The sequence below is a fragment of the Enhydra lutris genome, unplaced genomic scaffold (assembly GCF_002288905.1).
Source record: "Enhydra lutris kenyoni isolate GAN:26980312 unplaced genomic scaffold, ASM228890v2 scaffoldscaffold29, whole genome shotgun sequence".
NCBI lineage: Eukaryota > Metazoa > Chordata > Mammalia > Carnivora > Mustelidae > Enhydra > Enhydra lutris.
In genome coordinates, this window is record NW_019154113.1 from 8,274,224 (window position 1) to 8,418,402 (window position 144,179).

Consider the following 144,179-nt stretch of genomic DNA (forward strand, 5'->3'; position numbering starts at 1 on the left):
AACCTTTGGCAACCACTGATCTTTTTGCTGTCTCCATAGCTTTGTCTTTTCCAGAATAGGAATCACACAGTATGTGGCCTTTGAGCTAGCTTCTTTACCTTAGCAATATGCATTTAAAATGTTTCCTCCAGGTGTTTTCATGACAGGATGGTTCATTTCTTTTTAACACCAAATAATAGTCCATTGTCTGGATGCACTACAGATTATTTATCCACTCTTCAAATGAAGGACATCTTGGTGGCATCCAAGTTTGGCAATTATCGACATCTGTGTGCAGATTTTTGTGAGGATATAAGTTTTCAACTCATTTGGGCGTGATTGTTGAAATCCATGGTAAGAGAATGTTTACTCTGATAAAAAGCTGCCAAACTGTTTTCAAAAGTGTCTGTACCCTGGGAATAAACCTATCCAAAGTGGTAAAGGATCTGTACTCGAGGAACTATGAAATACTCATGAAAGAAATTGAAGAAGACAGAAAAAGATGGAAAAGCAATCCATGCTCATGGATTGGAAGAATAAGCATTGTTCAAACCTTTATACTGCCTAGAGCAATCTATACTTTCAATGCCATTCCGATCAAAATTCCACCAGCATTTTTCAAAGTGCTGGAACAAACAATCCTAAAATTTGTATGGAACCAGAAGAGACCCTGAATTGCTAAGGAAATGTTGAAAATGAAAAACAAAACTGGCGGCATTACATTGCCTGATTTCAAGCTTCACTACAAAGCTGTGACCACCAATACAGCATGGTACTGGCACAAAAACAAAAACATAGACCAGTAGAACAGACTAGAGAGCCCAGATATGGACCTGCAACTCTATGGTCAAATAATCTTCAACAAAGCAAGAAAAAATAGACAGTGGAAAAAAAACACAGTCTCTTCAATAAATGGTGCTGGGAAAATTGGACAGCTATGTGTAGAAGAATAAAACTCGACCATTCTCTTAAACCATACACAAAGATAAACTCGAAATGGATAAAAGACCTCAACATGAGGCAGGAATCTATCAAAATCCTAGAGGAGAACATAGGCAGTAATCTCTTAGCAATCGGCCACAACAACTTCTTTCAAGACATGTCTCCAAAGCAAAGGAAACAAAAGCAAAAATGAACTTTGGGGACTTCATCAAGATCAAAAGCTGCAAAAAGCAAAGGAAAGAGTCAATAAAACAAAGAAGCAACCCACGGAATGGGAGAAGATATTCGCAAATGACACTACAAACAAAGGGCTGATATCCAAGATCTATAAAGAACTCCTCAAACTCAACACTCAAAAAACAGTTCATCATGTCAAAAAAAAAAAAAAAAAGGGGGGCAGAAAACATGAACAGACACCTCTCCAAAGAAGACATACAAATGGCTAATAGACACATGGAAAAATGTTCATCTTCATTAGCCATCAGGGAGATTAAAATCAAAAACCACATTGAGATACCACCTTACACCAGTTAGAATGGCCAAAATTAACAAAACAGGAAACAACATAGTGGGAATGCAAGTTGGTGCAGCCACTTTGGAAAACAGTGTGGAGATTCCTTAAGAAATTAAAAATAGAGCTACCCTATGACCCTGCAATTACACTACTGGGTATTTACCCCAAAGATACAGATGTAGTGAAAAGAAGGGCCATCTATACCCCAATATTCATAACAGCAATGACCAGAGTTGCCAAACTGTGGAAAGAACCAAGATGCCCTTCAACAGATGAATGGATAAAGAAGATACGGTCCATCTATACAGTGGAATATTATGCCTCCATCAGAAATGATGGATATCCAGCTTTTATATCAACAAGGACAGGACTGGAGGAGATTATGCTGAGTGAAATAAGTCAAGCAGAGAGTCAATTATCCTATGATTTCACTTGTGGAGCATAAGGAATAACACAGAAGACATTGGGAGAAGGAGAGAAGTGAGTTGGGGGAAATCAGAGGGGGAGACAAAGCATGAGAAACTGTGGACTCTTGAGATACAAACTGAGGGTTTTGGAGGGGAGAAGGGTAGGGAGTTGGGTGAGCCTGGTGGTGGGTATTAAGGAGGGCACGTATTGCATGGAGTACTGGGTGTGGTGCATGAATAATGAATCCTGGAACACTGGAAAAATAAAGTTGTTTTTTTTTTTTAAGTGTCTGTACCACTTTGCGTTCCCACTAGCAATTAATGAGTATTCCTGTTGCCCACATCCACACCAGCATTTGGTGTTAGTGGTGTTTTGAGTTTTAATCATTCTGACAGGTGTAGATGGTTTCTTTTTTCTTTTTTTCCAAGATTTTATTTATTTGGCAGATAGAGATCACAAGTAGGTGGAGAGGCAGGCAGAGAGAGAGAGAGGAGGAAGCAGGCTCCCTGCTGAGCAGAGAGCTGGATGGGGGGCTTGATCCCAGAACCCTGAGATCATGACCTGAGCCAAAGGCAGAGGCTTTAACCCACTGAGCCACCCAGGCACCCCTGTAGATGGTTTCTTACAATTGTTTTTGTTTTTTTTTTAATTTATAATCACTTTTTTTAAAGATTTTATTTATTTATTTGACAGACAGAGATCACAAGTAGGCAGAGAGGCAGGCAGAGAGAGAGGGGGAAGCAGGCTCCCTGCCAAGCAGAAAGCCTGATGTGGGACTCGATCCCAGGACCCCGGGATCATGACCTGAGCAGAAGGCAGAGGCTCTAACCCACTGAGCCACCCAGGCACCCCTTTAATTTATAATTTCTTAATGACATATGATGTTGAGCATCTTTTCCTAAGCTCATTTTTCATTTGTATATTTTCTCTGTCAGTTCAGATATTTTGTCCACTTTACAACTTGGTTGTTTTCTTATTATTGAATTTGTGACTTCATTTCAGCCACATTATTTTCTATTTTTCCTTGTTACTTTCTCTTTTACCCATGTGTGATTTATAAGCATGTTGTTTACCTTTCTATTATTGGAAGATTTTCCTGACACCATTCTACTATTCTATTATTGATTTCTAGTTTAATTATATTGTGGCCAGAAAAAGTAGTTTGTATGATTTCAAGGACTTTAAATTTGTTGATGTTTGTTTTATGGATCAGAATATAGTATACTTTTCCTCTTAGTTCTATCAGTTTTTGCTTTACATATTGTATTTATTTTTGAGAAAGAAAGAGTATAAGAAGGGGGTGGGATGCCAGGGGAGTTGGGGGAAGGGGGGCAGAGGGCAAGGGACAGAAAGAATCTTAAGCAGGCTCCATGCCAAGCACAGAGCCTGATGCAGGGCTCCATCTCATGACCCTAAGATCAAGACCTGAGCTGAATCAGGAGTCAAACACAGGCACCCCTTTGCCTTATGTATTTTAAAGGTCTGTTAGGATTTTTATGCTTTCTTAATAACTAGATCCATTATTATGCAAATCATTCCTTCATCCCTGGTAATATTCCCTTATATAAAATTTATTTTGTCTGATATTAACATAGCCAGTTCAGCTTTCTTTTAATTGGTGTTTGTATACTCTATTTTACTTATATCTCTGTGTTTAACGTGGGTTTTCTGTACATAGCATAGAGTTATGCCTTGCTTCTTTATATAGTGTCACAACCTCTTCCTTTTAAGAGGGCTGTCTAAACCATTTATATTTCACGTAGTTAATGAAAGGCTGGTTTTAAACGGATGGTTTTAAGTCTACCTAATATTTTTCATTGTTTTTTTGCTTCTTTGCTACTCATTTTTTTTTCCCATTTTCTGCTTATCTTTTTTTTTTTAACATTTTATTTATTTGTTTGAGAGAGAGAGAGACAGTGAGAGAGAGCATGAGCGAGGAGAAGGTCAGAGGGAGAAGCAGACACCCCATGGAGCTGGGAGTCTGATGCGGGACTCGATCCCGGGACTCCAGGATCATGACCTGAGCTGAAGGCAGTCGCTTAACCAACTGAGCCACCCAGGCGCCCTCTGCTTATCTTGAATCACAATTTTTACTTGGTTTTTCTTTCACTACTGCTTTTTTTTTTCTTTTAAGATTTTATTTATTTATTTGACCTACAGAGATCACAAGAGAGCGGGGGTGGGGGGGAAGCAGTCTCCCCACTGAGCAGAGAGCCCGACACGGAACTCGATCCCAGGACCCTGAGATCACAACCCCAGCCAAAGGCAGTGGCCTTTAACCCACCGAACCACCCAGGCATCCCCACTTCTGCTTTTTTTAATGGTTGCTCTCAGATTTATAACGTGCGTCTTTAATTCTTAACAGTTTGCCTTTTTTTAAAAAAAGATTTATTTATTTATTTGACAGAGAGAGACAGCAAGAGAGGCAACACAAGCAGGGGGAATGGGCAAGGAAGAAGCAAACTTCCCACTGAGCAGGGAGCCCAATGTGGGTCTCCATCCCAGGACCCTGGGATCACGACCTGAGCTGAAGGCAGAAGCTTAACGACTGAGCCCCCCCAGGCATCCCAGTTTTCCTTTCAATGACATTATAAGAATCGCTCAATAATATACTTCTAATTTCTCTGTCCCATTCTGACAATCTATGTCTTTTAATTTATAAAATTTACATATAATGTAATTATTGATGTTGTTATTGTTTTGCTTATTTTCCCTGCCTTCCTGTTTCACTTTACATAGCTATTTTAGTAATTTCTGTAGCTATTTTGTTCTATGTACATCACTGTCTACTGGTATCATTTTACCAGTTTGAGCAAAATACAGAAATCTTACCTCCCTTGATGTGTCTTTATTCTTCTTCCTTAAAGGGCAGTTGTCTTAATCAATTCCTCTATGCACATTTAGAACAACATCAGAGTGTTAAATTTTTCGTTTAACTGTAAAAATATAATTTAGAAAACTCATGTTATTTTTTTTCCTACCTGATGTTGCTATGGTCTTTCCTTTATCATTTCATTTGTGTATATAGAACGTACTTTAACTTATTTTTTAGAGTAAGTCTGCTGAAGACAAGTTCTATTACATTTTCTTCATTTGAGAATGTCCTGATTTCCCCTTCATTCCTGAAGAATATTTTTGCTGGATACAGGATTTTAGATCAACGATTCTTTTTATTTAGCAATTGAAAAATTTGTGCAATTTCCTTATGGCATCCATGGTTTATGATGAGAGATAGATAGAGATAGAAATAGTATTTATTGCAAATACCATCATTATTTAAATTTAATTTTATATATAAATGTATATACATATGTGAAAATATAAATAAATGCATATTTATAAAGATATGTATATTATATATGAAATAAAGACAAATTTATACTTTTAAATATAGTCAAACTATGGTTTCTTCTTTTACTTTTATGCTTGACCTATGATCAGATAGTCATGTATATTTTTCTCTATTTCCTTTTACCTTTTGTAATAATTTAGAAAGCTTTTACTTTATTAGTTTTTAGTTACATAAGTGCTATATTTGTGTTTAGACTATAAACAAAAACACAGTATCTAATTCCAAGGATAATCCCATGCCTATATTTTGGTGTATTCCAAAGAACAATTTATATTGTGACACATAACATAGAAATAGTAAAAGAAATAATAGGAGAAAAAAGGATTGGCTAATATAGTCTACAAAAAAAAAAAGTGTGTGTGCATGTGTGTGTTTGTTAGTGCACTATAATATCCATAAGCTTTATCTCTAATCTTACTACATACTGAAGGGCTGCTTAGACCCATGCCGATTCTTTGAATAATTCATTTATCAGCACATTTTCCATCTATTCTTTCATACAACAAATATTGTCTGAGTGGCTACTTTGTTCGATTTCCAGGGGATATAGCATTGAACCCCATAGACACTGACCTTGCTCTTGTGTGGTTATCATGTTGATAAAGACTCAGCTCCTCTTTTGTGTTTGTGGTTTATAAATTTCAGATGTGCAAAATGCTGACATAGCCTGCAGTTTCTACTATGATGTCACTCAAAGCTGTTAATAATGAACTCAACTCACTAGAAATGAGGTGAATTATAAGAAGAGCATCTCGTTCAGCTTTCTCTCCCTAGTTCCTCCAATAGACTAAGAATATCAGACCTTCCTAAGATAGGGAATATTTGCAGTGATATTGAAGAGTAACTGGAGGGGCGTCTGGGTGGCTCAGTGGGTTAAAGCCTCTGCTTCGGCTCATGATCCTAGGGTCATGATCCTAGGGTCCTGGGATTGAGCCCCGCATCGGGCTCTCTGCTCGGCAGGGAGCCTGCTTCCCCCTGCCCCTGCCTGCTTCTCTGCCTACTTGTGATCTCTGTCTGTCAAATAAATAAAATCTTAAAAAAAAAAAAGAGTAACTGGAATTGTAATAGCTAGACACTGAAATAAAGGTCTTCTAAGACACAGGAAAGAACATGAAACTCACAAGCTTCCACAGAACTGGGAAAAGCATAGTGAGAACACGGTGGGAATAAGAGCTGGAACAGAGAAGATGGGCACCTGGAAAAGCAACATGCCTGGAAGGAACAAAGTAAACAGAAGGGCCTTGGCCAGAATTGTGAATAAATTTCCAGTATAACAGTAACAACCTTCCTAACAATGAGGAGATTTTCCATACTCTTCCAAACCTGGAAAAGGAAAAAGTACTCAACAGCATTGTATGACTCTCGAATAGCCTTGATTCAAGTAAGAGACAAGCTTGGCAGAGAAAAGCAAATTAAGGACCAACCTCACAAATAATGATAATAAAATAATTTTAAAATGTAATGACAATTTTTTAAAAACTCACCTCCAGCAATTAAATCTGGAGTGAATACCTCAGGGGTCCACTAAGAGATCATAGGATTGGGACACCTGGGTGGCTCGGAGGTTAAACAACCTACTCTTGATTTCAACTGAGGTCACGATCTCAAGGTGGGGAGATCAAGTCCCATGTAGGTCTCTGTGCTGAGCATGGAGACCACTTAAGATTCTCTCTTTCCCTCTTCCTCTGCCTCTTCCCACCCAACTCTCGCATGCTCTCTCCCTCTAAAAAGCTTTTTTTTAAAGAGATCAAAGGATTAGGGGCACCTGGCTGGCTCAGTGGGTTGAGCCTCCGCTTTCGGTTCAGGTCATGATCTCAGGGTCCTGGGATTGAGACCCGCATTGGGCTCTCTGCTCAGTGGGGAACCTGCTTCCTTATCTCTTCTTGCCTCTCTGACTACTAGTGATGTCTCTTTCTGTCAAATAAATAAAAAACTAAAAAAAGAGAGATTAAAGGATTAAAAACTATATAAAGACCTAAATAAATGCCCAAGAAGTAACTTAAAAATTCAGATCCCCTCCTGAAGTAAAGAAATAAAACTTGGTAGAAAAAGAACGGGTGGATAATCCATGACATTCTGTCTATATCAGACTAATCAAAGTCGAGAGTGGTGCACAATCAACAGAGAATCATCGGAGAATACACTTCATCAGAGAATCATCACATCATCAACAGAGAACACACTTCCAGATTAGCGAGTAATTACGGAAATTTATCTTAAAATGTTTTATTTGTTGTATGTGATCACAAGTGCCCTCCTTGAGGGCCAACCCCCATTTAGCCCATAGCCCCCACCTCCTTCCATCAACCCTCAGAGCAGTCATTTGCTGTATCGGATGGGCTCTTTACTTGAACCCATTAGAAGTACCTGGGGCAGCATCTCGATGTCTCTAAACATTTTTATACCCTACAGTCTTTATTTCTGAAAAAAAAAAGATATGATTTATTGTGAATATTATTCTATGTGCTTTTGAAAATTTTTCTCTCCTGAGAAATTTTGAATTGAAAATTCATATCCTTTCAGTTCATCCTCACAAGAGGTGACCATTTTGGAGGATTCCACATAAATGGAACTGAATAAATAGCTAAAGACAAGTTCAGTTCCTAAAGATTGTGTTTAATCATTTTTTGAAAAATCTTATTTGTTTGAGAGGGAGCACAAGCAGGGGGAGCAGTGGAGGGAGAGGAAGAAGCAGGCTCCCCACTGAGCAGGGAGCCCAACATGGGGCTCGATTTCACAGGACGCTGAGATCATGACCCAAGCTGAAGGCAGACACTTGACCAACCGAGCCACCCAGGTGTCCCAAGATTGTGTTTAATCATATGAATGCTAGCCCCAAAGAATTCCATGAAGTCTGGAATTATGACATGATATTATCCTTATCATTCTTATTTCTATTGTATTTTCAATAAAATTTCATAAAGAGCTGTTGGCTCCAAAAAGTTCTAATCTACTTATCTAATTTGATCATAGTTATATCCACCATCAATCTATTTTTTTAATAACTGGCAAACTTTTAATAATTCTTTTGCACATAAAAGGAACAAGTTTCACAATTACTGTTGCATCCTTTGTACTATTTTGTACTTGACTAATAACACCTCAACATATTAAATGTAAAATATATAAAATATAAAATTTTAAAAAATATTTGCATGCAGAACACTTATCCTTACAAAAAGTGAATATTAGCATTCCAGTATGTTCAAAAGTGTAACTTGTTTGTATCACTTACATTGTATTACACTGTATGACTTACCCTTATTAGATATGATAGTAATCTACGTGATCATTTGATCACCAATTACACGTCGGGCCAGAGAATTCCATTTCAAAGCCTTTATCCTTTCAAAGGCCAAGCTCAAAGCAAAATCAAATAGTCATTTGGGGCAGAATATCAGAACCATGGCTGAACTTTGGGGCAGCCCTAGTGTAGACATACGTGTGTGCATGACTATGTATGTGCGGAATCAGATAAATGATGGGTATGTTGCAAAGACAGACTGTATAATCTATAAAAGCTAATCCTGTTTTAATGTTGTCACTCTCTTTGAACATCTTGCTTAAATGTTTAATTAGATCTAAATGTCTAAACAAAGCCAACACCATATTAAAAACTAACACACTAGAACTCCCAGTGAAGTTAAGACTCTATTCAAGGATGCCTACTCACTGCTGTTGTTTAGAACTAGCCATGTTACCAAACTAAACAGGAAAGTAACATCTGGCCAGGCCCACGGTAGCCCAGTGTCTGCTTGGGTGAGTCTGTGCTCCAGACATCGCTTGGAAACCAACAGTGTTTGTCCCATCGCAACAATCAGGACAGCCTCGCCAAAGTTAAGCTTATGGAGACCAATTTCAAAAAAGGAAATGTGATTCTGCCTAGATTTCCTTCTACCATTTTTCCATGTTTATTGTTTGGGTTTTTTGTTTGTTTGTTTGTTTTTTGGTTTTGTTTTTTTGTTATACAAGGATAGAGTTTGTAGTTTCATGTGAACTGTGAAAGATAGAGTGAGGAATTTGAACTGCTCCCATTTTATAAAGTAATAACCAATATTTGTTTCAAGCACTCCTCTGATGTAATCTTCACAGAAAAATCATATACACCATGAATTAGTAGGCCCCTTTTGTCCATAAGACAGTTGAAGCTATCATTTGCCTGACATTATCACGGTGGTAAGACGCAAGACCATCACACTTCCAGCCCGGCAACTACTCTACCCTAATGTGCACTGGTCATGTTAGCACCTGTTTTCCTTGGCATCAGATCTGAACGGCTTAATACAGAGCAGTGAGGTCCCTGAAAGTCAGAGGATTTGCTGGGGTTTATGCCAGAGCAAAGTTCCATGCATTTCCCAAGACGCTCGCTCAGCACAGCACCTGACTTCATCCTGGAGCAGGGGGCTGTGGCTCCTGGCAGCCAGGCAACCCCATACTCAGATCAGCCTCTGCACAGCACTGGATTTCTGCCACCCTCTCTCCATTTCTGTAATTACCTCTAAATTTAACACATGGTCATTAATGATGGTGCCATGAGAATGTGATAATATTTCCCTTCCTTTATTGGATAAGTGCATCTGCCCGTCTTGCCTCACAGCCCTAGATTAGCAAACCACAGTTTTTTTTTTCTCCCCCTGACCCCTGCTTCCCTGCAAATCTTCTAGCTTTTTCTATTCTGAAGTTCACTGAAGTATTTTTCTGCTTTCCTGCAGTTTTAAAGTAGATAATAAGTTCCAAAATTCACCAGCCTTTCGCTGAAAGAAGCTTGTCACGGTGGTTGGTAGCTAATGAAGGCCCCTTTAGTTTATCTTCATCAATTGTCAAATATTTGAGTCCGTGAAGTGGTGTGATGAGGTACAAAGACAGATATTTGAAGGGATTTTAACTCATTTGAGCAATTACATGCTTAACTGCCCTGCGATAATCTGCCAGTCTGAGTCTTTTCTACACAGCACAAGTGGGGAGCGTTAGAATAGCTGGATTTAGAACATAAAGGCTTAGTCTGAATGGAAGAAAGGCACCAGAGAGATTAATGGCCAGTAACAAACAGCAGGGCTGCTTGCAAGTTATATATCACATAGTTACCTACCAGGAGTGATGGGGGCCACTCACAGAGAGCCCGGGTGGGGACATAACAGGCACTTGCACAGAATCCTGAGTACCAACCACCACCAATCTACCAGGGGGTGGAGGACTCATTTTTTTTAAAGTGTATACATACAATATATACCTACATAGAATATACACTTACACACATGAATGCAATATATACATTCATGTATGCAATAGATAGGCACGTTCACTCATGCAATATAAGCATCCTGTTGAAAAAAAATAGCAGCTTTTGTCAACAAACCCATGAATTTAGAGGGTCCTTCCAGGGTCATTCTGCTAATAGTGAGGCGTCTACTCATCATTCCTCTCCTCTAAAAGCATAATGTCTTCGAGTATTGGAAATTAAAATAAATGTAACACCTTAGAGAGCCGAAATAATTTTGAAAAAGATAAACAAATCAAGTTACCTGATCTTAAAATGTACCACAAAGCCAGAGCAATCCAGATAGTGTGATATTGTGTAGAGACATATATACAGATGGATGGAATGGAATAAAATCTTGACATAAAGGAAATAATTTCATGAACGAGTATCCTGTCATTAAACGCATAATTCTAAGAGAGCAAATGTCAGGAAAATGGATTTCGTTATTGGTGTTGCTGTGGTTACAGAATGTTGATTTTCTGCTGTCTTTCCTGGATTGTTTGATATTTTGTTTTTCCAGCAGGAGACATCTAGACTGATACTATGTTGATTACATTCAAAGGCTGTGATGTATGATGAGTTATTCTTCCTCTTACTTGTTTACTCACTAATTCATTTTTTATTCATTTACCCAATGCTTCCTAGGCACCCCTTGAAGTATATTCGGAGGAGAGAGCATGCACAGGAGTGGGGATCAGGGGAGGTTGTATGGACTGGGTGACATTTCAGGCAGCTTGAAGACTAGAAGGATGCCCAGAGAAGTGCAGAGTGGCAGGCACTTTGTGTGCATGAGCAAAAACATGAGAAAGGACAGAACGGGTTGGGATTAAGGGGTATTTACTCAGGGAGGCCAAGTGTGGAAGCATGGTTGGAAAGCATAGATGCCTTTAATGCCACATCTACAACACTGGACTTAGCCTGTAAGCAAGGATATACTAGACAATTTGGGGATAAAAGTTCTGTTTCAAGAAAGTTAACCTGATAAAATTGTGCCAGGAGAGCAAGCTAAGAATGGGGAGGCCAGCAGGATGGCTTCAGCAATAATCCAAGCCAACCCGTAATGACAAGGAGTTCGTTTGGTGAAGAGATTGGGGGTGGAGAGAGGGAAAGAGAAGTGGACTTAATATTTGTCCTCTGACTTGATGTAGTGGATGGCAAGAGGAAGACATAGAACATGGCTCTAGGCCTTGAGCTTGGGCGCTAGCAAGAAGTATTGGTGCCATGACAAAGGCAGATTGTGGGGTAAATGAATGAAGATTAAATCTGCCAAAGAAGATAACTGTTTTCCTTCAGACGGATAATGTTGATAGTACTGGCTCTGGTCCACAGATGATCAAAAAGGGAATAAAAACATTAAAGAGTAGTCATCATAGAGGACAGAGATCTTAAAGTTGTCCACAGTAGCATGGCTGTTGAAATTGGCCCCCTTTGCTTGACCATCTCACCCAGGCTCCAAGATCAACTCCGTGGGGTACCCCAGGCCTGATGTTCATTGACTAGGTCCTCTATGCAAGCATGGAGCTGAGAGCTTGCACAAGCATTCCTTCTTCTCCTTTGACATCCACAGGAAGCAGCAAGCCAGTAAGACTTATTCCTACATGGTCAGTAAGTGTCATGCTTAGGTCTAGTCTTACTTCTAAGTAGGGAGAGGCAGATAATAGGGGAAAGAGAGAGGGAAAACAAAAAGAAACTTCTGCAAGAAAACTGGTGGCATTTAGAACATGAAGATGTTCTCCTTCCCTGTACCTCAGTTTCATACCATCAAAATAGGTGGCAATTTTCTCTACCTCACAGATAAGAATGGACTAATGAAAGAGTCCCACACTCACCAATAAGGAGCCACTTAGCCCTTCTCTTCAGGAAAAAAATAAATAAATGTGCAAAAATGAGGAAATATTCACAGTTATGCATAGTTTTTACTTATATTCTTGAATCATCTGTGCTTTCAAAATGCTATTTGTGTAACTACTGCTTAAAAAATTATAGAAGTTGACGGGCCCCTGAGCAGCGCAGTCTGTTAAGTGACCAACTATTGGTTTCGGCTCAGGTCATCTCATAATTATGAGATTGAGCCACACGTCAACCCCACGTTGGGCTCCATGCTTGGCATGGAGTCTGCTTGAGATTCTCTCTCCCTCTTCCTCTGTATTACCGGTGTTGTCTCTAAAAAAAAAAAAAAAAAGTAATAATACTCAATAAATCTTTATTGAATGAGTGAGTTGACAACAAGAAGCCAACAACCATATCTATATACTTCTGGGATTAAAGTATGGATTCAGGCTTGAATAAATTAAGATTAGTAATTACAGTGTCCAGTGGACAGTTTCTTAATGTTATAGCACTACCTACTATCAGTCTCCATAGGAAAGGACAGGATAAGAGGTAAGCAGGTGGTCAGGGATTTGTTGCTTCTAGGGAACAGATGGAAAATCTACATTAGAAGAGAAAGATTAGTAGTGAGGAACTAAATAGTGTGAGAAGGTAGAGGAGCATCTATATTTAGCAAGCAAGTGTGCATAATGAGTCCCAAGGTTTCCATCTAATGGAATCTGATACCCTTTATTTGGAGACAAAATGACCTCCAAAGGCATGCCTCTGACTTCATTCACCCATAGGAGAGACAAATTTGTGCTTTCCCAGTCACTCTTCTTACTAAGACCACTTTGAAATCAATATATTTGGCCTCGGTTTGCCATTATTATAGTGGAGTCTCTAATGTTGGAGCATAACTGGCCAACTGGCCCATGCAGATATTGACAATGTGTTTCTTATACAAAGAAGTGATGACTCCGTGAAAAACAATCTCTTCTCTCCTTCCTCCCTCCTTCCCACAGGAAAGTACTAAACAACTGATGATTGTTTCTATATGTACAAAAGAGCCCCCAATAACAGAAAACTTGATTGTGTTTCCCCCTTAGATGAGTAAGGTCTAAAAGTTGGCTCCAAAGTAGTCTAATCGCAGCTAAAAAGTTTTAGAAATATCTGTTTCATCTCAGCATGCCAATAAAAAGGACACTGGGCCTTTTAATACGTTGAAACATTTTAAAATAAAATGCTGTGTTTCCAAAATATTTGCATACAATGGCACCCCCACTTTGCTAAACACTTTGGCACACAAACTATACCCACCACACTACAACTTGAGAAACACAGTCTTTGGAAAAAAGAGATGAAGAGTAAAATTGCCACCCTCAAGTACCCAATGATCTAGGAGGGATGACAAATGAAGAAATAGCAGAGCTTGATAAAAGTTATGAGAGCAGATTATACAGGTCTGTGGGCCAGAGACAGAGCTGTAGTCTTCTTTTCCTTTGTGAACATTAGTACACAAGCAGAGGATCCAATGACCTAATGTAGCACCTGCCAGAGAGGTGGAAAACAAGCTAAGGTGTTTGATGCACCATAACAATGGACTACATGGTTTCAGAAAGTCATACTTTCAGCACCTGGTTTTGAGCACTGTGGTACTGCTTAGGGCCACTTCCAGGTGTTGTTTGTCATCTGTCTCCAACCAGGGAGTAGTTGCCCATGCCCTCAGACTGGCACAGAATCAGACAATATGTGTTCTGCTCTCATGGTCATCTTACCCAGTCGAGTCTGTCTCCATGGCATGACTAACCAGCAGCATGGTCCTCCCTTTCCGCACATGAGCTATAACACCACGTCAGTCCTTTCCAGCCACATTATTCCTCCTCCAACTGACTGCCACCTCTCAAGATGGCCATGCTAATGGACAGAGCTCTCCTGTCTTCATGCCATCATCATTTGTGTGATTTTTCATTTAAAATGATCACCTCCAGCTGAATTTTCAGAGAGCTCTAGTAGCAGTAATGAGAATCCCAGGCACTCCTTGGAACCCAGCTGATTCTCTTGGCAGCAACACACGAACTCCACATAATCTGTTTATTCCTATTGTTTAAGTGGCAGCATATGGTGATGGCAAAGAGAGTACCTATGCGCTGATGTTGTGAATTGCCATTATTGGCAGTCATCTGATACACTTGGATAGCTGTATGTGGAGGCAACATGGCATATGAGACACCATGGCAGTCAACAAAACAACACATGCCTCTGCTCTATGGAACCAAACCCTCTTAAATCATATGAGATATACTCACTGATTAAGATTAATTAATGGGGTGCCTGGGTGGCTCAGTGGGTTAAGCCTCTGCCTCCGGCTCAGGGCATGATCTCAGGGTCCTGGGATCGAGCCGTGTATCGGGCTCTCGCTCAGAGGGGTGTCTGCTTCTCCCTCTCTCTCTGCCTGCCTCTCTGCCTACTTGTGATCTCTCTCTCTGTCAAATAAATAAATAAAATCTTAAAAAAGAAAAAAAAAAAAGATTAGTCTTACTGCTTGCCTTTGTGGCTCAGTCAGTTAAGGATCCAATTATTGACACAAGCTCAGGTCTTGATCTCAGGGTCATGGGTTCAAGCTCTGCTTCAGGCTTTGTGTTGGGTGTGGAGCCTACTTTAAAAACAAATAGAAAAGGAAGGAAGGAAGAAAGGAGGGAAGGAAGGAAGGAAGAAAGGAAGGAAGGAAAGAAGGAAGGAAGGAAGGGAGAAGAAGGGAAGAGAAGGGAAGGGACGGGAAGGGAAGGGAAGGGAAAAGGAAAGGAAAAAGGAAAGGAAAGGAAGAAAGAAAGAAAGAAGGAAAACGGAAATAAGGAAGGGTGACTAAGGTGGCAGAGTCAGTTAAGCATCTGACTCTTGGTTTCAGCTCAGGTTGTGATATCCAGGATGTGAAATCGAGTCCTGCATAGGGCTCCACACTCAGCACAGAGTCTTCTTGAATCTCTCCCTCTCCCTTTGCCCCTCCCACTCATGCATTCTCTCTCTCAAATAAATAAATAAATCTTAAAAAAAAAAAGACTAACCTTAATACTAACACATAGACAAGATTTCCTTCATGTCACTAACATAGCTCACATTTCAAGGAACCTACATTTCAACAACTGTGAAAATACTTTTTTCTAAGGGTAAACCTGACAGGTTATTTCTCTGCTTGAGGTCTTCAAGATCCCCTCTATTTCATAAACATTAAAGACCAAACTCCATGGTATAACCTGGCACATGAGTCATCTCCCATTATCTTCCCATCCTCTCTCTATAAGGTGCTACTCACCAATCCCCAAATACACCACTCTCTAGAACCCCTTCATGCTTCTGCTTAGGATGTTTCTTCTCCCTGGAATGCCATTCTTCCTCCTTCTGCACAGAAAACATCTGTCTGGTTTTCGAGGCCTGATTTAGATGCTGCCTCCCTGCTTTGTAGCACAGGGACTCACTGCTCCTTTGGTTCCCCTAACGCTGTGGACAGGCATCCATGCAGTACATCTTCTGCTGTTCCATCATTATTTGTCTGTATATGTGACCCTTAAGCCAACCTGACTTCCTTGAGAGAAGGGTCACATCTTTCTAATCTTTGCTCTGCTCCCTGGCAGAGTGCGTAGAACAGAGTAGACCCTCTGTCCTCATGTTGTGAACTTTGACTGTGTCCAGGTATGTGAAACACAGGCAGGGCTAGGATTTCCTTCAGAACTAAAGTCAAACACAAACTCGAATTCATACAGCAGCTGGGAGAGCAGCAGAAATTAAAAGAATAATGTGCAAACAATGGAGACAGCAGTAAGCTGATGCACTCATAATCAAAAGACTTCATGACTTACTCTAACAAAGTGGTTAAAGCTCAGCTCATGACGGCTATGCAGGACCGTGGACTCAGTATTGCTAGATCTTTTGATCCCCACCCCAACCCTCACCTGCTAGCCCAAGGGATTCCAAAGGTCTGGATTCCTTGTGTGAATTTTTCTGATTTTTAAGTGAGAGAAACTAATCTAAAACCTTCTAAAATTACGTGTAGACCAAAGTAGAACACATTTGTGGGATTTCAACCTCAGCTTTACCCAACCTCTTTTAATCGCATTCCAGGGATGGGCAGGGAAAGTAACTCTTCCCCTCCTCCAACCACGTGCCTCAAAAGTGTAGAGGAGATCGTGGAGTTGATTAATTACTAGTGTTAATAGCATGACATTTTTCAAGTTGTTGGGGAGAAGCTTTGTCATCAAAGGGGTAGTTTAATACACTAGTCTAAATGTTACCTTTTCTCCACTTAATGCACCCTCAAATTGTCAACTCCAAATATTGAAGCATAAATGTATCTAGAATTTACAACCCTGAATACAGTGGAACAAGGTCAAACTGTAAGTCTAACATTTCATATGGTTGAGTTCTATATCTGACATCCCCATTCCCTTGGGGCACAACTTTTTAATTATTATTTGTAGATCATCTTTTTCTTAACCACCGGAGAAGTGCAATTATCACCCTGAAATGCAATGTCTGAGGTATCATTTTTTTTTTCTGAAATGGAAATTTTACATCCAAGTGGAGACCTAGGCATACAATTTATTACTATAGCATCCCTGACAGCCACTCAGAAATATGTGTGTTCAGAATGTGAAAACTAACTCATAATTAACAGTGGAACTGGGATCATTTTAAAAAAGAAAAAAAAAAATCACCCAAACTCTTTTGCTTTCTCATAAGATTACTCTTTCCCACACATCACCACAGCTGTTTGAATGGTTGATGCCTTTTTTTTTTTTTGCCCTTACTTTCATTGTGGGTGCTGATGGTGAAGTGTTCAGATGAAATTTAATGAATGTAAGGCACACATTTATATTCCACTCCTCATTTTGCAGACAGAATATTCTCCAGCACAACTGCATATTACCGAAATAGACAGCCATGGCATGAATGAAATCCTAGCTAACACCTGAAGTTAGTATAACACCCAATGGGTTTTCAACCCAAGAGCTGAGGACCAGCAGTTAGGAAGGACACTTAGGACTCACTCCCGATTCCCCAAGATGAAAGATGTTCAGCTAGTAATGTGTGTCTGCAGTAACAACTTTATATGTTGAATCAATTTTGCTAGGGGAGGGAACAGAGTTAGAAGTGTGTGGGAGAAGAAAAGAGACAGCCAAAACTTTGATGGCAGAAACCCAGCCAAAGAAAGTTACTATATAGGATGTATTATAATCCGTGGGTTCTGGCTGACTATTCTACAAAGTCTAGGTGGTGGTATGACACTTCCAGTGAATTTGTTTCCTGAGAGGTTTTGCCCTTGGTTTGCCCTTTCTTGGACATATTTACTCTATCACACTTTACCCCTGTAAGAGTAAAGCTAAACTCATCCGTGTGCCCAGCTCCTAACTTAGTAGCTGCTAACTTTTAATTGTGCCAACCACTATACCATCTAACTAGTGCCTACTTCCCCCTCCCCCCATTTGGCAGGTCAACAAAGGGTCATCCTTTCTGTACTTCTGCTCCTCTTCTTATGGGGAACCCTTGGAAATATCTTTCCTATACTGACTCTTTCTGTATAAGTTTGTAGCTTTAAACATAAATCTGAGCCATTGAGGATACATAAAATTAAACAAATTTCTCAACGATATGATATCTATGTGTTCTTTACCCAAATAGCTGAAGATGGTATTGATGAATTACAAAATCTCTTTAGTTCCTGGTTAAATAACCCCAGTCCCTTCCAGCATCTAATGTGGCTTCTTGACCTTTGCTTGACGGAATAACTCTACCCTGGAAAGTAGTTCATAATCTCAGATCTAGTATAAGTTAGCTATGAGCCTTGTGCACACAGTTGATTATTAGGCAAATTTTTAGGAAAATGTCTTAGGCTGGATGTCTCTGACTTCATTTCCACTGCTGAAAAATCATTTACTCTTATGGCTTTTCTTTAGTCTGCTAAGCCATACTAGTTACACAAATCAGAATATTCAATAACATCTTGATTATTCATTCCTTTACCCCATATTTATTAAGATCTTCTCTATGCCTGGGCCTGTGATAGATTGGCACTAGAGTCATAGTTCATGACAACACCTTCTCTGCCCCTATGGGGTGATTATTTCTAATTAGGTCATTGGCTCAAACTAATTCCCTGGAAGTTGTGGCCTTCACATCCTATGAATAATGAAAAGAATGGAGAGAGAAGTTCCTCCTTCAGGAAAGCTGTTACCACCGTGTCCATGAGCACCAGCATGTACTGCTCGGTTCCCTCGCTACAATGCAGACAAAAAGTAGAAGACCACTCCCCCTTTCTAGAGAGTTAATGGGTGAGGCAGGAAGTGGGAAGCTGACAAAAGTATGGACTGCCCATAGGCAGAGACTTTCAGCAAGGGAGGCAGGCCATCTGGGAATAAGATCCCTTCTTCAGAACTTTCTTATCTCTTGCATGAACTGCCAGGTGGCCCCTGGCATTTTGTAAAGTAATTGTCATTTTCATATCTGATGTCCCTTTACATCCAAGACTCTTGAGAAGGAATGGCTGTGTTGCTTTCATCCATATCTAGCCAGAGCATGGCACCCAAAAGATATTCACGGAATGTTTGCTGAACACATGGCTGAGCTTTCATCTCTCTCTACATGGTTTGTTGGCCAGAATCATTCATTGTTCCAAGTCATCACTTCCTGTTTCCATTGTGAGAATTCAGTATAAATAATTTGCTTGTGGAAAAGGAAGCTCTGGAAATAAAAGTCTGCTTTATGCCTCCTTCATTATGCTATTTCTTTAGCTGTAATTACTTTGTGATTTTTGAAAATTACAACAGATTAACAATTGGAATAACTCATAATATACAATAATTTTCAAAGCCATCATCTATATAAACTCTGATTTTTTTTACCAAAGCATAAAATGCAAAAATGGAAATAATACTGAAAACATATCATAGTTTTTAAGTACTTGATGGAGTTACTTAATGGGCTATCCTCTTATTTACATTTTAAATGAACTTCAAAAATTAATCATGCAAGGTAGCCTGCTAGTGGATATCCTTATGAATATACAATGTATTTTATATGGCACATTAAATAAAAAAAGGATAAAAACTTTCCCCGCATCTACTGACAATCCTATTGATACAATTGGTTCAATGAAGTTGTCAAAATTTACCAAGAAAAAAACAAATGACCTCTGCATTTATCATTGCTAAAGGTTGCTGCTAATTAGCATCTGGAGATATCATGTTATAGATGCTTCTCCAAGCTCTCAGCCCTCCAACTCTGCAGAGTGACACGGTATCTATCAAAGTCTCATGGTGCTTGCAATTCTGACAAAAGGCACTCCAAAGAACCGGCACGTACCACCATATTTGCATTTTTGCATCTCATTATGAACATAATTGCATACCAACACAGCAATTCTTCTTGACTATCTCTAAAAACATTATCAGCAACGTCTGAAATAAACGCTTAAATGTCAGCTATTGACAAGCAAGAAAAGCTGACCTTTGAAGGTTCTCATTCTTCCGAGATGCGCCCTGCTAGGACTCACTTCTTAACTTTCTGTCTGTGTTTGATAACAGAAAAGGGACACAGTGGCTCGATGAATTGTCGTTTGGTGTGGCAAACTAGAGGGGAATCAAGAAATTGCAAAACTGCCATCAGTTTATCATTCCTACAAGCAGCCATCTGGGATCAGTGGCATGTTTGCTCCGGCAATTGTGAAAACCTCTGAAACTTGAAAGAGATGGACATCTACAGGTTTGCCCTGAGAGTTCTGCACAATGCGTAGAGTGCCTTCACATTAACAACTAAAATGAGTTTCGCCATGATTAATGTCATGACAAAGAACCCAACAACCTTTCCCCTATGTGCATGCAACCCATTTCACACATTGTCACAAGTAGAGTCTAAGTGTTCGACAAGGACCAAGAGCTAATCTAAAACTGCACAGAACCATTCACACCCTCTCCTTTAAGATCGTGTCTCACTAGAGTGGCTGTGGTCGCAGGGATCTCATACCCTGTCCCGTGCCTGTATCCTGTCACCAGCCCATGTGGGGAGCTACCTCAATTTGCAACAGCAATTTTGTGCACAGTTTTCCAAAAGCAATCAATCATCCATTTTAACTCACGTTGCAGTGCCATAGAGATGGCCGCCAATGTCCAGAAAATGCTAATCAATTTTGAAAATCTACATCATGGCTTGCATCCCAGATTTTCCACCCAATCCATATCAAGTAGAAATGATAGAAAATGATGTTAACATGTTCAGCCGCTTGTTTTCTTGTTGTAGCTGAGGCATTGGCTACGCTTCAGTGGCAAACGAACCGCCTGTTTGGACGCTCATCTAGCTTGTACGGCTTTGGGCGCCTGTGTGGCGACAACGTGAAGTGCCTGTCACACTTTGCGTTCGAGGACTGGGATTTCCAGAGGAAGTCTTTCCCCGTATTTTGCTTTTGAAAAATATAAGGGATGCTTTATTTCTTAGATGGGGAAATGCACATTTTAATGCTTCTACTTCTCCCAAGAACATCTCCTAGTGGAAAAGCTGTTTCTCTGACAGGCATGACACACATGTATATTTCAGTCCCACTGAATGCATCTAGACACTAGAGAAAAGAGAACAATGTTGGGTGGACCAAGCCACCATAGAAGGAAGCCTCCTCCTGCAATGAGCAAACAAACTAACAAAAATGTCTTCTCAGAATTTAGATAGGAAGAAACCAGCCAGTGTCACCTTCCCATGATAAGAATGCATCTTTAAAGACCTTCCAGAGAGACATTCCTTCCGACGAATAGAATTCCACTACTCCTCAGGATGGGAAATTATACTAAGAGGCCAACCCACTGATTCAAAGATTAATTACAATCTGGGCTAAAAACCCCTTCGCAACTCCTTCTGATGGGTGCTAAGCCGTTCTACGGGAGCAGGAAGCACACCTCTGTCTCCTTTCCTGACAGTAATGTCTTTGCCTATTCGTCTCCTGGTCCAGGGAAAGCACAGTCCCCTTCCCATTTGGTTCCATTCTGTCTTTCATCCCCGTGAGGTGTGACTCTCAGATGCCCCCTTGTTCTGCTCGTCACCTTCCTGGGTCAATCCAGATAGTCCATGACCCTTTTGAAACACCCACAACTGCCCCCAGAACAGGACCCTGTTCTCCTAGTGGGATCACTGCTTCTGGGACTCTGGATGTTACAGTTATACAGAAACAGTCTGAGAAGATTCTAGCACATTTAGGAGCAGGAATGCTCTCGTTGGCACATAAGAAGTTTATGGCCAGCCTTACTCCGGGGCCCCTGGTGGCTCAGTCAGTTGAGTATCTGCCTTTGGCTCTCATCACGATCCTGGGGTCCTGGGATCGAGCTCTGTTTTGGACTCCCTGCTCAGCGGGGAGCCCGCTTCTGCCTCAGCCTGCGGCTCCCTTTGCTTGTGCCCTCTCTCTAATAAATAAATAAAATCTCTCAAATAAAATCTTTTGAAACAAAATCAGGCTTATTTCTTCAACTAAAATCAATTTGGTTTGCTATTTTTATGTCATACTTCCTCTTCTCCTTTCTCCCCCTCCTCCCCTCCCTCTCCCCCTCCATGTTGTTGTTGTTGTTCCTCTTCTTCTTCTTTTCTTCTTCTTCTTCTTCCTCACAAAGGTAAAGAGTCTATAATCTCAAGAAGTCTTAGGTCTTCAGGAGCCAAGAGAAGGCCTGCTCTTTGCCCTGGACCTAGCCAAGTGTTGGGCATGTCCTGACCATCATCACAGCAGTGCCAACAGAATCCAACCATCATTAAGCACGTGTTCACTGGCTGAGACAGGACTACAGTTTGTATGATTTATTTCCCTTAGTCTTCACCAAGAGCCTATGAAGTAGGGAAGACTACCCTCCCCATTTCGCGGATAAGGAATTTGTGATCCAGAGAGGGTGAGTAACTTGCCTACTGCCACAGAGCTAGGAAATGGTGAGTCTGACTCCGGTGCACTCATGAGCAAAAGCCTCCCTGGCAGAAGCTCAGAACCTGCTGGTGACCCTGAGCTTCATGCTGTCTCTTTTGTTAGGAGCATGTTTTCTGACTGAATGAGGAGGAGAACTAGGGACCAGCATTGAGGCCTCTGGAGGATCTGCAGGAACACGTGCTCTCTGTTCTGCCCTGGCCCCCTGGCAAAGTGACAGGGGCTCAGGGAAGTCCAGGTGGCACCTTGGCTGTTAGTAGAAGGGCGTCCTTAACATGCACGTGTCTGGTTCCTTTGCATATGGCAGGGTGGGCCATCTTTAACCAGAAGCAGAGCATTGCTTCCAGAACCAATACTGCCCAGTGAGAAACACCAGAGATCCCTCCCTCTTGGATCCTCGTGCTCTATACTTGCTCATGCAGTCAACAGTCAGACTGGGGGGCGGGGGGTGGGCAAGGGGGTAATCCAATGCACACAAAGGCCTGCCAGCCTCAGGAAACATATTTCTGGGGCCAGATGTTTCATTCTGAGCCTCGATCTAGAAATCCACCCCATGGTTGTCTTATCTGAGAGGGAAAATGGTGGCAGCAGGTAAAAATAGCAGGACTGAAAAGAAACACTGCATTTAATTCCATCTAATTGATGCTGCTGTGGGTGGGAATCGGAGTTCATCTCCTAGACATTAATTAAAGCAGAAATGCAGTGAAATGTCAGTCCGTTGGCTGCAAGGACCCTTTTCAGGAGGAAGCTGGGAAAGTGGGCCTGGTATTTCCCCGCTGTCACAGGGCTCATAATAGAGGGCAGCAAGCTTCATGTGGCCTCAGAAAGTGCCCTGTCTCCCAATCAAGAGCCTTTCAGCAGAGAAGGAGCGGACCCTCGCTAGGCCTACAGCGCAGCAGCCGTATCCATGGGAATCCCCCACCGACAGGAAGAGAAAGAACACTTAGCAATTAAGGGCTCCGAAGTCGGTCCTGCGCATGTGTGGAAGTTCCCCAGCAATCCCCCAAAAGCTATCTTTCACCCACCCACACCCTTGGCAGAAAGAAAAACACTGTGCTCTTCTCTTTTAAGCAATTATCTATTGGCGAGCTCTGAAGGGAGCGGGGCAGGGAAATGCTGGCTTTAAATTAGGGGATGAGAAAGAAAAAGAAAAACGTTAAGCTAGGAGAAGGCCACCTACTTTTCCTAAATTGAGTAGGCCTTGACATCTGTGGAAAAGCACGCATGTGGGACAGTATGCAAAACTCTGAAGGAAAGGAAAGGAAAGGAATCGAATAAATACTCTGAAAAAGCACTACATTTTGAGGCCAAGACTAGAAGCACAGAGCCACCCTGGAAGGCAGCGTGAGATCAAGAATAAACTCTTCAGCCCATATTGGGCTTTCCTTGTGGAAGACGTAAAACGTGATCTGCCATTTTGTTCCCAAAGTAAGGGGGAGAAAAGCACGCAAGCAACAGAGAGAACATGAGCAGTTTCTGTGAATATCCTTCTGTGGCGACGCATGTAACATACTTGGCAGTAATTCAGAGAAATACTTTTAGGGAACTCAGCTTGCCTCCACTGCTCTTTGCTACTCAAGCCCAGAAAAAAACCCAGGATAACCATTCAACTGGGGCACTCAATTTTGTGAGACCAGGAGTCCACAAACTTTCTATAAAGGGCAATACTGTAAACATTTTAGCCTTCTCAGTCTCAACTCTGTAGCACAAAAGGAGCCTGAGACAATATAGGGTTGAAATAACCTGGCTGTGTTCTGGTAACATTTTTTTTTTTAAAGATTTTATTTATTTATTTGACAGACAGAGATCACAAGTAGGCAGAGATGCAGGCAGAGAGAGAGGAGGAAGCAGGCTCCCTGCCAGGTAGAGAGCCTGATATGGGGCTCAATTCTAGGACCCTGGGATCATGACCTGAGCCAAAAGCAGAAGCTTTAACCCACTGAGCCACCCAGGCGCCCCCTGGTAACACTTTTTATCTGTGGTTGCTGAAATTTGTGTTTCATGAAATTATTATTTGTCCCAAAATACTACTAGTGTTCTTTGGGCTTTTATAATCCCTTAAAAATGCAGGCAGCCGTCTTCACTCTCAGGCTGTCCAAAACAGGGAAGGTATGGAACTTTTTCCGTGGGCTGCCATTTCTTGACCCCAGTTTAGGACCTACTGAGCCAGGGCGATCCTTTCCTACGTGTTTTTTTGAACCTGAGTTTGAGCATTTAAAACTACAGCATTATGGGACAGTAGTGGAATTTAATTTTTTTAATCTTAAATACTGATGCTGATAGAAAGTGTTTCTGATGGCTTGGCCGTATGATCCAGGAGATGTTTAAATACGAGCAGTAATTATGTTCACTAGCAATCTGCCGCCTATGACATGGCAGGCACTTTGCAAGATAAGGCATACATGTTCTTAAATTATGTATGAAGTGCATGGCCTTACTTTGGTGTAAGCATGACAGGTACAACTTCCTAAGATTTCCACTGGCCTTGACATGATCTCAGGTAATCCATACTGCAGATCTGTTGGGTGGGGCAGGGGCACAGCAACAGCTCCATTTCACAGATAAGAAAGCTGAGGATCCCAGAGCCAGTGGACTCAACTTGTACATAGCAGAGCTGGAAGGTGTACCCATGCTTTCCTGTTTTCTGGCTAGGGTGCTCATCCGTTCAAGTCTGCCAGGCTCAAAGTCCAGACCTTAATCCCATCAGTCACGACTAGGACCAAACTTAGCTTGCACTCATGTGAGGCTATGTCTGGTCTCTAATTTCCTATGTGGTCCGTATGTTTTATTCAAGAAATATTGATGCCTGGTGGCAAAAGAGTGAGCTCTGAAGCTTATGTGTTCTGGGGGAGACTTTGTAAGTATAAGAATACCGCTATAATAAAATTATTGGCATCTCACAAGTAGTTAAAGGCATTTGTCAGTTCAACTGCCAAATATTTATATTTAAAGATCTACCCTGTGCTAAACATTTTTCTAGGCACTGAGGATGCAGCAGTAAACAAAATAGACAGCAATGTCTGCTCTCAGGGATTTATGTTATACTGGGGGGAGACAGGCAGTAAACAATAAAATAAGTAAAACATATGCTATGTCAGATGGTGATAAGTGCTGTGGGAATAAACCAAGCAGTGAAGGGTGATTGGGAGTGCCAGCCTGGTATGGCACTGGGAGAGTGAGGCAGGGACACAATTTTAAAGAGGCTTGTCAGAGAAATATCACCACAGAGGTGGTATTTAAAGGTAAACCTCAAAGAGAGACTCTGTCATGTGTCCTTCCAGGAAAAGGGGATTGTAGCGGGAAGGGCCAGCAAGAGAAAGGAGGCACATGTGAGGAACTGCAAGGAGACAGGGAGTCAGGGGGACAGAGGCCAGTGAGGGAGGATGAATGAGACCTGAGGCAGGTGGGTGAGGCGGGGTGAGGCGGGGTGGGGGGGAGGAGTTGCCAAGTCGCAGACAAAGCAGAACATTCAGAGATTTGGTGCCCGATGGGCAACTTCTGAGGGGATCATTGAAGGGTTTTAAGCAAAGGAATGGCATAATGTAATTTCATTTATAATGTAACAGGATCCAAGCTGGTACAGCCAGTCTGGAAAACAGTATGGAGTTTCCTCAGGGAGTTAAAAATAGAGCTACTCTATGACCCAACAATTGCACTACTGGGTAATTACCCCAAAGATACAGATGTGTTGAGACAAAAGGGCACCTGCATCCTAATGTTCATAGCAGCAATGTCCACAATAGCCAAACTGTGGAAGGAGCTGAGATGTCCTTCAATGGATGAATGGATAAAGAAGGTGTGGTTCATATATATAATGGAAAGGATAAATATTTACCATTTACAATGACATGAATGGAACTGGAGGGTATTATGCTAAGTGAAATATGTCATTTGGAGAAAGGCAATTATCATATAGTTTTACTTATGTGTCAAATATAAGAAGCAGTTCATAAGGGACCATAAGGGAAGGGAGGAAAAACTAGATGGGAAGAAATCAGAGAGGGAGACAAACCATGAGAGACTCTTAACTTCAGGAAACAAACTGAGGGCTGATGGAGAGGGAGTGGGGGGGTGGAGATGGGGTAACTTGGTGAAGGGCATTAAGGAGGGCATGTGATGGGATGAGCCCTGGGTGTTATAGGTAACTGGTGAATTGTTGAACACTACATCTGAAACACTACATCTGAAACTATGTGTTGGCTAATTGAATTTAAATAAAAAAATAATGTAACAGGATCATTCCAGAAGCTATATGAAGACGAAATTGTAAGAAACCAAGGATAGAAATTTCTGCTGTCATTCAGAGAGCAAAGGGGGATCTTGAACCACAGTGGTAGCTATAAAGGTGGTATCTCAGATGGTTTGGGCTATTAGGACAGAACTCCATTGACTGGGGCGGGGGGTGCTTATAAACAAACACATTTATTTCTGACTGTTCTGGAACCTGGGAAGTCCAAGGTCACGGCACTGGCAGATCTAGTGTCTGAAGAGCGCACTCTTCCTGACTCACAGATGGAGTTTTCTGGAGTCTCTTCTTTAAGTGCACTAATCCCATTCATGGGCGCTCCAACCTCACGTCCTAATCATCTCCCAAAGACTCCACTTCCTAACACCATCGTTTGGAGGTTAATATTTCAACATATGAATGGAGGGTGCATGAACATTCAGACTATCACAGACAGTAAGAAGAGATCGGGCTGAAGTCCAAGGCAGCAAGATGTGTGGGCCACAGCTATGAAGTAGGAGAAGAAGGAGGAACCAAGGATGACCCTCAGGCTCTTGGCCCTGGGCAACAGGAAAGATGGAATGGCTCATAACTAAGATGGGGAAGACAGTGGCAGGAGCAAATTTGCAAGGGAAGATCAAGGGGTTTGTTTTGGGATACAACTTTTGAGTTGTTTAGCAGACAGCAAAGCAGGAATGCCAAACACAGAGAGTCCAGAGTTCCCCATTGTGGTGTATACCACATGTTCAGGAATAAGAGCAGAGGAATAAAGAAAGACAAGCACAAACACACACCCCCATCCTGGTCCAGTTTACAGATTGAGAACGCATCTGTACAATCTCCATTCCACCTGCTCACTTAACATTTTTCTTCCGTAACTTGGAAGTTTGGTCAGGGTCTACTGATCTGAGTATAACACCTTTTAGAAATTTTGTGCACTCCTTTCACTACAATGTTTGGCAAGATGAACGGAGAATTTGGGCTTAATTTTATTACCTAAAGATTAGAGGTTCTTTACTGTTGACACATTATAATTTTCTTTCAGGTCCCTATACTCAGTGATGGTCTTTTTGAAATCTTGATGTTTAAAATGCATTTAATATCACTGAGCTCAGGTTATGAGAAGTACTAATGTACATTGATCAAATTACCAAATCCACTTAAATCATTAAAGCTATTTTTAGGATGATTCCTGAATCCAGATGGGTGGTAAATTTTTGCTTTTTCTCTCTGTGAAAAACAGAAAGTGGTGTCATCTATTATCACCACATTCCATTGCTTCTCCACACTGATGTCTACATTCTCAAAAGGGAATTCATTGCATAGATGGTTGTAATCTTCCACTCTGACAACATCAAGATGGCAAAATCAATGTCAGCTGTTGGTTCCGACTCCAGGGATCACCCTCCGGTCACCATTTGCTTCTCCTAAACTCGGAATGCTCGTTTGCAAAATCTTATCAGAGGAAGAAGTCACAGCATCTCTTCCCGAATTCCCGCCCCTTCCTTACTTTATAGAAATAAAGGCAAACATTTCATAATAATATATTACTTTCTCTTCATGTCTGCTACACTTAATAGTAGAGAGTGGTCTTCAGACAACAATGATTAGGGCTGAAGCTTACATTTCAAGCATAGCGTTTAGACAGCATGAAAAGAAGGCAAGGGGATACAAACGTGCCAACATATATTCGATAGGCTTGGCTATTCAGTTTCTCTTGTCGGTTGCAAGTGCAAAAATCTCAGGATTGGAGATGGGTATGCATGGGGAAAGTCAGAGCTTTTCTCTAAATAGGACCATTCTTCGGGGAAAAGAAAACAAATTCACAAAGAATATGATTTGTTGGTTTTTCTCTCCTTGAGCGGAAGTGAACCCTTAAGTTCCAAAACACAGAAAAGAGTAACGTCTCATCCACCTGAATTTTGGCTGGTGCTTTCTCACAGGCAGAGAAAATGCAGATGGAGAGAAGAAAGTTACCTGACAGTCTCCCATGCACAGAGTTGGACAGGACGCCTCTAGCAGCAGAAGGAGCGCGTGCACAGAGGCGCGCTGTGAACTGTAGTCCTGGCTGTGGGAGCCACGCGCTGTGCCAGCCACCTGGGCTGAGAGCCGAAGCATATTCATGCGCCTTGATCTTGGCTTATGTGTGAGATACTGTGTTAACGGTCCTGTTGCCCACTCCGCCCTGGCTTGAGATTTAAATAAAAACAAATTACAGGTCTTAACAGTGATAGATGGACTGCTTTTACATTTGTGTAGAGTATTTTTGCTCTAAGATTAAAGGCTTACGCATTTATCTGCATAAACTAACCCCCGGAGTAGGGTACCGCTGACATTTTCCAAGAAAAATGAATATCCTAACTTATTCCAAAGAGAAGACTTGGTATTTGTATGGCCAGAGTGACCTTTGCAAGTGCCCTTTCAGATTATGTGCACTACATGGAAAATTGTGCTCTTACAGTACTCCATAAATCATACCTACCAATTTTCTTTAAAGGGGTATGTAAATATCAGTGTACCAGGTGGGTAAACAACACTAACCTCGTACAAATGGCTTGAAAATTGAAGAAAAGCACCTTATTTTGCTGCTGAAATTGCTTTTGAAGCCCAACATCGGGGCTTGGTTTGTAGAATGCATGAAATGATTTGTGCACAGGGAATAGAAAATGGGCTGATGATAACCATCCTCGACACAGTTCTCCTATTTCTGAGTTCTTTCTGTGATCAAAGATATCATTGCTGTGCATTACTTTTCTTTGCATATCCCAAATGCATGCACATTTTAAGTGACATCTTCATTATCTGCATATTTCCAAAACGGTCAGACAGCTCTTCTAGCTGGTTAATATTTCTAGACAAAGTTCATGGAAGTCTTCTTATTTTGATCACATAACTCTTCTTTTAAGAAGAAAAAAGAAAACCTGAGAGAACTAAAGAGAAAAGCTATAGCTTTTGAAACTCTCAAGGTCTTAGTATGAATAGGTATTATTTCTGTGATTTAGTGAAATGCATTAATTGAATCTCCTTATTTTAAAATAGAAATAAAGAAATTGCAAAAAAAAAAAAAAGAAATGATCCTGCTACCAAAACGTTTGAATGGAATGTCTGTGGCATAAGATACAGCTTGTACTGCACCCAAATGACATGAATAGTTTGAAACTCAGTATTGTACATTTTTCATGAGATAGAAATCCTGGACTTTGACCCATTTGGGAGCTTGTGGCAAGAATCATGCTTAAGATCCTGGTAAGAATGTTAGATACAGTAAAATTCACATTTCTTAATCAGGTAACTTGCCAAAGGGGTAAAATTTTAGTATCACATAAGGTTTAAGTATATAACTCTTGACTCTTCTGTGTATATAAACAGCTAAAAAAAATTACAAAAGCTTTTCAATTAAATACATCTTATTCACCATTCAGCTTGCCAGTTATTTTTGATTGCTTGGCTAATCTTAAGGGAGAAAAATAGACTATGTAAAATATTGTTTTCCTTACAATCATTTTTATTTTCTATTTTCCCTCCACTGACAAGAACTTTCCTTCAATAAAAGTTTTGGTTTTCTAGGCCTTAAACAATGAGAAAGGAGTTTCTGCATTTTTTAAAGAAATGCATTTATAAAAATCAGATCTCCAAATAGTATAAGTAACACCAGCATCAAAGTTGCTTTTCTAGTTCTTTCTTCCCCGGTTAGGAATAGTTGCTATTGTGACTAACTTCTACTACTTTGTTCCTACTAGGAATAAGGAAGAAGTAAAAATCCCTCTTCAGGCATCAGGGCATAGTATGTAGGGTGCATTGAGTATGCTGCCTTCTTGACCTTAGACACATTTTCAGGGCTGAGTTCTATTTTTCCTTCATTCCTGTGCATGATATTTTAAAGTCAATACTTTCTCCCTTTGGTTGATCAATTTCCTGTTGCTTAAAGCATAATCCTTAACACTCCTTCCAAACAATATTTCCCAGGCTTCATGTTAAAAAGTGAAGGTTGAACATTTTTGTTTCATGTTTTTGTAAATGGGGATTAAAAATATAGTGAATGTGGGAGGGTTTAAGATAGAGGCATAGTAGGAAACTGAACTTGGCTTCTCCCACAAGCACAACAAATCTACAGCCATCTATAGAACAATTTCTTCTGGAAAAGAATCTGAAAGCTAGCTGAACAACACCTATACCACAAAGGATTAAAAGGCTACATGCAGACAGGTAGGAGAGGCAGAGATGTGGTCTTTCAAGAAAGCCTACCCAGGCACAGCAATCCACAGTCAGGAGGGATCTCACAGTACAGAGCCTGTCCCTGAGGAATGGGAATTTTGTGCCCCACATCAGGCACCCCACCCCTGGGGACCTACAGTAGGGAGATGAGCCCCCAAAACAACTACCCTTGAATACCAATAGGACTTACTTCTAAGAAAGATGCAGGGCTAGAAGAAACAGAAAATCGACCTTAGAGGGTTCATATACAGACCCACTCACCCCAGGACCCAGTCAAAATTAGCAATTTGAAAGGCACCTAGACGATATGTGCCTTTGACCTAGACCTAGACCTGACCTAGACCACATGAAGGAAATTGATTTGTTAATCTTAAAGCATCTGCCAGAGAGGCGAGATCCTGCTGGGACTCTCCAGGGATGGAGACACTGGCAAGCTCCATTTTTGCATCCCCACCTAGTCTGCTAGCTCTGGTGGGTGCACCTCACCCCTGCATGCCTGCTCAGTCAGTCTGACCAAGTTCCTTGGCCCTGCACACCACTCTACTACAGCAAGCAGACACACACAACCTACACAGAGGATGCCCCTTGACTTCCTGGCTCTGGTGGCCAGGGAAGATTGTGTTTCTGGGCCCTGTGGGTCTGAAACAATAGGAGAGACAGTCCTCAGTAGGCCACCACTCCCCAGAGTGAAAGACAGTGTTTAGGTTTTTCTCACATCCATAGGCTAGAGGAGTGCTCCCAGGACACAGGGGCAGAGAGACACCATATTAATTCCCTCCCTTGGCCTTGTCAGAGCTCACTGACACCTCCCAGATAGTAGTTTATACACACATAAAGCCACCATGTTTGCAGCTATCACCAGGAAACACCGCCAGATCTATGGTCTGGAAGTCAGCAGTGTTTATGATCACAAACCCATAAGAATGTATATATACTTACATACCTGAAAGCTGCTGTCTGAGGGACTGCCTTACAATTAGCTTAAAACTAGGGAGTTTCTGAGTCCCTTCCCTTTGGAATACTGACAGATCTTGGAACACCTTTAACAACTGGGACCTATTAAGGATAAATCAGATTATTAGACAATCATAAAGATCCAAGGAGCAACCAAAAGCTAGGGCAAGGTTGAACAATAAAGTTCATCTCCTACACAAAGCCACTGCTTCAAGACTGGAAGATATAGGGGCTCTGGGTGGCTCAGTCAGTTAAACATCTGACTCTTGATTTTTGGCTCAGGTCATTGTCTCAGGGTTTTGAGACTGAGCTGTGCATTGGGCTCCATGCTGGGCATGGAGCCTGCTTAGGATTCTCTCTCCCTTTCCTTCTGCCCTTCCCACAATGTTCTAAAAAAAAAAAAAAAGCTGGGAGATTTAGCTGTTTCACCTAGAACATAAAAACAAAGAGAGAGACAGGTAAAATGAGAAGATGGGTAAAAATGTTTAAAACAAAAGAACAAGACAAAAATCTCACAGAAAAACTTCAATGAAACAAAAATAAGTAATTTCCCTGATAAAAAATTAAAAGTAACAGTTATAAAAATGCTCACTAAACTTAGAAGAAAAATGGATGAACACATAAGAACTTTGACAAAGAGATAAAATACATAGGAAAGTACCATACAGAAGCCACTGAGCTGAAGAATATAATCACTGAACTAAAAAATACACTAGAGGACATCAAGAGCCAACTGGATAAAATAGAAGAACAGATAAGCAATCTGGAGACAGGGCAGTGGAACACATCTTGTCAGAGCAGTGAAAAGAAAAAAAAAGAATTTAAAATTTAAAATAAAAATTTAAGAGTTTAAAATGAAAAAAAGTTTATGTGATCTATGGAACAACATCAAGAATAGCCTCTGTATTAGTGAGTCCCAGAAGGAGGAGAGAGAGAAAAGGGTAGGCAACTTATTTTAAGATATAATGGCTGAAAATTTCCTTGACCTGGGAAGAAAAAGGACATTTATCTCCAGGAAGCACAGACAATTCCAAATAAGACAAACACAAAGAGATCCACACAAAGACATATAATAATTAAAATGTCAAAAGTTAAAGATAAAGAAAGTAACTTAAAAGCAGCAAGAGAGAACTAACTTGTTATACGTGGGAACCCCCATAAGAATATCAGCTGATTTTTCAGGAGGAACTTTGCAGGGCAGGAGGCAGAAGCATGATATATTCAAAATGCTAAAAGGAAAAAATTGCCAACCAAGGATACTCTACCCAGTAAGTTTATCCTTCATAATTGAAGGAGAGATAAAATATTTTCCAGAGAAGCAAAAACTAAAAAAGTTTATCTTCACTAAATCTGTTATATAAGAAATGTTAAAGGGAGCTTTTTAGCTGAAAAAAAAAAAAAAGTCATTAACTCATGCTAAGAAAACATAAGCAAGTAAAAATCTCACTGGTAGGGCCTCCTGGGTGGCTCAGTGGGTTAAGCCTCTGCCTTCAGCTCAGGTCATGATCTCAGGGTCATGGTATCAAGCCCTGCATCAGGCTTTCTGCTCAGTGGGGAGCCTGTTTCCCCCTCTCTCTCTGCCTGCTGCTCTGCCTACTTATGATCTCTCTCTCTCTCTCTCTGTCCAATAAATAAATTAATTTTCTTTTTAAATATCACTGGTAAAAGTAAATCTTCAGTAAAGGTTATATGAAGGTTAAAAGAAAAATGGTAAAATTAACTACATCCTTAATTAATTAAGGGATACAGACAATACAAAGATACAAAACATTACATCAAAAACAGAATACATGGTAAGGAGAATAATAATATATAGTTTTTTAAAATACATTCAAATTTAAGATGCTGTCAACTTATAACAGACTGTTACATACACAAGATGTTATATGTGAACCTCATGGCAACCACAAAGCAAAAATCTATACCATATAGACAAAAAACAATGTGAAAAGAATCAAACATAACACTAAAGAAACTCACCAAACCACAAAAGAATGAGCTAGAGAGGAGAGGAACAGAGAAAACCTACAAAAACAGCTTTAAAAAAAATCAACAATATGGTAATAAGTACATACCTATCCATAAATACTTTAAATGTAAATGAACTAAATTCTCCATTCAGAAGATAGAACAGGTGGAAAAACAAGACCCATCTATATCTATATCTATATCTATATCTATATCTATATCTATCTATATATCCTATATCTAGTAGGAACTAGAGCTACTTCATATCTGAGGACACACAGACTATAAGTGAAAGGATGGAAAAAGATATGTCAAACTGACCAAAACTAAAAGAAAACTGGTATAGCTATACTTATATCAGACAAAATAGACTTTAAAACAAAGGTTATAGGGATGCCTGGGTGGCTCAGTCATTAATCATCTGTCTTTGGCTCAGGTCATGATTCTGGGGTCCTGAGATTGAGCTCCACATTGGGCTCCCTACTTGGTGTAAAGGCACTTCTCACTCTCTTACTCCCCCTGCTTGTGTTCCCTCTCTTGTTGTGTCTCTCTCTGTCAAATAAATAATAAAATCTTTTAAAAAAAGAAAAAAAGAAAAAAAAAACAGGCTATAATAAAAAACAAAGAAGGGATTACATAAAAACAAATGGGTCAATCTAACAGATCTAACATTTCTAAATATCTATCCCAACATGAGAGCACCTAAATATATAAAGGAAATATTAACAGACCAGAAAGGAGAAAATGACAGCAATACAATAATGCTAGGGAACTTTAATACCCCACTTACATCAATGGGTAGATCATCCAGATGGAAAATGACTAAGGAAACATTAGCTTTAAGTGACACATTAGACCAGATGGACTTAGTAGGTATGTACAGAACATTTCACCTAAAAGCAGCAGAATACACTTTCTTCTCTGGTTCACATGGAACATTCTCCAGGATGGGTCATATCATTAGGCTTCAAAACAAGTTTCAATAAACTTTTTTTAAGGATTTATTTATTAATTTGAGAGAGAATGCACAAGAGCAGGGGCAGAGGAAGAGAAAGAATCTCAAGCAGACTCCCTGATGAGTATGGAGCCAGAAACAGGGTTTAATCACATGACCCTGAGATCATGACCTGGGCTGAAACCAAGAGTCAGATGCTCAACAGACTTCGCCACCCAGGTGCCCCAACTCTCAATAAATTTTTAAAAAGACTAAAATCATATCACAATGGTATGAAACTAGGAATCAACCATAGGAAGAAAAATCACAAATATGTGGAGATTAAGCAACATGCTACTGAACCACCAATGGGTCAGTGGAGAAATCAGAAAGTACCTGAAAATAAGTGAAAATGTGAATACAACAGTCCAAAATCTATGGGCTGCAGCAAAACAATTTTAAGAAGGGTATTTATAGAGATATAGGTCTATCTCAAGAAAGGAGAAAAAAATTTCAAACAAGCTAAATTTACACCTAAAGAAACTTAAATAAAAGAAACCCAAAGTTAGTAGAAGGAAGGAAATGACAAAGATCAGAACATAAATAAATAAAATAGAGAATTAAAAAAAAACACAGAAACTGAGAGCTGATTCTTTAAAAGATAAACTAAATTGACATACTGTTAGCTAGAATCATGAAGGAAGAAAGACACAGGGCTCAAATAAAATCAGAGATGAAAGAGAAGTTACAACCACAGAAATATAAAGAATTATAATAGACTACTATGAGTAATTATGCACCAACAAATTGGACTGCCTAAAGGAATTGCTAAATTCCTAGAAACATACAATCTTCCAAGACTGAATCATGAAGAAATAGCAAATCTGAATAGACCAATTATTAACAAGGAGATTGAATCAAAACCTTTCAACAAACAAAAGTTCAGGACTGGACAGCTTCACTGGTGAATTATACTGAACATTAAAAGAAGATTTAATAACTACCCTTTTGAAACTCTTCCAAAAAATTGTATTTCCAAACTCATTTTAGGAGTCCAGCATTACCCTGATTCAAAACCAGACAAGAACACCAAAAAGAAAGAAAATTATAGTCCAATATCCTTGATGAAAGTAGATACAAAAATTCTCAAAAAACTATTCACAAGCCAAATCCAACAATATATTTAAAGGATCATATGTTATGATCAAATGGGATTTATTCCATGGATGCAAGGATAGTCCAATATCCACAAATCAATGTGATATATCACATTAACAAAATTAAGGATAAAAATTTTATGATCATCTCAATAAACGCAAAAAAAAATCTGACAAAATCCAACATTCATTTGTGATTAAAAATTATCACCAACATGAGTATGAGAGATTGTACCTCAATATAGTAAAGGCCATACATGACAAGTTCATAACTACTTAACAGTCAAAAGCTGAAAACGTTTTCTCTAAGATCAAGAACAAGACAAGGATGCTCACTTTTCATCATTTTTATTCAAAATGTTATTGGTAGTCCTAGACAGAGTAATAAGGCAAGAAAAAGAAATAAAGGCATCCAAATCAGACAAGAAGTGAAATTGTTACTATTTGCAGATGACAGATGATATTGCAGATGATATTATATACAGAAAACCCTAAAGACTCCATCAAAAAAACTGTCAGAACTAATAGATGAGTTCAGTAAAGCTGCAGGATACCAAATCAATATGGAAAAATCTGTTGTATTCCTATATGCTAATAATAATCAGAAAAAGAAATTAAGCAAACAATCCTGTCTGTAATTGCATCAAAAAGAACAAAATACCTAGGAATAAAATTAATCAAGGAAATAAAAGATCTATTCTTTGAAAAATTAAAGATTGATGAAAAGAAACTAAAGACAGAAATAAGTGGATGGGCACCTGGGTGGCTCAGTGGGTTAAAGCCTTTGCCTTTGCCTTCAAATTGGGTCATGATTCCAGGGTCCTAGGATTGAACCCCGCGTTGGGCTTTCTGCTTGACGGGGAGCCTGCTTCCCCCCTCCTCCCCCTCTCTGCCTGTCTCTCTGCCTACTTGTGATTTCTGTCGTTAAATAAATAAATAAAATCTTTAAGAAAAAAGAAAAGAAAGAAAGGAAGAAAGAAAGAAAGAAAGAAAGAAAGAAAGAAAGGGAGGGAGGGAGGGAGGGAGGGAGGAAGGAAGGAAGGAAGAAAGAAATGGAAAGATATTCCATGAGTTGGAATAACTAAAATTGTTAAAATGTGTATATCACCCAAAGCAATCTATAGATTCAGTGCAATCCCTATCAAAATCCCAAAGGCATTCTTCACAAAATCAGAGCAAATAATTCCCTGATTCAAAAGTTTGTATGGAAGCACACAAGACCCTGAATAGCTATAGCAGTCTTAAGAAAGAACAAAGCTAGATTTACCACACCTTCTGATTTTGAACTATACTACAAAGCTATAGTAATAAAAACAGTATGGTATTGGCATTAAAACAGGCACACAGATCACTGGAACTGAATAGAGATCCCAAAATTAAACCAAAATGTATATAGTAGATTAATCTATGACAAAAGAGGTAAAAATATACAATGTGGAAAGAACACTTCCTTCAATAAATAGTTTTGGGAAAACTGGACAGCTACATGCACATGTACTATCATACACCATACATAAAAAATAACATTAAATGTTTTAAAGCCTTGAATGTATAACATGAAACTAAAATTTTTAGAAGAAAACATAGGTGGTAATCTCCTTGACATTGGTTTGGCAATAATTTTTTTTGACCTGACTCCAAAGGGTAACAAAAGTAAAAACATACAAATGAGACTACATCTCTTCGCACAGAGAAGGAGACCATCAAAATAAAATAAAAAGGCAACCTATTAGATGGTAGAATATATTTGAAAATCATATATCCAATAAAGGGTTAATATCCAATATATGAAAAAAATCATACAATAACAATAATAATAGTAATGATAACTTGCTTTTAAAATGGGCAGAGAAAACGAAAATTAGCAGAGGATCTGAAGAGACAAGCTTCAAGGATAACCAACAAGCACATGGAGATGTTCAACACACTAATTATAAGGGAAATGCAAATCAAAACCACAATGAAATATCACTTCACACCTGTTAGAATGGCTATTATCAAAAAAATAAGAAGTGCTGGGTAAAAATGTGGAGAAAAGAGATTCCTCATACATTGTCAGTAGGAATGTAAGTTGGTGCATTCACTACACAAAATGATATGAAGATTCCTCAAAAAATTAAAAATAGAGCTACCATATGATTCATTTTTTTTCCACTGTGGGGTATTTATCCAAACACTATTTCAGAAGAGATGCAATCAACACTATGTTCATTGCAGCATTTACAAAAGCCAAGATATAGAAATAATCTAAGTGTCTATCAATGGATGAATGGATATATACATGTATATATGTGTGTACATATGCACATGCATGTGCACACACACATACAAACACACAGTAGAGTACTATTCAGCCATAAAAAAGAAGAAAATCCTGCCATCTGCAAAAATATGGATGGACCTTGAGAGTATTATGCTAACTGAAATAAGTTAGACAAAGAAAGACAAATAATACATTCTCTTATGTGTGAAATCTAAAAAATAAAACAAACAAATCAAATAAAAAACAAAATCATGGATACAGAGAACAGATTGGTGGTCACGAATGCAGAAGTGGTGGGGGCAGTGGGTAAAATGGGCGAAAGAGTTCAGTTCTCTGGTGATGGTTGTACCAAGTTTATGGTAGGGATCACTGTGTACTTTATACAAATATCAAATTATAATGTTATATAGCTGAAACTTACATATGCTATATACCAATTTTACCTCAATAAAAGCAGAGTGAATACAATTCCAAAACTTAACCTTATTATTTTTATTTTTCACTGTTAATGAAGTCAGAAAAGTCTCAGATTTTGAAAAAATAATTCTTTTGAATATCAAATTTCAGAGCATGAAAATTCATAACTCAGATAACTAGTTTGTTGAATAATATCTAAACCTCTGGATTATGCATCAAATTAGAAACAGGTAGCTCACGTGCTCATCAGTCCACAATTTTTTTTAGTGTCTATGAGGAAGTGGATAATACCTTCTTTAGTCTCCACCAATATATGCTACATGTCTGGAAAAATGATATTATTGGAAAGAAGGATATTTTCATTGAAAAAAAAAACTGTCCATCTACCTTCATTGCATTTCTACAGCACTCTGTATTTCATACAACTTTCATCTTGCACCCACTCCTGCCTTGAGTCATTTAGCAAATATTTATTGAGTACCTACTCTGTGGTAGGGACTCTTCTAGGTCTGAGGATATAAAAGTAAAGAAGACAAAACAGCAATAAAACCTCTGCCTCAAGCAGCAGAATTACTAACACTATAAAATGAGATCAGCCATATATGAGCACAGCTTTTCTAAGCATAGTGTCCAAGAAATGACCTTGTTTTTCATGTCACCTGAAGTTCAACATATTTCCAAGAAGGCACCTCTTTTGTTTAAAAATTGAACATATAAAATAGTATTCAGTATTTTGCTCTTTCCCGTATTTTCAAATTGTCTTCATTAGAACAACATTTTTGATAAATATAGTATTTATTATTTCATTTACTTCTAAGAGGGTTTGTCCATTTTTCTATAATGGGTATATTATACGAATTATTAATATTCACCTTTTATTATAGTGATGCTTAGCCTTGAGTCTTCCATAAATTTTTCCAACTGATTTATCCAAAATCAATTTCTGCCTTCTAGATTCTCTACTAAACTTACAATAGGTGTTGCACAATTCAGCAATCACTGATTTTCAGTTTTAGTTCCATTTGCTTGGTTTCCCTTATTGCTTTGAAAAACCTTGGAGAATAGAATTTCTCAGACTTCTAGTCCCCCAGCAGCTAACATAATGCAAGCAGGAGGAGTTCAAAATCACATTTCTTTTTGATTAAAAGGTTCTATGTCAGAGCTGCCTTCTTCTGCCTTTTTTCTTTTTAATTACCAAATTCTGGATTCATTAAAACTGTAGTGGATTTCTTTTTAAGTGCTAAACAAGAACGATGATTTTTTCTTTTAAAGGGATTTTCACATTACGGGAAAAAAATCAGTTCAATAGAAAGTTTCGTTAAGCAAAATATAATAAATATGCCCATGATATTCAAAATACATACGCTTGAATTGAAGCTTGTCTCCCTCCCAAATTAGATATAGAAAGTGACCTTGCGTATTTTACACATTTTAAATCAACTGAGTATGAAGCCAAAAAGGTCTCTAATAGAGAGACGGATTTTAGATAGATTTTCTTAAAAATTCTGTCAACTTACCGACCTTTTTGGAGAAGAGAAACATCACACCCCTAATTTTCAAAGTGTAAGGTATGTAAAAATATAAGTTAAAGGAAAAACCCTTTGGTCTCATTTTATATTTTCATTTTCATTTGCTTCCTCGTGAATATTACAAATTCAACAGAGGTAAGAGGACGAGACCTGAGGTAGAATAAAAATAAATAACAGTGTCCTAGTTCCACTGGTATTTGGGACTAAATTTTACATATATGTTTTAAAGATAAGCAGAATGTGATATATGAGCCCATGTTGAACCCTAAAGTCACCCCATTCTTAATGAACTCTCAGTGTTTTTTAGTCTGATTTTCCCTCCTTAGGCAACTTCCGGTAAATGGACCGCGAAGAGGCCACCCTGTGCTACCCGGGGAACTGAGAAAAATGACAGAGTCTACGTGGTATCCCTCCAGAGTCGTTCCTAGGTAAAATTCAGAAAGGAGGAGCATCCTCATCCTTTCACAGGATTTCCTTTCTCTAAACCATGTCTCACATCTCTCTTCTTCTTCACCCCAACGGCCATCTACCACCATCTTGCTACCTGCTGGTCTTCCTGATCCCTCCACGATGAAACCTCAGCCAGATTTATCTACCCCACCGGCTTCCTAAGCAAAGCTTACTTGACCTGAGCTCCATTTCCTCCATTCTTTTCAATCAGTTAGTTGGTATACAAAAATATTTAGACAAAGAAGCATTTACACAAAGTTCTTAATGGCTGGTAATGATTTAGTGTGTTACAGCTCCCAAGTAATTAATTTAAACAGGTAATTCTTAGCTTTAAGGGCAGATTTTTCAAGTATTTCTCTAGACCAGGGATGGGTAAACATTTTCTGTAAAGGGCCAGGTGGTAATTATCTTAGCTTTTACAGGTTGTGTGGTCACTGTTGTTCACCTCTACCACTGTAGCTTGAAAGTAGCTGTAGCCAATACATAAATAGGTAGGCTGTTGTTCCCATAAGACTTTATTTATAAAACAGGGGGTGGGCTGGTATTGGCCTGGAGACCATAGTTTGACAGTGGGCTGCCTACACTAATCAAATAAACGGGGGTTGGGGATATGAGTGGAGAGGGGAGAGAGGCTTTCCCACCCCCACGTGTCCATACCATATAGCCAAATATTTCCACTGTGAAGTCATCCATGGATAAGTGGGATGTCAATGGACCCCGTCAGTTTCCCACAACAATTATTTAAATTACACTGAAGACACTAAATGTCCAATATCCCTACATAATTTGCTATTTGCCTTCTACCTCCTGTTGTTTATTTTTATTATTTGTTATTGTTTTAATGGGACAAAGCCAGGGAAGTAGTATTTCTCTCATTATGAGCAGACAGGCTTCCTTTCATTAAAGAGAGTCAGTCAAGTGTCTCTCTTTGCTGTGGCCATTAGGAAGCTCACAGGAAAATGTTGTGCTTGATTACTATCACCTTCCTCAACACTGATAAGACTTTTTCCTCTTTTTCTCCCTTTGATTTGACTTCTTTTCCTTAATTTGTTGTTAATGGTTTACTGCCATGTACTGTGTTTACTGTAGTCAATTCTGATCCTTTGGGGAAAATAGTGAGAAGCAAAATATAGACCCAGGAAAAGTACACAAAAAACATTTTAGAATGACAAATAGTGCTTTTGCTTCCTGGTGAAACCAGAAATACTTTATAAACATGTCAGCCAAACATATGCTTCAGACTAGTGGGTTTGGCCATATTGCAAGACTGAAAACGTCTCCCCCATGATTGTGCCCACAAACAAAACAGTCTGTTAGTCCAGACACCTTCTGGAAGGTGTATCACATTCTGTGTTCATCAATGACCTAACACTGGCCACCCGGCAGTCACATCTGACCTCCCACAGAGCAGGCTGACTGGCCGGGGTGGGGCTCTGTCGTCTTCCGGGTAACTCAAGCTTTTGTAAAAGTCAATGAGGAGTCCCCTATTGGTGGCACAGACTTGCTACTCCCTGGGATCATTAAATAAACTCTAAGGGACTTCTGATGACAGCCAGAGAGGGAGCAGGGCAGAGGGGATAGAACACGACAAATCATTGCTGAGCTATCCTATCTGAATAATTTCCCTAACATGGGATACCCCTTCTAACTTATCTCAAATGCCCAGGAGCAGCATGGCAGGCCGAGAGAAACAGTGGACCGGCCACTGAAAGATTTGTAAGCAATCTGTCCTCTGTCTACAACAATGGTCATTGACCCCGCCACTGCGCAATCAAGAATAAGTTAAAACTTTAACCAAACTCTTCCCACCACTCCCTAAAAAACCAACACTCAGCAGTAGAGGAATATTTCTAGAATGAGTGGGTGATTCTCACCCCCTGTCTTAACCCCTACCACTCTATCCTCTCTAACCCTAATTACACAGCTGAGCTAACCTGTGCTCAACAATTTGGGGTAGTTAACTACTGCAGTGCAAAGTTTCTCATTAGATAAGTACAATCCCACTGGGGAAAAGCACGGATATAAATACAAAGCATGTTTCTACAATAACAGATAAACATATGTATGTATGGGCTATCATGTCTAACTAGCTAGTAGGATCCAATAAATGTGTGGCTTACAATATCTCCAAATTATTGCAAGTAAATGCTTAAGACCTCAGACCTGCATTTTTATAAGACCTTGTGTTCCTTCTCAAAATCCTTTTTTTTTTTTTTTTTTTTTTTTTTTAACCAGGTAAAATCCATGCAGGAGTTTTGTGGTCCTAAAGACATCTTTACTATATATTTTTTTCCAACCCTAAGAGTCAGAGATACCCAGACTGAGAACCATGCCCTGATAAGGAGCCCTTCATTAGGATGCACCTTGTGATGGGGTGAATGGAATTGACCAGTTTCTTGAAGGTGATGAAGAAGAGGAAGAGGAAACTGGCAGAGTGCCGTCAGGGGCCGTACAGCCAGTACAGTTCTACGTGGCATTGTGTTGTCAGGCTTGGCTGAATCAAAAGAGCCATCAATCTTCCCCAGATCTATACAGATCTGTCCTGGGTCAGAAGAATAATCAATAACCCTTAGTTCTCACTTCACAAAAACAAAGGAGCTGTTGGTTTGTTTACCTTTCAGATTGTGTCTTGATTAGGGATCATTAGTGGCCATTGTGGGATGAAACTCTATGTGTATTGCTAACTCAGTCGAGTTTTCATTTCAGGGCACTGCTTGTCACACAGAGGCAAACCTGCATACCACGTTCAGAGAGAGCTCCTGGGAGCAAGGAGCACACGCCAGGGCCAGGACGGCGGGACATTATGAAAAAGCTATTGAGGATTAGAGATGAAGGGACATTAGAGTCAATTTAGCAAAACCCCACATTTTACAGATAAAGAAATCGGGGCTTCAAAAGGGCATTAACCTGCTCAAGGTCACTTAGCCGGATAAAGACAGTATGAGTTAGAGATGATACAACTGCCATGTATGTATTTATTTTCTTGCCTGCTGTAGATGTTAGTTAGGATTCATTTCTGTGTGTTGGAGTTTTGTGTCTCCCTGGCCAGTGGTTTCGTTTTCTTAGCAAGCAGTGGGCTGCAGGAGAAAGACGATAAGCTTTGAAATCAGACAGGCTTGAGTTCAAAGACTGGTCTGCCACGGACCAGCTGAATAACCTTCCATGAGTTACTTACCTCCAAGAGCCTGCTTCCTCATCACTATCCTGAAGATAATGATATCTGCACCTTAAGGTTGTTGTAAGAATTAAGTAGAGGGGCGCCTGGGTGGCTCAGTGGGTTAAGCCTCTATCTTCTGCTCAGGTCATGATCTCAGGGTCATGGGATCGAGTCCCCCATCCGGCTCTCTGCTCGGCAGGAAGTCTGCTTCCTTCTCTCTTTCTGCCTGCCTCTCTGCCTACTTGTGATCTCTCTCTGTCAAATAAATAAATAAAATCTTTATTCAAAAAAGTTTAAAAATAAAAATAAAAAAGAATTAAGTAGAAATAACATATATAAAATTGTCCAGCGTGATCCATAGCACATAAGAGGGGTGTAACCACAATGAGCTCGCTACCTTCTCTTTCCCTTCCCTCAACTGTAGGGCCAATTGGTTCTAGCTATTGAGAAGAATTTGTCTTTCTCTCCCACAGTCACTCCTGAAATGTGAATAACAGAATTTCTGTGTGTCTGAAATTCTGTATAGATGATACATAGGAAGGCAGGTAGGTAGGTAAGTAGGTATTAATTCGATATACATATATTCAAAATTGAAGAGCTTATGCCTATGAGTAAATGGGTGCCTAGATGTCATGCTTGATCAATATGTTTACAGATGCAAGAGGTATTTGATCACCAACAGAATAATGGTAAAATTAAATATGAAGATTTAACTTTGTCAACTTTCCAGTAAAAGTAAGAGAAGCAACAAAAATTATCTCGGATAATAAAATAAACACAATCCCCTTTAGGAACAAAACTACAAGAGTGATAACTGCTGTAATATGGCAGAATCCCACTGAGTCAAACTGCATTCAAATGTAATTTTCTTCAGAATCACATTCTGTGATCTTTTGAACCAAAGGATGGCACGATAGCTAGTGTTCCTACATATTGAAATTGACATTTACACTCTACTCTAAAGATCCCAACTGGAGATGTGTCCAAAAAAATTGAGACTGGAGAAGTAAATTTGGATGGAGCTCAGTAAGCAGCTCAAGTTTGTTTATATTTTTGGTTTTCCCTTTAGTTTCTTTTCCCTGCGTCATATTCCCCCTGGTGGGAGGCAGTGGGGTCAGTCTATCAACAGTGAATGAGAGGAAGCCCAAACAGGGCTGTGACAGTTCACATCACAAAATGCCTTAGCTGGTGACCCTCACAGCTTTCGCTCTACCTCCTGCTTGGGCTCACTATAAATGGCTTCGGCAGCTAGTCTCCTGACCTCAAAATATTTCTCTAGGCTGTAAATGTGTCCTTCTCCAGGCCTTACACACACCCACTAGAATCTGCTTGGCTAGATTTCTTTTCCACTAAGTCACTTAGACCCACATTTCTAGGTCTCTGGCTGACGATCTCCCCTAGAGTTGACCTAGCTTCGATTTCCTTTTCTTCATAAAATACTCCCTTTGCATGACCAGAATTAGCAATCCCAGGATGCCTCCCTTCTTTATTTGGGTCGGGCCTAGGATCCACTGTGTAGAATCCCACTGTGAGTAAAAGTCTGCCTACCGGAGTTTCTGCTCTTCTTTCTGACTGTTCCACTACGTGCTACATTGGAAGGTCAAATCTCCTTTGGTGTCAAGAGCTAATTCACACTAGACCTATCCCGTTGTCACTGAAACACAAAGAAGATAAACTGTAGCATTGTTTAGAAGGGAGGGCAAAGAGAATCCAGCCCTATATAACGAAAAGCACTGGACTCAGAGTAAGGGCTCTCATGCATTCATCTCTTACTGATTTCCTTGGATATCAGTCATCCGTCTCCTGGCCAGCCAGCAAGGATGTAAACACCATCCCCACTCTACGGATGGTGAGCCTGAGGTTCGGAAAGTTAACCATGTGCCAATGTCACATGGCTGGAAGTCATGGGAACTGGATGGGAGCCAGGACCATCATTCCTACACTGTTCAGGCTCTTCCACCAAGGACGTCTGAGTTTGTAGGAAAAGTCTGGGTTGTTGAGGGGTAAGGTGGGGCTGGGCAACTCTGAACAGTGGGGCATTTTAATCCGGGTGATATGGGGACTTGAAGAGCCTGGAGAATTGTCCCAGGAGAGACAATATGTAAAGATGCTGGACACAGAGGGATAGACCTCATGCTTTCCTTTTCTTGGATATTCGGCCAGAAGCAGCATTAGCCTGTTTCTCTGTGATATGAGCACAAAACAGGGTAAAGGGAGGAAATTGAAACAACGTACATAAAAACACCTGAAGAAACTTTGTAACGAGCAAAACCGTAGGAGAGGCTGCCCAGAGGACCCAGTGAGCTCCTTGTCATGACACATATTTCAGGCAGAGGCTTTGAAACCCATTTATTTAGTGACCTTGTTGAAACACAACTAAATGCGTAAATGATAGCTCATGTGACTGATGGGTTATCACGTGCCTGGTATTCTTCTGGAGACTTTCCACATAGCATCCCAGTGACTCTTTTCTTCAAGTCCCAAACGGGTTACTACCCCATCCTACAGATGAGAAAACTGATGGCTAGAGGGGATTACGAAATTTGCTCAAGCTTCTAGGGCTCACTGGCAAGAGCCAGGCATTGAGCCCATGGGAGTCCGGCTTTAGAAGCCATGCCTTGATGCAAGAGATTTCTTCGGATGGCCCTGCTAAAGCTAACACCACGCGCAAGCTTCTCTCACTTCCGGCATTAAAGGGAATGACTGTTCCCTCTCCCCACACTCACTAGCATTGTCCGTTTATCATCCAATAGCAAATACTATGGACTTACTGCTTTACCATGTCAGTGCATAACACGTTGAAATGAACAATAACTGAGAATAATGATGAGCGTCCATTAAAAGAGAACAAATTAAAGCCAGACGACACATCTTTACCAACACCTCAGCAATGCACATGACAGGTCTCTGATACTTAAGGACATATTCAAAGAAAATGGCACTTTGAACTATAAATTTATTTGCACGGAAGTAGCGAAGCATCGCATGCCCTTGAATCTATCTCATAGGAGATTCAGAGCCCGGTTTTGACAGCTAGTTCTAATAATAAAAAGGTTTTAAATGTAAGGTATAACGGCGTTCCAATCAGCGCCTAATCAGGGTTATGCTTTTCAAATTATATTGTGTCTGCTTTCACCTCCTGCCTATTATCTGCAATAAAAACAGAAGTGCTTAAGAAAATCTTTGATCTGTGCACATATATTTTTAATATTAATATGTCAGGCCAGTGGCAATAAGGATATTAGGGAAATGACGGAATTCTCCCCCAGCTGGACATGCTAATTGAGAAGCCAAGTTTTGGAGGCAAAGTTCACGTTTGTGCAGATGGCGGGACAATGCCGGGTGTCGGCTAGGTCAGTGTCAGCCCCAGTCCTGGCTCTAATGGCTCAAGTCTCTGCTTTCTCTGCGTCAGCTGGTCCCTCTGGGCTGTGTAGGTTGGGGAAGTCTGTCTCTCCATTTTTTCTGCCCTTGACTCTGGGGTAGTAATTTCTCTCGAGATGTCAATGTGCTTTCTTTAAAAAAAAGAAAGAGGAAAAGAAAGAAAGAAAGAAAGAAAGAAAGAAAGAAAGAAAGAAAGAGCGAGCAAGGGGGGAGGGACAAAAAGTTTAATTTTTCTAGTTAGAGGGAATATAAATTACAGCTCCCGCTGCCCTTTCTCCCCTCCCCCCATCAAAAATAAAGAGTAACCACCTTAACTTGGGGAACAGAGAATGCTCTAGTCATCTCAAAATGAGGGTTTGAGCTCTTGTGGATTTCAGTGACTGCCCCAATGCATATTTACTTTTATTTTTAATTCGGTTAGTGTTAAAATTTATCCATGCTTATTGCCAATTTTCCACCTACCACTTATTGCCTTTAATGTGATTTATGTATCACTACCCACCCTTCAAATACAGTAGTATGGTACCAGCAGTCTTTAATAGTTTCAGTTTCCTAAGTAATATAATTATTTATTATCTCTAATTAAAATTCAGAGTTTGGCTTTCAGCATGAGTCTGGATGGGAAGCTTGCTTTAATGAAAAGAGCAACCGTGAGTCTAAATTTCTTTATGAAGGAGATAACTTATGTAATCACTGGTAACCTTTTTCAAGAATATTATCTCACTATTTATAAAACAATGCCTTCTTTACTTTAGAAATTTCCATTTGCATATGAAAAAGACGTATTTATTGATGCTTTTGACTGATGCGCATTTTTCATTCAGGAATGCTCTTTTCAAATTGTTCATATATCACTGAATTTTTCTTTGAAAACCCAAAGCTACAGTGTTTTAAAAGATGTTCATATATACATCTATATATGCGTATGCATAAGTAGCCATCAAGAAAGCTTTCAATTGTGGGCTCCTTTTAACAATTTCTGGTTTGAAAAATGCAGAACCCTTTCTGCTTCTGAAACCACTTGTCATAAGCAGTTATTCTCTATATCCCTTCTGTGCTCCGTAAGCCTATATCTAAAATCCTTTTCTTCCAGAGAAGAAATCATATTTGTGTCTAACCATGATGAGTTCTAGTTAAATATATTTCAGGATCTTACTGCTATATTATAGCAGACACGTTCATTTAATTCACAACATTTTTAAAGTGGTTTAAGTCATTTTACTAATAAACACATTTGGGGGAAAAGAGGAACCGGTATATAATACAGACGCAAGAATTTACTTGTGAGATTCTTCTAATGGAGGCAAATAAGACAGGGTTCCCATATGAATGTTTTTAAGCCTCAGTCATAGAACTCATCACGTCCCTCTTCAGACTGGATTTTGTCAGATCAGCAGTTTCTAATGAGTCTCGATGATGAAACAGAAACCATGGTCTAACTACTGCCTATAACAAAGGGAAATGGATAGATCAACAACTTTTCCCTCCCTATTCTCCCCTTGCTCAAGCCTCTAATAATTTCTATATCATTTCTAAAGATATATATTTTTTTATTTGAAATTGAGGACATATGGGTGGAGCTTATGAAATAAAGTGAGCAAAGCAAAACTTCTTCCCCCCCCGCCCCAGAGCCAACCTAAAATTTATCAGGATACCATTCTCTCCGGTGCTACATAATCGCACCCATGTGCATTCTTTTCTTAATTAAGCAAGTTAACTTATCTGGCATTTTATGTTTTATGCATGAGAACCCACAGCTTCCAGATCACTTCGTTCTTGGGCCCTGTTATAGAGAAGCAAAAAGATCCACAAAAACATCTTCATCCAGGTTGTGTGAGACAAGATCATTGCTAGAAAAGGACGCATATGCATGTCCAAAGGATCTGTCCAAGTTGATCAAGATCAAGACGTTGCATCTCCTTAATTTTTGGTCAAGGCCATCATGATGTTTCTTCATTAGGGGAAAGATTTCTCATCAGTGAAATTTCTTCTGTGGACCCAGATGCCAAAGTAATAAAGAAAGATACTTGACATACACGATGTACATGGGGGAAGAAAAATTTATTATTTATGTCGACTTCTTCTGTTGTTTTATTCATCCATATGTGTTTTCGATGTCAGGTGAGTGCCAGGCATTTTGGGGAAAGTAAAGGTGGGTCGTCTCGTTTTAGGTATCAGGAAGTTATAGGAGGCATAGCCCAATGCCCACCAATGCCCACCTGAATCTATTGCAATGTAAAATAAGGTTGGGGGGTGGCGCCTGGGGGCTCAGTGGGTTAAGTGTCTGCCTTCAGCTCAGGTCATCATCTCAGGGTCCTTGGCATCAGGCTCCTTGCTCAGCAGGGAGTCTGCTTCTCCCTCTGCCTCTGCCCTTCCCTCCACTTGTGCCCATAGTGCACTCTCTCAAATAAATAAATAAAATCTTAAAAAAAAAAAAAATAAAATAAAATAAAATAAATTTGCCCGGCAGAGGGAGAAACCAAGCTGTGTGGCCTTCTCTGTGGCGTTATTACTTGGGTTGTAAAGCAGTTGGCACAGAGGTCAGGAGAAAGGTCCTGGGGTCAGCTTCCCTGAATTTAAATCTCAGCTCTGCCCGTTAGTAACTGTGTCACGTCTGTTTCAGTTTCCTTGTCTCTAAAACGAAGATGCAAATCGTTCTCTAGGTCACCTAGTCTAGTTGAGGAGTAGTGAGTCTAAATTGGGGGTGGGGGGGCGAAGGGGGGAAGGATGGGGGGGACGGCGAGAAAGGCAAACAGGACCATTTTGAATAACACCGTGAAGATGGGACTGGAGACAGGAGAGAGAGAGGGGATGACATCCAAGACTTTAAATTGTGGCTCAGCTTCATGACATATATTTAAAATCAGAAAACAGTGACATCCTCTGAAAGAATCAAAGGGGAAATAGGACAAAATTGATTTCAATATGCATTGATAAAAACACTATGTTTTAATTTCAAGGGAAAAAAAAATCTGATTTGATATAATTTGATATAATATGATTTGGCAGTACTATTAATTATTTCCCTCAAAGTCGTGGGTACCATTGTATAACGGAAAAAATATATGATACAGTGTGAATTATCTTCTGTACCTCATATGATTTCACTCTGGGGTTGAACAGCCAGATGTTGGTGCTCTCTGAAAGTGGAGGTACGCGAGTTCACCAGCTAAAACAGGTGTGTAAATTAATGAAAGGCTTCTAAGTAGGGAGTACAAGTAGTATTTCATAAACCTATCATTTATTTTTAAAACATTTGAACAAGCAATAGTTAAATCTTATTTGGTTTAATTTATTTTTTTCATTTACTTCATTATATTTCGATTTATTATGATGAGTCTTATCTATACTAGACTAATGAAGGCTAGTTAAGTACATAATTTTTTTCTTTTTAGTTACATTTCACTCTGCACAGTGACAGAAAGACTTAGTTCCTTTGTAGAAATTTCTGTCGTTACGATTTCAACTTTCAGGATATCTCATCCTCTCAAAGGAACCTGCTTTTATAAAATATCTGTGGAACAATTTAGGGCAACACAAAATGCTCTGCTTCTTTTGTTCTTTATTCAGAGTCTTTTCAACATAAAATTCCTTCCTCCTTCCCTCAAAGTGCAAAATTCATCTCGGCTGACCTCACCAAATATTTTCCCATCTAATCATTTAAACGATTCCTGGTACCTCTGTTAAACATTAATGCATTTTGCATTACTGCCAATGGTAAATCTCAGGTATTCTAAAATTAATTTTAGTCTTGGTCTCTTTCAGTAATAGGGAATAAATATTGTTGCACTATCGTCAGTGCTAATGCAAATAGCAGAAGCCTTAGTGTATCCACTGACAATTCATTAATACTCTGGTCAACTTGATTAACATTGATTCACCATACATGCGGGTTGTTACAGAATCTGTGTTGTATGTGGTCAGTAACAATATAATTACTTACTGTAAGTCTGTCCACAGGTCTGCTCTACATTTCATTATTATTACCACAACTTATTCACATGAAATTATGGGAGATCTTCAAGTCCACAGTCTTTGACCACAGACCCAAGCAGGTGTTTGCTTAATATTTTGGTCAAAGATCAGTGAGTTAAAGGTTAGGCCAGGGAGAGTGAGAATAGAGGGGTCACTGCACTTGCAGGAGGAGGGGATGAGACTTGATCTCCCCGGGTCTGGAACGGTCGAACCCCAAGGTCACCCATTAGTGATCCTGCCTTTAAGGACTGTGAGATGTCAACAATAAATTCACCATGCCAGAACCTTTAACCCTCTTAATGCTGTGAACACCGGGAGCCAAGGCCAAAACCCAGAAGGAGAGGACCCAGGGAGAATTATTCACACAATTGTCTGAGGGACGTGGCATTTATGTCCTTTAGGCTTGCCTCTGTTCGAGCAGACAGCTAGGAAAAAATGAGACTGTTGTTTGATGTCCAAACTTGCCATGCAAACAATACGCCCATGCACAGATGTGGACCTTATACAAATATGGTGCAAATGGCATTGTTCAATTGTCACATTTTCATCCCGTCACAAGTGTATTCAAGTGACAGAGAGTCTTTGCATAAGATCTGTCCCCCTCGACAGCACTTAGAAACAATCAATCCATTAAAGATAACGGAATTAACATAGAACATTAGAGAATTTCTTAGTACGAGACTAACATAGGAAATTTTACAGATTTTATGAAAGCCTAATGCGTGGATCTCAAGCGTAATTTTGCTTACCAGACCCATCACCCCTTCAAGTAGTCAACTCCAAATGTATTGCCAATACTTAAATAAGAAGGACAAAGACAGCTTACCCCACACTGTCATGAACTTTATTACAGGGAAAATGGAAGCTTCACCCTCTGTGGTCTCTTACGTCATAAATGGAAGTATTCTGGGAACGGTGATCCCTGCTAAATATCTTGTATTGGGTTTTAATCATTTCTAAAACCCAACCATTTATCAAATATGTCACCAAATGCTTTTCCAAGTCACCCCTCCCCCAACAGATTGTCTACAGTGGCTATGTTTCGATTTAAATCAGCTCTGAACACACCCATACTACCCAGCCAACTTTTCAGATGCTTAGTGTTCCTGCATTCCTCGAACACAGATTTAAGTCCCACCCACTGTGGGGAAGCAGGTCTTTATCAGCATGCTCCTAGCACGGCTGGCGGACTGAGAAAAATAAGGGAAATAACTCACCATCTACAGACCTAGATCCACGTTGCCGTCCTAAGCAGCAGAGCGTTTTAAGAAGAGGCAGAACTAACTCTTACACAGCCAGCAAAGAGCCTGTAGGCTAATTTGTTCAATGGTGAATCGTCTGTCTTCTCAAACCCGCTGGAATATGGAGTGGCAACGTTATTTTGTTGTTCTTCTTCCCACCTCTGAGTTATGGGCCACCTGGTTTGCCCGTGGTCCCAGCATTCATCAAATCTAGCATTTTTCTTGGACAAGTGTCCTGGTTTAAATGATAAATCGTATGGTCTCTCTACCTAGAGGTATATTTGAGTACTCACAGTGTGAAGGCAATGACATACACAGCAGATGCCGACTGGCTCTGGACAAGGGACTAAGACTCTACCCTTGACCTAAGGGATTCACAAGACAGTGGGTGGGAGAGGCAGTCGCATGTGCAAAATGCTATGGGAACAGAGAGGAAAGAGAAATTAATCCTGATTATGGGAATTCACGAAGGAGCTGAAGCAGGAAAACGAGACTGGGGTGCGGAAGGAACAGCATTGATTGGCCTGGACTGCCAGGTACATGTGGGAGAGACAGCCCAGGACCGGAAGCCTGGGGCATTCAGTGAGCACCTGGAGCATTAGCTAAGGAGTTTAGACCTCTTCGGAGTAACTAGAAATTGGAGAGATTTTTAGCAGAGAATCTGCAGAATCAGGTACCTCAGAAAGCTGTCTCTTTCCACAATAAATTTATCAAGGGGGAACTACTAGGCAAATTTTAGGAAGCTACTACTACAGACCAGGGTGGGAAGAGGAAAGCCTTTATTGAAGCATTTCTATAATAGGTTAAATACACACTCTCACCTGATCTTCAGAACAACTTTTGAGACTTCATTATTATTATTGTGTGTAATTCTTGCACAAGAGACCATACGGTATGGAGAAGGTTAGGTTACTTGCCTAAGTTCCCAGCCAACCAGAACAGAGCCCGAATTGGAACCCTTTTCTGCTCTGCCTTCCAAACCCGGGCCAACTGCGGTACCGAGCCAAGCTGCCTCGAGGGAACAGAGGTAAAGCTGGGACACTATGTTTGGAGGAACCTAAACAGAATTCCTGTTTTATTTCTGGAAAAGCCCGTGGAGCCCTTCAGTTCTGTAGTCTGTGCAATTCAACAGAACTTTATGATTTCCTTTTTTTCCTTTCCCCCTTGGGGGAAAAAAGTAAGTTTGCGTAAAGACTTACAAGAGGACTTCAGGAAAATAGTCGTGCACAGTTGTTAGATTTTAGGGGACACGTGAATTCAACATGTTTCAGGACAACAGTTCACACATCACTGTTGCATACAATACCTCCGGTGAGTCCAAGGGGCTCAATGAACTAAAAGTGCTGGGATGTTGTAGAAAAACCCACAGTTGTCAACATCTTCCAACAGGGACAACTACCCCACTCAGTACATGCTTCCTTCCTTGTCTCTCTTTCCACCATGAGTCAAATGAAAAAACTAACAAAATTTGAAGACAGTACAGCAACCAAAATCAACACCTCTGAGATGGCAAATTCAACAGGGAGGAAACAACAACAACAACAAAAATACAGCCCTTTTATCTAAGCGGATAAAAGCCATCCTAAAAGCCTAATGAACTAACAACGAATGGCTTCTCCAGGAAGATTGTGGAGTATGAATTTCTCTGAATCTGTGTCTAAGGGTATAGAAAGACAGGAAGAAAGCAAAAGGCACTTTGACCTCTTGTGAAAATATTGATAGATATTAAAAAAAAAAAAAACCCAGAATCATGATCAATTAAAGCCCAACTCCTGGTGAGGTTTTAGAATAATTCGTGCATCTTCCAAATGGGCTGCCCCCTTGTCAGGCATACTGTGAGTGATGCTGAGCACACCTGTTTATTTTGCTCTCATTACACAAGAGTATATTTTGGGTTGGAATCATTAGTTCCAACAAATGAAATCCCTGTTTTTATTCAAGTAAACATAAGAGATGTTTAAATGATTCTGCAAACTGAGACTATGCACCAAAGACAACAAAATTATGACAACAAATTATATATATTTTTTTCAAACTCAAGTTCTATTTTTCTCTGACACTAGAACATCTACAACATGTTTCCATTTTGGTGATGTGTGTATTGTTGGTATTTTCCCCCCAACTTCAAACATCCTTTGAATATAACACACTTTTTTTTTTCTAAAAATAAGAAATGGCTCGAAAATGATAGAGAAAAAATATGCTTGTCTAGCCACAATTTTTTTAGAGAAAGGAAAACCCAAGCTGCTTTAAAAACAGAAAGACAAAGAAAGTATATTTCTCTATAAATTATTCATTGCACTCATTTTGGATCAATATTTATAGATATTCGCATGCTTTTTATAAAGCTTGGGAGATTCTTTTAAATGTCATAATTTCCTCCTCAAAGCCAATGTCAGAAGCACAGCTTAGCACAGGCAATAAACGAGCATCACTTGAGGTTCATGCCTTATCTTCTCCAACCTTGAGCATCAGGCCGGCTTGATACACTACGGCTTTCCACCACTGTTCTACCAGAATACCCCGTTTCTGACCTAATATATTCTGCCAAGTGGCTGTGTTTTATAAGCAGAAACAAACCAAGAAACTGGCTGCTCTTACTCATGGAATAAGAACGGAAATGTAGCCACTATCAGGGTTCTCACCAGTAGAATTTGGAGTAAGTAGAATTTGCATTCAATCCCATGAGCCCACATGAAGCGGGCATGAAGATTTTGAGAAAAAAAAAAAAATCTGTCTGGGGGAAGCCCTGGCTCCACTTCATAGGTTTTCTGGAGAACCCTATCCCGCGGGGGTTTGCTCCCCAGCAAACCAAGTCTGAAGATGACATTTAGAAGGAGAGTGGGGTCAAATCAGAGAATGCCCTGACCATATCAAATATAACCGGCTTCGCTGCTTTCATGATCCTAACAGTTCAGATTTTTCTACTGTGGAAAAAAAAAAAAAAAATCAGCATCTACAGGGCTCTCTTCTTGGGCCCTTTTCCAGGAACATTGCAGCAGTGAGAGAAAAGTGGAATTCAAAAGTTGCCACCCCAAATTCACCTATTTTGTTTAAGAACCGAAAAGAATGTTCTTCTTGCATCATTAGAGAAACGTTTTCCTTGTACCTTCTTCATTAGGACAGTAGAAACTGTTCAGAGGCATTGAAAAGGATAGGAAAAGAGCATTAATTTTTTTTTTTTTTGGTCCTGCCTTTCTTAATGTAAAGCAATTAAGTAAGGAAAAGAATTTTGGAAATTCTAACCATAGCAAAAAATCAAAGAGAACATCACTGTTGTGATTCCTGAGAGCACAAACAATTTGCTTTTCTGTTACACCGAAGAGGTAGAGCCAGTGAAATTGTATAATTGTGGATGATTTTGTAGGAACGAAAAATAAAGCTGAAATCTCAAAATCTAGGAGATAGAGCAGGCAGGTGTCCTCACCTGAGTCTTGCAATCCTTGACCTTCCTGTGTCACAAATGGGTGCTCTCAAAACAATGGTTGGCCTTTCAAAGGGCAAGACAATTCGGCAACAAAGCCAGCGTTTACCCTGAATGCTACTGTGAAAAGCCCTTGCACCCTTTATTCTTGGTCTTAAAATGATCACTTCATTAAAATGGTTCTTTTCAATAAATGCATCGCCTTCTCAAGTAGTAACAATTCAGTCACTGATTATATTACTGTATATAATCTGGAATACTTTTAAAAATGATTTTAGCTGCAGACAGCTTTGGCAGTCTTCCAGTAAAAGCGTGTTACATCACTGCAAGTAATCATCAATATCAAATAATACATTTAGACAAAAAGCGCTATATGCAAACTTTGATACATATCAGACGAGCTACAAGAGCCCTTCTAGAAAAGGATTGATGGTAATCTGAGCACGATTTTTCCTGAGTAAGGTACAGGCCACACTCTAGTGAATAGAGAACAAAGCATTTCAGTTATATTTATTTTTTCCAATACACAGATCCAGCCCCAATTTCAGCTATTTTTTCCTCTTTCTTGATCAGAAAAGCTCACCAACTCGGGGCCAGTGCCCATCCACACGGTTGCCATTTCTATCTGAGGCTCCCCACCCTTGTGTTCCCGGGGAGCACTGATGGGAGTGCAGCATCTCACTGGAAGCCTGGAGCCATTTCCTGAGAATCTTCCTTACAAGACTCCAATGCCTCAGTGACTTTCTGCATCAGCAGCTCCATCTTTGGGGCACGAAGATTGATTTTCTTTCTTCCTACAAGTGAAAGTCCGGAGTGTGTGCCCCCCGCCTTCTACCCAGAGGGACCAACAATACAACCACCAGAATCAACTTGAAAAACTCGTCGAGGGGGAGCCTTCCCACCACCTCTGTGCTACTCTCTAGGTTAAGTGCTCCATATATCAATGAAGCTGAGCCCTGCTAACCCGCCTTCCCACAACAGCCACAGCCAGACTTATCTGGAGCTGAATTTTTGTCTCCTGCCTAGAAGGTCTATACACAGCCTATCAGAGAGCACATGAACATTCAGGATGGAATTTGGAAATCGGGGTCTGAAAAATCACTTCGGGATCGAGGGCTGCAGTAAAAATAAATAAATAAATAAATAAAATAAATAAAAATTTAAAAAATAATAATAAAAAAAAATAACCAGGTCTTTGATTTGTTAGAAGATCATTATGCAGTCCTGCAGACAGACACATCTTAAAATTGTTATTTGTGGTTATTTCGAACACACTGTCTTACCACATAAGCAAGAGTGCTTCAAAATAAAAGTTCTCGTATTTCAGAACTCAGAAAGAGCCCTTTTAAAGCAAGCTTGACAGCCTTAGGAAAATATTCGGGGTTTTAATTGAATCGGTTGGGGAAAGGGAAAAGCGGGGTTTAATGGGCAGCGACAAAATTCTTGTTTGCAGAAGGATTATTCTCTGTGCTTGAAGGAAGTTTCTGTTTTCTGCGAAGCAGGTGGATGGTGGGACAGAGAAGTGGAGGTGGATGAGGGAAGTCCAGACATAGAATCTGAACTTGTGGGGCGCCTGGGTGGCTCAGTGGGTTAAAGCCTCTGCCTTCGGCTCAGATCATGATCCCAAGGTCCTGGGATCGAGCCCGCATCAGGCTCTCTGCTCCGCAGGGATCCTGCTTCCTCCTCTCTCTCTCTGCCTGCCTCTCTGCCTACTTGTGATCTCTGTCAAATAAATAAATAAAACCTTAAAAAAAAAAAAAAAAAAGAAAGAAAGAATCTGAACTTGCACAAAGTGCATCCACCAGGTTCCACATTCACCAGCAACGGGGGCCAACAAACTTAAAAAAAGACCACATTATTTTCCCAGGCATGAAAATATATTATGTTGTTTATTAATGTCAAAAGTAGGAAGTAACAAGGCAGCATGTTTCCCAAGCGCTACCTCCCTACAAATACAATAAATAGTAATAAATAGGAAAACCGAACCTGGAATGGCATTCCAGTTACTTTAATAGAAATGACACTGTGATCGTAGCTAGGAAGAGCACTTGTCACTTTCCCCTTATCATTTAATTACTGAAGTTTTCTAGAAGAGAATCGCAAAAAATTCTACCTCATCCTTTGAAAGGAGAATTAAGCTGGTAAATATTGGTGTGAACCAAGATATGAAAATTGGTGATTTCACATTTTTTAATCAATCCACACAGTTCATTGAAATTTGATTTTGGTATGATATTTCAAATTTTAAAAAAATTAAATTATGACAATGTGGTCTATCTTTAAAACCATCATCTATAAGACATATCTGTAGAAAAATAGTGTTACCTCTTCTGATAATATATCACTATTAAATATGGCGTGTTTTACTCAACACAATGATTGATTCTATGTTTTGCTTTCTGTACAATAACCCCTTGAATAATTCCAGATACAAGTTGCCAAATAAATATTTTTATCACGTCAAATGCACATCATTCATTTACATCCTGCTTCTCAAGACATTCTCGAGGACATCCCCTCACATCTTCAAAAGAACCTATCAAAATAAAATGTGAAGAAAGTATTCGTAAATGAAGAAAGAGAGAACCTCTCTAAGGTCTGGAGATTTAAATACAAAATTCCTACCAAAATGTATGGTGGTTACCTGCAGGTACATATTCTTACAAAGGAACGTAAGTGTATCTGTATTTAAGAACAAAAAAATAAATAACAGAGCAGAACAGATTCATTGTCTCTATACTCCCCTCATTAGCAAAAATCTGGAAGCAAGCTGTAACAAACAGGAAATATTGACTTAACATTTTTTTTCTCTTTCTTTCTTCCTTTTTTTTTTTTGTGGAAGGGAGTGGTGGTGGGAGGGCAGATTAAAATGATATATGTCAAATATTAGTAGCCTTTTAAAGAGTCATTGCCCATGGCCCTTAACCCCTTACAGATGGCAAATCAGGTGCAGAGCGAACGGAATTAAGACGATAGAGTGTTGATAGGAGCAAGTAGATTCCAGTTTTCATCCCTACAGACAACAGGAATGACATCACATCTTTTCAAACTGACACATTAATGAATTTAGCAACACCTGAACTTTTCTGGCACTGGACACCTTTGACACGGCTAGGCTCTTCCGTGTCAGTAATAATAGGATTCTGTAGCATCCCCCTGCCCTGCTCCAGACTTGATGGCAGAATTACCTTTTGGGCCCTAACAAGTTGACAGGGTTTCATTTTGCTTCCTCTTTTAATGACATCTTCTTTGCAGGTGAATGGGAGATGTAATGACTTCCTTTTTTGTCTTGGAGGGTTCCTAAATGCCATTGAGAGACCTAAAACATCTCAATCTCGCTTAATGCAAACGGGAAACCAAGGGTTTTTAAAGGTGAAATGGATCTTGCTAATGAAGAAGTATCGCTCTTCGTGGGGCGCGAGTCTTGTTAGTTCGAGTTAGGTGAGTGTCACGGGTTAGGGTTCAAGCATGACATCGGGTGGGATTCAGATGTCATCTTTTATTTATGGGGCATTAAAAAAAAACATAATTGGGGGGCGCCTGGGTGGCTCAGTGGGTTAAAGCCTCTGCCTTCAACTCAGGTCATGATCCCGGGGTCCTGGGATCGAGCCCCACATCGGGCTCTCTGGGCAGCGGGGAGCCTGCTTCCCCTTCTCTCTCTCTCTGCCTGCCTCTCTGCCTACTTGTGATCTCTGTCTGTCAAATAAATAAATAAAATCTTAAAAAAAAAAAACATAATTGGATGGTTGGACCATAAAGACAGAGAACCCTTTCTGCATTTGGGAGCAATCCAACGAGAAAGGTAATGAGCTCTTGCTTCAGAAATTTGTGATGATGGGGTCCCAATTATGATAAAGTTCAAATATGTGAACTTTTAATATGTGAACACTAAACCCACACTGTAAATACAACCGCCTATTCATGGGGACCAGAAACTCCAGTTTTCTGTTTATCTGGGTCCTTCAGCCTTTCTCTTTTTCCCATGAGTGTGACTCAATAGTTATATAGTTATCTCTTTGTTTCTTTTCCCTCCTTTGACATAATAAAAAGGCAAGAAATAGAACGCTGGTGGCTATCGTTAATTTGCAAAATGGTCATGAAGTGCAAAAAGGGTGCGGAGGAGCCCCCAGCTTTGAAACACTTGGCAACGTTCGAACTTCCTACGCGTTTCCATCACTTAGACGTTCTCTGTTTGCTCTCTTTTTCTGATTATTACTCATCCGGCCAGTCACTATGCGGGGGAAACATAGGAATGGAAAACTCGATTCACACAGTCCCATAAAATCCGTTGTGGCTGAAGGAAGCCAAACGTCCCAGCAAAAGCCAACTGCAGCGTACCAGTGCTCGGCCAGGGCTGAGACGGTCACCCTCGGAATGACAGACACGCCAAAAGCAACGTCCCCACTTAATCAATGGTCCTGTTTTCAACCCATTGGAGCGAATCAGCAGACTCTTCCTGGCAATGTTACCACTCTCCCTCTCCTTTTTACCCTCACATCTGTAAGAACCACGGTCCAAACTTTTCAGATCCAGCAGGTTCTTTCGAAAAGGTAGGACCCAACCGTTCCCGGAGAACGCCGCCCCTTACAAAATTGCTCCCTCTCCTCGTCCTTTTTCCTGCTACGTCGGATCCATGTAATTATTAACTGTTAGGCTTGCCCCATTACCTTTGTGGAACGAAAATTATTCATCAGGGATGAGGATGGTTTCTCAATTAAAACACTTTTACGAGTTATGGCCCCAATGTCATTTTTTTTTTTTTTTTTTTGGAAAAACACACAATTACATTTGGTTGTAACAGGTAAAATAATATGACTTTTACACCTGTCAATTGCTGGCTTAAAATTCCCACACATGTAAGCCATTTCTGTTTCATGTGTTCTTTGAGTTTCAGCTGCTTTGCTTTTCAATGGCTTCGTTCCAGTGGTGTCTCTTTTGTGTGGGAGACTCTCTCACACTGGGTTCTCTCTTTTTGGTGATGGGCTTTCTTTTCACAGTGACATTTCAACATAAACAGTCAATATTCATTACCTCAAAGGAGACTTCCCTCCTATTGCTGACCAATTAAATGCCAGCTGAGATAGGCAGACAAAGGTAAAGGAGCTGTAACACAAGACAGTCTGCGAACATACTTTCTGCTCCCTTAAAGGAGGAAAAATTATAATCAAAACAAAGAGTGCCGGGGATTTAGGGAATAGGTCTCTCCAAGAGACACAGTTCCGTGGGATATTATGGCTCCCTATCTTTTCATCTGGCACACTACAGAGTGTGTGTGTGTGTGTGTGTGTGTGTGTGTGTGTGTGGATGGGGGGTGGGTTGTATTATTTTTCGTGTGTGTTGTTTTTAATAATTCAACACCATGCATTTTTGAGGTTTCACCGAGAAGGACAATCAGCCCTTAATTAGTTCCTGACTGAAGAGGGCCATATTGGCATAGGCTGTTTACTCAGATGCTGGTGGACCTGACCTTTATCTTCTTACTCTGCTGACTAATTTGATTTAGCTTGATTTCTGTATTTCTCCATCACACAAGAGCGACTCAGGAGGCGCCACTTAGAACATCTGTTGAGACCGAGCCCTTTCTGGTGAACTCTCCGCTGTACCGGGAATTACTGGGATGGCTCTGAGACTCGTCAGCTAAGTCCTCTGAGCTGTGCATTCACTTCGGGGGTGGGGGGGAGTGTTCTTGTGTATTTCCTTGAATCATTAAACAGCTCAACTCCCTCCCACCCCGCCCGCCCCCTCCCCACACTCACACACGCCACAAAACACACTGGTAACGGCAGGGCACCTAGGAAACCATTTTCTTAGGAAAACTGGAGAGTTGGTTCTTTTTTTTTGTCTTGGATAATTCTTAGATTTCAAAGTATGTGTCTTTTTTACTTTTTCTCAATTCCGGGCAGCATGCGTATGCCAGGCTGTAAGACTTTGCCTCCCTGTGAGTGAACCACGCAGTAAATCGGGCATTCGGGTCTTTCCTTTGTGGAATCATCCCACAAATATGCCATTGATTCCACCTTCAGGGGCAAGGGAGCCACATGAGGTGCTGACTTTTATATTTGAAATGTAGCCCAGAGTTAAAGGGTTGCAGCCCAAATTGCTATCAGGGATTCCAACCGCAAACTCAATATTTTATTAAAGACTGATTTTGATAACATTCTCATGCCATAAAAGCGCTTAAAGTGGCAGAGTACGTGTCAATGAAGTACACAGCCGTTCACATTCATAAACATGCGTGGACATCCTATCTTTGTCATTAATTCTCCAAGCCATTGCACTATTCCTAAAACAAACAAGCCAAAGTCACTTTGGATTGTAATCCTTACTCAACTTCCTTTAGCAATAGAATTAAAACCAGTGACCAATACTCAAAGTGATGTATAGTCCGAAATGTGTATGTCCTATTAATCAGCTGCCTAAGAGAAGTGATAGACCAGTTTAATTTTCTGAGAGTCCCTCCTGAATTCTTACTCTGCTTTGTCTAGTGACAATAAAAACACAGTTAATTCAAGAAGGTAAACTTTTATTTATTCGGGTACCTTTTTATAAAGAAAAACTTTAACTCCTAGGGATAATGGCATCCTCCCAATCCAGATGAGGTGAATTTAATCATCAGAGAATTTTATTTTCCATTTGTGCTTCCAGCAGCTAGAGGGCACAAAAGAATGCTTTTACCTTGCCTTCTCACTCTTTTTTTTCTCCTTCTTCTTCTTCTTCTTCTTCTTCTTCTTTTTCTTCTTCTTCTTCTTTTTTCCTCTAAACCAAGTGGAACTATATAGACTCAGAAATAAAAATACAGGGGAGGCTGGGGGATTTTCCTGCGACTTCCTTGCTCAGATATCAATTTTTCGTGTTTTCTTTCCAGCAGGAATCCAAATTCCAGATGACAGTACTTAGCAAAAGGGAAGTATCAGAATTTCCTCTTCCTCAAATCAAGAGTAAAAACCCGGAGAATGAGAAACTCAGACTTCGGGCACAAGGATTCCAAGTTTGGCCCATCGTTCTGTTTCTGAACTATTTTGTAAAGCTCTTTGTTCAAAAGCAATACAAACACATGTTTAACCTTTATCTTTCTAGCATCTTAAATATTAATGTTGGTTGTGATTCTGCATTAACAACATCTATTATTTTTGCACTAATAAGAGGCTTACAAGAATAAACATGAAAGGCTTGGAGCAACCTTCCTGTCAATTAAGAAACAGTCAGTAGTACTTCAAATGAACAGTTCCAGCAGATTTCAGCAACTGGAATCCGAGTGGAAACGCACGCTTCGAGAGCCACAAAAGAGGCTCCAACCCATGACTCTAGGTTTTGCAAGCCATCCCCGACACACTTACACATCCCCATCTTGTAAAGCTAGCTACTAATACTCAGTAGTAAAAGGCATTCTTTTTGGACCATTTATTTGAAAGCATAATAGTTTGGCATTTTTCAGCAAGAAACACTAATAAACCTCAGGAGGAGTCGCATCTGTTGCTGGAGTACAAAATGGGTTGGGCCTCAATAGCATAATATATATAAACACTTTTTCCCCCTAATGAACTGTACCACCCCCTTAGGCATAAATGAGTTGGATCTGGATAGAGTGCCATTTGCCAAATTGTAAATTGCCTACATTTATTTTGGGAGTGCACTAAACAGAGTGCTAATTGCCTTGTTTAGCACTTTCCTTTCTTTCATTTGCACTGGTGTAAAATCTTAGTAAATTAACTCAAGGCTTTTATTATGTAGGTAGCATTTGAACAACCAAGAATTAGTGAGGAGGCAGCATGAAAGGACTGATAAAAGAGGGGTTGGCCCTACCCATAATGCCATTTATATGTCCCTTGAATTAAAAGGATGGAATTAACTTTTAATCCTTGGGCTCTTTAAATAGCTGATGTTAACACAGAATGTATTACGCAGCCATTTTATTCAAATTTGCTCACTTAAAATGGGTAGAATGTTAACAACCATGATCGTATGGGGAAAGTGCAGCTAGCTGTATTCATATACACAAGTGTATATATTATGATTCATTCCAAATAGCAATTTATGCAGTTGCAGTCAATTGCATAGTCAAGATTTCGGCTTATTGTCAAAGACAAAACACTCCAAAGTCATTAACATCCACTGGTGTGCAGTAGCCTATGTAAAATGAGTTGGGAGTCTCGTTGCCATTCCTAATGGACAGGTGTACACTTCAGAAGAACCGTCACCGGCTTTAGCCGGCTCCCTACGCATGCCGGTTATTTGAATGTAAAGCTCAGAGAGTAAAGAGCCCCTGGAGGCGGAGGCAGAAGGTGTCCTACTCTTACAGGTGGCCTCCCATGGGCGTGGGGGGAGGGGGTGGTCCAGGGAGTTGTGGAATCGTGCTGATGCAGTCCTCTGGGCGAACAGCAATATTTCTATCCTCAGGGTTCTTGGTTCCACTCTTTTCGTTAGTTTTGTTTTGTTTTGTTTTGTTTTTCCCCCAACCCATCATTAAATTCTTTCAAAATCAGAGATGCACCCTCAAATGTTTCTTTATAAAAGAAAAGATAATCCTGGTGCAAGTGATGATTTAAAGAGAAAAGCAATAAATAAATCCATCATCTTTTTTTTTCTTCCTACTTTTCCCTTCTCAGATCATGAAAATTGTGTTTAAAGTCCGCCAACACGAAAAACTGAATGATAAAAAGAAATACATTTCAATTCCTTCTTATCATTTGTATTAACCTCTCATATTTGAAACTCTGCAGGTCATTATGGGGAGACCAGAGGAGAAAGTTTCTATGAGGACAAATTCTCCAGCTTTTGAGGAGCTCCATCAGTCCTTTATTTAGGTGCACACCACCTTAGAAATACTTTCAGGAGAGATACTATTATGTTATAGAGGATGCCAAGGGACACAAGTTTACTGGCTCAAGATAATCACAGTGGAATAAACTTTGGGAGTATAGGAAGGCAGTCTGTATTTGCTATGTCATATATCATCGTGAAACCAGATAGTAAGATAAACTTCAGTCTTGGCCATCCTCTTAGCAAAAAAGAAAAAAGAATGAGTATGTGTTTTGCTTAATATTTCCTACAAATGCAAGCGGTAGCAAGCCATTTCTTCTTAGCAGATACTATGTTGAGGTCGGGGAGACATGAGTGGATCCCCCCTGGTCCACTGGAGCTCTGCTCTCTGGCAGGCGACCCCATCTTTTGGAGTATCTTTGCCCCATGCTCTAAAAGGGTGATGACTCCCAGGTATAAATGTTGCAGTGGTGATTATATGACAATGCACAAAGTTCCTAAAGTTTCTAAAGTACAGCATGCACTCAACGAATATTAATTCCCCTTCTGAGCCTCTTTGCATCTTTCTATTTTTGTTTACCCCTCCTCCCATCCCTTCTTTCAACTAAGGAAGAAAAATTCCTGCTTTGATATTAGAAGATAAAATAGTATAATTGTTTGTGTTCCTCCAATGGAGACCTTGACAGTAGAAACTCCCCTATGATAAATACCTGAGGAAAAGCTAAATGAATGAGAAAAAAAAAAAAAAAAGAAAGAAATTAGACCATCTAATATGGAATAATACCATCTGGAATTAGACCATCTGGAATAATAGCAAATTCAATGAGAGTATTAGTTGTCAATATCACTTAACATTAGTCTCCCCTCCCTCCCACCCAGATTTAAAAGCAGCTGGTGGCTTTAAGTATGGACATAATTATAGCAGATGCTTATTTTATATATATATATATATATATATAATATATATTATATATGTATAATATATAATATAATATTGTAATATATAATATAATATTGTAATATATAATATATTATAATAATATAATAATAAATATAAATATATAATATAAATAAAAATATATATAAATATAATATATATTATATATATTAATATCTCATATATATATATATATATATATATATATATGATATTAGAGGCTTTATGATAGAGCGTATTTGTGACATCTCCAGGCTGAGATGGTCTGGATGCACATGAGACTGCTAGCTGGAATGCCACACACTTCTCAGGATGCTATGAGGTCTCCCCATCCCTCACCCCGAATTAGGGTTCTACAGAATTTTTGTGTGAAATAGGATTTAATGTATTTCCAAAACGAATTTATTTGCCAAGGAAACAAAATGATAGCTTAACTATTAAACTTCATCTGATTACCCATATTAAATAGAAAGCATCTTTTCAAATGAGAACTGGCAAAGGATGAGATCAGGGAAAGCTGAGAAAGGATATTTTAGCTTATGTGACTTATCTTACATTCTTTATTATATGAAGCGTTCCCTCATTCGAAGGGATGGTCATTTTTAATGGAGCGACTCCAAGGTAGGTCCATAAAATAACAGTTCCAGGGGCACCTGGGTGGCTCAGTCGTTAAGCGTCTGCCTTCGGCTCAGGTCATGATCCCAGGATTCTGGGATCAAGCCCCGCATCGGGCTCCCAGCTTGGTGGGAAGCCTGCTTCTCCCTCTCTCACTCCCCCTGCTTGTGTTCCCTCTCTCGCTGTGTCTCTCTGTCAAACAAATAAATACAATATTTAAAAAAAAAAAAAACAGTTCCATAAGAAATAACATAGATTTCTCTCAAGTCCTATGATAATTCATTTATTGACCAATCCTCAATTAGAGTTACCCTGTGCTGAAGAAAGGTCTTTAGATTTCCCCCAAAGAGTGAATTCCATAGTTTTTAGTGTCAATGTTTGCTCTAACAGGATATTTGGCCCAAGATCCCAGAAATCTGAGTTTTTGTTTTCCATTGACTTTCACCAAAGGCAGGAGTAAAAAGACTGGTCATCTCTTCTTTAACTAAAGAACTAGAGAGTCTCACTAATGATAGATGATTCTACCATTTCTTTCCCATGTGTTTTTCTTTCTTAAATCATTAGGCAAATAGTCTAAAAAATTAATTTTACATCTTCAACTTATTATTTTAACAAACTTATCTTTTTTATAGGTTTTTGTTTTAGCCTTTAAAAACAAACAAAGGTATTAATACTTCTGATTCTCCACTTCTTACTTTTTCTTCCCATCCTTCTTCCTTCACTTTGATCTAATCTGTGACATTTTAACCTATTACCAGATATCGTTAAAGAGGAACTTTAACGGAAACTATTTAAAGAGATGAGCCATGATTCTTTTGTTTGAAGGAAAAAAAAATGTATTCTTTTAGGTTACTTTCCTGTCAAATTGAATTTTATGATTCCTGGGGTTTGTTCTTTTTGTTTTAGCGTATTCGTAACGGTGATGACCGCAATCAGCTTCCATCTTGAAAAAAACTGCCAAATGTTTAATGAGTGTGTATTTAATTTTAGGAGCCAACCAGCCTTGGTACATGGCGTTCTTATTTTTTTTATTTATTTTTATTTATTTTTAAGATTTTATTTATTTATTTGACAGAGAGAGCGAGAGGCAAAAGCAGGCAGAGCAGCAGAGGGAGAGGGAGAAGCAGGCTCCCCACTGAGCAGGGAGCCCGATTCGGGGCTCGATCCCAGGACCCTGGGATCATGACCCGAGCTGAAGGCAGTCGCTTAACCAACAGAGCCACCCAGGTGCCCCTACATGGCATTTTTAAAGATTCAAAGCTACCTCAGACGATCGAAATGGAAAACTTAAACAAACGACCAAAAAAATTGGTTTTGTTAAGAAGGAATTTATAAAAATGACGGTACTGAATTTGAATACAAAAGCAATGTGCCTAAGTCTTCATGAATACATCCAAATAGAGCATCAGCTTATCAAGAAAACCTTGGTTTAAAGCAACACTTACCTATTACTTATCAAAATAAGTACCTATTACTTACCAAAATTGTTATGATTTAAGTTCTCTGTGTTAACTAACACAGGGTTAGTCTTCCTCTACTGGAAACATTGGGGACTTAAAACCTTAGCAGGACAGTAGACACTAATCCTGAATAAAGCCGAGAGGAGAGAAACAGTATATATTAAGAGAAGGTCTTATCCATTATGTTCCCAGGCTACGATCATGGAGTCAAAATCCAATATACTCTAATATATAATTCTGTGGGTTAGAGTCAATAAATATAAAGCTCCCCACAATCCCAGAAGTTTTTGGGGATATATCTAACTACGGGGGTAGTAGAAGAGATCCTTCTACCACAAGCTTCATTAAATAGTCAGTCAATTGCACCATGAAACTAGTGACCAGAGATTGGGTTTAGACTGGCAGGTTGCCTGAGATTATGTCTAAGAATGAAGCAATGAGTCCTCACACAGCCTAATTTCTATCTGTGTGATTTACTGCTTATTCTGACTACTAGGTATAAAAATTTTGGTTAAATGTATCTTTTAAGGGGCACCTCGGTGGCTCAGTGGGTTAAGCCTCTGCCTTCGGCTCAGGTCATGATCTCAGGGTCCTGGGATCAAGTCCTGCATTGGGCTCTCTGCTCAGCAGGGAGCCTGCTTCCCCCTCTCTCTCTGCCTGCCTCTCTGCCTACTTGTGATCTATCTCTCTGTCAAATAAAATCTTTAAAAAAAAGTATCTTTTAAGTATTATAATATTTTCCTTTCTATTCTTGAAACTAAAGCTATAAATACTCGGGTGATTTTTTAAATAAGATTTATTGTAAAGAGGATCTTTAACTAAATCTGTTGCTTTTCAAGAGTTTACTCTGTTCTTCCAGCCAGAATTTATATCAAGGAAAAAAAATCTCAAATGAAGGAAATCCCTAAAAAAATGACTTAATTGAATCATTATTTATAGTAGCGTTACTTTAGCATGAAATTAAACATTTACTGTAACCCAGCTCCGAAATGAGATGTCATCCAGCCAAATAAAAGTCATACTTCTTTTTTTTTAAAGATTTTATTTATTTGACAGAGATCACAAGTAGGCAGAAAGATAGGAGGAAGCAGGCTCCCCGCTGAGCAGAGAGCCCAATACGGGGCTCTATCCTAGGACCCTGGGATCATGACCTGAGCTGAAGGCAGAGGCTTTAACCCACTGAGCCATCCAGGTGCCCCTAAAAGTCATATTTCTAAAGAGTCGAGTAACAGAGAGTAATACCAACTGAGAAAAAAGTTTAACACAATTCACATATGACACGTTCTTGACTCCATAAGGAAGAAAAATGCAAGAATAATTAGAAGAGAATGAACCGTGTCACAACAGTCATTTTGTTTGAGCTGCGAGCTAAGATTGTGTAAACTTTTTCCTTCTCTCATATGCTTTCCTCTGCAGTATGTTGATAACTAAACAAAAGTAAATAGCTGAGGGAAAAAGAAGGAATGCTTCACAGTGATTGTTCAGAGACGTTTCTTTGCAGCGATGAGACCACAGGTAACATCTTCAGCCTATAACCTGTCTTCAGCCTATAACCTCCTGCATCGTCTAGAATAACATGAGAATCAATGGACCAAATTAACAGTGACGTGGGAACCTAACAGGGGCTTCCTTCACCCAACTAGAAACAATTTTGGAACATCTTCTCCAGTTTCCTTTTCTAAGGCATGTGTGAAATAGTATATTTTAGATTTGCAGAGATCCTTGACCTCACATTGTATTTGGAAAATTAAAATGATAGGTACAAGGCATGTGGATGGGAAATAATAAAACAAAAACAGGAAAATTTTTTTAAAAAAATGAGCTCAAAACTCAGTCCTTCCACATGAAAAAAACCCACGAACCAATCTCTGGCAAGATTTCTGGCAAGAGCTCACCTATTTCTTTGTTGCCAACAACCCCCATGATTGCCTTCACCTTCCACACCCTCACACTCCTTCTCACAGAACCGCCTCGACATTTGAGTGTACAAGGCAATCAGTCATTCGGTTGCCTTTAAGAGCATGCAGACATCTCTTTGTGCTTGAAAAGAAATTTCTCAAACAATATTGGATGTGTGAGGCTTCCTTAATCCCCAACTCTCTTACTTAATTCTAACCCATTCTTCAAGTGAGGAAGCTAAAGCCGAGAGATTAAGCCACTTTCTGAAGATCACAAAGTCAGCAGTGGAGGCCCGGCCAGAATAAATTCCAGCGGTGTTTCCTTTAAGAGATGCCTGTCACTTTTAATCTACACGGTTACAGTTTTACCCCTTAAGCTGTACGTCTCCGCAATACATATTCAATGAATATTAGATAGTACGCTCATGGGCTGAACTTTGAGGTGTTAGGGCTCTCTGCCCACCCGTCTAAAGAAAATTAAGCTCATTGGAAGGAAACGTGGTCTCTATTAGCAAAGGGTTAAACACAGATTATGCAAATAAAGATATTGTCGTTGGTCCCCTCTGTTCCTTCGGAGAGCTGCTTTTCTGTTGTTGTTTTTCTTCTCCACCAATTGAGAGATTAACCTGGTCCCAATTGAAATGGCAGTCCATATCATACCTTTCCTTGATCTCCCAGCATGGCTAATAACAGCTGGGGCCCGCCAAGCAAGCGTCTTTATTTTTTCTTTATTGTTCCAGACTACACATCCGTGAACCTTCAGCATGTTATGTACTTAACCATGGCCAGGTTGATGTCATTATTTTCTGATTTTCCGGGAGCTCCCGGGGTACCGGCCCATATTGACGGAAAAGGGCTGGCACGCTCTTTGTAGGGTAACCTTTGAAAGAGAAGCCCCTTCGACCACCTGCATGTTTTGCCTGGAGCGATGACATTGCACTAGGCCCTTCCGCGCGCTTCAAAACACATATTAGCACCAGTGGGCTCCTCCCTCTCGCTTCTTAATTTTCACTCAGTCTTGATAGATCAGCCTTATCTGGGCCACAAGCAAATGCTTCACGGAGCAGATTTTTGCAGATCTCTGTAAGAAAATGTGGTCTGGGGGCGCCGGGGTGGCTCAGTGGGTTAAACCCTCTGCCTTCGGCTCAGGTCATGATCCCAGGGTGCTGGGATCGAGCCCCGAGTAGGGCTCTCTGCTCCGCAGGGAGCCTGCTTCCTCCCCTCTCTCTCTCTGCCTGCCTCTCTGCCTACTGGTGATCTCTCTCTCTCTCTGTCAAATAAATAAAATCTTCAGAAAAAAAAAAAAAAAAAGATGTGGTCTGCGCGGGTCACCGTGGGCTTTGTCTGAATCTAATGTGCTACCCACCCACCCACCACTCCCCCCACACCCCTGCGGCCCCCATCTTGCTTTACTTTTTTTTTTTTTTTTTTCTTTTTTTTTCCTGTTGCCTGGGCCTATGTCGAACTTCCTAGCTGGCCAGCCTAAAGCAGACCAAACCACGGACATGAGCACAGAACCGCAGCCACAGCAGAGCAAAGTGCTTCTCTGCGTGAACCATCTCCACGCTCGGCTTTTACTAGCCTATAAAAAATTGGTCTACTTGGGGCGCCTGGGTGGCTCAGTGGGTTAAAGCCTCTGCCTTCGGCTCAGGTCATGATCCCAAGGTCCTGGGATCGAGCCCTGCATGGGGCTCTCTGCTCAGCAGGGAGCCTGCTTCCCCCTCTCTCTGTCTCTGCCTACTTGTGATCTCTGTCTGTGAAATAAATAAATAAAATCTTTAAAAAAAAAATTGGTCTACTTGTTATCAGTTCAGATTGGAAAGCAAGCCACAGCCCTCAATTGCCTCCGGCTTTGATGTAAGCACCCCTGACTATTTCTGTTTAAACTCTAGTGGATGGAAGACACCTATAAAGATATTAATTAGCTCCAGTTGTCACCAGATGTGGTTCACATTCTCCGAGCCAGCTCTGAAATACCGGAATTTTTATTAGGCAAGGTAATGTTTATGGCTCTAATTAAAGTCTGAGTCATAAAAGGCTGAAGATGAGATGGTGGGGAGTGGGGGCGGGGTGGGGGGGTGCGGGATGGATCGTTTCCTCTTTGTTTATCAACTTTCAAAAAACCGGAAGACTTGTGGTTTGGATCGCTGTGGCCCGTTCACTTGGAGGGATTTGGCAAGAGTCTTGTGGGGTTTACACTCTGAGGAAACTTTCTGAGTTACACTGCTACAGAAAATGACTGGTCTGTGTCAGAATATGAGTTACATTTACACGCTTCATTATAATAATGTCAGTGGTGTGGCATTACACGAAGCAGAAGAATTCAGGACTAATTGTTATTGGACTGGATACTTATTTATGGGAGATATAATATGCCAACAAAAGGAGCTAATTGTTTCTTCAGAATGGGTGAGCCCTTCTCAGCTCTCAGGGCGGGGTGGCAGTGAAAAGGAGAAAATCCCCAAATATCTCCTGGATTCTGGGCTCCCAGGCTCCCCTCCTCACCCAGTTAGTGCCATACCTTTAGAACTCTTGGGAAACACTTCTGGTAATTTCTCTCCTGGATGAAAGAAAAGGGTAATAGGTAAAACATGTCCAGGTCTACCAGCCTATTTAGGGGGAAAAAAAAAATCCTAATTTGAGAATGATCTACAGGCCAAAAAGCTGTTCAGCTTCCTTCAAAAGCTTCTCTGACCTCCTTTTGAAGTTACTCCCCCCATCAAACCCATACACATAATAAGAGCAGCCCGATTCTGCTGACAGCCCCCATGAAAATCCGTGGGCTGTAGGTCCCCAAACGGAATAAATCTTCAGTTCCCATCCTCTGATACTACATCAGGGCATCCAATGTACAGTTTCATAAGATCTTTGGAGATTTTAAATGATATTCCGAAATATGCTGATGCATTTTTAAAAGATTCTTTTTTTCCCAACTGAACTCTTTTAACAAAGGTATTACACTAAGTACAAAAGCTGTCCAATTTTTTCCAACCTTTTGGTTCTTTCTAAAACACAGTCATTTTGTTAGACATTGAAAATGTCTTGATTTAGTTGTCTTGCTATTTTGGGCCTGTCCTGCCCCCTGCGGTGGTAATAAGGATGGGGGTCCCTGCTGGGCCCTGAAGAATACCATTTCACGGCCGCCACAGAGCTGCCGGCTTTTATTTATGGAGCCAAGAAAATGAATGGGTATTAGTGTCCAAACATTTCAACATGCTCCCGCGGCCATGCACAAAAGGGACTGATTTGCAGCAAATTTCCACTTATTTTCCAAAAGTATTTACCTTGCTGGAGCTTGGCTGATCACTATAATGGCATAGCTGAGGGGGGGAAAAATGACCATTTCAAAACCCAGTTTATATATATATATATTTCTGAACCTTAAAAGTGCTCTACTTCTTCCGAATAAAGATAATACCTTTGGTTGCTAGGCTTTTATGGACATGTGGATAAATCCAAGATGCTGGGGTTTGTACTTCTCATTGCTTTAAACAAACAAACAAAAAACAAAACAAAATGGTACACAACCCTCCAAAAGATAGTTCACATCAGCAAATAGAGGCTGGGCCGAAGAGAACGTGCTACAAGTGTCCAGGGTCATTTTCAGACATTCCCCAAGAGTTAAGGCCAGGATTTTAGTGTCTGAAATTTGCTTCAGGAATTGAGGGCTGACGTGTTCTCTGGCTATGCTCACCATCTGACCTCTGGCCACCTGATCAGTAGGCGATCCTGGGATGCCACAGAATCACTTCAGCTTCTTGAATTGTGGGATCCATTCATTATGTCCACAAAACTAGTTGAGCACCTACTCTGTGACAGGCATTTGACACCGACCTCAAAGAGATGTGACACGTGTTGTTTTTTTTTTTAAAGATTTTATTTATTTTATTTGACAGACAGAGATTACAAGTAGGCAGAGAGGCAGGCAGAGAGAGAGAGAGGAGGAAGCAGGCTCCCTGCTGAAAAGAGAGTCTGATGCGGGGCTCGATCCCAGGACCCTGGGATCATGACCTGAGCCGAGGGCAGAGGCTTTAACCCACTGAGCCACCCAGGTGCCCCTGTGACACGTGGTTTTAAATGTGGTTTCCTACACATTTGGGGACAGCCACGTAGGAGACCTCCCTACTTCTCCATACATTTTCCAAACCCTGCCTCTGGGCAGGGCTTCTCCCCATTCTCCAAACATGGTCTCATTTTTTTTTTCTCCTCTGGACTTTGGTTCACTCTGCTTAGAACACAAGGAACATCTTTTGCCCCAAATCTACAAATCAAAGTTCCTCCTCCTCCAACTCTAGCCAAAAGATCCATTCTTCCATGACCAGTCTCCAAAATCCCTAAGTTGGATGTGAAGTCTCCTTCTCTGAATTGTTTGTTCAGAGGTTACTACTTCTGCGCTTCTCTGTGTGAATGGACACTGGATACTAGACCCTCCAAGGGATGAGCTGATCCTGGTCATGTTACTGAAGCCCTGTATGCACACTGCACGTAGTAGGTGACCCCTCAAGGAGGTAGCGGGAGGTCTTGATGAAAAAATGAGTTTCCATGATCTTATATATCCCCCCGTCTTGTCCCTCCACAACACCACCCCACTCCACAAGACCCAAGATTTACAAGTCCCAGGAGAAGTGTAGACGTTATCCCAGTTCCTCCAAGATTCATGTTTGCCTTCTTACCCCTTAGGTCTAGTGCACCGTGGCTGTAAGTCTCCTCAGCATCCTCCACAACTGTCATCATTTTATAGCTCAAACTTCTATGAACAGCAATACAACAGTCTAAAACTATTTAGGCAAATCCAGCCCTAAACTGCCAAAATGTTGCTCACAAGATAAGAAGTGTAGAAAATGTGTAGTAAATGATAGAAACCAAACCAGCAAATTCTTTCATTCTGTCTCCCATCAACTACTAGCTCTATGACTTTGGGCTGGTTCTTTGTCTATACCTTGGTTTTCTCATCTGTAAAATGGGAATTGTAATCATAGCTCCCTCATGAAGTCACTCTTTGGGTGCCATGAGTTAACATAAACAAAACACTTAGAACATATAAATTGTTCAACATCATTAATGATTATTTCATGTTTGGGAATCTACAATTTTAGTGTGGATTTACAAAAAGCACTTGTGGTTTTACTTACAGTCTTTGAGTAAGAGATAATAAACATCTCCAAGCGGCATATCTTCTCCAATCAAAGCCACTCCCAGAAAGAATATTGCCCTGTCTTCCCATGTAACAATATTATTTTTGGAACAACTTCTTCTAGCAAATTCTGTCTTGTAGCCCTCTGAAGTCCTGGATCTCCAGGGCTTTCTAGTCCTGGCTCAGAGCTGGGTTACTCCTATTGCATCCGGGTCTGCATCACAAGCTAGCAAACTACCAAGTGGCCTTTGGATTGCCAAATGGACATTCTATAGACCGGTCAATCAATGGTTCTTTCAGCCAAGCTTTTTCTTGACCCACATACTTCTCACGGGCATCTGTGCTGGTTTCTGCCCTCTTTCATAAAGAAAGGCATCCATCTCTAATATATTTATTTTATGGCCACTGTTATATGGATTATTTATTTATTTATTTATTTACTTATTTATTTTACTGATAGGTCAGATTGGTCATTCTAATCCAGGTGTGCCAGTGACAGGTGACATTACACACTTTACTTCCTCTCTTTGGCCCCAACATTTTCATACATAAAATAAAATTATTGACTCAGAGAATTATTTCCAAGAAGCTTTCAAACTGTATACTCACTGATCTTAAGAATTCATCTTCAGGGAATAAAATTCTCAATCCTGGGAAACTTCCCTGGAGATCTCTACAAAACGGAGCTGGTATGTCCTTACTGAAGAGCTCTTATACTAATCACCAACATCTTGGTGTCAGACAAGTATATCTGTCTTTCATGTCTGTTGTTTGGTCAGGGCACAATTGGTCAACCAGTCACCAGTGTCCAGTATATCAGTTATCTCAATGCCCAGTTTTCCCTTCTGAGATGAAACAGTATCTCTGACACATTCCTGAACAGAGCCTGATAAGAAACCTATGCACAACCATCATGTCACAGTGAACAGAGCTAATAACAAAACAAAAAGACACAGTTTCATCCTCAAGAAGCTCACAGGCTAGGGACATCTGGGTGGCTCAGTTGGTTAAGTATCTGACTCTTGATCTCAGCTCAGGTCTTGATCTTAGGCTGATGTCTCAGCCCAACATGAAGCCCCATGTTGGTCTCCACACAGGGCATGGAGCCTACTTAAAAAAATAAAATAAAATAAAATAAAATAAAATAAATAAAAAAGCTCACAGCCTACTACAAGAAATACATGTAGGAGTAATTACTGAATCTGACCATGTTTTTCTTTGGGAAACTACGAAAAGCAAAATTAAACAGTTTCCTTATTACAGGACTTTTCAGAGCCTTGAAATTATGACTATTGTGATATCCAAGAGCTTATTTGTGAACAAGACTAGCCTATTTTTCCCTTTTATATTTCAGGTTTAACTGTTGACATCTTGGAAAAAAAATAAGTATTCTAATGGATATAGTTGGAGAAACCCTACACTGGGGAGATACTGATGAGTATGAGTATAGTAGATGAGTAATAGAGTCAAACAGCCTGAAGTCATGTTCTGACGCCTTTAAACCTTCATCATAGTGAAGAGTAATGAGTTAAGTTATATAAAGTGCTTAGATAAATACTTGGCATATAAAAATATTTGATAAAAGCTTATTATTATTATTATTTTATTATTATTATTATTATTATTATTATCCTCATCATTGGAGCATCAGGGAGACTCACCAGTTCCATTAGGGGCCAGAGTTGGCCCCCAATGATTTAGGGGCACCTGGGTGGCTCAGCTGGTGGCTAAGTATCTTGGTCTCAGCTCAGATCTTGATCTCAGGGTCATGAGTTCAAGCTCCAAGTTTGACTCCACACTGCATGTGGAGGTTACTTAAAAATAAAATAAAAATAAAATAAAAAAATATAAAAAGGCCCTGAATTAGTTCTTTAACTCCTGAGTTACATTCTCCAGGTAGAAGGGGCTGGGCTCATTCATTAAGTAATAAGTATGCAGTGGATCAATGCTCAGACCCTCTCCTAAAACTAAAGGGAGATTGGAATAGGTATCAGTCATTACACTGCACATCTCATCTGCCTGCATCCCGTTTTCAAAGACTTCCTAGGTGAACAGGTTACTTCATTTCACAGTGTCACTACTCAAAGGCCATTATTAAATACTATTTGGTAGTGATGCCTCAAATTAAATCTAACCACTATTTATTACAGCATCTCTTTCCAAATTTATTATTTCTGGGAAAAGGCTTATGTCAACAGCTCAGTAAATTTGTAGGTCTGTCATGCCCGCTGACACTTTCTAGACACACTGCTTTACCTATAAGACAATTTTTTAACAAAATAGAAATTCTTTAAAAAAACAAAACAAAACAGGAAATTCTTACTGTTTGTGGCAATTTGCAAGCAATTTGTGTCTTACACCAGAATCGCAAATGATGGTTACTCAAAATTACAGGCTAGCTTTTTTGTTTTTACATTATTACTTTTGAAGAAATAGTCTAAACATAGGTCAGATCTTCCAATAAATATTATGAGCAGCGTCTATCCATATTTTTCCACTTCTCCTTTATAATTGTTCAAATATTTGGCTGAACTGAAAAATTATAGAAATTTCTTTCTTTCTCCGCCTCTCCTCTCTCTCTTGTCTCCCTACCCCCTCCTCCATTCCGAATTGACAGAAATCAACGAATGAGACATAGACATCCATCCTTACATTTCTTTTTTTCATTTTTATTTAAATTCAATTTAATTAATACATACTGTATTACTAGTTTTAGAGATAGAATTTAGTGACTCATCAGTTACAGATAACACTCACTGCTCATTACATCAAATGCCCTCCTTAATGCCCATCACCCAGTTATCCCATCCCCCTATCCACCCCTACTCTGGCCACCCTCAATTTCTTCCCTATAGTTAAGAGTTGCTTATGGTTTGCCTCCCTTTCTGTTTCCTCTTATTTTAATTTTCCTTCCTTTCCCCTATGTTCATCTGTTTCTTAAATTCCACATATGAGTCAACTCATATGGTATTTGTCTTTCTCTGTCTGGTTTACTCCACTTAGCATATACTCTCTAGTTCCATTCACATCATTATAAATGACAAGGTTTCAATCTTTTTGATGGCTGAGTAATATTCCATTATATAAACATACACATCTTCTTTACCAACTCATCTGTCAATGAACATCTGGGCTCTTTCCATATTTTGGCAATTGTGGACATTCATGTTACCTCCTTAATAGAAGATACTGAATTTGATAGGACCACGGGGGAGGAAGTAAGAAAGAGTAAGTTTAATAAGTCATCAGTGTATCAAAAAATAAGAGTAATAATTATTAAACAAATACCACTCACTTTTTGAGCTGTTATTACATGCCAGACACTGAGCTACACCCTGCAAACACATTAGAATTTGCAATCCCCACCAGTGAGATGGCCCCACTTTACAGATAAGGAAACTGAGGCTGCTCCATGCTGATAAAATTGCCCACACAGCTAGGGAGTTGATGCTGAGGACTTGAAAATGGACCACACAAAATTCAAAATTCAGGCTTTACTCATCTGCTACATCACTTCCTCCAGGAACTTGTAGAAAAACTAAAATCATGATGTCCACAGAACTCACTGGTTGAAAACATTTTAATGAACAAGAAGTCCTTTGAGTTTTTTATTAGGTACAAAATAGATTTGAAGGAAAAAATTATATTTCCAATTCAGCTAGAATAAGATTGACTAGGATATTTACCAATGAGTCCCCTACATCCCCTGGATGTCTACATGCAAAGATAGAGACCAATGGTAGAAGACCCAGGTGATGCTTGGGCTCAGGAATTTATTTAGCTAATTGATGCCTTAGCCACCCCAAACCTCAGTGTTTCCATTTGGAAAATGGGAAGAATAACTTCCTTTTTGCTTATTTCTAAATTGCTGACAGGATTAAATGAGTTGAAATATTTTGTATGAAAACAGAGTATAATATACAGAGAATATTAATTGCTAGTGTACTCCGAACTTACTAGCTGACCAGGATTTCTCTAAAATACCTAGTTTTGTTATTTTTTTTTCCTTTGTTGACATTTTAGGACTTAAAGAAACTCCATATCTAGTCAAATTTAAAATCTTTCCAACCTGAATATTCTGTCTGTGAGCTAACAGGTTTCTCGGTTAGTAACCCTATTTTCATTTTAACTACTGTTTTTATGAAATATTTCAAGTGGACCCAAAAAATTAGAAAATAATTTGACAAATGGCCTGGTCTCATTTTTCCTTTGTATTTCTATTTTCCGTCTTTTCTTCAACAAAAATAAATAGCTGAGGTACCTCATGTGCTTCTCCTGTATTCATTGCTATCTCTTCCCTGCCCAGTGATAATCACTGTCCTGAGGTTGGTCTCTTATTACTGCATAAATTTGTATTTTTCTCCTACCTGTGTATTTTTCCTACCATTTCCATTTTTACTTGTACTTTAAATATATGCATATATTTACAAACAATATGCAGGATGATTTTGCACACATTCAAACTTTATTAAAATTGTGCCATGTTGCATGCACTTTTTTCTCTTTCAATCTACATTTTGTTTAAATCAAGCTCATCATCTGTAACTGTGCTGCAAGTGTGCCCCATACTGTTCTTGTTTGTCCACTCTCCCAATGTGGACATGTAAGTTGCTGCCAATTGCTTACTGTTACAATCAATGCAATGAATATTCTATGTCTCCCTGGGCACATGCAGGACCAGATCTCTAGAACAATGGTTCTCAGTGTGGTCCTGAGACCAGCATCACTGGCATTATCTGGGAACTTACTGCCCATGCAAATTCTAAGGTCACAGGAGCAGATTTAACAAGCCCTCTAGGTGATCATGATGTAAGCTCAAGTTTGAGAACTATTGTTCTTTTTTTTTTCTTTTAAAGATTTTAATTATTTATTTGACAGAGGAAGAGAGATCACGAGTAGGCAGAGAGAGAGACTGAGTGGAGAGCCCAATGCGGGGCTGGATCCCAGGACCCTGAGATCATGACCTGAGCCGAAGGCAGAGGCTATAACCCACTGAGCCACCCAGGTGGCCCTATCAACTTATTCTATGTAATGTTTTTACATATGTGTGAGCCTGTTGCTCAATTCTAGATCCTATTCCAATGGGGGTTTTTTCCACCTGTATATTAATTCTGCCTATTTTACTACATTTCATTTTTTCCCTCAGTCAATATTTTCCAAAGCTTATTTATTTTTTTAATTCTGTTTTTTTGGCTTGCTATTTTATTAATTTCTGATTTTATCTTTCCTTTCTTCTATTTTCTTGCTCTCTTGTTCTTTGTCCAGATTGTTAAGCTGAATGCTTAGCTAAATCATTTTCAGCATTTATTCTTTTACGATGTAACACTTAGGGCTATATATTTTCCTCTAAGTACTACCGTATCTGACACCCATGTAATTTGATATAAATACATTTTAATTTTCTCTATGCTTTCTTCTTAGTCCCTATGAATTATTAAAGGAGTATTTTCACATCCAAACATGGGGATCTTTGACTATTTTTTCTTATTTATCTCTAATTTTAACATTGGTCAGAGAACATGTTCTTTGTGATATTAATCATTTACTACTTACTGACATTCTCATATTGTCCAAGGCATGGATACTTTTATAAATGTGCCCTGTATAATTTTTTTTAAGATTTTTATTTATTTGACAGACAGATCACAAGTAGGCAGAGAGGCAGGCAGAGAGAGAGAGGAGGAGGAGGCAGACTCCCTGCCGAGCAAAGAGCCCGATGTGAAGCTCCATCCCAGGACCCTGGGATCATGACCTGAGCCGAAGGCAGAGGCTTTAACCACTGAGCCACCCAGGCGCCCCTAAAAGAATGTGTATTCTCCAATCATTGAGTGAAAAATTCAATATATTCAATATATTCCCTTTTCTTTCCTAAATGCACACTTTATAACTGGCCATGGCCTCCTTCCTTTCATATGTAGAAGCAAAAAAAACAAAATAACCTCAAGTGAATCCAAGAAACCACTGATCATAAGGAGACCCATTATGTTATCTACCACCAGGAAAATATGCTGCCAATTAACTTTCAAATCATAAGATATATTCTGATTTCAATTATTTTAAAATATGAAAAAATAATAATTCATTTGCATTTAACTTCAGAACTCACTTTCAAGATGCTTCTTTCTGTTTTTTGTTTTTTGTTTGTTTGGTTTTTTTTTTAGATTTTATTTATTTATTTGTCAGGGAAACAGGCACAGCAAGAGAGGGAACACAAGCAGAGGAAGTGAGAGAGGGAGAAGCAGGCTTCCCATGGAGCAAGCAGCCTGATGTGGGACTCGATCCCAAGATGCTGGGACCATGACCTGAGCTGAAGGCAGACGTTTAATGACTAAGCCACCCCGGCGCCCCTCTTTCTGTTCTTTTTATCCTCTCAATTAACTTGTAGTTATCTGGACTTGCCGTATTTTTAAATAATTAATAGCAGAAGCAATTCAGTAGTAAAAGGCCTATCTTCTTATTCTTTCTTTGTGAATTATTCTTGATACTTTGATGTCTTACTTTATGTATAGATATTAACTCTTAGTTAATCTTTCTGTATAGTCTTCCTCAGGGCATCCAGAAATTCAATAGCATCAACACTTACCCTTCTGTAAACCACTCATAAATCTTTAAATTAGTTGTGGGGTTTTTTTCTCTACACTTTACTCCAGTATTTCCAATTTTCTATATTTACTCCTTCCTGGACTTCATCTGAGTTCCCATCCTATAATGGCTCATCTGGATTGTCACCTCACCCTCTGTGTGATATGTTCGGATGGGACTCTTCGGACCGTGTCCCACAACTGTCCCCATGTCAGCTTCCAGCAACACTCCAACTCAAGAGTATTTTTGCCTCTGGTTCCCAATGGTCCCAGTCTGAATCAATCCTCAAAAAAGATCTCCCATTCTAAAATAACCAATTATCTTTTTTTGTTTGTTGGTTTTCTACTAACATTTTCTTTCATGAACATAGAAGCGTTTTTATTTTCTTCAACAAAACAGGAAAGAATAGTCATGGAAAAAAGATTGTTTTTTCAACAAATAGTGCTGGAAAATTTGGACAGCCACATGTAGAAGAATGAAACTGGACCATTTTCTTATGCCTTGCACAAAGATAAACTCGAAATGAATGAAAGACCTAACTGTGAGACAGGAATCCATCAAAATCCTGGAAAGGCAGCAACCTCTATGACCTTAGCTGCAGCAACTTCTTGCTAGACATGTCTCCAAAAACAAGTGAAACAAAAGCTAAAGTGAACTATTGGGATTTCATCAGCAAAAGGAACAGTCAACAAAGCTAAAAGACAACCTATGGAACGGGAGAAGATATTTCCAAATGACATATCAGATAAAGGGTTACTATCCAAGATCTACATAGAATTTATCAAACCAACACCCAAAAAACAAACAATTCAGTCAAGAAATGTGCAGAAGACATGAACAGACATTTCTCCAAGGAAGACATACAAATGACCAACAGGCACATGAAAAATGCCCAGTATCAGTTGGTATTAGGGAAATGCAAATCAAAACCACAGTGAGACACCACCTCACACCATTCAGAATGGCTAAAATTAAATCAAGAAACAACAAATATTGGTGAGGATGTGGAGAAAGGGGACCCCTCTTACACCATTGGTGGGAATGTAAACCGGCACAGTCACTCTAGAAAACGGTATGGAGGTTCCTCAAGAAGTTAAAAATAGAGCTACCCTAGGATGCAGGAATTGCACTACAAGGTATTTACCCAAAGGATACAAACATGATCCAAAGGGGCACCTGAACCCCAATGTTTATAGCAGCAATGTCCACAATAGCTAAACTACGGAAAGAGCCCAAAAGTCCATCAACAGATGAATGGATAAAGAAGATGTGGTATGTGTATACAATGGACTATACCTCAGCCATTGAAAATGATAGACTCTTACTATTTACATCAACATGGTTGGAACTGAAGGGTATTATGCTGAGTGAAATAAGTCAATCAGACTTAGGGTTTCACTCATATGTGGAATATAAGAAATAGTGCCGAAAATCATAGGGGAAGGGAGGAAAAACTGGGAAGAAATCAGAGAGGGAGACATAACATGAGAGACACTTAACTATAGGAGGGTTCCTGGAGGGGGGGAATGGGGTAACTGGGTGATGGGTATTAAGAAGAGCACATGATGGGATGAGCACTGGGTGTTAGTTACATGCAACTGATGAATTATTGAACTGTACATCTGAAATTAATGATGTACTATATGTTGACTAATTGAATTTTAATTAAAAAAAATTTTATTTTAAAGATTGTATTTATTTATTTGGCAGGGGGAGGAATAGAAGGGAAGGAAAAGGGACAAGCAGGCTCCATGCTCAACATGGAGCCTGATGTGGGGCTCAATCTCAGGACACTGAGATCATGACCTGAGAGGAAACCAAAAGTAGGGCATTCAATTGACTGAGCCCCAACAACAGCCTCCCTCCTTCTCCCTACTGTCTTTCTTCCTTTTTCCACATGCAGGCTTTTTATTTTCAACCTGTCTTTGTTCTGTCTACAGTTCACTCCATCAGTCTCCCAGAGGAGAAATCATGATGTGATCATTTATCTGTCTTAATTCCTCAGAGATATATCAGTAACTATCATGCTTTGGGCTCCAGCTATGTGTCAGGCACTGATTATATCAACTAGCTCAAGCAGTAGGTATTATTATGATCACTCTCATATTTCAGGGGAAGGAACTAAGGCTCAGACAGAATAAAGACACAAAGCTAGTACATAGTAGAGCCGATAGCTAACCCAGGTCTCTCTGATCTTAAATATATATCCCCTCCCACTTATCATTATGTTCAATCTACCACAAAGTCCTCTTGATTCTTTCCACTTTTTTTTTGTTTTGTTTTGTTTTTTTCTGGACTTGCCCTTACACTAGGCACTTGCTATCACTCTGATCCCCAACCCCAACCCATTTCCTGGCTTATTCAAATTCCTATTTACATAGTCACCATGTATTCCAATTGAGTCAAGATGTCCTTATCAAACAAAATTCTCCGAATAAGCATTTCTTTTATTTAAAAGTTACACAACAAGTCTGCACATGAATTCTTGTGGTCTTCAATACTACATCCTGATGCCATTTCCTGGCTTACAGAGTCCTCCACAATCTGGCCCTAGCCCACCAATTCTCTTTATTGCTTAGAGGTCCCAGCATCTTCTTGATCCATTCAGACAGCTCTACTAGAAACTTTAAAATTGGTCTTAGATGTAGGAAATGTTTCCATTCTTACCTAACTTCTTAGTGTATTATGTTAAAAGTGAAAGGGATGAGTAAAATAAGGAATATTTTACTTACTATTTACTTACTTTATTTTACTTACTATTTTACTATTTAATAATTACTTAATATTACTTAATATTTACTCTGCATAATTTCCCTATTCCTTATCTTGCCTGAGATTTATATACCTACTCCTATGTGGCTACTCTCATTCTCTTTACTTGGTTTGTAGAAACTTGGTGTGTGTATATGTAAGACTAGTCCTACAATGTCACATCATATACAGCAAATATCATATATACTGGTCTTCATGTGTTAACCCTTTAGACCCCAAAAATTCTTTAGATCACTGAAACAGAGCTCTTTGGAATTGTCCTTTGACCACTTTAAATGATTCTGGAGGATACCAAGAATGGCATCTTAGAATATGAGCTCTAGGCACCTTGGCCCACATTGGGCTCAGTCACTCAACCCTTTACTGAAGTAGATGGGGTTTTGCTTACCAACAAAAGGTAAGCCTTCATCAGCTCCAGTTACAAAACATCTAATTTCAAATGTGATTCAAGGTGGAAGTCCAGAATCACACATTTCAGTGTATAAGTTCGAATCATGTATTAGAACAAAACTTGAGTCTTAAAAGAAACTCTAATTTAAGTTTAGTTGTTTTCATGAATAGCAGAGATTGTGTTCATTTTTTATTACAGCCAAGAGAGATTTCCAGATGGAACTAGCTATACTATAAAGAGGAATTATCCAAAACTGGTTTAATAAGGAAGAGAAATCCTTATGCCCTATGTAGGAAGCATGAAATGTGCTACAAGTAAAATACAAAGAAATGGGTTCTATTTCTAAATCCATTCTTATGTAGTCTCCATCTTTCATTTGCAAAAGTATTTCTAAGGCAAGTTTCAGTTCTGTCATGCTGAGATTTTGACTTATTAGCTCTTTCCATGATTTTAAATCCAAGCATAGTCATTCAAATTCCCTTTTCTAACCTGAAAGTATTCCTTTTTTTTTTTTTAAGATTTATTTATTCATTTGATAGAGATCACAGAGATCACAAGTAGACAGAGAGGCAGGCAGAGAAAGGATGGCGGGGGGCGGGGGGAAGCAGGCTCCCCGCTGAGTAAAGAGCATGATATGGGGCTTGATCCTAGGAGCCTGGGATCATGACCTGAGCTGAGGGCAGAGGCTTTAACCCACTGAGCACCTGGCACCCCTAACCTGAAAGTCTTTCATATTGCCTTCTTATAATTATGAAGTATAGTCTTTGACTACAAAAATTCATTTAGGGGGCACCTGGGTGGCTCAGGTGCCCCCTACATTTGGAGAGAGAGGGGAAGATTTAAATTGTAGTTCTGACACTGTTATAAACTGGTTTTGTTACTATGGGTAAGACACCAAATTTCTCTAGGCCTTATATTTTTTATCCTTATAATATGGAAATTGATTTTACTAATGATTTTTGAATGTTATTTTAAACAGTAAAACCTCTATTTGGTTGTTTATTTTTATCTGTCTAGTATTTACTAGATCCTCTGGAGACTTTAAACAAAATCATTCCTCTTTGGAATATGTATTAGAATCCCACAAAGGAATCTCTTTTGTATACAACATCTAAAAAATGAGCAATATCCTTTGCTGAAGTATTGGTTTTAACATAAATTAATGTCTACTAAGCTTATGTCTGATACTCAAAGAGACTGGCTCTTCTGGACTCTCATCTTTAACTGCTCTTGGAGCAAAAGTTTGTCAGAATAAGATCAACAATTTTCAAGTTCAACTCTTGTATTCCTAATATAGCACAAGCTGCTTTCTACAAGTAAAATGGAAGGGGGGAGCATGTGGTTGCTTTTATTATATGTATATATTTATTATATATAATATACATTTATATAGTGTATTATTTATATATATTTCATATTCATATTATGATGTGTATTTATATATTATGTGTGTTATATATTTTGTTGTATATATGCTTATATTTATAAACACTTGCTTTAAAGGTGATTAAAAGTGATTTAATTTCAAGGATCTAGAAATCAGAAGTGTCTCATCTTTTATTTCCCAGAACTATTCTTTTTAACCAGATCACAATTTTAAGAAGTCTTATTACAGAGAACTCAAAACTTTGATTGGTCTTAGTTAATTCAAATGGCATTTTTAAAAAACTACATTAGCGTACAAATTTGTGTACAAGTTAATGTATGACTTGGGACCTTCAAAAACTTTGCCATGAACACTCCAAGAACACACCAAAGGGCTACGAATAAAGACATTATATCCCTCTTTTACTCAAAATCCTTTTTGAAAACAAACGACTATGATTCTTAAATTTTGAAAGTCATTTGTAAACGGAGTTCTTTTTAAATATTATTTATATTGATGTTAGGGAAAAAAGAATGTCTAGGTTGTGTCTTATTTTTTCCCATTCTTTTGGATGGGTGTTATGCCAGCCTATTGAATAAATATCAACAGCAGAAGCAGCATCACCATTAACGTCACCATCAGCATCATCATCACCATCATCATCATCATCATCACCATCACTATCAACACCATTATTTTCTACGGCAACCACACCAATGAAAAAAGTGGCTGACATTAAAGGTGGGCAGCATGATATTGTACTCCTGATTTCAGTCCTTAGGTTTCTGTCCTACTGCTGCTGTCACTGTGTTCTTTTTGTAAAATGTATAAAAAACCTAAGTTGTTGACTGCATATATTTTGACCCAACAATTTCCAATATATAAATTAATGCTAAGGCAATAAACATGGACTGAACAAAGGTGAACCTAAGAAGATATTAATCACAGCATTGTTTGTAATGGAGAAAAATTGAAAACCCACCCAAATGTATAACAATAGCAGGTTAATTAAGTAATTAACTTAGGTACAACCATATGTTGAAATAATTTGCAGATATTAAGCGTGGATGTTGTTGGACAGTATTAGTGACATGAAAAATGTTTATTATATATTAAGTAAAAAAGGTTATAGGATCACATGCAGGGGCGCCTGGGTGGCTTAGTGGGTTAAAGCCTCTGCTTTGCTCAGGTCACAATCTCAGGGTCCTAAGATCGAGCCCCCCATTGGGCTCTCTGCTCAGCAGGGAGCCTGCTTCCCCCCAAACATGGTTACCTGCCTCTCTGCCTACTTGTGATCTCTCTCTGTCAAATAAATAAATAAAAATATTTTTTAAAAACCCAAAAGACTCCACTCCAAAACTGCTAGAACTTGTACAGGAATTCAGTAAAGTGTCAGGATATAAAATCAATGCACAGAAATCAGTTGCATTTCTCTACACCAACAACAAGACAGAAGAAAGAGAAATTAAGGAGTCAATCCCATTTACAATTGCACCCAAAACTATAAGATACCTAGGAATAAACCTAACCAAAGAGGCTAAGAGTCTATATTCAGAAAACTATAAAGTAATCATGAAAGAAATTGAGGAAGACACAAAGAAATGGAAAAATGTTCCATGCTCCTGGATTGGAAGAACAAATATTGTGAAAATGTCTATGCTACCTAAAGCAATCTACACATTTAATGCAATTCCTATCAAAATACCATCCATTTTTTTCAAAGAAATGGAACAAATAATCCTAAAATTTATATGGAACCAGAAAAGACCTCGAATAGCCAAAGGAATATTGAAAAGGAAAGCTAAAGTTGGTGGCATCACAATTCCGGACTTCAAGCTCTATTACAAAGCTGTCATCATCAAGACAGCATGGTACTGGCACAAAAACAGACACATAGATCAATGGAACAGAATAGAGAGCCCAGAAATAGACCCTCAACTCTATGGTCAACTAATCTTCAACAAAGCAGGAAAGAATGTCCAATGGAAAAAGGACAGCCTCTTCAATAAATGGTGTTGGGAAAATTGGACAGCCACATGCAGAAAAATGAAATTGGATCATTTCCTTACACCACACACGAAAATAGATTCAAAATGGATGAAGGACCTCAATGTGAGAAAGGAATCCATCAAAATCCTTGAGGAGAACACAGGCAGCAACCTCTTCGACCTCAGCCGCAGCAACTTCTTCCTAGGAACATCGCCAAAGGCAAGGGAAACAAGGGCAAAAATGAACTATTGGGATTTCATCAAGATCAAAAGCTTTTGCACAGCAAAGGAAACAGTAAACAAAACCGAAAGACAACTGACAGAATGGGAGAAGATATTTGCAAACGACATATCAGATAAAGGGCTAGTGTCCAAAATCTATAAAGAACTTAGCAAACTCAACACCCAAAGAACAAATAATCCAATCAAGAAATGGGCAGAAGACATGAACAGACATTTCTGCAAAGAAGACATCCAGATGGCCAACAGACACATGAAAAAGTGCTCCACATCACTCGGCATCAGGGAAATACAAATCAAAACCACAATGAGATATCACCTCATACCAGTCAGAATGGCTAAAATTAACAAGTCAGGAAATGACAGATGCTGGCGAGGAGACAGAGAAAGGGGAATCCTCCTACACTGTTGGTGGGAATGCAAGCTGGTGCAACCACTCTGGAAAACAGCATGGAGGTTCCTCAAAATGTTGAAAATAGAACTACCCTATGACCCAGCAATTGCATTACTAGGTATTTACCCTAAAGATACAAACGTAGTGATCCGAAGGGGCATGTGCACCCGAATGTTTATAGCAGCAATGTCTACAATAGCCAAACTATGGAAAGAACCTAGATGTCCATCCACAGATGACCGGATAAAGAAGATGTGGTATATATACACAATGGAATACTATGTGGCCATCAAAAGAAATGAAATCTTGCCATTTGCGATGAGTGGATGGAACTAGAGGGTATCATGCTTAGCGAAATAAGTCAATCGGAGAAAGACAACTATCATATGATCTCCTTGATATGAGGAAGTGGAGATGCAACATGGGAGGGTTAAGGGGGTAGGAGAAGAATAAATGAAACAAGATGGGATTGGGAGGGAGACAAACCATAAGTGACTCTTAATCTCACAAAACAAACTGAGGGTTGCGGGGGGGAGGGGGGTTGGGAGAGGGGGGTGGGGTTATGGACATTGCAGAGGGTATGTGCTATGGTGAGTGCTGTGAAGTGTGTAAATCTGGCGATTCACAGACCTGTACCCATGGGGATAAAAATACATTATATGTTTATTAAAAATTTTAAAAAGAAGAAGCAAGAAATCATGAATTTAAAAAAATATATATTTTTTTAAAAATCACATGAACAGTTGATCTCAACGTTGTTCAAGTATATCTTGTATCCTTATCTATAGTCATAGTGCATGAGAAGGGAGGGAAATTGAAAATAAGAATGGGAAAGGAATGGACATAGAAAAGGATATAATTGGATGGTAGTCTGGCAGTTTATTCTTAGGCTTTGTAAAAAATTTTTACAATCAAAATCACATTTCCAAATATATTTTGAATGAATTTACATATGTAGGTGTACTTACATATGCATATATAAGTATATAATAAGTATGCTTATTTACGTAAGTATTTTTTAAGATTTTATTTTTAAGTAATCTGTACACCCAATTTGGGGCTCGAACCCACAATCCCAAGATCAAAAGTTGCATGTTCTACCAATTGAACCAGTCAGGCACCCCTATTTATGTAAGTATTTATATACTTATTTATACAACTAATGTGTGAATACATACTTGCCTTAAAAACCTTAAGTGATTATATGCAATAGAGTATTATGTAAAAATTCCCCTTTCCAAGTCAACTTCACCTTTTTCCTTTCAAAATATTTTCTCTGGATTTAGAAGCATGTATATGTTATTACTTATAAATATATAAAGTTTTGCTTTCTTAATTATATGGGCTATTGTGCATATGGTTTTGCAACTTAATTATTTTTACTTAAATAATATGTCTTAAGAATCCTTCTATATCAATGCATATAGAGATACTGTATACTTTTAAAATGCTGATGAATGGTCTACAATATAGAATTATTGTAATTTATTTAAGCCTTAGTCTACTGATTGATGTATTAATTATCTATGATTGAATAAGAAATTGCCCCCAAATTTCACAGCTCAACACAAAAAACAACTTTTTTTTCTCAGATTCTGTGATCAGAAATCCAAGGGTGGTTTAGCTGGCCCTGAGGCTGAGGATCCACAAGGGCAGCAGTTACAGTGTTGCGCAAACCTGTGGTCATCTCCAGGCTGATCCACATCCCAGCTCCTTCATGTTGCAGTTGGGAAATCTCAGATCCTTGCTGGATGTTGGCCAGGGTCATCAGTCTCTTGCCTCAAGTTCTCTCCAAAGTGCAGCTCACATGGCAGCTTGCTTCTCTTGAAACATGCAAGGAGAGCAAAAGAGAACCTGAAAGCAAAAAAAGCAAAGTCTGAAACCTAATCCTGGAAGTATTTGTTAAAAGCAAATCACCAGGTCCTGCTCACTGCAAAGTGGGAGGGGATTCCATACCTACATGAACACCTGGAGGCAGCCATCTAAGAAGCCATCATACACAATGGACTTGATTCCATTTCTTAGTTTGTACAAACAGCACTATTAAGCAGACTTCTGATATGCACAAACTTGTGCAAATACATGCATATTTCTTTAGGCTGGATTTCTAGAAATGGAATTCCTATTCAGAAACTATAGACATTTCAAGTGTTGACAGGTATTTACATTATTACTGTGTTCTCTAGAAAGGCAGTGTTAATTCAATTTCCCTCCAGTTCTGAATAAAAGTGATTCTTTCCCCACTCTACAACTAAGAATACCACTCATCTTTTCCTTGATACTTTGTTTTCTGTTAGGTAAATCAGCATTTTGTGATTTTCTTAATTTGTATTTTCCTGATTACTAACGAGATTGAATCTTTTTTATATGGTTACCAGCCATTTGTTGTTCTACTTTCCAAACACTTTACTATTTCAATGTGGTTATTTCTCTCCTATTTTAAATTTTATTAAAATATGATATACATACAGAGCAGTGCATCAATGAATATTCACAAACTGACCACACTTTATGTAATCACCACCCAGATTTTTTAAAGTATTATTGGAACCCCAAAAACGCCCTTTACTTTACCCATTTTCAGCTACTGCCCTCCCCAAAAGTAAATACCCTCTTGATTTTTAACAGCACGGATTAGTTTTGCCTAGTTTTGTGTGTTATACACATGGGATTATATATTATATATTCTGTTGTATGTAGCACTTCGTACCACTTAACACTATGTTCACATCACACTACAGTCACATATAGCTATTTATTATGTATGTATTTGTGAATATATAAATATGCATATATTTCAGTGTTTCAAAATTTTGTGATAGTTAAGTACTTACACATGCAAGTAAAGATTTGGTGAGCAGAAGATTCACTGGGAAGAAAATACCATGGGATACCTGGATGTCTCAGTTGGTTAAGTGACTAACTCTTGATTTTGGCTCAGGTCATGATCTCAGGGTGGTGGAATTGAGCCCCACATCAGGCTGCAAGCAGTGGGAAGACTGTTCTTCCCCCTCCTTCTCCTTCTCCCTCTGCACCTCCCCCTGCTCATGTTTTCTCTCTCACTCTCTGAAAGAAAGAAAGAAAGAAAGAAAGAAAGAAAGAAAGAAAGAAAGAAAAGAAAGGAAAGAAAGAAGTCTGAAGAAGAAGAAGAAGAAGAAGAAGAAGAGGAAGAAGAGGAAGAAGAAGAAGAAGAAGAGGAAGAAGAAGAAGAAGAAGAGGAAGAAGAAGAAGAAGGAGGAGGAGGAGGAGGAGGAGGAGGAGGAAATACTTAAGTAAGACCAGGGCGTTTGATGGAGCTAGCCTAGAGCTTTGCGGGAACAGGACTTTGAGAATATTTCTTCTCATCTTGGCCTATTGCCTGATGCCAACAGAATTTAGAAATGTACGGAGAATACCTGAGGAATCCTTAGAGATTGTGGGACTCTACCTTGATCGGAATTAACACATCTTCCTTCCTCATGCCTGTCCCCAAAATATCTTGAGGATACAAGGGATGAGGGAGGATGATGGAGGTAAAAACTCAAGTAACATGGGGCGCCTGGGTGGCTCCGTGGGTTAAAGCCTCTGCCTTCAGCTCAGGTCATGATCTCAGGGTCCTGGGATCGAGCCCCGCATTGGGCTCTCTGCTCAGCGGAGAACCTGCTTCCTCCTCTCTCTCTCTGCCTCCCTCTCTGCCGACTTGTGATCTCTGTCTGTCAAATAAATTATTAAAAAAAAAACACACAAAACAAAACTCAAGTAACAAGCAGAAAGAGCCACAAAATCAAGAAATTTCATGAGGAGGGAGGAATCTGATGAAAGGGATCTAGTGCCCCTTTTAAATGGAATGAGGTAAATTCTACCTCATAATGGAAAACACTTGAGATGTTACCTATCTGAATTAAGAAACGGTCTGAGTGCCAAGTGATTTTATATATATATATATATATATATATATATATATTTTTTTTTTTTTTTTTTTTAACATAGCACAGAAACAAAACAAGAGACACTTCCTAGAGGAACTCCTAACCTTCCTTTGGAAAGCTACCAATTTGATGTAATTCAGTTCTCACGAATCAAGAGGACTTTCTTTTTTTTAAGATTTACTTTTTTGTTTTAGAGAGAGAGAGAGAGAGCATTAGCAGGAGGGGCAGAGGGAGGGGAACAAGAATCTCAAACCGAGTCTACACTGACCAAAGAGCCTGATGCAGGGCTCGACCTCAGGACCATGAGATCACGAGTCCATGAATCAAGAGGACTTTTTTTTTTTTTTAAGATTTTATTTATTTATTTGACAGACAGAGATCACAAGCAGGCAGAGAGAGAGGAGGAAGCAGGCTCCCTGCTGAGCAGAGAGCCCGATGCGGGGCTCGATCCCAGGACCCTGAGATCATGACCTGAGCCAAAGGCAGCGGCTTAACCCACTGAGCCACCCAGGTGCCCCTCAAGAGGACTTTTAAACTAAGTGAATATCTATCTTCTTTTTTACTCCTTTTTAAGTTTATTCAAATTTGGCCAGTGACTGAAAAATACAGCCAAACTCATTCAAGATTCTTTTTTTTTTTAATCATAAGTGAATTACATGTAAACCTCACTTATGAAAAGGTGTTAATCTTGTCGTGTTAGCCAAAATGAAATTCTGCTTTTTCTTTAGGTTAACAATTACCTTCATGTGACAATGGCCTTACATGCTATAGCATTAATTTTTGCAGTAAATTACACTGCAGGTAAATAGAATTATATTGCTTGACCAAAGTGTCTAACCTGCCCAGACCCTAGTTTGATGAATAGTTTTTCATTTTGTCACTTGCAGGGCCTTTCAGATGAAAAAAACAATAACAACAAAACAAAACAAAACAAAACAAAAACTGTTGTGAGAGAGAGGTGGAGAGAGGAACATTTTGTTACGTAACATCACCACTTAATCATGGCATCCTCTCCAAGTGTTTATTAAGTAAGCCTTGCCAAGAGACTTGCTCCAAGCAGAGCATACCCCAGCAACAGAGAGAGCCTCAAGGCACTGACTCCAAGTATCAGTACTCCCCTCGACTGGTAAGAAATTGTCAAGATTCCTGGGGGGTCAGAGGATTTGTTGTTGCCCATATGATCAAAACCACCTTTAAAAAGAGTCCTTTCTCTATAACTAAGGATAATAAGTGGTGTTGAATTATCTATTTACTCATCAAATGATTATTGAGAGTCTATGTGTCTTACTTGATGACATAGGCTGGAGACCCAAAGCTGTCATGGCGGAGCTCACAGGTGACTGGTGACCCCAGACAAGAGAAAATAATTATACAAAGTGATGAGAGCTTTAAGAGAAGGAAACATAACAGACAAGGAGACTAGTTTGCTATTGGCAATGAACTCAGCCTGAAGGGGAGCTCAGGCAAGGGGATGAGAAATCATATTAGAGAAAATGCCATAAAAAGGTCATGAAAGTGTGCCTGGGTGGCTCAGTGGGTTAAGCCTTTGCCTTCGGCTCAGGTCATGATCTCAGGGTCCTGGGATCGAGCCCCGCATCAGGCTCTCTGCTCAGCGGGGAGCCTGCTTCCTCCTCTCTCTATCTGCCTGCTGCTCTCTGCCTACTTGTGATCTCTCTCTCTCTGTCAAATAAATAAATAAATAATATTTTTTAAAAAAAAGGCCATGAGATTAATACTTCTCTAAATTTTAACTGCTTATTCTTCTTTTTCCTTTCTCAATTATTTCCTGCTCCTGTGTTATCAACATAAAATTTCTCAATGTAACCAATACAAGGTTTTTTATTAGTATTTTAGGAAACAAAATATAGTTGCATAGATATCCATCTAAGCACCCACAGCTGAAACACTTGGACTTTCCATTCAAATATGTTTAACATATTCTTGATGAGTGGGTTTTGCTTTCTGGCAGGTACAGGAAATGCTAGCTTTCTCTATGGTTATACTTCACACTGGATGCTCTAATAATTTCATCCTAACACATCAACATTTATGGTCATTTATGACAATTTATGTGAACTTCTCTGAGTGACCTTTAGGCCAGTCTACCCTTTATCCTGATTGTAAGTTTTTACAAAATAAGGGGAAATATTCTATCAGAGAATCAATGAGCTATCTTCACGGAATTTCAGCTCTGCCTCTTACTGGGGCTGTGAATACCGGGAAGTGGTTTCTCAGGGTTTCAGGTTCTGTCTCTAGTACAGAATAAGTGACAATAAGTAATGACAACAATAAGTAATGAAGGCTAAGATAAAATGATTCTGCAATCATGAGTAATGTGACAAGTTCAGCTGAAGAGTTACCCCAACAAAAGTTTTCTTTGTTTTTGTTTTTGTTTTGTTTTGTTTTTTAAGATATTATTTATTTATTTGACAGAGAGAAATCACAGGTAGGCAGAGATGCAGGCAGAGAGAGGGGGGGAAGCAGGCTCCCTGCTAAGGAGAGAGCCTGATGCTGATGCAGGGCTCGATCCCAGGACTCTGAGATCATGACCTGAGCCGAAGGCAGAACCTTAACCCATTGAGCCACCCAGGCATCCCCCCAACAGAAGTTTTATCCAAAATTTAACTTACATATATTTTTAAAAACCTTAAATTAAAAAAAAAAGTAGTTCAAAATCTACTAATTTCATTGTAGAAACTGGATTCTTCTGCCAAAAATAGAAAAAGAAAACAAATTAAGAATTCAACATTTACCACCCTACAACTGAATTTCTAAATCAAGCAATCTTGTTTCATATTTTGGTTCTTCCATGGATGAGAATCTTAAGGTATTAAGTTCAGGCTGGTGGTTGAGAGTGGTTTGTAATTGACTTTAAATTTGTAAGAACTGAAGTTGGGCTGAGACTTTCAACCACTGCATTAGCCTAACATCATTATGCAAATGATTGTGCTCTGAGTGGGAGAAGGATTGAAGGATCCAGTTTCAGAGAGGCTGGCATTGAGTAGAAAGGCATGCAGTGATGCTACAGGGCTTGAGACTCTATTCCAAGCAAACCAGCCTTAAAGCTCATTGACCCATATCAACCACTCTTAAATTCTAAAGATCGACATGATTCCTTGGCACTCGTCTGTGCCAATTCCGCATTTTCTCCATCTCCCTCAAGGTATTCAGTTAGGAATCAAATCTAAGATTCCGCTGCTTATGTCAATGTAGTGATTATCTCACAGCTGTTACCTACCCTCTCATCTGTGCTATCACTCTGCCTCTGCATACTCATTTAGCTGCAACATTTCACTAAGCAAGCCTCTTTACCCTTACTGGGTCTTCATCTACTGTGCCTCCCACCATTGGCTGTTCCTTTCCCATTCCTGTTTGTTCTGAATAATATTAGTAACTGAACTTTGGTCACTGGGGCACATGTGTATTTCAGGGGATTGGGAGTGGGTCTTTGGATCAATCACCACAAAGAACTACATTCTTATAGAGCTTATATAGTTATAGAACAGAGGACCTGTGAGGAAGATAAGCCAAACACTGGTGCTTTAAAACAGCACTATCCATTAAAACTTTTTGTGGTGATGGAAATATTCTCTGTCTGCTCTACACAAAACAGTAGGCACGAGCCTAATATTGCGATTGCATTCCTGAAATGGGAGTAGTGTGACCAAGGGACAGAATTTAAAATTTTATTTAACTTTAATTAATTTAAATTTAAATAGCCACATGTGGCCAGAGGCTACCATATTGGACATCCCAGCATTAAATAACCCAGCAAGTAATACAAAAATGTCAGCTTGCAATATCAGCTGGGAGACACCATTAGTGGATGGAACACCATTAAATTTAGGTGCCACCAGGGGACTAAACCAAATGTGGGCTGCAGGAATTCAGCAGATGAATGGAATATAGTGAGTCACAGTGTAGTAGTGCACTGAGCGACCTTATACTAACACAGAAAGCATACAATAACAAAGTAGATAATTTTAAGTGAGTTTTACCAGGACTACTTGGAAACACTCAAAATGTTTTCTGAAGCCAAGCTAGATGGAACTTTCTTCAAAATTTTGGATCTCCTTACAGATCTTGAGAAATTGTTCCAGAGCCATCAAAGATTCTCTTTACTGTAGGAATTCAGCCTCTTCCTTCATAATAGGCAATGTCAGGGCTCCTATAGAAACTGAGCATCAGTGAGGTCAAACGTCAGTGAATAGCAAATCCTGAATCACGCGCATGATGCATCATCACAAGCACATTTCAAACAGAATACTAACTCCCTTCCCATGACATCATCCATTCCCATACATCAGTTTATGTCTTGGCAAAGTGGTTTAAAGCAAAATGTGAAGCTCCTTTCACTGACCTCAGGCAAAGCATTCAATTCTCCAATCCTGAAGGGTTTCTACCATTTTGTCACTCAAGCTTCAAACTTCTGTTGTCTTTGATAGCTTCCACAATGATTTGCCCCACCTGCTCCCCACCACTATTGATCCAAAGCTGTTCTACCTGTGGCCTAACTCATTATCTAACTTAGAACTCAAGAAGATCTGGGGCTGAGTCCCAATTATTCCATTTACTTTGTGCATGAGTTTGAGGTCCTTAAAGTAGCTACTTAAAACTTTGAGTCTCCATTTCTTCAACACTGAATGGGGGCTAGTTGTGTTTATGTCATGATACTCTGTAGATAAAAGCATATATACCAGCAGAAAGCTTAATAATTAGCAGAAATATATATTAGTCCCTCTTCATCCTTTTCTTTATGTTCTACTATATTCTTTCATTGTGTGCTCTGATTTACAGACTAGATGAAGATAAATTCCAAATGTATGTCCTCATCCCTGTCCTCTTCTCTCTCCTAGATCTGTATATCCAACTGCTGGCCTGACATTTCATTTGGATCTCTGAAGAGTATTTCAAACCCTTACCCCAAACCCACCTTTCCCTCAAACTTTGACATCTCAGTATTAACCTAGTTTTCAGTCCAAAAATGTAAAACGTCATTTGGATGTCTCCCTTCTTTTCACATTCCAATCCCAGTTCCTCTCGGTTCCATTCAGCTTGACTTCTAAAAGATGCCCTAAATCCTTTAGTCACTTCTCTCTCCCTCCACTGCTAACAGCCGAGTGCAAACCCAGACCTCCTTTGCCTGTTATAATCTATTCTTCACACAGCAGCACAAATAATCTTTGAAAACATAACTTGACCCACATCACTCCACCGCTCAATCTCTTTACTGTGTTGTCCTTATATTTAAAATAAACTCCTTACCATGAACTGCCAAGCTCTACATGTTCTGACTTGATGATAACTCCAATTTCATCCCTTAGCATTTTCTACTTCACTCTCTCATGGGTGGTTTTGTGGGTCTTCTTGAGTTTCCTCCAACCATTCAAACCCTGGTTCTCTCTTCCTAGAATACTCTTCCTCTAGATTTTTGGCTTATTTCATCATTTCAGTCAGGCTACCATGAGAGTGTCACATTCCCAGAAAGAATTGCTGGCTGCCCTCCACCGTTCTCTTTCCTTACCCCTGCTTTTTTTCTTTTTCTTTTCTTTTCTCCCCTCCCCCACACATAGCTTCAATCACTTTCTGGTATTGTCATAATAATTTGTTCTTTTGTTTATTGTCTGCTTCCCCTATTTAGGTATAACAGCAGAGAATTTTCTATTTTGTTCACTTTGGTATCCCAACAATAAACTGTGCCTGGCACCTAGAAGGCACCAGTGAGTGACAGATTTGCTTCAGTATACCAAGATATTCATCCCTATAAATCTTGGGTTTTGAAGTTCAGGAGCCAGAAGTTCCCAGAGTGTCTGCCTCTAACAAAGCTGCCTCACACTTTATTCTAGTGTACCATCACAAATTTTCATAATTTACCTATGCCATGGAATGAGAATCTTGAGAGGGACTCATTTAGATCATAACGATGCCCAAGTTAGAAACTCCAAAGACATCCCATTATCACTATAATCCACATGCCCTAGAATGACATCCAAGACTTTCCACCATCTGACATAAGATTGTTTTATATTTCACTCTTGCAGTTTCCAAACTCCCTGCTTGGTCGACAAACAAACACCCACTTCCACCTCTGGACCTTGCTTTGTTCTCTGCCTGAATGTCATCCACACCATGCTCCAAGTTTGTGACTTTGATCTATCCTGTATGCTCAGCTCAAATCCCACCTCTTCCATGAAGCTTACTCTGATATACTATAATAATACCTAATGTTTTCCTTCCATAAACATTCTTAAAACTTCACTTGACTTCTGTTATGGTTTTGACTCTGCCTCATTGTTTTCCACTTTTTTGTGTAAATGGGTCTCATAACTTCTTCCTACCATGTGTATCTAATCAAATTCACCCTTTTTTGCTTTGTCAAAGTGGGGTGTGCAGTCTCTTTCACCTCTACCCTAACTCTGGACACTGCCATCATCCTTCAAGCTTCCTTTCTTTGTTCTGGAAGCCAAGGGAAGATCACTAAGTCATCTGGCTAGTTGGGTGTCCAGTTGAACAGTAAACTACCAGCACCTCCCACTTTCCCATTCTTTCAATTATCCTAAATTTTACTCATCAGTGGATGATCATGCTGGTTCTTTGTTTTTATAAAATCTTATTTATTTATTTGAGACAGAGAGAGAGACAAGTGGTGGGGAGGGGAAGAGGGAGAGAGAGAGAGAAGCAGACTCCCTGTTGAGCAGGAGACTGATGTGGGGCTTGATCCCAGAGCCCGGAGATCATGACCTGAGGAGAAGGCAGATGCTTAACTGACTGAGCCTCCCAGGCATGCCCATGCTCCTTAGTAGAGTGTTTCTCAGTATGCCTGCAACGGACAGCTGCTGGGCCTGAAGGCTTAGAATGGGGGACAATGGCCATCTCTTACCCTCAAATTTGGCCCTTTACCACCATTCTGAGACAACATGATAAATCATATTCAACATCCCATCCAACATTATGAAGTGTTTACATACCACAACCTCTGACATACTGAATGTACCCAACAAAGCTATGTGCTCATAGTAGTAGTAAACATAGAGTAACATGTTTACTCTATTTACATGTTTACTCTATTAACATAGAGTAATAAACACTTTCTAATCTGAATTTTAGCACACCTGTATATCATCCATTCCAATCATATTAATTAGGGTTGTTTGGCAGCCAACTACAGAATATTTTTAGACATCCAAGGGGAATAAAAGTGTATTGAGAGAATAAGAGGAAGCTTGTAGAACTGACGGAGAGGCAAGACAGATAAGTCTTCCAAAGCTGGATGCTTCCTTAAAGTGTGACATGTTTCTCTGACCATCCAGAGAGCAACTTGGCTTTCATCAAATCCAATTCACTCCCCTTACCTCAAGCTTTAGAGTAACATACAGAAGACCACAGAAAACTCTTATTTTGGCTTCTGCTGTTTGAACTCTAGATATTTTTCGAAAGGAAATGGCTCTCTGGAGTCTTGCAGGTTGATGTGCTCATAGCACCTGAACACACACCGTTCTCCCATATAGCTCCAGGCCTACCTGTGGGCTGCTTCCTCCATCTGCAACCTCCATCTCCATCAATTTTGGTAACAACCCTACAGTTTCATCCACGAATGTGGATTTAGCTGACCACATTCACACCTTTGCACTGATGAAAACTACATGGCCGTATCCTTTTCATGACACTTTTGTACTAGACTGTGGGTGTTAATCATTCATCTAGCTCCCCTACAGATCTTAAGCCAGTATATGGCAAGGGTTTATTTTAACTTACTTAACTTTGAAGCAATAGGCCTAGGTCTTGCAGCACTTAACAAATGTCTGGTAACAAATAAATAAGGAAACAACAATTATATTTATTTTTGAAAAGCCAGTGGACTTACAAGACCATCTCATATGAAACTTTATATGTTTATGCTGACCAACTGACCAAAATCTTTAGCTCATAGCTTGGCACACAGCAAATATCCACAGGTAATATTTATTTTGTTCGTCCTTCTGTGTTAGTCTACTTGGGCTGCTCTTCCAAAATAAAATCCGTAGTACCTTCCAAGATCCATTCTCCCCTTTTCTGGTAAGAGTACTTTGGTTTTTCTTTGGTGAAAAAGTTCCCAAACTTTAGGATGCATTGGAATATTCTGGGAAACTTATTAAAATACAGGCCGCTAGACATCACCCTCAAAATTTCTGATTCAGTGGATCAATGGTGGGAGGCTTAGAATTTGCATTTCTAGCAAGTTCCAACTGACTTTAATGTTGCTGGCCTGGGGAACCACATTTTGAGAACTGTGACCTTAGGGAATGTTCCCTTCCTTGTTGCTGGCCACCTTAGAGGAACTGTCAATCAAATCACCTTTCTTCCTCTAGCTAAGGGTGTGTGGGGTCACTGCAACCCAAGCCTAGGTCTGCAGATCCTCCTGGAAATGTTAATATTAAAGATATTAAAGGAAGTTCCGACCAAACAGCAATATCCTTGTCTGGAGAAGGAAGGTCCTGTCCACTCGTTCTTCCTTCTCAGATGCCTGGGATTGTTCTTCTGGACCTTAAGTCAAAGTGTGCTCTAGGAATAAGCAGGATTTCCTCGCTTGAGACGTGACTGAAATGCAGGATCTATCCTTGACATTCTGAATGGGAATATGCATCTTAACAAGCCCTCAGTTTATTTTTATGCATATTAAAATTAGGGGATACTTCTTGGGAGGTCTGGTTGTTCAGCTACCCATTGACTCCAAAACTTAACCCCTTGCCCCATCAATACATTTTAGTTTTCTCTAAGTTGCCTAAAATGGGTAAAGCCTAACTAGACAGGCACTCAATAAATGATGGGAGTTTATGAGCATATAATTTGTGCAACAACTTGGCTATGTGTTTTACGAGGACAAAATGAGGGGGATGGGAAGCCAAAGGAAGATTAAGAAACTTGCCCAAAGTTATTCAACCTGTAAGTGATGGACCAGAAATGAGAACCAGGCTGACTGACCCTAGAGGCCAAGATCAGACCCTGTACTATATGTATACCCCTCCTTCTGTTTGGTGTTGTCATTATATGTGAAACATAATGAATATGGAAGAGCATAAACCTGGAAGGTCCTCTAGAGATCAACCAGATCTATTATCTTACGTAAAAGAAGGTAAGTGAAGATCCTTTAAATAGGTTAGTGACCCACCCAACCCTCTGGCCAACTAGCCTCAGAGTTTCCACTAGAATACAGATGTACCCAGGCCCCGTAGAGCCTCCTACCATTATTGGCCTTCAAAAGTATCCTTGATAGGCAAGAAACACACCCAGGTAGGGGTCTTTGGAGTCATTCATCTCTGACTTAACATTTATATTTACTGATAACCTATAGAACCCAGGTTTCCAACACTTTCATCTTTATATACATTGACTTACATCCATTGACTTGGTATCTTCTTGCCCATGAAGACAAAAGAAAAGAAAGGAAGGGATGTTTAAGAATGCTAATGCAATAATGAAAATAATCAGTTCCTCCTAAAGCTGAACTACACATAGAAATGCTCCACAGAAAGCCATATTTAAATCTGTAGCTATGTCATTCTATAGCCAGTTGATATGCCCACTCATCGTCCCTTTATCTTAGAACCTTCTTTTTTACTGGCATTACTAGATTAACATTATTAACACTCCAATTTAATAGCCTTCAGTCTAATTATTGGATGCAATTTTCTATAGAAGATAATTCTCAACTTTTAAAGCATTGCTATCTTTTGCTAAATTGCTGGAATTTCTCTTCTATACCTGGTGCTTTCTTGGGCTATGATCCACACTTATTGAATACATGCTATTCAAGTGCTTCCATGCACATTTTTTTTTTACAAAGGTCTGAGGTGTTGCTTTTATAAGTTTGGGTCTATACAAATAGGAGACAAGAATATGTTGGTAGAAAGCCCAAAGTTTTCTAAATGTAGATGAACACAGATTAAGAAAGCAGTAATTAATTTCCTTTGACCTTGAGCTGAAATTCCTTTCTAAAGCTGTCATAAAGAGAAAGAGGCCAGAGAGGAGAAGTGAGACTGTGTAACAATGCAATTAAACCCTTGTAATGAGGTCGGGCCTTGGACTTGTTGCAACTGATATCATTATAGCAATGAGAAGGCCCTATATGGATGGTTGGATTTTTTTTTTTTTTAATTCACGCTTTTTTGTTTAACTCTTTACCACCAGATATGTATTTCTTTGTAAGGGAAATACACAACCTTTATGTATAAAGAAACTCACATTTACACAATTTTGTCGGAAGAAACACTTGGTTGACTCAGGCAGGTGATCTTTTATATGCAAAGCAGGAATGTGTAAGAGTAGCAGAAAGAGCTCAAGATTTAGAATGGAGGCAGTCAACGTGTCTCTTGCACTAAGGCTCTTAATTCACATGTTTCCAATAAGCCAAGGCCAAGCACTAGGTCAGAGGACTCTTGTCTTAAGTCTCTTGCTAAGCAGCTGTGTGACCTGAAGCAGGCCTTGAATGTCTCTGAGCCTAGCTCTCTCATTTCATTAACTGAAAAGAATGCCATTCTCTGATTTCTGTCTTTATGTTTTAGCTTATAACTCAAAGGAATAAATTTGATGTCCGTCATCCTTTTACAAATGCGTCAGTCTTGTTCTTGTTGCAAATGTTTGTATCTTTTAGGCCACCTACACTTCTCTAAGACTTCTGGTAGTTCTATTAGCCTATTGCTGTGATTAAAAGCATGAATGCTTTGGTTCAAAAGCTGCTTTGCTATTAAGCAGTGTGAGTTAGGCAAGTTGCTTAATATTTCTGTTTGCTTTCTCATCCATCAAATGGGCACATTAATAGCATTTACTTCACAGGTTTGACATAAAGAGCCAATGAATTAATGGAGGAAAAGTGCTTTAAAGAAAATGAGAACATATAGGAAGGTCTCCATAAGGATTCACTCATTATTATTTATCGAAACAATTCCGTTCTTAAAGAATCAAGAAATGACAGATTTCACTGAACTTCCCAGAGAAAATTCTGTTTCTGGGGTAAAGAGCACATGGAAAATATTCTTTTAGATTAGATATGAAAATGCTTTGATTTCTGCCTTATGTAATCAAGTTGCAAAATTCTCTATTGGCTATAAAAACAGAACTGTCAACACTTTAAACTACATAGGGCCTTACCTAAAAAGAGGGAACTGGATGAATCAAATAATTTTATCAACATTGTGTCAGTTAGTGAGCATGATGGAGTACAAGGAATCAGGAAACACAAATAAGTAAATAATAATAAAGATGGCTTTATGCCTTCCAACTATACATACTCATATTTCTTGCTGCTTACCACTTACACTCTGGCTTTTCCAGATTCTCAGGATCCTCATCTCTGAAGGACCCATGAAGAATGTGAGGGAGCTTATAAACCAAACAGCAAAAAGTAAGAATAATTGAAAAAAATTTTAGGGGCACCTGGGTGGTTCAGTGGGTTAAAGCCTCTGCCTTCAGTTCAGGTCATGATCCCAGGGTCCTGGGATCAAGCCCCACATCGGGCTCTCTGCTCAGCAGGGAGCCTGTTTCCCCCTCCCCCTCTGCCTGCCTCTCTGCCTACTTGTGATCTCTCTTTCTGTCAAATAAATAAATAAAATCTTAAAAAAAAATTTTAGTACATGGTAAAAATATTTAAAGAAAACAGACATATCTGAAGCACCTATGGTGATTTGAATACTCACATAAAATATGAAATGTGGCCTCAGAGCTTCCGGGCAGACATGAAGTGAAGTCTTACATTACACGATTCTCATATCTGAAGAAAATGTGTTTAAGTCCCTTCATTTCATCAGTGGCTTATTTTAAAAATCTTCTTGTTCACTCACCATATAATTTACACTATCCTGAGAGTCAGGCATGTGAAAAATAAAGTCTAGTCTCTGCCTGCAAGGAGCTTGAGGTCTCTTCAGGCAAACACAATCTTGGCTCTGAATTCTAGGACAAATAGGTTCTAACCAGTGGCTCTATATTAGAAGTACATTGGATAAAATTATGCATAGAATCTTCAGACAGGATTTTCCAAAAGACATAAAATTTTATTAAAATGTTAGTTAGTGTTAGAATTGCCTCCCCTAGTACACTAACTCATGACCTCATCAAAACCGTAATTCCAGTCATAACCAAATATCGCAGTATAAAAATCTCCTCTTATCTTCATACCCTGCAGAATCATGGCTTTTAGTTAATTCATTCAGCATATATTTCCAGAGACCTTGGGATGTGCCTGGTCCTGAGCTCACTGTTGGCTCTGTAGCAAATGAAAACACAGATGAAGGGATGCCTGGGTGGCTCAGCGGGTTAAACCTCTGCCTTCAACTCAGGTCATGATCTCAGGGTACTGAGATCAAGCCCCACATCAGGCTCTCTGTTCAGCAGGGAGCCTGCTTCCCCCTCTCTCTCTCTGCCTGCCTTTCTGCCTACTTGTGATCTCTGTCTATCAAGTAAATAAATAAAATCTTAAAACAAAACAAAACAAAAAACCACAGATGAGGTCTCTGCTCACATAGAACTTAAATCTAATAGGTTCACAAAACTTCAATGAGTTTCTGGGTCATAACTCATATTCAAATTTCCTTATTAAGTTATTTTCAATGATGTGTCAATATAAGAGGTTTCCCTTCTGTTTTCCCCCTCCTTTCAGGAGAAATTCCTTCCCACCACCTCCCCCCACCACAAAATTGAGTTTATTCCATTCTCTTAGGAATTCTTTTTTTCCCAAGAAGTTGTTTTCATTGATTTGTGTGGCACTCTGGTTGACATATTGGATTTATTATTATTTTAATTTAATGTTTAATTGATTTTAACGTAATTAATATTTCAATGTTTCCTTTCAACATTTTTCTTTTACTGTTATAAGAATATCATAAGAATATTTGACATATTTTGAAAACATTCATTTTTTCAAGAATGAAATCTTGCTATTTGCAATGACATGGATGGACTAGAGAGTACAAGCTAAGCTAAATAAGTAAAGACAAATATCAGAATTATTTCACTCATATTTAAGGAATATGGAATTTAAGGAATGGAATAAGGAATATGGAATTTAAGGGGAAAAAATGACCAAAAGGGAAAAAAAGGAGAGATTGAGAGAGAAAAGCCAGGAAACAGCTCCTAACTTCAGAGAAGAAACTAATGGTTACCAGAGGGTTGGGGAGGGGAGGGGAATAGGTTAAACAGGTGTTGGGGATGAAGGAGCGTGTCGTGATGAGCACTGAATGATATATGGAAGTGCTGAATCACTATATTGTACACCTGAAACTAGTGTTACAGTATGTTAACTAACTGGGATTAAAATAAATACTTTTTAAAAAGCATTTACTTTTTTATTAAGGTATAGTTGACACACTGTTACATTAGTTTCAGGCATACAACATAGTGATTCAATATCTATAAACTATAGGATGCTCACCACAAGGGTAGCTACCACCTGTCAGCATACAACACTGTTACAGTACCATTGACTATATTCCCTATGCTGTGCATTTGATTCATTCTATAACTAGAAGCCTGTATCTCCCATTCCTGTTCACCCATTTTGCCCATCATTCCAACCCTCTTCCCTCTAGCAACCTCCTGTTTGCTCTCTGTATTTATGAGTCTGTTTCTGTTTTTCATTGTTTTGTTTTATTTTGTCTTGGGTTTTTGTTTTTTGTTTTGGATTCCACATTTAGATTCATTAAAGTATTTGTCTTTCTCTGTCTGATTTATCTCACTTAGCATAACACACTCTAGATCCATCCATGGTGTCACAAGGTCTCATTTTTTCTTACAGCTGAATAATAGTCCATTATATTTATTTATATTTAATATATCTTCTTTATCCATTCATCTGTCAGTGGACACTTGGGTTGTTTCCATGTCAAGGCTATAACATATTGTAAATAATGCTGCAGTCAACATAGGGGTGCATGTGTCTTTTCAAATTAGAGTTATCATTTTCTTTGGGTAAATACCCAGTAGTGGAATTATTGTATAGTATGGAATTTCTATTTTTAATTTTTTTTTAAAGATTTTATTTATTTATTGGACAGACAGAGATCACAAGTAGGCAGAGAGGCAGGCAGAGAGAGGAAGGGAAGCAGGCTCCCTGCTGAGCAGAGAGCCCGATGCGGGGCTCAATCCCAGGACCCCGGGATCATGACCTGAGCCGAAGGCAGAGGCTTTAACCCACTGAGCCACCCAGGCGCCCCGCTATTTTTAATTTTTTGAGGTGTCTCCATACTGTCCTCCACAGTGTTTGAACCAATTTACGTTCTCAGAAACAGTGCATGAGAAGACATTCTTAAGAGGAAACTCTTGCATCCAAGAATACGGGAAATTTCACAACTATTAATTTACTTGTAAAATTTACAAGGTCACTAAAAATACATAGAAACCTGCCATTAAGAGAATTGGTTTTCTTTCCATCAATACTGTACATCATATAAACTCTCAGTATTTTTAAAACCTGATTAATATATCTTATTAGGAATTTGTTTTCTTGTGTATTGCTTGTTTCCCCTTCCAGAGTCTATGTATTCTTTTACACTGTTCTACCCCTAGCACTTCACTACTTAGCCTGGAACCCAGTGACTAGACAACATGTTGTTCTGTGAATGAAGAAGTCCAACCATCTAGACCACTGCCTTCTGACCTGGGCCACACATTAGAATCAGCAGCAGAAGCTTTCAAAATCCTATTGCCCAGACCCCATCCCAAATCAGTTAGAGCAGAATGTCTGAGGGTATAACCCCAATGTCAGTCTTTTTTTAAAGCTCCCCAAATAACCCTAATGTGCAGCTGAGGCCGAGAATTGTTGCTCTAGAGCCTCACAATTCAAAGTGTGGTCAAAGGACCTCCAGGATTAGTTGGTTAGAAAGACAGAATCTCAGACTCCATCGAGGCTTAGTGAGCCCAAATCTGTATTTTAACACAATTTCCAGGTACTCATACCCATTTAAAAGCTTCACAAGCACGGCCTTAAATGACGTTTCCATCAATTTTAAATCAACACAACCTGAGACTTCTTAAGACTGTTCCCACTGCTTGGTACAAAAAAAACACATCATTTCATGGAAGGTTTGGCCTTCCCTATAAGTCAACAGGAAAACATGGTTCCCTTTGCCAATCAGTTGCCTGAATTCTCCCGAAAACTATAGATGGGAGAAAGAGCCAGATGGTGACCTCCACTCTGGAAGTGATGGAGTAGGAAGTTCCCACATCAGGCAAATGTGCCCATTTCAATACCAGAGAAGGGTCAGGGCTGGACCTTCCAATGCATAGGTCTGTAAGGGAAGGGCTTGCAGGCAGGCAGCAGGCATGGTAAGAATCTAGGAGCATAGCTGACAGAATAAGCAATACATGAGTTGAGACCAAATCATTTGGGGCAAGAAAGTCACTCCTGAGGGGTGCGAGCTGAGTGGGCAAGACAGGGAAGGTGGCTTCTAGCTTCCATGAATGGAAAGCAGTAGCAAGTACATTGGAGACTGGTGGGCTTAGATTAGAATGACAACCCAGCTCTTATAGAGACTGGGAAAGTGATCCAACCTCTCTGATCCTCTTCTGTAATCTGGGAATTGTCATTCTCACCTCATGGGTATCACAAACATTAAAAGTTGCAATGCATGTTAAAAGCTTGGTATTGTGCCCAGACCATAGTAACTGCTCAACAAATGGAGCCATTATTTGTGAATACCTTAAATCTTTTTTGCAAACATTTAAAACTGAAAGGAACTGAAAACGTAAAGTTGTGTTTACTATCTTTTATGACTTCTCTTTGTTCTGGTTCACAGCAACCTGAGGAGAATTTAGTATTCCTGGAAGAGTTTGGTACAGTCTGTTGAAAGGCTGCGTGGATTGTATCTTTCAAGATGGCAGTGATAAGAGCTCCCAACTCACTTACCTTCTTTTTTTTTTTTTTTTTTAAGATTTTATTTATCTATTTGACAGACAGAGATCACAAGTAGGCAAAGAGGCAGGCAGAGAGAGGAAGGGAAGCAGGCTCCGTGCTGAGCAGAGAGCCCGACACGGGGCTGTATCCCAGGACCCTGAAATCATGACCTGAGCTGAAGGCAGAGGCCTCAACCCACCAAGACACCCAGGCAACTCCTCACATACTCTTCTGCTATGACACTGGCGCTCCTCCCAACAAGAAGATAAATCTGTGTCCCCACCTTCATGAATGGATGCTTGTGACTGCGGAACAAGTGATGTTCTATAACTTCCAAGGCTGGCCCATTCTAGGTAATACAGCTCTTGGGACGTCTGTGCATGCAACCCTGATATCATGTTGCAAAGAAGTAAGAGACCACATGGAAAGGCCATGGGTAGGTATTATTGCAGATTCCCCAGCTAAGGCCCAAGCCAGTAGCCAAAACCAACCCTCAGCAAAGGTCTGAGCAGAACTTCCAATGATTCCAACTCCTAGTCTTCAAGCAACGCCTGCTTCTGGGTCTTCCAAACTGAGCACCACACACCCCCACTTCTCCCCGTGACCTTTGTATGTTCCTGACCCACAGAATTGGTCAGATTATAAAACGTTCCTTATGCCACAGAGTTTCAGGCGATGTGTTATACAGCAGTTGATAACTGCAACACTGATGTCACAGTATTTTCTCATAGTATTCAGAATTCCTGGTATTCAGTCCTAACGGCCTTCTTTGTGACTGCGCTCAGCAATAATTTGTTAGAGGGTGCATTTAAATTAATGACAAAGACAGCCTTGAGTCCCAGAACTGCATTGGCTGTGAATAACAAAAACTCGACTAGAATTATTTTTCTTTGTATTAAGAAATCCACAAGTAGATGATTCCCTGGGTGATATGGTAACTCTATAATCCCATCAGACCCAGGTACCTTCTTTCTTTCCATTCAGCAATCCTCAATGTGTCTCTTTCATCTTTGTGTTTGTAAAATAACTACTGCACCGAGTGAGTGAGGCCCATTCTCAATCAAGGCAGACAGAAAGGATAAGGATCAAAGGCAAAAGGCTGACAGCATCTGCCCCTTTAAATCTGGGAAGTAACTTTCATGGGAGGACCACCAATAGACTTCCTTCATATCTTCTTAGCCAAAACAGGCATGGCCTCTCTTGACTGCCAAGGGGAATGAGAAATCAATTGACTTAAGTGTACATTGCTACCCTGAGCAAAATTGGAGAATCCCACAAGGAAGGGATTATAAGTAGATAACCAGCAACATATGGCATAACTTTAAAGTAGAAAAATTCATAAAAAGGGTCTCTTGAGGAGTATGAGAAGGGGAGGAGGGCCACGCAGCTAGTCTGGCCTCATCATGCAGAAGATGGGACCAAAATTGTGATGTAGACCAAAGATATGGGGGTTGAAGGGTCAGGGGACCATAAGTTCAAACTGCCACCAGGACTCCGTTTTTACAACTATAAACTGGACACTTTGACAATAGCTCTGTAACTAGGTCTTTATGAAAATGAAATGAGAAATCCCATGGAAAAACACATGACAAAAGTTTAAGCATGTGAATCCCCTCTACCCCATAAGTTGGCTCATGTTACCACCCAGAAGGTAAATGAGTCCAGAATCACCTCAGCTTTGCCACTGTCAGTGTTTCCTGGCCCTTAACTTCAGGACTTAGAGGAAGGTCCAAGCAGAAAACCCTAGACCTCAGAGGGCTTAAGTAAACAAGGAGTGAGGACCTATCTGGTATCCTATACCACCTTAGTGCTGACACTGCACTTTTTTTTTTTTTTTTTTTAATTAACTTCTAAAAGCAAAGGCTTACTTAACATCAAGTCAGGCCAGGGTTCACCTCACAGACTGGCTGTTGGACTAAGTCATGTCCTCCTTCAAGACAAGAGATTCCAAAAAATAAGAGTCATCTGTGATAAGGAGACCTCAGCTGTGGGGAGAACTGGAATGGAGTGCTTCCGGAAGCCAGCCAAATCGAACTGGGAAAGGCAATGGAATGTCCCAATTAGCTTACTTTGGGTAAAGACAGAAATAATAATGACAAGGAAAAAAAAAAAAAACTTTTCCCACAGCGTGGACTTCGGCAAGTGTGAGAATACAAAAACGTGCAATGATAGACAAACCTGCGAAGTGTCCCAATCCTGATAAAACATAGTCTTCTTTCTACCTAAACCACAACCACAGAACATTCCCACCATTAAGAGAGAGAGAGAGCAGAGGACTCGGACTCGGGATGAATTTAGCAATTCCTAGAGGACAGGGCTCAGGGTGGTGCTTGGCGGGCGGGGGGGGGGGGGGGGAGGGGGGGGTGTCTCTGCTCCGTTTTCCTTGTGCTGTACCATCACGCCAGGATCGCATTTATTATTTAACACTCTCTCCTGAAAGGTTTCTTTTACATTGCAAATGCCTGGGGTCCTCCTTCCCTCTCTTCAGTTGACCCCTTGCCTTAAAACAAGTGATCAAGGCTGAACACCATGATTAGTATTCAGGGAGGTAATGAATGGCACGGAAATGTAAATGGACAAGGGAAGCACCTTCTATTTTGTAAAATAATTATCCAGCCTAATAATTATTTCCATGACTCTTTGATTGATTGAGAAAGGCCAACTGGAAGCTGAGCGTTGTCTTTCGGGGCGAAATTCAAGGAGCGGAGTCCCAAAACAGGGTCACCCTTTAAGCGACAGGCCAATAGGCGGGTTGTATTTTGATGTGGGGAGCCTGGTTTACACAACATCTGTTGGCACTTCTAGCTTTTTCTTCACGGGTGAAGAATTACAACTCAGTGAGGGCCAGGGTAGAGCCTGCCTCCTTCCAAGTTATAATTTTCAGAGCCAGGAAGTCTCGTAAATCCCTGAAGAGACCTTTGTCCTCTCACTGTGCTCTCCCTGCAGATTCCCTGTGAAGAATGTTTTGAGGGGAGGGGGAAGAAGACAGTTTTAAACATTCACTGTTCGTGTTTCAAACCTTCATAGTCAGGTCTCAGGAAAAGTACAAAAGAGCAGTTTTTATATATTTATTCTTTTTTTTTTTCCTTGCACCCAGACTGAGCTTGCTCAAACTTTATGATTTGTGATGTTTTTTTCTGTGATTCCTACTTAGAACTACTGGCTTCGTTTCACTTTTGATTTCTATGATTAAACCGGAACTAGATTTATTTTTTTTTTTTTAGGAAATAAGAAACATTCATACCATTATGAAAGTCATAGAGTGTCCTTGAATAAGTCAACAACTATGTCAAACTCGTTTTTCAAAACCTTTGGTATCTGATAAAATCAACAATTAAGAGATGGTGTGTTTCCCCACTCCAGGGGAGGGTACGGGGGAGGGGGGCTGACACTGCACTGTTCATGTGGTTCCAGGGGCCCCACCGCAGTGACTGGGGCCAGGATGTTAAATTTGGTGTTTTCACTTAAATTGCTGCTTTCTGAAAGCTTCCGAAGCTTACCATCTTCTGTAAAAGCTATAACCTACAGTTGGCGTCATTCAAGCTTTCCATCCCAACTCTATATTCTACTTTTCCTACATAAGGCATAATTTTATGACAGTCCCATCATCAGAAACTATGGTACAGGCCTTACTTCACATCATAGTCCATAGTAACGGAGTGTTTACGAAGTGCCAAAGAATGCAGCAGGTTCCAAGGAGAGAAGAGCAAACAAGACAAGGTACCATCTGTGCTCTCAAGAAGATTGTAGTCTAGGGGCACCTGGGTGGCTCTGTGGGTGGCCACCTGGTGGCTCAGCTCAGGTCATGATCTCAGGGTCCTGGGATCGAGCCCCACATCGGGCTCTCTGATCAGCGGGAAGCCTGCTTCCCCCTCTCTCTCTTCCTGCCTCTCTGCCTACTTGTAATCTCTCTCTTTCTGTCAAATAAATAAATGAAATCTTTAAAAAAAAAAAAAAAAGAAGCTTGTAGTCTACTGGGGGAAGCAGACAAACAACACAAGTAAACAAACAAATAAATAAAACAATTACCTACTAGCTCCAGTAAGCATAACATGCGTGCTCTAACAGATATCAATAGTAACCAATAAAATATTGATGAATATACAATTAACACACATATGATACCTTTGTATTTTTATTTATAAATATATAATTACATATAATATATATTTTTATATTTATAATTTATTATAGATAATTTATATATACTATATACTATATTTATTTAAAATTATATTTTTATTAAAATACATGTATATACATATATATATATATACATGCACACACACATATGTGTGTGTGTATGTATATTTATACACACACACATACATGATACCAAGAAAACCAGCCATCATATTCTATAGCTCTTGCCTGGGACTCCTCCCGGCCCCACTGCATGGATGGAGTTTCTGGGTTGTGTTATGCTTCTTGAGTTCCTTGCATCCTAGCTTATATTCGGCTGTGAGCAGCTCTCATAATGGAAGAGGGGCCTCTGACAGCCAGTTGAGCGAAACCTCTCCATCAGGATAGCAGTTGGTGTATTATTTGGTGGGTTTAACTCTTGCCCCCAATATCTTACAGTGCTCCTGACTGTCATTCATATTTCCTGGGTCTTGCTGGCCCTCGTCGATTTCGCCGTGTTCCTTATTCGAACCCAGTACCTCCGTGTCATTATTCCAACAGTGTTTTTCTCTCTTTCTCATTTCCAGTTGTTTTTCTTTTCTCTCTCTCTCTCTCTTTTTTTTTCTTTTCAATATTCTCCATCCATTTTCATCTAAGAATTTCATTTCCAGCTCAGAGTCTATTCGAACTGTACTCAACATTTCATTTGCATTTCATCTCTGGTTTTTCTGAGCTCTCTCATCTGATTCAGACCCTTTTAGATGACATCTCAAAACTTTTAAAGCTGTGAGTTAATAAGTGCTTGCAATGCATAAAATTCCTCAATTAAGAAAATTAACTCTTGTAAATGCATAAAAAATAGTAATGCTTTGCATTAAGTACCAAATAGGTGATACTTCTTTAATGTCACCCTAAGCTTAATTTTAAGATACTATGTAAATAAATGCCCTTAAATGCCTGTAATTTAGGTAAATAGTACCTTCTTGCTTGTCTGTGAGTTAATGTCAACATTTAGAAATTACCATAACCGGTTTCTCCAGATCATTAGGTGCTAGGGATTCATAGGCTGGGGGTGATTCTCAATTCTGACACCACATGAAAGGGGAGGGGTTTGGGGGGAATGGGTGAGCCTGGTGGTGGGTATTAAGGAGGGCACGTATTGCATGGAGCACTGGCTGTGGTGCATAAACAATGAATCTTGGAACACTGCATCAAAAACTAGTGATGTATTGTATGGTGACTAACATAACACAACAAAAATTTAAAAAATAAATTTAAAAAAATAAAATATTTTTTTTAAAAAGTCACCTTGTTTAAAACAGGATCCTCATTCTCCGCTCCAGAGAAATCCAACAAGAATATCTACGATCTTCGGCAATGGTATTTTGTTGAAATGATCTGAATATATAGCACATGAGAAGGGCTGGGAAGAAAATAAGAACAGTAATGAGATGGGACCATCAGAGATGTATTAATCATGCCTTTCATATTCTATATATTATTCCAATGCTGGGACATCTGGGACCTTTCTAATCTTGGAAAGACCATCCCTTTCAGGACTAGCCAATTCCTACTTTTCTACACAAACCAGCCAATTCAAAACTATCTCTGTCCAGCTTTCATGCTCCGGGACACTCTCCATCTACCCTAACTACCCCAGGACCAGGTAAGGGACAACTAGAGAAAACCCTAGGCCCTGGAGTCCACTGAAAGGATTCAAACCAGCCAATCATTATCCTGGTGAGCCTGTCTTACCTTGCCTACTTCTCCCCTGGCTCCCTCTCCTCCTGACCCACACTGCTGCTTCCCTCTGGGGCCCTAAGGGACATGTCACCCCTCCCGTTTCATCTGGGCGTACAACCTTCCTCCTTCACGACAGTATTTCCTGTGTTTGCTTGCCTTACCACACCTGATAAAAACAAATCCCGGATAGACTTTAAGACAATACAGAAGGCTTCTCAGGAAAGGTGACACCTGAAGAAGGAAAGGGAAGTAATGGCTTTGAAAGAGAAGGAATGAGACGATCTAGAAAGAGATGCCACAAGCCAATATCCCCAAAATGGGAAAGAACTTTACTGAACTGAAGCAAGTGGGAAGGATAGTAGCACTGAATTTCGACAAGGAGCAGAAGCTCAATTACCAGGGAAATGTGTCACCTTATCATAGGCCCAGTATGGGGGCAGGGGCAGGGGTGAGAAGCAGGTGTACTCCTTAGGTGCTATTCCTGACAAATGGGTTCATAATAGTTTCAAATTCTGTTATTTATTTTTTTTAAGATTTTATTTATTTATTTGACAGACAGAGATTACAAGTAGGCAGAGAGGCAGGCAGAGAGAGAGAGGGAAGCAGGCTCCCTGCTGAGCAGAGAGCCCGATGTGGGGCTCGAACCCAGGACCCTGGGATCATGACCTGAGCTGAAGGCAGAGGCTTAACCCACTGAGCCACCCAGGTGCCCCTCAAATTCTGTTATTTTAAAAAAATATATTTCTTGATTCCTTTCCCTGCACAAAACTTAGGGCTTGACGCCACAAGAAAACAAAAATAAATATGACATGGTTCTTCTCACTCCCATTTTTTTAAGTTGTTTTAAGAGAGACAGAGAAGCAATTACTCTACTTTAAGGGGAAGGTGAGGCCAAATTCTCTGATTAGAATGTATGAGCTTTACATTTTCTTTTGGGAACATTTGGGGTTTTAGTTTGCAAAGGCTGCTTTTACATAGTCTTACAATATTGTTCCGATCTTCCTAACCGTGTTAACTTTTGCCTACTTGATGGGTCAGAGTCTCCCAACAGAATTCTCTTTCTCCTTATATTTTACCCGAATTTTCTTTCTTTCTCTCTCTTTCTGTCTGTCTCTCTGTTTGTCTGTCTCAATACAATGTTATCCAGGTATGAAAGTTCATATTATTGTATCCTCATCATGATTTTTCCTATTATCACAGCCTTCTTTCTACTCTCTTCTCAATCCCTCCCTCAAGAACTGTATTTTGGGGGGCGCCTGGGTGGCTCAGTGGGTAAAGCCTCTGCCTTCAGCTCGGATCATGATCCCAGGGTCCTGGGATCAAGCCCCGCAGCATCGGGCTCTCTGCTCAGCAGGGAGTCTGCTTCCCCCTCTGTCTCTGCCTGCCTCTCTGCCTACTTGTGATCTGTCAAATAAATAAATAAAAATCTTTAAAAAAATTGTATTTTGGCATTAAAACAGTAAGTCTTTATTGTTTTTTTCTATTTCCACATGCATTTTGTCTCCCTTTTTTGTTGTTGCTACCATGTTGTTTGTGTGTCTCTTGTAAATACCTCATAGCTGAACTCCACTTTTAATCTAATCATGTAACAAATTACAATCCATTTACAAGTGCGGGTCATAACAGATATGTTGACTCTTATTTCTATCAGTGGCTGTGGCCCACCAGTCCTGGGGAATGCTGTTCACCTAAACATACCAGTGTAGGCTCTCCGGATAAAATGACAGCAACTCCAGTTTGAATTTCACTTCCAGAAGAGAACAACAACAGGGAAAGTGTTTGAATTAGGATCCGGTGAAGATAATATTTGGAACCAGCCCCTCCTACCCTGAGGTCTATTTTGTGGAGGTTCTCCTGTCCTCTGTGCCTCAGACTGTCATGGCTGCCAATGCAATGCCCTCCTTACTATACCCATAGTTGTCTACTTCCTTCCCCACACACTGCCCACTGTTTCATCCTTCTTCCCCTCTCTCCATCACTCCTACTCTGACCCGATCTTAAAAGTAAGTGCATTCTCACAGATGGGTCAGTCATTTCAGTCACCACTCAGACATTCTCGGAAGCAGGTCGTTGATTCTGTGGAAGGTGTTGGGTAGTATGGGACAGAAATTTTTCAGCCCAAATTCTTTTCCATTGGAAAAGGGGGAAGCTGGGACCCCACAATCTCAAGGACTAAAAGACTCCTCCAAAAGACCTTAGGAAACCTCACTTAACAACCCAGTCTCCCATTTCTCTCCCTGATTGGTGGGGGGAGTAGGGAGAGCACAAATGCTTTCTGTTGGCCATCAGGTCTGTTTTGCTCCTAAAGGATGTTGAAGGAATTGCAACATGTGCCACCTTCATGCTTCCTGATAGACATTGCAACCACTAGCTTCAGATCCTGCAAATATTTGCTCATTGGCATCTGGCAAAATGTGGGCTTGACCCAAATCTGAGAAAGCCCCAAGTCTTCAGTCCATAGTGACATCAGTGTGCTCAGAAGCCAGGGACACTGGAGGTTCACCTTGCCAAGTGTGGTGTCCACGATCTTGAGCAATTACTTAAAAAAGGCAGGTCTTAGTTTCTTCATTGCTAAAATGAGAATAAAGTATGTGCCCTCTTATGTTGTTTTAAGGTAGAATGAAAGAATTTGGGCGAAGGACCAAACCTCCTGCTGGCCTCAGTGCTGACTATGATTACAGGGTGATCGTGATAATGCAATGGTCCTCAATTTTCTATAGCGGCCAAACGACCTAGCTATCTACATAAACTTCACACAAACAATATGGAAAGGAGTATTGATTTTATTTACCTTTCCAAGATTTATTTATTTGCTTTAGAGAGGGCGCAGGGGACAGGGGTCAGGGAGAGGGAGACAGAGAATCTCAAACAGACTCCACACTGAGTCTGGAACCTGACATAGGGCTCGATTTCAGAACCCTGCACTCATGATCTGAGCTGAAATCAATAGTCAGATGCTTATCCAACTGAGCCACCCTGATTTTACTTTTTTAACAGACTTCGTTTGATTAAAAATATTGAAGATCTATAAGTATTATGTCATACCGTAAAGTACCACAGAACCAATAAATAACCGATAAATAACTGTAAAACAAGGTTGAGCACTAGAGCTTATTTTACCTACAAAGGCCATTATTTAAAAATTTGCTTTTAAAATTGGGCAAGGGAGTGGCGAGGGAGGGCAGATAATTCAATGATTTTTAAGCAGTTTAATAAAACTGGAAATAAATCCAGTAGATGTGAATTCTCAAGATAATGCATCAGGACAAGGCTGAGAGCATCTGAAAGAAAAGGAAATTTTGAAGAACTTTAACCTCAAGTAGGATAAATACAAAGAGAATGGCTAAAGCTAGAAGAAAGGCAGACCTGAGCTCGCAGAGCAGTCCTACAAGCTCACCACTAAAAGGGGAATGTGATTTCCTACAGGCACGTCTACTTCTGGAGCACAATTAGGAACACCAGTGTAATAGATTTTTCCTCTTAAATTGGTAGAGGAGGGGATCAGCTTCTCACCCAACAGTTCGATTAAAGCAGTCCTTCCAAATCAAAACTCTTCATCTAAACAGACCTAGGTGTTGGATGTTTTAGTCTAATGCTATATTTAAATCAATAGACAAACATAAAAGATTTCACACAGGGAGCTACATTATTCACTCTCTTGTCACTCATCACTTGATGGGGGCAAGAGGGATGGCGATTGGGAGGAACGGTTTATTTCTTCAAGCTTGTGATATTTTTGTGTTGCTCTTTTTACACTCCCGGTTTTCAAAGTTGTGTCATTCAGAAGCAACGTCTTATCAGATGGGCCCAAGCTGGGAGCCTCAGGTAACAATGAAATGACAGGTGTCACTCAAATGTTTTGCAAGTTATAATCAGTACAGAAGTTAAATAATATATCAAAGGGCTTTCTGCCTCTTTATGACTATAAAAATAGGAGAAACTACCTCGTGCTCACAATATTGTGGATATGATAAGTCTGAGCATACCATCAAACTGTGTCCAGCCCCTCCCCCATCTCAACTTTATTTATTTTATTTTTTTTTTTTCTAATTCTAGAGTGGTGTGTAGATGCTTTGTAACTGGGGCCAGGATTTTTTTTTTTTTTCCCCTCTCCAATGCTTCCTTGCCAAGGATATCATTATGAGATTCTGCAGTAACAAGCATTCTTCTGTTCAAATTTATATCAATTAGTTTAGGACAGTAATTCAATTGGACGGCCCACTGGATTTTGAAAGACTCACGACCATGTCAAAGTGACGACCTTTTTCCTTCTCTCTCAGCCAAAAGCAATTTTTTAACAAGGAGCCCTGGAAAGAAATGCTGGTTTAATAATTAGTTATTGATCATGGCCAATGCCATGGCAAACACCATTGGATTAGTCAGAAACCAGCAAATCAGGACTTGGGAGTCTCCCTTGTCAAGATTGTGAGCCGGCGGGGGCAGGGGGAGGGGGGGGTGAGGGGGTGGGGGGGGCAGAAAGCAGAGAACTGAAAGAATAAGAGATCAAAAATAGCTTAATTAGGTAGGATTCATCTTTGACAGAGATTCTTTGCATTTTCAAAAGTAGAAATAAAATCTTTAACCAGGGTAGATTCAAAGCTGATGTGTCTAAAACAACAGTGTTAACACAGAACAACTTAATAGTGTATCTCTATTAAAAACACCATGAAACACCAGAAATGAGTTAAGCGGGCTTGGAGCCTCACTAAAATTACTTTGAAACAACCCCACGCAAAGTTATTTTGATAAATTAACCCTGCTTTGGCCAGCATTTTTGCCTCGCTAAGATACCATTAACCCCCATGCCCTGAAATGCCCATTAGAAACAATTTGGATACATGCACAAAGAGACCATAACAATTATAGACAGTAGCTTTAAAAGTATAATTGACTTTTCTGGTGCTAATTTAGGCATCATTTCAGGGCTGCATTAAAATCTCCACATATGAACCACTTAATGGAAGGGGAAAACTTAAAAGAATGATTTTATTGTACTTTGGGAGCGGGGGGGGGGGGGGGGGGTGTTTCCCATTGTTTTGCAATCTTCCAAAAAAAAAAAAAAAAAAAAAAAAAAAAAAACAGAAAATGTACAGCAAGGTGACAACGAAGTCACAACTTCTAGCTAGTTTGAAGGTGGGTAGGCCCAGTCCTTATGGCTGACAAGCAAGAGGGGAGGGCCTGCTAGGCTCCATCTGTAATGAGTTGAAATCAATTTAAGTTGAAGTGAATCAGATCTATGACAAAGTAGCTATAGCATAGAAATACTCAAAAATAACATTATTTTGGTGGTGAATATGTAGATACAAGACAAATGAATCATATCACTCAGTCTAGCCTTATGGTTTTATCCTTTGGGGAGTTACCGTTTCCCTAGAATAAAATAAAAAGCACATATCCCCTAATTTTACATCCAATTTCAAGTGGTTCTGATGATTCCAGAGAGTGTAATTACACCCAAGTATTAGAACTATTTCAAGTCGATATAAGAAAGAGATACTCGACATTCAGCTTGTTGTCACAAAATGCAAAGTTATGACCCAAGAATCAGTCACTTCCCTATTACAAAAGCTGCTCAGACCAGATCTGGACAATGATTTGATTGGGATGTTAGTGGGAAGAACAAATCCCTGAGATTATGCATAGTCCTGTTTCAAGGTATCTCCTGGCTTCTAGCCAATGTCAGATTCTCTGACACAAGAACAGTCCATCTCTAGAAGTATGACAATCTCCTGCAATTTTTGGAACTCACAGCAAGCATAATGATCCAGTTGACCACCTCACTTTTGGGTGGGGTGGTTTTAAAAGAATATTTAAAAGAAATTTGGGGGCGCCTGGGTGGTTCAGTCGGTTAACCATCTGCCCTCCGCTCAGGTCATGATCCCAGGGTCCTGGGATCCACCAACTCCTGAATCGGGCTCGCTACTCGGCGGAAGTCTGCTTCTCCCTCTGCTGCTCCCCTGTGCTCTTGCTCTCTCTCTTTCTTTCTTTCTCAAATAAATAAATTAAAAATTAAAAAAATAAAAATAGAAGAATTTATCAGCCATTGATAGGCTGAGGTATATTGCTATTTAATTATATCTTCTCAAGAAAAGTAGCTCAGCATTGCGTGTGTATGTGTGTAAGAAATTTTTTTAAAAAACCAAATTTAAAAAAAAAATAACTACCATATGTGAAGAGCGCTGGACTTCAAACAGAGTGAGTGTTCTAGTCTCAGTTTGATCTTTAGTGAGCTGGCTGACCTTGGTCACACCGCCTCAACTCTTTGGTCTTCATTCGCATCTAGGAAATGAGTGTGGTGTCTTAAATCCTCCCTATTCATAGTGGTCCATGGATGAACAATGAATACCACTGGTCTCACCTGGGACCTCATTGAAAATGCAGAATCTTGGGCCCCTAGTCAGACCGACTGAATGGGAATCTGCATTTTTAACAAGCTCCTCTAGGGAGAAACTCGGGCCTAAAGGACTTTTAAGATCATTGCCCATCCTGCTTACCTTTAGAAGGACAGCCCAACCCTTCACTATGGTGTCTTATGTATTTATTCACTTTCAAATGGTTAGCTTTTTTACCACAGCACTGCCCCGGAGCCTGTAGAGCACACGTTTAGCTTCTCCTTGGGCTAAACAAATGTGCTATCAGATGCCTTGAGATGCAGAAAAACGGCGGAAACCCTAGTTCTGCAGCACTGTGGGTCCCACTTAGAGGTTTTCCACCCAGGGTCATGGTATAAAGAATCAAAATCTCTTTGCCACACGAGCTCACCTCAACTTGCATCCAACCTAGGAAAGCAGGAGAAATAAATAAGCTTATCTGTCTTTTCTTTTCTTTTTTTTTTTTTTTCCCCAGCATCACCTGATCTGTCAAGTGTGTCTTTAGTAGCTCTCTGCCAAGCTGACAGATCCCCCCCTCCCCATATCGGGATGGGTAGGGACATTCACCCCACCCCTCGGAAGATTCACTTACGGTAACTGCTGAGGGGCAAGCGGAGAATGAACAATAGAAGGCTGTCAAGCCCGACAGCCAGCCCGGGATGTATGAGCGCCGAGCTGACAGCGAGGGCCTCAGAGGGTAAACTGCTTTGCTGGAACTAATTAAACAGATGAAATTATTACATGAATATGCAGATGTTGTTTACATTTTACCATATGGTATTATTTCAGGTAATAACTCGCAGGAGAATCCCTTCCTCTCATCAAGAGGAAATGGGTTGAAAAGAAGGCCCCACGTGTCACCTTTCAGTTGCTAGGCAGACACTGATAACACACGTTCCCTCTCCGAGTGGTGGGGAGTGTGCAGCCTGGATCCCCCGGGCACCCCAGGGACCAGGCGGGGGCTCCTCTCGGAAGTGATGGGGGAGGGGCGGGGAGGGGGAAGGGGCTGCTTTAGCCGGACTGGACGAGCTGCACAATCCACCACCGGACTTGGAAGGACGTCCAGCGATGGACTTGCTGCCAGTGGGCAAGTCGCAAAGAGGAGCCGACAGGCCCATCGTCGCACGCTCCCGGAGCTGGCGTTTCCTCCAGGACCTGGGAATGCGGCTGCAGAGAGAGGCAGCCGGTGTGTAAGCGAAGAGAGCAGGGCCTCCGCCCACGGTCCCACCTTCGGAGCGCAGCCATCCACACGAGCCTCGCGCCCTCCGAAGGCGAGGCCGCGGGAGGAGGCCGTGCTCTTGGCCGTGGAGGCTGAGCTCTCGCTGACAACGCTCGTGGGAGAGTCGGTTCAGCAACCCCAACCAGAACTCATTCCCGCCGCTTGACCTACCCTTCCTCCTTGTTCCTTCTGTGTCTCCAGGACGCAGGGACACGGAGCCAGGGGCCAGTCCAGCTCTGACTTCTCCGGACCCCGCATCACCCACATCCAACTAGTCACCACTCACCTGCACGTTTGGCCTCCCAAATGGTCCTCATGTGTTCTCCTGCCCCCTCACACCCCTTCCTCGTGTCCCTCCCGGCGTGCCCCTCCCCAGTCCTCCAGCATTTGCCACTGACCTACCTCAGCATCCTTCTTCCCACTTGCCTCCTTGGCTTACTCTCTGCCATCTTCCTCCCACCCCTGGACCCGCGGTCAGAATCATTTCTAACATTCACATCGGATCAGGCCTCCCCCTGGCTTATCGTTGGGTCCAATCCCAATGCAAACTCGCACACCTTCCTTATAAGAGGGTGCCTATTCTCTACTTTCCCCATTTTAAACCCGTTTCAGTTTTCATACCAGCCTGTTTCCACGGCTGTCCCTTTTACCTGGAACACTTGCCCACTCACCCCACCCTCCTCCTAGCTAAGGGCTAATCATTCTTTTATGTTTGTGTTGGGATTCATTGTAATGATTGTTATTTTAAAGAAAACATAACCATCTCATCTGCTTCCCCTAAAACCCTGCATTATTTAGTCCTTTGAGAAAATCAGGCCAAAGAGCCTTCTCTGAATTTATCCACACCTTTTCCATGCTCACATCAAACATAGGCAAACATATATATACACATATAAAATCTTTTTTACCGGCTTGGGGTCCCATTACTCATGCTACTGTGCAACTAGCTCATGTCGCTTAACAATGTCATGGACATTATCTAGATCAAAAGATAGGAGTAGAACACACTCTTTTTTTTTATTAAATTTTATTTTTTATAAACATATAATATATTTTTATCCCCAGGGGTACAGGTCTGTGAATCGCCAGGTTTACACACTTCACAGCACTCACCATAGCACATACCCTCCCCAATGTCCATAACCCCACCCCACCCAAACCCCCCTCCCCCCATCAACCCTCAGGAACACACTCTTTTTAATGCTACAAAACATTCCAGGCTGCACCTACACCATCATTTACTAAACTATTTTGCTATTACTGAATATTCAGGACTCCTACTTTACCTTCTTTCTCCTTTCCTGTTATTTTTACTTCCTTTGCGAGTAAAAGTAATACGATTACAAATTTTCTTGGATGTAAGTCCTTCCATAGTGATGCCTTTATTTCAAAAGAAGAGTTTTCCCAAAGAAGGTCTGCAGAGTCTAAAGGTACATGTGGTTTTAAATTTAAATAGATATTTCCAGGTTGCTTCCCAAAAAGGTTGCAACAATCTATACTTCATTCAGCAATATACAAAATTGCCCATTTGCCCATGTCCTTGGTCAGTGTTATCTATTACTGCTTTTTAATGTGATCTTTGTTGGTATCTTCGTTTCACCAATAAGAATGATAAAACTGTTGTATCGTTTTCCTTTGTGGTTCCTTCACTGTGAGAGAAGTTCTGTACCTTTCACTAAGTTTATTGTCTGCCAGGATTTCCTCTTCTTTGAAAACTCTATACTGATATCCTTTGCCCATTTTTCTCTTCAGTTGTTTGTCTGTCTTATAAATTTATAGGATTTTATGGACTAGGTCTCTGTCCGTCCAATGCATTGCAAATTATCTTCCCAGGCTTGGTCTGTTTTCCTTTATAGCTTCTTGGTTTCTTAAGTCTCTGGAGAAGGTCCTTTCCCATGGTAAGGTTATTCAAATAGTCACTGAATGTTTAATTAGTTTATTTTTATACTTCCTTTATCTTTTGGAAAATTTTCTTGGCTCGTTTCGGTATTTATTTTTCCATGTGAACTTCAAATTCCTCCTGTCACATTCCTTGTTCATTTAAAAAAAAAAAAGTTGGAATTCTAATTAGAATTGTAGCATATTTATACACTAACTTGAGAAAGTCTGACATTCAATAATAGAGTTTAATAAATATATTGCTCATTATTCTTTCTAACTTGTCTCTTGTTTGTGACCTTCAATGTAATTTTAAAATTTTCTTCACTTAAATACTATGATTCATCAAATTTTTTCTTGGAATTGTACTTTTTATTCTACTATTGTGAATTTCTTCTTTTACGTATTTAACTTTCAACTAATTATTTCTATAATTGAGAAGCTATGAATATCCAAATTACCTTATTAATTCTAATTAGTCACTTTATCTTATTAATTCTAATAAATGTGAGTGGTTTCTCTTAGGTTTACCAAGTGTACAATCATATCTTCTTCTTCTTCTTCCAATAAATATACCTTTCTTCTTCAATAAGCAATTTAATTTATTTCATTTTCTTGCTTTATTGCATAGCTAAACCTCCAAAGAATGTTAAATAATAGTGATGATAGTGGGACTTGTGCAATGTATTTGAAATTAATTTAAAAATTAATAAAAAGTACTAACTTTAGTATTCCATTTAATAGGATATTGGTTGTTGGTTTTGAGAGAGAGATTTTTATCATATTAAATTATATTATACTACAAAGATCTTATTAGTAATAGTATCCAAATTTTAGAAAATGCCTTTCTGACATTCATTGATTAAATAAATTCTGTTTGTTGATATAATTACTTATGTTAGTAAAATCCAAATATTTAGTTCTTTTTTAATTTCTTTTAGTCATGGTACATTATTCTTATATTAATATATTTTTAAATTTATATTTTAAGCAAAATTATATTGTCTTAAAAATTTTCAAAGTAAGGTTTTCCTAGCTTCATGACCTGAAATGAGACACTGGTTTGGACTGGCCCAAAGCTTTATAAATCAAAGTGTGGGCTTTAGATGGATAACATTGACATCACCTGAAAACCCATTGAAACTACAAAATCTTATGCCTCCCTTCTACCTACTGAATTATAACAGTTTAACAGGATCCCCAAGTGATTTGAATGCACATTAAAGTTTGAAAAGCACTGGTATAAATAGCACATTGATTATCCACTTCTTAAAAATCGTATCACACTTAGTCAAAAACCATTTGGCTGTGGCACCCATTTAAAAGTGGTAAAAAGTAGTAAATCATTGATTATCTTCCCAAATTGTTGAGTCATTTTCTACCTCTACCTTGAACCAAATTCGAATGTTACATTTTGCTAGGTAATCCTATGTTTCTTCTCACTTGAGACATCAAGATACATACACGAAATCTTCAAGGAAACTCTTCCAACATCTGTAGCCCTGCCCCAGGACCTGTATCCCTTGCCCTTGAACACTCTCTTCTTACTCTGTCATCATGCTTCTCATATTTTATTATTGTATCTTCTCTAACTGCTTTTTTCCTCTGTCAAACCCAGGAAGGAAAGAGACCATGTCTATTTTGCTCATTTCTGTATGTCTAGCACCAAGCAAAGTAAGACACATAGTAGGCATTCAAGAAATATGCTGAATGACAACTGGATGGATGGATAGATGGGTTAGCAGAGTGTTGTTAGAGTTAGTGACAGACACTTTATATCTTTTGTATATTTTAGAGTGCCAGAAGACACTCAAATTGCCTTTTAAGATGTAAAATGCTTTGTAAACTTTAAAGAGGTATAATGACAGTGCTTGGGATATGATGATAAGTGAAAAAAGACATAGTCTCCAGAGAATCCTACTTACAGCTGATTTTGTTTTGACTATGACTAAACTCTATGACTTAGTCATAGAGTTTAATGAATTTTGGAACTCCTCTTATGTCCTCAACTTTCACACCTACTTATGAAAATCCTCAGAAGCAGGAAATTGTTGCATAAAAGAATAGGTTTTTTATTTTTGGTTTGTTTTTTTTTTTTTCAAAATCGGACAACAATTATTTGCTACCAGGGCTAGAAAATAATTATTTGATAGTTGGCCTTAGCAGAACAATTTCAAGTAAAAAAAAAATATATATATATATATATATATGCCAAATATGAATGTGAAATAACAAAGCTAACTTCCTCACAGGACCATCCTAAAACCAAAGTCAGCACTGAGAGGACAATTGCCTAGAATGTGTTGAACAATATACCAAGTGCGTAGCTTCTGGAGAGGCATACATAGTGGGTCATCTTGAGTTGCCAGTAAAGTTCTAGTTTTTGTATTTGAACATTATCTCATTTATTCTTTCTGGGCATTCCCCAGTTTATGGCCAGATTGTTTCCAAATGGTGGTTTTAAAATTGTTGTTTATAATTCATGATATTGCTCCTGTGAGGGATGTGTTGGGATCCCAGGACAAACCACAGGAAGCTATTGGGTGAATACATAATGGAAACTTGGTGTTAAGAAGACCAGCCGCGTAGTGCATCTGGGGATTGTATTCTGATCAGATGGGAGCCCAGAACAAATAATGAATTAGACACCTGCATCAGTCAGGGTTCTCCAGAGAACCAAAACTGATAGGATACACATGTGCGTGTATGTCTGTGTGTGTGTGTGTGTGTTTATTTTAAGGATTTGGTTTCTAGGATTGTAAGGCTGGTAAATCTGATATCCACAGGGCAGGGCAGTAGGCCAAAATTTCAGATAAAAGCTGAGGCTGTGGTCCTGAATCCAAAAATCTATAGGGTAGACCAGCAAGCTGGAGACTCAGGTAGGGTTTCTATGTTGCATTCTGGAATCAGAATTCCTTTCTTCTCTGGAAAAACTTTGGCTTTGTTCTTCAGACCTTGAAATGATTAGAGGAGGCCCACCACATGACAGAGGGCAGTCTTTTCTACATAAAACCAGCAAAACATAGATGGTAATCATCTCTAGAAGACACCTTCGAAGCAACATCTACACTCTTGTTTGAGCAAATGACTGGGCTCCTAACTCTAGCCCAGATGACAAGTTGAATGAAACCTTCACAGAGTGCTTGTCTCTGGACCCGTTCTACAACAGTTGACCATCCCTCCACAGCTTCAGGGCACTCCAAACCTTCCTCCCATGTTCACTGTTCAAGCTCGTTTCAAGTTTCTCTTGGTCCTTATCCCCCATCAACACACTTGCTTTTTCAAAATTCAAACAATATTAAAAAAGCAATCTGGCTAGGTGAATTTATACTGTATGAGTGATAGCTAGAATTTCAGGAATCAATATTAAAACTCCCTGGGGTGGTTGGGTGGCTCAGCCAGTTAAGCATCTGCCTTAGGCTCAGGTCCTGATGCCGGGGTCCTGGGATTGAGCCCCACGTAGGGCACTCTGGTCAGCTGGGGGTGGAGGGTGTCTGTTTCTCCCTCCCCTTCTGTCCCTCCCCATCCCCATGCTCTCTCTCTTGTTCTTTCTCTCAAATAAGTAAAATCTTTTTAAAAAATTAAAACTTTCTGCCTTTTTGGAATGGAGGAGGAAAAATGTGTAGGAATAACTTAGACTAAACTAAGAGGTCACAAAACACATTGTGGAGGAACTGGCAGATGACAGAAGTGAGAAAAAGGCTTGGTCCAGAACAATGGGTCAGGGGTTAAAAAGAATTATGACAAATTGGACAGTGCTTAACCCCGCTCCTCTCTGACCAGGCCTCGCCACATGGGAGCAATCTCAGTGTTGCCAGATTTTTTTTTTTTTTTAACTTTTTCAAGAAAAGCTGGAACTCCAGATTTTTATGTGAAATTTCCCAATAAAGAAAACACTCTGTGGGCTGCCAATTTGAGACTCCTCCCCTAACTTTTTTCTTTGCTGTCCTCTTTCTTTCCGGTAATCCTGTATTCTCACGTCATCTAAAAGTTCAGAGTTTCCACAGTGTGACTGCCAGCCCCAGTGGGAAGTCTGGGTAGAAAGAGAGGAGAGGAGGAAGATGGGAAGGGGCTCATACCTACATATGGCTCATTTGTCCAAGGTGGGGGTTATAATTTTTTTAAAGTTGTATTTATTTATTTGACACACACAGTGATCAAGAAAGAGCGAGAGAGCGCATAAGTAAAGGGAGCAGCAGATGGACAGGGAGAAGCAGGCCCCCCGCTGAACAGGGGGCCCGACGCAGGACTCGATCCCAGGAACTTGGGATCATGACCTGAGCCAAAGGCAGATGCTTAACTGACTGAGCCTCCCAGGTTTTCCTAAGATGTTTTTGAGATGCCTTTCCCCTACACTGCAGGGTCTGGTGGACTTGGGCATGCACATGGGGTTTATACATCAAGCTTAAGTGTCAGTCATAAGATTTTATTTGCGTTGGAAGTCTGCTATGCACCCTTAGAATCACACAGTTCCTTTGGACAACAAAATTCAGGATTAGTGATGCCAGGACTATTTCAGGACCACACCACAAGGCTCCCTACACACAAGATCCTTGGAGAATAACAAGTGATCCTAATCAGACTAGTTTCTAGAAGGACGCTAAAAAAAGGAACCATCATCCACTTATTTCCTCATCTCTACAGACAGAGGTGTTTCCATATCTCTGTATTTATGTTTACTCAGGAAAATACCCAGGATCCTCAAGGTGGGAAGGGTCTTAGCCAGTCCCAAGGGAGCAGGAGAGACATGCACTCATCCCCTGCCTCATCCGCTGTGGTCTCTCCCACTGTTGTCTCCCTGCCACCACCCTCTGCTGGGGTATGGGGCCTAAGACCATGCTTTCTTCTCTTCAGTCTGGGTGAGATTCATCGGAGGACCTGTTAGGAACGTGGATGTAGTTGTACCAGCTTGCACTTCCACCAGCAGTGTGAGAGGGTTCCCCTTTCTCCACATCCTTGTGTGGTCCATACATACAATGGACAATTACACAGCCATCAGAAAGGATAAAGACCCACCATGTGCATTGACATGGATGGAACTGGAAGGGGGTTATGCCGAGTGAAAAAAGTCAAACAGACAAAGACAATTATCATAGGGTTTCACTCATATGTAGAACATATGCAATAGCTCAGAGGACCACAGGGAAAGGGAGGGAAAACTGAAAGGGGAGAAATCAGAGAGGAAGATGAACCATGAAAGACTCTGGACTTTGGGAAACACACTGAGGGTGACAGAAGGGAGAGGGGGTTGGGTAGATGGGGTAAGAGAATGATGGGTAATAAGGAGCACATGGGTTGTGATGAGCACTGGCTGTTACATGCAACTAAGGAATCATTGAACACTCCATCAAAAAACTAGTGATGTACACTCTACGGTGGCTAACTGAACATAATAAAAAAATAAGTAAATAATAAAAAACTTAGAAAGAAAGAAGGAAAGCAGATGTAGATTTTGCTCCAGAAAGCCCTCTGCTTTCAAAAAAGCATTGCAAGTGAAGTAAACTAAGGACAAAACATTTCAAGAACTCTGCCCTCAGACCAGGCAAGTAAGACATTTCAGGAACTCTTCCGAGAGTCCCTTCTAAGCTGGAGACTCTGAGTTGCCATGAAGGACGATGCTTGGCAGTTCACCTAAGGGTCAAAAATAATGCAAGTATATAAAACTCAAAGTTCTTACTTAGATAGACCTGGTCATCTTCTCTTAATTGAGAGGCCAGGGATGGACCTCCATAACACCGGATTTCATGCCTTCGGTCGGCAATTCCGTGGGACTCTGGACACTTTCCTTAAAATGTCTCGAAGGGAAATTTTGCCCTGCAATAGCCAATTATCCATAGTATGTCTGCTTGGTGGCCAAGTGGAGGAGTTCACCCACTGTTGCTTATCTCTTTTCACACACCTAAATCCATTTTCTGAAGAACTGAAAAAGACTCACTAGGCTTTAAAATAAAAACAGTGATGTAGTATTTAAGGAGGATTTGAATTTAATCCCAAATCTTTGTAGATAAGTGATTAAAACACATACTGTCCTTTATTTGCTACTTTAGATAAACAAGGACAGATACACCTACCAGGGGTTCAGCTACTAGCGAAAAGGCAGGAAAGCACAGCGTCTGTCTCCGAGGGATGTTGATGTGCCTGACAGTCAAACACAATGTTCTGTGCAACAACTCGAGGCAAACTATTTGTTTACGATCTCAGAACCCCTTTGGCGTGAGCACTGCAAATGATCAACCCTCATTGGCTTATCAAAGAGGTTACGGAATTAAAGGTCCTAAAATCCTGCTCAAAGGAGAGATTTGGCGTATTTGTGGAAAGAAAAAGTATTTAAGGCAACTAAGATTAGCAACTTTCCTGTATCTGGAAGGTATCGTTTTTTTACCATGCTCTTCTGAATGTTTTTACATTGCACGCCTGATGCAATAATTTATTAGATAACAGGTCCTTTCTATTCCTCGTCTGCGGTGACTGATAAAAAATGCCATTTTGAGGCATTGAAATTGGAGAATCAGAGAAATAAACCTTGTCGATGCTTCCTGTTTTTTAAAAAGTCTTCATACAGAGAGTTTCAACCTAAGGCATATTGGAATAATCTAGAATGGTGTTTTAAAACCATTTAAAAATGGTGTTTTAATTGTTTCAGCCCCAACCCAGACCATGGAAACAAATATCCTAGGTCATTTAAAACTCCTAGGAGAGCCTAGGATAGGTGTGAGCCACCGGCTAATCCAATACATCGAAAGTCATGCCAAGGGGTTGCCTCATAGGTGAAATCACCTTGAGATGATTCCCTTTCCATAGGCACCTCAATAGCTAAAAACTACAATGGGGTTGCTGGCAGTTCTTCATACCCAATTCTGTACCTCATTGAAATGTCCCAGTGAGGTTCTACGGTAAAACAGTAAGAGGTAATTTTGAGCTAGAGCAGACAATGATATTTTTATTTCAATGGTATTTATTCTAGGGGCACCTGGGTGGCTTAGTCAATTAAGCAGCTGCCTTCAGCTCAGGTCATGATCCCAGGGTGCTGGGATCAAGTCCCACGTAGAGGTTCCTGTTCAGTGGCGAGTCTTTCTCCCTCTGCCCTTCACCCCTGCTCCTGTCTCTCTCTCTCAAATAAATATTTTTTTAAATGATATTTATTTTAGGGATCATTGTTTTTTTTATTTTTTAGAATATTTTTTAAATTTTTATTATGTTTGCCACCATATAGTACATCATTACTTTTTCAGGTATTGTCCCATGATTCAGTATTTGTGTATAACACCCAGTGCCCTCCCTAATACCCATCACTGGGCTATCCCATCCCCTCTCCCCTCTGAAACCCTCAGATTTTGTTTTTAGGGATCATCCTTAAATAAGGATCCACAGGTTTAGTTTGAATTGTGAGCAAGGGAGATCTGAGCAGACTCTCAGTTAAGCTCAACAGACACTGTATCTGCTTTGTCTCTCATCCACCCGCCATTGTCTTGGAAAGCAGGCTGGAGTAGGCAATGGTTATTGCTTATTACTGTTAATTTATAATTGAGCTGGTCATTTAGAAAGAGCCTTTCGTAAATTTTCTATATTAGTGTTTGCAGTTAGTTGTCCATATTCATCCAAAAGCATCTGGTAGGATGGGTGGTTTTACCAGGGAATGGAAGACTGCAACAGGAATTGGAATGGAAGTAGCCAGGTACATTTGTGTGAGCTGTCCCCCGCCCTTCCCATTCAGGCATAGTTAAGGTTTAGAGAGGATGATGATGGAAACAAAATAAGAAATAAAAACAAGAAAAAATAGTACCCAATAAACTGCCTTGGCGTATTCATGTACCTCCTGGAGAACTTAGTCTATAAAATAAAATAAACCCACCCCTTCATCTCTGACTCAGAACTAATGGAACCCCAGTGATTACAGGGTTTCTTTTTTTTATTTTTTAATTTTTTTCCCCTCTGGGTAAAATTACAACTAGTTTTGCTCAGAAGTTCTCGAGATCTTTCATTTCCTTTAGTGTCACATTCTGAACACGATAAATTATAAACTCTCTGAGGAATCTCCAGATGTTTGCAAACTAAAAGTCAGAGAAATGGTTGGGTCTTTTGTGGCTTTCCAGAACCCAAGCTCACTGTTCCCAGCTCCTGGATTCTGCTTTCCTCAGAGACTCTGTGTGAGCAAAGAACTCTGGCAACTCCTGTCAAGGGGTGATCTGGTCAAATGTGGGACCCCTGGAGGGAGGCAGTTTTCCAGCAAGAGGGAACATCCACGATGAAGGGACACACCAGGCTCTTTCAGGAGATGACCCAAGTGGATGGAGTGTAATGTCCTTCTCATGGTGGATCTGCATGCAGGGTTCAGGTAGCAGCCCAGACATCATCACTCAGACCCGTTCTTCTGGGCTTTCTAGCACATCACCCGGTTATGCCCCATGGCATTCCCCTCCACCTACTATGTTTTGGTCCATTTATGTGATTACTCATTTATCTTTTGTCTCCCCTCCAAATGACAGCAGAGTAATTAAAAGAGGGAACTTGTGTGTTCTGTTCACTGCCTTATCCGCAGTCCCCATCACTGTATCAGGTGTCACAGCCACTCAATCAGCACCCATTGAAGGAACAAAGTAATAAGCAAAGGTGTAGATGAGTGAGGGAACCAGACTAGGAAGGCCATCACTGGAGAGTTTCCCAGGCACTCTGATGGGTACCAGTAGAGGGAGAGCCTGGAGAATTTGGGGCCCCTATGAGCCTAGACTGGAGCCCAGAGGAAAGGAGGGAGCTAGAGAGAAGATACTCCAGACCTTTCTGAATCAATCAATAGCATGTATGCAACCCTGATTATGGAGAATTCACTGTAGCCCATGCTCTGGGAATACAAAAATAAATATAAAAATAAATATCACAGGGCACCTGCCAGGTCTGAGGTGGGGAGACCAGCTGACAGATGAAAGCACCATTTGGAAGACGTTAATGATAGTAAACATTCCTACCGTCATCATCACATCCGGTAATTATAGCACTGGGTGCTAATCCAGCCCCTGCCCTCGAATTAACTCACTGAATCCTCACAAAACCATATGAAGTTATCTCTGTTTTGTAGATTTGGAAACTGAGGTTGCATCAACTGTCCAAGGTCACAAAACCAATGATGGTAGGGAGGTACAAGATGAAGTGATTGTACAAAGGAATAAAATGAGAGAGAGTCAGAGACAGAGAGAGAGAGAGAGAGAGCACTCCAACAAAACAGCAACTTAAAGAATGAGGTTTATTTTTCTCTGGGGTGTTTGTCTTGAGAGATGCTGCTTCATGTGGCCACTGTGGTCCCCCAGTCCCTCCATCTCATCTCTGCATTCCCCTGGTTGGAGCTGACAGAGGGAAAGGGGCACATGAGAAGTTTCCAGTTCTGTCCCAGACATGGCACCACGGTACTCCCACCCACACACCAGTGACCAGGCTCTGGTCACTCCACATCCCAAGTTGCAAGGGAGGCTGAGAAGCACAGTTCTTCTCTAAAAAATGGCATGCCCTTGGGGCACCTGGGTGGCTCAGTGGGTTAAAGCCTCTGCCTTTGGCTCAGGTCATGATCTCAGGGTCCTGGGATCATGCCTGGCATCAGGCTCTCTGCTCAGCAGGGAGCCTGCTTCCCTTCCTCTCTCTCTGCCTGCATCTCTGCCTACTTGTGATCTGTCTGTCAAATAAATAAATAAAATCTTTAAAAAAAATTAACATTAAAATTAAATAAATAAATAAATAAAAAATGGCATGCCCAGCCAAGACTGCATTCTTATGGAGAATGAAGGTGGATAGACTGGGGTGGACGGATAGCCATCTTTACCGCAGTGGGAGAGCCGACAGAGCCGACACCCACACCGACTCCCAGGCAGCAAGACTAGTTTGGGCAAATTAGTCTATCCCATTATCCAGTGGAGAGGCAAGGGGTAAAGGCCAGAGCAGAGAAGGTGTACAGAGAAAGATTGATATTCTAAAATGGGCCAAGCAGAGACTTAATTAATGTGTTACATGATGATCAGTCAAAAATACTATTTCAGGGACGCCTGGGTGGCTCAGTTGGTTGGGCGGCTGCCTTCGGCTCAGGTCATGATCCCGGCGACCTGGGATCGAGTCCCACATCGGGCTCCTTGCTCGGCAGGGAGCCTGCTTCGCCCTCTGCCTGCCACTCTGTCTGCCTGTGCTCGCTCTCTCTCTCTCTCTGACTAATAAATAAATGAAATCTTAAAAAAAAATACTATTTCACATATTTCCAAATTGCTAAGAGAGTATATCTTAAATGTCCTGACCATAAAAAAAAAGAAATGATAATTATGTGATGTCATAGATGTGCTAACGCTAAGGTGGTAATCACCGCAATATATAAAATTATCAGATCTACACAGTGCTCACCTTACACTTACACAGTTTTGTATGTCAATTATTATCTCATTTTTTTTAAATGGGTCAAGCAGAATGAGAACCAAGAAGATGTAGGAGGGTAAGGGTTTTTATACACGAGAGTGATAACAACATGAACAAATGTCGAAAACGTCATGCATTTCATTTGTGTGTTGGACAGTAACTAGTCTAGTGGGGATGGGGAGAGGGGGTGGTAGGGGTCAGGGATGGTGCAGACTAAAACCTTGTAGAGGCAAGCTTGTGCATGACCTTGCATCCCATACTATGGAATTAATGGCAGTGGAAAACCATAACATTTTTTAAGCGCAAGCCAGGGTTGGGGATATGATTGTATCTCTTGCTAGATTGTCTGAGTTTGGGGTTATCTCCTGGAAGAAGAAGCTGTAAATCTTCTCTGACCAACCCCTGTAGAGAGAATCTTACCCACCCTGGAAATCCTAAGTCAACCTCAGCTGGGAGCCTCCTGGCCCAGCTTCTCTCCCACTCAGGAGATCTGTATTTTTGTTTTGCTGCAGAAAAAGTTGGAAAGTGTCTCATCCTAGATGGGAATTCTCTGCTCCCAGAGCATGAAAACACATGCCAGAAACATTATAAAACAAATTGTGCTACAGGTTGGAAAGCCCCAACCCCCATCTATTTAGACACCAATTTTCCTCATTGTTCTAGTTCAGGCAGATAGCATTGCTTGTTGACATTCCCTAGGCCAAAGGCTATGGGCAGTGGAGGAATTGAACCAGGAGCATGACAGTGCAGCAGGAAAGTATCAGCCCAAGACGGGAATCAGCTGAAGTTCAGTCACTATATCAATAAGGAGCCAGAATGGAAGATGCCGCCACGTACATACATAGGAGGAGCACATCATTGGAAGAAACACACACGCTCCCCAAATGCTCCAGGTCATCCGACAAACCATCTGAATCCTGAGATCCACACGAGAGTGGGTTTTGCGATTGTGGTTCACTTTTCTGAAACAAATTCTTGAGCAATTTTATTAAAATGATATTTCAAAATTGTGTGCATATGTACTATTGTTTCTGAGAAATGCTTATCTAGAATTTTTAAAAATTATTTTTATTTATTATTTATTATTTTTGTCATTATCCAGAATTCACTCTTGAAGGTACAGTTAAGGTCTGCTCTTGGATACGTCTGTTAAAATAGGGGATCTTCATATTCTGTACATCACAGATGTTTCTGAAAGCAGAAGGACAGCTGGAAGGTACACACATGGTTTTGCTGGACTCCTTGGAAATGGGGTCGATGGTCATTAATGAAGAAAGTCATTCTTGAGAATCAAACCCGTGTCTGACCACAAAGGGAGGACTGGCCTTTAATTGGGGTGTGTTAGAGCCCCAAACAGTGGTCCAGAGCCCTGGGTTCATCGTTCCCAAGAACTTCCAAGATCCCAGAGCTGAAAGAAAAGTGTTCCGGGTCTCAGGGGTTGGCTTTCCTGGGAATAAATATAGAGGTCCCTGGACATCATGGAAAATGATATTTCTTGGAAAAGGTATTTGGCAGGAAGAGAGAAACTTCTCTGCATCTCCAATCCCTAGTGATAACTCAGATCAAATTACTGGCTATTACTTTTCTATTTTTTAAAAATATTATGTAGGGGCACCTGGGTGGCTCAGCCAGTTAAGCCTCTGACTTTTGGTTTTCACTCCGGGCGTAATCTCAGGGTCATGAGATCGAGCCCCACACTGGGCCATGCACTGAGAGTGGAGCCTGGTTAAGATTCTCTCTCTCCCTCTCCCATCGTCCCTCCCCCTACTCACGCATGCCCTTTCTCTCTCTAAGAAATATAAATAAATAAATAAATAAATAAACCATTGTATTTGTACTGATTTTATATCACTGATGAATAAGATATGTACTTTTCAAGTCCCAAGTTCTAATGGTCCCTCCACTGGTTTTGTTATGCAAATCAACACACCAGTTGGCAGACAGGTAAAAATTGCGTGGCTGTCTAAAGTAGGAACAAGTTCATTGCCATTCGTATCTCCTCAGATATACATTTTTCCAAGATTACTGCTCAAGTCAGAATTCAAAATTGCTTCTAGCTTCATGGGACGGTGCCTCTGTTTTGAAAGCAATAGAGTGTTTCCCGGTTTTCTAGTAACTAGATTCTGCTTTGATGGCTTAATCCTTCTGATTTTACAGGCCAGTCTTTTCTGGTTAGAGTCCCAAATCTGATTCCAGAAGTTCTGTAACTTCACATACAAGGAAAGGAGTTCCAATCTGATCTGTTTCTGATACATCCAAGGTTCATTTGATAGGGGGAAACCAGACACGTAAGCCAGCATTGTTCCGAATTACATGTTTATCTCCATGAAAGCAGCAGTGAGGAACTCATGCCAAACCTCACCCAGCCATCCTGAATTTCACGGTGGGAGCTCCAGTTAGGAAGAGTCAAAGATTTCCTGGCATGGCCTTTCTACAACACAGAGGAAGATTCTGAGTCAGCTCTTTTTATTGTTCGGATTTTGGATGTCTAGACCCACCTCTGAGCCATCTGGATAGAGGAGATAATATGGCATTAGACTTCGGGGTTCAGATCCTGGCTCTGCCGTTTTCCAACTATGTGACCGTGGCCAAATAATTGTACTTCTCTGTGATTCAGTTTTCACATCTGTAAATGGGCCTAATAAAAGTACCTATTTTGCAAGACTGGTCATCAAGGTTAATATATGTAAGGAGTTTAAAGAAATGCCTAGTTCATAATAAGTGTTATAAGTTTTAGATGTTTTTCTACTACATAAACATTTGTTCAATGAATGGATGGATTTAGAATCTTTCCTTGTGATCCAACTAGGATTCACCTTAATCAATCATATTTTATAAAGAAAGAAAGTGAGGGGCGCCTGGCTGGCTCAGTCTGTTACGTCTGCCTTCTGCTCAGGTCCTGCTAGGTTGGAACTCTGGGTTGGAATCCTGGCTCAGAGGGGAGTCTGCTTCTCCCTCTCCCTTTGCTCCTCTCCCCTGATCCTACTCTCTCTCTCTCCTCTCTCTCTCTTTCAAATAAAAGAATAAAACATTGTTTAAAAAGAACAATAATGAAATACATTATTTCACTTTGAAGAACAATCCCATAAGGAAAGAATCATTTTCCCTATTTTAGGGGTTTTATGGATCAGGAAACCGAGTCACCATAAGGCTTGGGAACTCCGCACGTGGTTACAGAGCTCATGAGTGGTGGAGTTGGGATTCAAACCCAAGTCTGTCTGGTCCGCCCAGAAAATGACCCTGCTGCTTCTGGATGAAAACACCTTGCCCAGGGTCAGAGAGAGGAATTAGAGGCACAGTTAAGATTCAAAAGCTCTGTGGTGACCGTTAAGCTCGTGGCTCTGTGACCCCAATCAGACTAAGTGTTCTGTTTTCCTACCTTAAATTCCCTGCTCCCCTCGTAAATAACCCTGTTTGTTGATCAAGCAATAGTATGTGTAGATGACTCAACCAGGAAGATTTGGAATTTTCATGTATTTGATTCACTTTTGGAAATACACAGTCATGAATAAGACACAATCTCATTAACTCCCTTGCTTGTCTTCCAGGCTTGGCTTTTCAAAATCAGAGAGCATTAGAGCTTAAAATAATGCCTCATGATTGACTCAGAATAGATCATTTTATGCCTGCACTGTAACTTGAGGAAACGATGATTAAAATAATCCACAGTGGAGGGCGCTGTGTGGCTCAGTGGGTTAAGCCGCTGCCTTCGGCTCAGGTCATGATCTCAGAGTCCTGGGATCGAGTCCCGCATCGGGCTCTCTGCTCAGCAGGGAGCCTGCTTCCCTCTCTCTCTCTCTCTCTCTCTGCCTGCCTCTCTGTCTACTTGTGATCTCTCTTTGTCAAATAAATAAATAAAATCTTTAAAAAAAAATAATAATCCACAGTGGAAACACGATAACCAGAGCTACTATTTCTTCTTCTTGTTTTTTGTTTTAGTGAGAAACTCCTGATACAGGAAAACATAAAATTATAGTTGTTGTAGTTTTTTTTTTTAATCACATTATTTTATAATTTAGAAACCAAAGGGAAAACTTTTGAAATCCAAGGGTGATTTTTTGGCTGTTCTGTAGTTTGTAGTTTGTTTAGGGATGGAAGTGTCTATCTTTTTATTCGGGAGAGAGATGTTAAGATAATTGTGTCATTGGTTTCAGTTCTGAACTAAAAAATAAACTCTGATCGTACCTCTATTTCTGGGTTGCCCAGAGCAGGAATAAATTTTAGGAAATTGGGAAAGTTAAGAATTAGCCCATGGGTGCTCTCTCTTTCCAATCTGCACATCAAGAAAATACTGGATTATGTTAGGAATCCCAGAAACATTTGTTCATTGAGTACATGGATGAATGCAGGCTTCAGAGCAACTAATAAACCCAGAACTTGCACAATAACATTTTTAGTATCTGCTGCAGCTTGGTCTTATTTTAGAACATGTTTTAAGATATATTTTGCTATATCGCAAGTATAAAGGAAACATGCCCGTGAGCCTTCTCTAGGACTCTGTCTCGTGCTTCAGCTGTCAACAGAGCCGATGAGGTAGATTAATTACAGTTTTTTCAAGCACAAAAATAAATTTATTAAACATAGCTTTAGAATTGGTAACATTTTGGCATCTTCACATTTTGGATCTCTCTGGTTATTTCTCTGTGTAGACAAATGAATGAAGAAACCCACATCCGTAGGGCCAGCATTTTGAAAGAGAACATTTCTAACGGCATGTGAGATTTTGCACCTGTAATTATTTTGGGGTACAAAATTGGCTACACCAATAATTGCTCCTATAAACAGCTAATTGTAGCTGCTGTTAGCCACTTGTGGGTGTAATTAGCTGCTTGCCCTTAATCTTCATGGAATGCCCAATTCTCCCTGTAATTAGTCAATTGTAGATGCTGTTACTTTCACAAGAGAGGAAAGACTGGATTATCTCCCTTAAAAATTGTTAGATCAAATCTTTACATTTAAATCTCAGTTTATGGAAAGTGTGGAGAGAAATGATTCCACTCGTAAAATGAATTAGAGATAGCTTGAGCCTCCCTGCCTGTATCTTAGAGACTGCGTGTCCAACAGATGCTACAAGGACATCTTCACCACAAAATCTCTTATTTTCATCTATGTATTGTTAGTTGGCATTGTTATTTTTATTTGTTAATAATTGCACTCCTACTGGAAATGTGCATAAAATATTTACGATATCTCTGGTTGCTTACGTAACAAAATCCTACTTTAAAGGATCCCAACTTTCAGGAAGTCCGTTTCCAGCACGGGCTTATGAAACTTAAAAATTTAGAGGCAGAACATCTGAAAGTCTAAATTAAAACTTCAGCTCTCCTTTGCTAACAGCGTGGCTGTGGGTGTGCTCTTTAACTTCGCTAGCCTCAATATCCCCCTCCGTAAAGTGGAAACAATGACTCATATGCCTGTCCAGGTGGTCGTGAGAATTGCACAGTGCATAAACCGATGCGTAACCGTCCTGAGCATCTGTGAAATATTTCTTACTGCAGCAAGTGTAATTCAACTTTTCACATTGATTGCAAAGCATTGCATTATTCTCGCTATAATGCTAAAATGCAGTTTTGCTCCAAAAATGGGTGAGCTACCATAAAAAATTAAAAAAAAAAAAATTCTCCCTAGCCAAAATGGCAAATTTCAGTGGAGCCCAATTCATTTTAAGCCGAATTCATTTAAGCATTCTCCTGACATGACAGGTGTGTGTGTGTGTGTGTGTGTGTGTGTGTATTTATATATATATATTCTATACTGTGATACATTGTATATATAAATACGAACTTAGATGAGGAACATCACTCTCTGATGTTACAAAGGTTTCTCAGAATTCTAACCCTTCCAGCAACTTTGTGAGCAAGGCTCCTCCCAAGTAAGGCATAGGTTTAAGATGTGGACCACTGTCCAGGACATTAGCCATGGGGGCTGACAAAGCGCCCCAGACTCCTTCCAAGTGTAGCCTGTTGTACCTTTTCCCCATTATTTAGTTCTGGAAAGAAAACTCTGAAGTGTTCTACCACTCCTGGGATAATTTGAATCTTAGCTTTAAACTATAACATTTCTGGATTTCTGGTTTGGGCATAAATCACGCCCTGCCCAGAAGAAGATTTTATATACATATATATATATATACACATACATACATACACACACACACACATATATATATATATTACACACACATATATATATGAATGCAGGCTTCAGAACAACTAATATATATATAATATATATAATATATATAATATATATACACATATATACATATGTATATATGTATATATAATATAAAATATTTATTTTTATTTATTTTTATATTTTTATATCTCCTGAATATCATAGGAGTGTTCGCATGTCTGTACATTAAGTGTGTGCGTGTATGTATGTGTGTATCTGTGTGGATGTGTGAGTGAGTAATGTTGTCATAAAATACACTGGAAGCCTTGGGAACTTGAAGCAATATCTTTCTCCACTAAACTGCTTTATTATTGCCATTCCCTCCCTCCTGGGCATTCAGTCAGATGAGACTAGGCCAAATTGGCAGTCATTTTCAGAGAGCCTGGCAGGCCCGTGATCTCTGGAAGTTCTCGGCCGGCGTCTCTCTCTCTCTTCTCAACCAGCCCTTCCAAGGGGCAGTAGCAGCTCTGGCCTCCCCGGGCTGCGGTCTGCAGGGGCGGGGTCAAGGGTCAGGACCAATATCAATTTCTGTCTTCAAGTCACGCGGCAAAGGCCTTCTCTACCTCCTGTGGTATTTTTGTAGTGACAGCTCCTTCTGACTTCCCTCTTGATTTCTCTGGTTTCATCGCATCACACGCCAGAATCCTTACAAGCGGCTGGAAGGAAGGGTCCCTTCGGTGACCAAGGGGTTAAATTGATAACAGAGTTTTTTCCAAAAAGAAAATAATAATAATAATAATTTGGGGAGATGTGTTGACTGTTGATAAGCAGACCTAAAATAATAACAGCAGAGGCTGCTTATCACGAACAAGCAATAGTCCGATGACAATGTTCCAGCTGATCAAAAAAATGGGAACGAAAATTAATAGTGACAGTACTGGTAGAAACAAGCCGTAAATTCGATACTAAGTCATAAAATACAGACTAACCCAATAAACGCATGCTACTGTTATTATATTAATATTGTTAAAAATATAACATTTTAAAAACGGAATGGAAGTAGAAAAGCACTTTTTTTGTAGAGGTGATTTTCCCTCGGTGTGGTTTAGAGGTGGAGGATCTATTGTTTTTCGGGGGGGGAGGGGCTGGGGGCTTTTTTAAGCTAAAACCACTAAAACTCTAACTTAGCTCAGCAAAGAACCTGACTTGGAAACAGAGTGAGCTCAAGGTGATCACATCTCTATATTCTACAAAGAGGGGATGTGGTATTTATTGAAGGCCCTTGCACTCGAGCTAAGCATTTTGCACTTGTAATGTCAATGAATCACCCAAAGAACATTTCCAGGAGGCTGTGCTCTTCGCAGTTTGGAACAAGGAAAACCAGAACAGTGAAGGGAGTTGACGGAAGCTGCCCAGTTGGCAGGGGGCAGAGCTGACATCCAAAATCCAAGCAGCGTGACTCCACACTGGGGTTTGTAAATCAGATGCAGCGGGGGCCAGAGCCTAACTTAAAGGGGACACAAAAAGAGGTGGTCTTCTCTGCCCCCCCAAGAATGCAGGGCCCATTTGAGGAAGGCTGGTGTCACTCAGACTCAGCTGATGGTGGTCATGGCCAGACAGGTTGATTTTTTCCAAAGCAGCCAAAAACCCACACGGACATGTGAATTTTCACTATTAGCACAACGGAATCAGGCTATGGCCCTCAGCTAGCCAGAGGGCCGAAATCCGGGAGTCTGTGCTCAGAATCCTGTCTTCTCTCTCCTACTTCGCCCTTACCTTACAAAGAAAATCAATCCTTTATGGACATTGGGGAGTGTATGTGCTATGGTCCGTGTTGTGAATTGTGTAAGACTGATGATTCACAGACCTGTACCCCCGAAACAAATAATACATTATATGCTAGTAAAAAATTAAATTAAAAATTAAAAATTTTTAAAAAGAAAATTAATCTAAACAAAAAAATAATTTTTCGAGAATGTCTGATTAATGCCTGTTTCACTTTGGATATTTACCCTTCCAGAAATCGTTTCATTCCAGACAACGTGGCATGATACTATAATCCTCTTCCTTCAAGTGTTGTTTTTTTTTTTTTTTCTTAAAAGTCCTGAATCATATTACACATATTAATTGCAGATCAGCGAGGGGTACATTCTCATGTAAAAAAGCAGGACACTAGTCACTGAGAATTTTTTTAATCTGTTTCTTATCATTGGAGCCTTATCACCTTCTTAGAAGCTTGTGCCAATCCCCTGACTTTTAAAGCCCAAAAGACCAATAATGAAATGACGCCCTTCTTCCCAGGAATAGAAGACATTAGTATTCCTATTTTAAACGGGAGAAACAGACACAAGGACACCATTTGACTCAATCAAGTTGGCACCACTTGCCAGACGCATACACAGAACTACCCTGCGGTCTTGCTCCGGTTTCCGGAAATGGATTTGACCGTGTCTCTGAACACACCTGCAGAGGCTGAGTATACCAAGTGCCTTTGGTATCCAGAGTCCCTTCTTTGCCTACCTGTATCCAACCAACACGATGCAAAATGACGTGTTCATGTAAGTTGCAGGAAATCATACAGGATTTCCCAAGAATCATTTTTCCAATATTTTTAATCTGCACACAGCCAGCCTTGCAAATCGCAGAAATGAGTGCTCTCTACCAGCAACACATTTTATTTCCATTCCTGGTTGTCGCCCACCCCCTCCCCCCCGCCTTTATTCCAGCCCTCTGTGTGATAAGCTTTCATTCTCAACAGGACATCAGAACTTGACTTAATAGGGCAGCAGGGGTAAAACCCCAGCTCTTTACATGTAGGGAATCCTGAGGTACATACAAGCCTAGTTCTAAGATGTGATAACGTAATCTAAAGCCAGGCCTAGCCTGTCAGTTCGGGCCTAAAGGGATTTGATTCAGTGTCGCAACCTTTGCCTCCTGAGGTCATTTTCTGTTCTTGCTTTTCTTATAACAAAAGGCGGGGGGCGGGGGATGGGGGGGGGACTATGGTGTGTGTGTGTGTGTGTGTGTGTGTGTGTGTGTGTGTGTGCACGTACACACGTGTTTTTTCAAGCCTTGTGAATTCCTGAGCCACTGCTCGTTGAGCACAAGGCCTTTATTTCGGCCTCCTGAAACATTTTCATTAGACAGAGGCCTCTGAAGTATGCACGAAACGTGGATTGTGCAACTCAAAATCTTAGGCCTCTCCAGAAGCAGCCTGATTGAAATCAGCACTGTGTCAGGCCCTGTCATATCTCAGAAAAGACATAAAACACACGGAAACATCAATAAGCAACAAGCTTCTGACAGCTCTGAGACATTCCAGCTGACAAGAAGAGAAAGGGGGTGAGGTTAGGGCTCAGGGGGGATATTTAAAATGCCTAACAGCCAGCCAAAGTGTTGGCAGGCTTCAGGGAGGCCGGGAGAAGACAAGATAAAGTCTATCGGGTTATCACCTGGTTCGAGGTGGATTCCTCCTTGCAAGGCCACCGGGATGAGACAATGACAGAACCCCTCGCTCTCTCCCCCACCCCCCCTTTATTTTTCAATGTTTCCAAGAATCAGGCTGCATTTATAGTGTTGCCCAGACAACGTTTGTGCAAGAAAAGATTTTTTTTTTAAATGTTAAAAAGGAGAGGGAAAAAAAAAGCAGAAATCTGTGAGTTAAAGAATTCTGCTTCTAGCTACAATGTACAGAAATCAAAAAGGATTAACAAGGTTTTTTTTTTTCATTTAATTTCCTGTACACCAGACGCTTTTGTTAAGAGATCAGAGATATTGCTATTTATTGAATTTTTAATATGATCTTTATTAAAAGGCAGCACACATATTTGGTTTGCTCTCCCTCTCTCTCTCTCTCTCTCTCACTTTCTCTCTTTTTAACATGCATGTTTAAAAAAAAAAAAAATCAAAGGCCAGGAATGAACCATGGTTGTTTGATTTCAGTGCTTTTTTATAATATGTGTGAGGATTCAGATATAGGGCAGATTTAATATTTTAAAAAGAAAACAGATCAATGGCCCTCTGCTCTTTTTTTCGTGGTTCTTGGACTTACAAGGCAAGAATTGGTCATTATGTAGTAACCCTGCAAGTATTCGGCCAGCCAGGAGACTTCTGATAAATGTCTTCTAGGCCAGTATGCTCAATTACAACACAGTAAATGCTGGCAGAGGCAGTAATTTGAGGTCTCCATGGGCTCTGTAGGGCGCACATTTTCCTATGTGAGGACTCCTGGTTGCTTTTCCAAGAGCTCTCTCTACTAAAAAAAAAAAAAAAAAAAAAAAAAAAGATTAAATGCATCATGGGGGAAGAGAATTGGTAAACTTGGGTTCTAGAGTCATAGGTTACAGATTCAAAAGGAGGGGCTGGGACATCTCCATTAAGTTTGAAGGCCAAGTTCGTCTTCTAAATTCTAGAGCGGAGTTCGGTAGACCTCCACTGTGTGTGCACACTCAGCTTTTTCCACACTCAAATCTTACTCCCTTTGTGTCACTTGCATCATGCTCGTTCCTGGCTTTGTGTCAAACCAGCCAGCCTCAAACACGA